Source organism: Notamacropus eugenii, chromosome 3, assembly GCF_028372415.1.
Source record: "Notamacropus eugenii isolate mMacEug1 chromosome 3, mMacEug1.pri_v2, whole genome shotgun sequence".
In the NCBI taxonomy this organism is placed as follows: Eukaryota; Metazoa; Chordata; class Mammalia; order Diprotodontia; family Macropodidae; genus Notamacropus; species Notamacropus eugenii.
Genome location: NC_092874.1, coordinates 294,011,380 through 294,150,778, shown reverse-complemented (window position 1 = coordinate 294,150,778; position 139,399 = coordinate 294,011,380). Strand labels below are relative to the sequence as shown.

General features: G+C 42.5%; 4 protein-coding genes across 13 annotated transcripts; 2 read left to right on the top strand and 2 right to left on the bottom strand.

Annotated features, from left to right (window-relative positions):
- Window positions 1-18,900: 18,900 nt before the first annotated feature.
- On the bottom strand, window positions 18,901-30,624 carry MPST (mercaptopyruvate sulfurtransferase). Of its 3 annotated transcripts, none has more exons than XM_072655948.1 (3): window positions 30,449-30,624; window positions 25,452-26,097; window positions 18,901-19,609 (listed from the first exon to the last, which is right to left on the bottom strand). In XM_072655948.1, the coding sequence occupies exons 2-3, from the start codon at window positions 26,035-26,037 to the stop codon at window positions 19,311-19,313; spliced, it is 885 nt and encodes a 294-aa protein (XP_072512049.1). In that variant the 5' UTR covers window positions 26,038-26,097; window positions 30,449-30,624; the 3' UTR covers window positions 18,901-19,310. The 3 variants fall into 3 exon arrangements, with proteins under 3 accessions (XP_072512049.1, XP_072512050.1, XP_072512048.1); XM_072655949.1 differs by lacking the exon at window positions 30,449-30,624 and adding an exon at window positions 29,782-29,974; XM_072655947.1 differs by lacking the exon at window positions 30,449-30,624 and adding an exon at window positions 28,433-28,519.
- Window positions 30,625-31,005: 381 nt separating this feature from the next.
- TST (thiosulfate sulfurtransferase) lies at window positions 31,006-43,325 on the top strand. The gene is made up of 2 exons (XM_072655946.1): window positions 31,006-31,824; window positions 42,776-43,325. The coding sequence occupies exons 1-2, from the start codon at window positions 31,230-31,232 to the stop codon at window positions 43,072-43,074; spliced, it is 894 nt and encodes a 297-aa protein (XP_072512047.1). The 5' UTR covers window positions 31,006-31,229; the 3' UTR covers window positions 43,075-43,325.
- A 1,706-nt stretch (window positions 43,326-45,031) lies between these two features.
- Window positions 45,032-87,646, top strand: CIMIP4 (ciliary microtubule inner protein 4). 8 transcript variants are annotated; one of them, XR_011977416.1, is made up of 9 exons: window positions 45,032-45,174; window positions 50,215-50,385; window positions 64,443-64,575; window positions 73,513-73,567; window positions 76,351-76,847; window positions 77,060-77,201; window positions 86,626-86,748; window positions 86,940-87,059; window positions 87,496-87,646. XR_011977416.1 is itself a non-coding variant. In XM_072655956.1 (8 exons), the coding sequence occupies exons 3-8, from the start codon at window positions 64,537-64,539 to the stop codon at window positions 87,582-87,584; spliced, it is 933 nt and encodes a 310-aa protein (XP_072512057.1). In that variant the 5' UTR covers window positions 45,033-45,174; window positions 50,215-50,385; window positions 64,443-64,536; the 3' UTR covers window positions 87,585-87,646. The 8 variants fall into 8 exon arrangements, 7 of the variants coding, with proteins under 7 accessions (XP_072512057.1, XP_072512051.1, XP_072512055.1 ...); XM_072655956.1 differs by lacking the exon at window positions 86,940-87,059 and having other exon boundaries at window positions 45,033-45,174; window positions 86,638-86,748; XM_072655950.1 differs by lacking the exon at window positions 86,940-87,059 and having other exon boundaries at window positions 45,033-45,174.
- Window positions 87,647-96,305: 8,659 nt separating this feature from the next.
- CSF2RB (colony stimulating factor 2 receptor subunit beta) lies at window positions 96,306-132,784 on the bottom strand. The gene is made up of 14 exons (XM_072655943.1): window positions 132,684-132,784; window positions 121,919-122,186; window positions 120,299-120,422; window positions 118,485-118,678; window positions 117,171-117,331; window positions 116,886-117,039; window positions 114,448-114,583; window positions 113,384-113,538; window positions 111,504-111,643; window positions 110,705-110,873; window positions 109,837-109,927; window positions 108,428-108,485; window positions 107,314-107,417; window positions 96,306-103,559 (listed from the first exon to the last, which is right to left on the bottom strand). Exons 2-14 carry the CDS (start codon window positions 121,992-121,994, stop codon window positions 102,467-102,469), a joined length of 2,655 nt encoding a protein of 884 aa, XP_072512044.1. The 5' UTR covers window positions 121,995-122,186; window positions 132,684-132,784; the 3' UTR covers window positions 96,306-102,466.
- Window positions 132,785-139,399: the final 6,615 nt, after the last annotated feature.

Genomic DNA, 139,399 nt, shown 5'->3' with positions numbered 1-139,399 from the left:
AATGAGAAAGTGTAGGTAAAGACTTCTGCAAACCTAAAAGTCTTATATAAAGGTTAACTAACAGTTATTACTCACATCTTCCTGACTGTAACTTCTCAATCTGACTTTGACAGCTGTCCCCAGTTTACCTTTTGGTTCTCTACCATGCTATTTTTACTGCAAAGTTAAATTTCTTCTCTCTCTCCCTCTCCCTCTGCCTCTACTCTCTCTCTCTCTTTCTTTCTCTCTCTCTCTCTCCATCTCCTTTTCCCTCCCCCCTTCCCCTCTCTCCCCTCACCTCTTCTCCCCCTTCCCTTCTCCCTGCTTTCTGTTAACCTCTCTGCTTAATGAATAAACAAGGTTTTTTTCAGCTCGTTTCTAAACCTAATGCTTCCCACCCTGCCCCAACAATATATTACTCCAATATGAAACAGCATCCTAAGAAGCCAGATGATACCCATATTAGATTGTTCTTTATCCCTTGATGTCTCATTTAACCTCTCTCTTGACTTGGTCTCCCTTTCTAGTACACAGCTCAGGAAACTGACCCAGAGAGGCCTCCCTACACATTCTAACTTCACCCCTTCTTCAAGCTCTGTTTCTTTGACTTGATAATTTTGCTAAGTGACTGCTCCATCCTCTCCGGTCTTTTCTAACAAACTAGCTTCTAGACTATGGGGTCTTTACCTAGAAATCTGTGAACTATTTCCCCATTTTTTTATATTCTGTTAATTTTAGTTCAACACAATTGATTTTCTTTTAATCCTATGCATTTTTTGCCTTTGAAAATACTTCTAAGAAAGTGTCCATAGGAATGATGAGATTGCCAAAGGAATCCAAGACACAAGTTAATATAGTCCTTTCTTGTTACCTCTCAACCTGCAACAAATAATCAAATAAACCTGATTCTGTTCCTTCAAATGCATCCTAGTTCATCCTTCTCCCCATCCCCCCACCTTCCCCTAACAGTTCATTTGTCCAGGCAGCACATTAATCCTGTATGTGAAGATATGGCAAATAACCCCCTTCTAGTCCAATCATCACTCTATCTAAAGTCCAAATTTACATTAAGATGAGTGTTGCCCCAACCCAAGCCACATCTGAATAGAAGTTGTGGTTTGTCTTTTATTTTGGAAGAGGACTATGACATCAGGGAGGTGACAGCATAACTTGTCATTGAATTGGATTTAAGTGGTACAAAGTCACCAGCCTTTCTTCTACAGAACCATCTGGGTCCAGTGGCCAGATATAGATCAGGATGACTGGAGTTGGCCCAGGATACAGTGGGAGATCTTGGTCTTTTTAAGCTAAAGTCTTTTCATTTTCACTTTGAGTGAGGCAACATTCATTTGGTGAATAGGCCTCTTTAAGAGTCAAGGGATGGCTTTTTAATAATAATAAAAAAATCAAACTGGGAGGGGAGGACCCTCATGGTTGCTATCCAAAAGAGAAACAGTTACTATTTACATTCACTCTGAGCCTATAGGGCCCCAAAAAGAAGCATTAAGTGGTGCTTGGGAAAGGATCCATATAGATGACTAGGGAGGTCAGGAGCTGTCCATGTGCTTTCTCTGTTACCCGACAAACAGAAGCTATTTGGGTTTGACTGTGGGTAAGAAGAGAAGGGGTCCTCAAGGAGAAACACTTTGGAGGATATAGAGCCTGATATAGACCCTTTCTGGGGATTAAGAAGAGACTGGGGGTGCTTCCTTCATACATGAATCTAGCTAGGTTTTTTCCAGGGCTCTGAAGGGATTATATGGGTAGGGATTAGCCAGATTATAAAAGTATGACAGTGGTCTCTATATCCTTTGCCACTATCTCATTGAGTTGTTTTTTTTATCTCAGAAGCTCCATTTTCTCTTTAAAAAAAAATTAAAGGGAATTGAACAAGAATCAAGAATTCCTAACCTAAATTTGTATTTTTAAAAATAATTTTGTAACTATTTCAAGAGAATTGATTTTCTTTGCAATCCTACATATTTTGTTTTATAAATTTAATAACATGATAAGTAGTCCGCTGGGTGCCAGGGTACATGCCTGTATTCCCTCTTTTGGGGAGGTTGAGGCTAGTGGATAGATTGGGCTTAGAAGTTCTGCACTCAGGTAAGGCTAAAGCCAATGGGGTATCTGCACTAAATCTGCCACAAGATAGAGTGCCCCTCTACCCCTTAAGTAGTGGAGGGGTTATACCAAGCAGAGTGAGTGAGCCACCAGCTGTCTGAGGAGCAAACCAGGACAGGTGGAAGAGAAAAAGGAGAAGGAGGGGAAAGAGGAGGAGCAGGAAGTTGTGTAGAACCCCTGACCTAGATGATCCATAAGGTCCCTCCACCCTACCCCATCTTTGACATTCATGTCTCAAATCTACCACTCATTTGACAAAGAGGGAACCAGCTTAATCCAGTTTTATCTCTTCAAGGTCACTCTACTGTCAGAAGCACACCTTCATGACCACTACTGTCATAAAATGAAATACTATCACAAAATGAAAGAAATGCTGTTGTAAAATGGAATCATACCCAAATGATTGCTTACCGTTTCACAAGTAATCCACACACCACTGTCTAATTCAATTCAACCACCATAAAAAATATTCAATGCCTGCCCTGCAGGAACCTGTGCTGTGTGTTAGGGACTCAAAGATGAAAAGTTCCGTGGTCCCTGCCCTCAAAAAGCTTACAGTTTACTCATTGGACAAGCATTGATAGTCTAGAGCAAGGTTTCTTGAACTTTTTCTACTTGCGACCCCTTCAGCGCTTCTTAAACTTGACCCCTTATGGTGTTTCAACCCACAGTTTAAGAAGTGCTGGTCTACAGGGGCCAATGAAGAATGAGGGGATGCAGGTTACAAAAAGCTCTGAATATGGAGTCAAGGGGCCTTGGTCTGAATCCTGGCTTTGCACCTTCTTACTTGTGTGACCTTAGATAACTCACCACTTTTCTAAGTTGAAGTTTCTTCATCCATAAAGCATTTTGTAAGAATGAGATTTGATGAGCAGTTAAATCCCATTATCCAATTAAATAGGTCTTCATGTCCTTGATGAGCTCCAAAGCATCTTCCAGTTTGGGCCTATGACATTTACACAAATGATCATGGTACCAGAGGGCTGGGTTTTTTGAGCAGAAGCTAGATGTCTCTGTCAGAGTAAGAAGGGATATCGTTTTTGCTCTGCTTTTGCTTCCTCAAATGTTCTTGAAAAATAGAAAAACTCCTAGGCTGATGAAAGCTTGTGATAAAATAAGCCTGCATAACCTGTTCTGCCAGGATGATGGTCAAGCGTATCTTGGCCTCCCAGGGAAACTAGAAGTGTGGAGGAGTGACAAACAACTGGGATCTTAGCCTTCCTACCACACCTACATAATCTGCATGAGGAGGGAATTACCCTTTCCCCTCCTCTTTTCTTTAAATAAATGGCTCTTTGGGTAGATGTAATGTTAATTATATTAATGAGAGTTCAAGATCTTCCCCACCCATTAATGGGCCAACCCTTTGAGGAAAGCTTGATCAGAGGAGATTTGTACTAAGGTTCACACCTTTTCTTAATTTCTAATGAGGCACTGGTTCTCAAGGATTGTGATGCCCTCTGGCTCTGAAAAGTATATAAATACTCTGAGGTGAGGTTTTGTTTGGGGGCTTACTTTTTGGAAGTATTTGGCCAGAGGAGATTTTGGGGAGCTGCTAAGGAGCCCCATTTCCCCACCTTACCCCCTACTCTCCACCCCTTTGAAAACCTAGATCTTGCTGCTTTTCTCTGTGGTAACTATGTACGTAAGTAATGGTCAGACAGTTGGATCTGTCTGTTGATCTGTGTTCTGCAACAATCGCAGAGGGGTCTCTCTCTTAGTCATTGCTGGCAAAATTCTTGCTGGAGTCCTCCTTAGTAGTCTGATCCTTCACCTGGAAGATGGTCATATACCTGAGAGCCAGTGTGGCTTCAGAAAGGGGCAAGGAAGAACCAATATAGTGTTTGCTGCCCGATAACTCCAGGAGAAGTGCCAGGAGCAGAACAGAGCTCTGCATACAACGTTTGTAGATCTGACCAAGTCCTTTGACCAAGTCCTGTTAGTTGTGAGGGCTTATGGAAAAGTACGTCAAAATTTGGTTGCCCAGAGAAGTTCATCAGTATTGTACATCAACTTCATGATGGCATGTTTGCCCGAGTTCTGGAGAGTGGACAATGCTCTTGTGCCTTCCCTGTCTCCAATGGAGTGAAACAGGGCTGTGTGCTTGCTCCCATGCTTTTTAGGATGATGTTTTCAGCCATGTTGTCAAATGCTTTCAATGAGGATGAACAAGGCATCAAGGTCAGCTACCATACTGATGGTAAATTCCTCATTTTGAAAAGGCTACAAGACAATGCAGCCTCTGAAGCTGAGATGCAACAAAGTATGAATCAATTCTCTGCTGCCTGTGTTCATTTTGGCCTAATAATCAACACCAAGAAAACACAGATGCTCCATCAGCCACCACCACACCATCCATATGTGGAACCATCAGTTACAACAAATGGAGAAGTTTTGAATGCTGTGGATAAGTTCACTTACCTTGGTAGTATATTTTCCAGGGATGTACATATTGACAATGAGGTTGATGCATACATTGCCAGAGCTAGCTCAATGTTTGGGAGGCTCCAAAGAAAAGTCTGAGAGAGAAGAGGTATTAGACTGACTACCAAACTGAAGGGCTACAGAGCCGTTGTGCTGACCTCATTGTTATGCTTGTGAAACATGGACAGTCTACCAGCACCATGCCAGGAAACTGAATCACTTCCATCTGAACTCTCTTAAGAAGATTCTGAAGATCACCTGGCAGGATAAGGTACCAGACACTGAAGTCCTTGCTTGAGTTGAACTGCCAAGCATTCAAACTATGCTTCAGAGAGTGCAACTCCAATGGGCTGGCCATGTTGTTCAAATGCAAAATGTGTGCTTGCCAAAAAGACTATTTTATGGAGAACTCACATGGGGCAGGCGATCACATAGAGGTCAGAAGAAGGGATACAAGGACACTCTCAAGATCTCTCTCAAGAACTTTGGATTTGACTGTGCAACATGGGAGACACTGGCACAGGACTGCTCAGCATAGCATGCCCACGTCAGAAAAGGTACTGTGCTCTATAAGCAAAGTAGAATTGAGACAGCACAAAGTAAATGTAGGATGTGCAGATTTGGAGTATCCACCTCAAATATTCACACAGACTATCTGTGCCCAACCTGTGGTAGAGCATTCCAAGCTCATATTGGTCTGATCAGCCACAGTGGGACATGATGAAACTTCATTTTATCATGGTGATGTCATTTTGGTCCTCTTCGAGAATGAATGACAACAACCAACGTATTGTTTATAGTCAGACAGTTGGAAGCCCTGTCTGTTGGGCTTTCTGTTTGTAATTTCTGTTTGTATTTTCTCTGAAGTTCAGGGTGCTGACTTTTCCCCCAGAACTAAATGAATGATATATGTGCTTGATTAAAGTAGATTGTTGACCCCTCAAAAGTTGCTTTCCTTTTAGAAAAGTAGATTTAAGAACCTGTACGGCAGGCCCTCCTGTGTATGCTGGGATCTTTCCTGTTACAGTAGAAGACAGGGAAAGCTATGTTTGGAAATGAGGGTGATAGAAACACTAAGTTTCACAATTAAAAAATAAATAAACACTGGATATATACAAAATAAATACATATGGGTGGAGGGGCACTGAGGAGAATCAGGATAGTCTTCTTGGGTAGAGCCTTGAAGAGGACAAGGGGTTCCAAGAGTGAGAAGTAGGTGAGAAAAAAAAGATTTAATCCTAGGGGATAAGGTAGGCAAACATACAGAGGTAGGGGATTGAATGTTATTAACGAAGAATTAGTAAGTAGATTGGTTTGACTGAGGTAATAAAGAATCATGTATAATCAGTTTGAGAATAGGGGCTGGAATCAGACTGTAAAAGGTTTTTAGTGCCAAAAAGAAGAGTTTGTATTTTATCTTATCTAGGGAAAATGAGAAGCCATTCAAATTTCTGGAGCAAGGATATGGCATGGTCACACCTGTACTTTATGAATATCAATTTGGCAAAGGAGTGGAGGATGGATTGGAGAGGGGAGATCCTGGATGCATCAATAACATTTAGAATGTCATTAAGATGGTCCAAGTGAAAGATGGTACCTACAAAATGCCAGGGATTGTGCTAAGCACAGAAGGTACAAAGAAAGATAAAAACATTCCCTGCCCTCAGGACCTTATAGTCTAACAGGGGGACAACATGTAAATTGTATATTACACACAAGATGTATGCAGAGTAGACAGAAAGTCATTTCAGAGAGGAAGGCATCCACCAGAAGATGTCATTAGAGCAGAATCCTGCAAGAAGCCATGGGATTTAAGAGGTGAAGGGAAAGGAAAGTCATAAGAGACCTAAGTTAGAAACTCTAGACTGGGAGAACCTTAAGAGCAAGAATTTGTTTTTGTTTTTGTTTTTTTTACCCTTTTGCTGTATCCTCATCACTTAGTAGGGTGACTTACAAAAAGCAGATGCTTAATAAATGTTTGTTGACTTGTTCAGGGGTTACCCAGTCAATCAAATTCAAATCAATTGCATTTATCAAGAGTCTATTGTATGAGGCAGCAAGGGCGCACAGAGGATAGAACCTGGAAGACCTGAGTCTAAATTCAGGCTCAGAAACTTCCTTTCCTAGCTGTATGATCTTAGACCATTAGAGTCATTTAACCTCTATTTGCCACTGGAGAAGGAAACAGCACACCATCTCAGGATCTTTGCCAAGAAAACCCCATGGACAGAGGTTCGTGAGTCACAAAAGAGTTGAACAGGACTGGAACAACTGAGCAATAAGAACTCTGTGTAGTGCACACAGCTACATATGGGCATTTAAATACAAAAATGGAACAACCCTTCTGACTAACACACAGTTACAGTTAGTGAGTGGAATTTGAACCCCAAATCCATCAATGTGCTTTCTTCTTACTGGACCTTGACTTTCTCCTCTATAAAATGAGGGAGTAGGGCCATCTCTGAATCCTGGCATCCCATCTACTCTGTTCTTTGTAATTCCATAGGCTCCAAACCCTTGGCTAATGGCTGCACCCTCTGACCTTTTTGGCACTGCAGGCCAGGGGTATAAGCAAGAGGAGGAAGAGGTGGAGATTTGGAAAGGACCATTGGTGGACTTCAGCCCCTACCTTTGACCCCAAAGCCAAAGGTAAAAAGTTCCAATGGATTCATCCTACTTCCCCACCCCTCTTCCACCCTTTCTTTATGACTCCTGATCTACACCTGGCCCCTGCCCTGCTTCTTGATTCCCATCCTTCGTCCCCAAAGATTTAGAAGCTGCTCCTCTCTGGGTAAGAGACAGAGTTTTTCTGCCTCTGGATTTTGGACTATTTTGGCAATGGTAGCTAAAGGCTTGGCCCAGCTGCAAAAATAATAGTGCTGGCTTCAGCCACCTGCCCTGGGCCACATCTTCTCACTCTCAGGTCATTAGTCTTGAAGCCTGTCTTTGGCACCCATTCTTGCTCTCTCCTCTGCTAAACTTTACCTGGCTTAGGAAGGTCAAGGGTTGTGGTAGATAGAGCCTCAGCCAGACTGTCAGAGGACTTGGGTTTAAATCTCTAATATGCTACTGTGTGATTTTGGGCAAGCCATCTAATTGCTCTGAGCCTTGGTTTACCCCTCAGTAAAATGAGATTTTTGGACTAGATGAACTCAATGATTTTTCTCCTTTCTGAAAGTTACTTTTTTATACTACTGAGTCCCCAGTCCCTTCCCCTACTTCCCCCACTGTTTGCTTCATCTGAACTCAAGGTGCTTGGCAGGTGTGACAAGTGAAGAAACTGGGAGACCCATGGAAGGTAGAAGGGATTTTGCCCATAGGTATGGGTGTCAATGGAATCCAAGAACCCTGATTACCAATTATGGACCCTCCTCAATGAACTACACTCCTTCCCTTTCAGAGAACCTCCAAAATATGCCCATGCTTTCTCATCAATCTTTTCTCCTGTTAGTCCCCTACATGTGCCCAGCCTCCCCACTGTCACATATATGTATACACTATCCATACCTACCAGTGTATACACATATGTATATAGGAAATATAATCCTAAACGTGTAGACCTTTTGGTTGCTGAATTGTTTCAGTCATGTCTACTCTTCATAACCACATTTGGGGTTTTTTTGGCAGACCACTGGAGTAGTTTGTCATTTCCTTCTCCAGCTCATTTTACAGATGGAGAAACTGAAGCAAACAGGGTAAAGTGACTTGCCCAGGGTCACACAGCTAGTGTCTGAAGTCAGATTTGAACTTACAAAGATGGGTCTTCCAGACTGCAGGACCAGTGTGCTGTCTACTGTGCCACCTAGTAGAGATCATCTATTCCAACAATCTCATTTCACAGACTGGGAAACTGAGGCCTAAAAATAAGAAGCATTTTAATGTACTACAGCCCCAGAAGGGACCTTGGAAACTGTCCAGTCTAACTCTTTTATTTTGCAAAGGGGAAAACTAAAGCCCAGAGAAGATCATGGGACGCCAACTGTAGAGTTCAAAGGAGCCAAACTTCTCATTTTACAAATCAGGAAAGTGAGGCACAGAAGGTTTAGCCAAGGTTATACCAGGGAGCAAGTGGTAGAGCCAGGATTCCAAGCTTTGCCTCCAGACCCAGTCCTCCTTCCAAGATACTGTCATCCAACCTGCTGAAAACTGTCAAATGCAGTTCAAGTAATAATGACTGAAACAATGTTTCTATTTCTTTTGTTTAGGCAAACTTGGCCTTCTCCCAAGAGTCCTCCTAGGGCATTCCATTTCCCATCTCTGTTTGCACTACACTCCTTTCTCACCTCAGGGCTTTAAAATGTCCTTCAAGGCTCAGTTTAAAAGCCCCTTCCCATGGGACACTTCTCCTGATTCTTCTCCCATCCCTACCCTGGTGCTTTCTCCCCCAAAATAACTCATTTATACTTTACAGACTAGAGCTGTGAATTCTTTGGTTAAAAGAAACTCTCTGAAGAGGAAAGTCCCTCCATCAACAGAACTCAATACCATCTCTGAAACTTCTAGTCTTAAGAGGTGCCTAGAGCACTACCAGGCAGCAGGATGTCCCAGAGGAGGAGCCAGACATTCCTGGCTTTGAGCTCTCTCCATTTTACAGCACTATAGTGCCACCATCTTGCTTATGCTCTGTCTATACATTTACATAGGGCAGTTGGGTGGCACAATGGATAGAGTGCCAGGCCTGGAGTCAGGAAGACTCATCTTTCTGAGTGTAAATCTGGCCTCAGACATTTACTGGATGTGTGACCTTGAGCAAGTCACTTCACGCTGTTTGCCTCAGTTTCCTCATTTATAAAATATCCAGAAGAAGGAAATGGCAAACCGCTGCAGTATCTTTGCCAAGAAAATCCCAAATGGGCTCAGGATGAATAACATGATGCAACAGCATATTTATACAGCTAGTGATTATCTCTCCTTGCTAGATAACGGAAAATTTAACTTTTCTTTGTATAGCCAGTGCCAAGGACGTTGCCTAATACATAGGATATCATTTGTTGTTGTTCAGGACTTAGCAAATGCTTATTGATCAATAAATGACACATCATGATTCCAGGGTACCAGAGATGAAGCCTGCCTCCCACCTGGGTCCCAACAGAGAACTGATGGACTCAGGGTACAGAAGGAGAGACACATTTTTGAATGTGGTCAGTGTGAGAGGTTTGTTTTGCTTGCTGAGACATATTTGTTGATAGGTTTTTTTTTTTTTCCTTTTTCTTTTCAGCTGAGAAAGTGATGGAATCCTAACAAAGTTGCCACCAGAGCAAATATTCTAACTTCCTTGCAGGCCCTACTGAACAGCAGGCCCATAGGCATAGGTGATAGATTACGGGGGGAGAGAGAGAGTAGAGAGAGGGGAGAGAGAGACAGGGACAGAGACAGAGAGAGACAGAGACAGACAGAGAGAGACAGACAGACAGAGACAGACAGACAGAGACAGAGACAGAGACAGAAAATGCAGAGAGCCTGGGAAACAACACCAACCTTTAGGGGTCAGGAAGAAGATAAAGAATGAATAAATCGGTGAAGCTGACAGAAGGAAAAACAAGAGAGAATGGTATCACTGGAGGCAAGGAAATATCACAGGGATCCCAGATCTGCTGTAGAGCACAGCTAGGCTAACCCCTTGATCTACATATGAAGAAACTGAGACTCAGGGAGAGGGGATAACTGAGTTGCTTGAGGAAGCAAACATGACATGACATGAGTCTCATTCTTATGCCTTCAGAGTCAAAAATTTTTTTCAAATTTTATATATACCATGCTGGAGAGTATTCAGTGGGTGACAAAGTCAGAAGCTGCAGAGAGGGCTGAGAAAAGGGGTCGCTGGCTTTTCAGGTAAGAGAATGGTGACCACTTTGGAGAGGGGCAGTGGTTGTTGAGTGGTGGGGCCAGAAGCCAGTTTATCATGGAGCTAAGGAGACAGTGCTAAGTGAGGAAATAGAGACTGAGCAGCTAAGAGGTCTTTCAGCAGGAGATTGATGGTGAAAGGGAAGAGATAGGTGGGATGATAACTTGAGGGAGTGGCAGAGAAAACTGTCTTAAGGATGGGGGAAACCTGGAAATGTTTGTAGGTTGTCCCAGCTACAAAGAGGTAGCATGACTTTAGAGACTGAGGGCTAGCCCAAGGGTCAGAAAAGCTGGGTTCAAGTTTTGCTGTCACAAATACTGGCTGTGTAACCCTGGAAACTTACTGTTTTTTCAAAGGAAACAAGATTATGAATCACCAAGAATTTTCTTATCTAGGAATTCCTTATATAGATGATATCACAGTGGAGAGGAAGTAGAAAGAATCATAAGCACTTATTAATCACCTACTATGTGCCAAAGACCTATGGTGCATCTCAACTACTCAGTGCTGATGGAGCCACAATGATTAATGATAAGGACATGATCCTAAGGGGACAGGCTGAATACTTCCACAGTGTTCTCAACAGACCATCATCAATCAATGCTGATGCCTCAGGTTGAAGTCAATCCCTCCTTAGCTGAAATTCCAACTGAAGGAGAAGTTTTGAATGCCATTAGGCTCCTTTCAAGTGGTAAAGCACCTGATGCTGATTCTATTTCAGCGGAGATTTATACGGTAGGGGGTCCATTGCTCATACAAAAGGTTACATGACAAGAGGAGGTTATCCCTCAGGAGTTCAAGGATGCCTCCATTGTCCATCTCTATAAGAGTAAAGGAAAGAGTTTGTCCTGTGACAATCATGGGGGTGGGGGTGGGGGTCTCTCTCTTAGTCATTGCTGACAAGGTTCTTGCCATAGCCCTCCTTAATAGGCTGATCCTTCACCTGGAACATGGCCATCTATCTGAGGGCCAGTGTGGCTTCAGAAAGGGCCGAGGAACAGTCAATATGATGTTTGCTGCTAGACAGCTCCAGGAGAAATGCCAAGAACAGAACAGAGATTTGTACACATTTGTAGATCTGACCAAGGTCTTTGATACTGTCAGTCATAAGGGCTTATGGAAAATTACATCAGAATTTGGTTGCTCAGAGAAGTTCATCAGCATTATACATCAATTTCATGACAGCACACTTGCTCTGGTTCTGGACAACGGACAATGCTCTCTTGCTTCCCCAGTCACCAATGGAGTGAAACAGGACTGTGTGCTTGTTCCCATGCTTTTTACTGTGATGTATTCAGTCATCTTGTCAAATGCTTTCAATGAGGATGAACACAGCATCAAGGTCAGCCACTGCATTGATGGTGAATTCTTCAACTTAAAAGGCTACAAGCCAAGACCAAAGTGGAGGGAGTGTTGGTGCATGATTTTCTTTTTGCAGATGATTGTGCACTCAATGCAGCTTCTGAAGCTGAGATGCAACAACATATGTATTGATTTTCTGCTGCCTGTGCTAATTTTGGCCTAATAATCAACACCATGAAAACACAGAAGCTCCATCAGCCACCACCACACCATCCATATGTGGAACCATTGGTCGTAGAAAATGGAGAAGTTTTGAATGCTGTGGATAAGTTCACTTACCTTGGTAGCGAACTTTCCATAGACGTACACATTGACAATGAGGTTGATGCATGCATTGCCAGAACTAGCTCAGTATTTGGGAGGCTGTGAGGGAAAGTGTGGGAGACAAGAGGTATTAGACCGACTACTAAAATGAAGGTCTACAGAGCCATTGTGCTGACCTCATTGTTGTATGCCTGTGAAAACTGGACGATCTACTAGTGCCATACAAGGAAACTGAATCGCTTCCATGTGAATTCCCTTAGGAAGATTCTGAAGATCACCTGGCAGGATAAGGTACCAGATACTGAGGTCCTTTCTTGAACTAAAACTGCCAAGTATTCAAACTTTGCTTCAAAGAGTGCAACTCCAATGGACTGGCCATGTTGTTTGAATGCAAAATGGACGCTTGCCAAAAAGACTATTTTATGTAGAACTCACACAGGGCAAACATTCACATAATGGTCCGAAGTGATACAAGGACCCTCTCAACGTCTCTCTTAAGAACTTTGGAATTGATTGTGCGAGACACTAGCACAGGACCGCTTAGCATGGTGTGGCCACATCAGAGACGGTGCTATGCTCTATGAGGAAAGCAGAATTGAAATAGCTCAGAACAAACTCGAGACGTGCAAATTTTGGAGGATCCACCCCAAATGTTCACATGGACTATTTGTGTCTAATCTGTGGTAAAGTTTTCTGTGTTCTTATTGGTCTGATCAAAAACAATCAGACACATTGAAACTTGACTCCAGCATGGTGATGTCATTTTGGTCCTCTTTGAGAATGACAGACTGACGAGGTTGAGGGGTGATCGTGGACCCCAAGATACCGACAGTCTGGGTCATGCTTGAATGAATTTGACTCAAGCCTTCTTAAAACCAAAGAAAACAAAGTTTATTAAAGATCCTCCAGACTGGGTTGCCTTTTAAGGAGCCTAAGCATATGTAACACTTGTATTCACAAGCGGGCCAGATAGAATCCCAGCTAGACAGAGTCTGAGCTAGATTGCATCTGAGCACCTTCATGGAGGCAAGATGGAACTTACAGAAAAGAGTATAGGAGGGATCTGGGGGTGGTGGTCTGGTAGTCCATGGTGATGGGAGGAGGGGTTTAGGAAGGATCTTGAGGATGATAATGTTTAATATAAAATTTTAGAATAATCTCTTTGTTCTCTCTGAAGTAAACTCAGAGAGTGCCTCTTCCTACGTCAGCAAAAGCCAGCCAAGGCCGACTCTACACTCCTTAAGGAGACCTTTAACCTAAGACACTATATCTTGAATAATAAGACTTTCCTTTGATGAATAATGAGACTTTCCTTTGACGAATCTTATTATCTATAGACACATACTATGTTATGAATAATGGGACTTTCTTTTGATCTATAGACATATACTATGTTATGGCGTATTAATGATAAAGAAAATATAGACATCTTAGATCATAATTTCTATTGAACATTGTTTACCCTTTCCTATGTCAATTATCTGTTTAAAGGAGGAAGCCTACCACTTACTAGTGGTGGGGTTTCTTTCCTTATCACCGAGACATATGCTTACCCAGCTGGAATCCCAAGGCCTGACCAACATTACTTTGTTAATTGTCTTGTCTTACTAAATTTATGATTTGTTCAACTAGGAGAGTTCCTTTCTCACGGCAAAATGTATATAAGCCAGAAGATTTCTGCACTGGGTAGCCAGAACATTTCTGGCTCCATAATGCATTATGTTACCGTTGTCTTTAATAGGGAATTGATTAATTAATTAAATCATAAAATGTATGCATTAGCCTGTTGCCTTTCTTTAACCAAGTTTTCAGGTCAACAAGGAGAAGTCCAAGGAGGGTCAAAGGCTGGAAACTGCTGGAGGCTATCAGGAGATATCAGACAATGGAGGGTTTGGGTGGGAAGCAGGTGGGGCAATCCAGAGATCTTGATAGGGACTCTATGGGAATGAATACAGATCTTGATGGGAGTGGTCGGCAGCCTGGGGAAATGGGGTTTTCATGGGATCCAGGGTGGGGGGTGCAATAGAAAGGGGTGAGTGAGATGAGGAGATTGTGAAGAATTTTCATAATAAAAATATGGGGAATATGGGATTTTCTAAATAAAATTTCTCTTCCATAAGGCCTCTCTCCTTTGATACCTGAGTTTCAGGTATCCAGGGCTTGTGGACTGTCAGTTGGTTTCCCGCCCCCCCTTACCAACTACCAGCTTTCTTTATGAAAGTGCTATGGGCTGTAACTGAAACTTGGAAGTTTCTCCAATCTCCCCTTTGTTTGTTGTACTGTTGCCACTTCAACACTACCAGTTACCGCTTCTCCCCCTCCCCTCTTTTCTGAAGCCACATCAGCAGTTAAGTTAGATATTAGATGAGGTAATTGTGTTGGGATAGGTGAAGATTTCCCAGGGTTTGTCTAGCTTTTCAAGCTTAGATTGTGAGCTCACCTCCCAGCCACTGGAGAGGTGGAATAGCGGGGAGGTGGGATTCTCTGCGTTAGGGTATAAAAATTGTGCTTCAATTTCTGTAAGTTGCCACCCTCCACCAGATTCCCCGAACTGGTAGAAGGACGTCCCTTTCTCGAGAATTGTAATAAATCTTTTTCTTTCTGTTCTTATTGAGAAGCCTCTTCATTTATTTAAGATTTTGAGTAAAGGTCTTTTTATCCCACACAGGGGCCATCCCTTGACTCATTTCTTAAAGAGGCCTATTCATTGAATGAGTGTTTCTCACTCAGAGTGAGAATCTGAAAAGATCTTAGTCTAAAAGGGCCAGGGTCTCTCATTGCATTCGGAGTCATCTCTAGTCACCCTGATGAATATCTGACCACTGGACCCAGATGGTTCTGGAGGAGAAAGTGAGGCTGGTGAGCTTGCACAGCCCTCCCTCCCTCAAATCCAAGTCAACTGTAAGTCAAGTCATCATTTCGCTGATGTCATGGTCCTCTTCGAAAATGAAGGACAAATACACAACAAGAAACTAACTAGGGCCTCTCTCTCCGGGGCAAATGGGCTGGACAATGGAATTAAAACTCTAAGCTACAGCTCCTGGCTTACATATCCCTGATTATCTTATCTCTGCCCACAGAGCGCATTTTCTCTATAAGAATCCCTAGTTATCGTGACTAGGGAGCATCTCCCTTAAGGTACTTTTACCTCCCATAAAGAGGACCCTCCTTGGTGTGTGATCCAGAATAAATGCTTTTACCTGATTTGGAGGCAGCCTGAATGAATTCTTTCCAGACAATATCTTCACACATGCCCACACACACACACCTTGCACCTCAACAGTTTGGTGACCTTGCACCTCATCACAATCATCTAACCTTCCAGCCTTGGAGTCAGGAAGACTCATCTTCCCGAGTTCAAATCTGGCCTCAGACACTTACTAGCTGTGTGACCCTGGGTAAGTCATGATAATGTTTAATATAAATTTTAGACTTTAATAAGGGCCAAAGTTTGAATTAAGAAGAGTCTGGACCTAATAGTCTCCTTTGTTTAGAGGATGCCTTTTGATGTCAAGCAAATGGGACTCCCTTACTCCCTTATCAGACCCTTCTTCTAGCATCCTAGTGTGAAGAAAGGAAAACACAGATACCTTGGGTTGTAACTTCAGCTTTTGTCAAACTCTGTTAAGATAACAACTTCAAAGGCCTGATTAGGACAGCAAGCCTGGTGGGATTTTCTTACCCAGCTGGAATCCCAAGGCCTGACCAACATTGCTTTGTTAATTGTCCTGTCTTACTGAATTTATGGTTTGCTTAATTAGGAGAGTTTCTTTCTCACGGCAAAATGTATATAAGTCAGAAGATTTCTGCACTGGGTAGCCAGAACATTTCTGGCTCCATAATGCATTATGTTACCATTGTCTTTAATAGGGAATTGATTAATTAATTAAATCATAAAATGTATGCATTTAGCTTGTTGCCTTTTCTTAACAAGTTTTCAGGTCAACAGTCACTTCACCCTGTTGCCTCAGTTTCTTCATCTGTAAAATGTATGTGTGTTCATCCTTTGTTGCTGAAGAAGACCATGCCATCAGAGAAATAATGACATGACTTGCACTTGATTTTGTTTTTTGAGAGAGGCCTGTGCAGGTCACCAGCCTCACTTCTCCTCCAGAGCCATCTGAATCCAGTGACCAGATACTCATCAGGATGACTGGAGATGACCCAGGATGAGGCAATTGAGTTAAGTGACTTACCCAAGGTCACACAGCTAGGGAGTATCAAGTGTCTGAGGTAAGATTTGAACTCAGGTCCTCCTGACTCCTGCACTGATGCTCTAACCACTGCACCACCTAGCTGCTCCTACTGTAAAATGAGCTGGAGAAGGAAATGGCAAAACACTCAGGACAACTGAAGATTGCCAAGAAAACCCCAAATGGGGTCAGGAAGAGTCACACAGTCTAAACAATAACAACCTCTTAATTTCCATTCCACTTGGGGGCAGGTTGAATTCTTTGAAAAGTTTTCCTTTTAGGATATATCGAAGGGGTATGTTGGCAGTGAGGAAAACAACAAAGAATCAAGTAGAATTTCAGGTTCCCAAAGATCTAAATAGAATGTGGAATACCTGGGGTGTATGAATAGGTGTGGACTTAATCCCACTGGACCCACACTGGAGAATAACAATGGGAAGGACAGTGGAGCAGTATTGGTAAAACTATTTTTCAAGGTACTTCTAGAATAGAAAAGGTGGAAGGGGCAGGAAATAAGGAATGAAAGCGAGGTAAATAGAGACTGTGAATTTGTCCCTCATCTCTCATCCAAGCTGATCCCTAACCCCAAATGCAGGTCCCTACTCTGTGGCCCCAGGGCTGCTCTATCTCACCCCACCAAGATACAGGTCGTGTCGGCAGCTCAGAACAATTAGAAAGCACAGTATATTGGAAAGAGTTCTGGAACTAGTCAAGAAAAAAGGGTTCAAGTCCTGGGCCCACCCTGAGCCTCAGCTTCCTCAGCTGTAAAATATAGATAATCCATGGAAGGGTAAAATAGAAAAGTATTTCATAAACCTTAAGTGAGAACTATTTCTGAGGAGTCAGAAGACTATTCTATTTAATCAGTCAATAAGCATTTATAAAATGCCTATATGCCACATACTTGCCAGATGCTGGGGATACACACGTACAGACACACACACACACACACAAATGGAGCAGACTCTCCCTTCAAGGACTGTCACGAGAGGCTCATCTTTAATGAAAGTGCTTCTGCTCCGATACTGCCCTTCCGTGGGTGATCCATCCAACTACTGAATACCTCATTTCTTCTTCTTGATCTAATTCTATTTCTACTATTGTTTGGCTCTCACCTTCCTTCCTAAATGTCCCAGCACCCCTCCACTAACCAAGGAGTTATCTTCACTAACTCAGGGGTGTTGTGACACTCCGATGAGATAATATTTGTAAAGCACTTTGCAAACCTTAAAGCACCCTATAAATGCCAGCTATTATTATTATTACAACTGTCCGATCACCAGGCTTCTAGTCTGGTGAAGACTTCGCTCCCGAGCTTTCTACAGCATTCCTGCAGAGCACAAGCAAAGTTCATCAAGCAGTACTGGGATATGCCAGAAAAGGTTTTACAACCAGGAAGAAGGAGGGGAAGAAATGTTTGCAGGATGCACTATTAAGTTTAATGTGTATTAACATTTAAGTGGAGACAATCAACAAAACAACCCAACCCTGATTTGCAGGGATTGCCGATTTCTGAAGATAAATACTCGTGATGAAAATTTAATAATAAAGAACTGAGAGCTTGTTAGAATAGACTCCAATATATTCCCCAGGATAAGGCAATCTATATGGTATGCATAGAACAAAGGACAAGTCTTTGAAGGAAGGGAACCAGGTCAGCCAGGGAAGGTCAGGAGACTCATGGAAGACAAAGGGAAGATGAAAGCCCAGTGTCCAGAGGTAAAAGAGGTACTTTGGACTGGTTCCCATTAGGAACTGCTGCCCAGAAAGCTGATCAGATCAGAAAGGCCCAAAGGCTTGAGTCTTATTGTAAGGCTTAAGAATGAGAAGGATCAGAGCCAAGAGTCCGTTAAGTCCCAAGATTTTATGAACTTCTGGATCTGCAGCCTTTGACAGGTCATAGCAATTTACCACCCATCCCCATACCTTATTGCATTTCTATAGTGTTTTAAAGGATTTCCAAATGTTTATTTTTATAATGAAAAAAGCAGTCACCTATGAAGATCTGGGTATGTATCAGTCCATTCACTTACTAGGTCTGAAACCCTGCATCTGGAAAATGAGAAGGACTGGTCTGGATGACCTCCAAGGTCCCTTCCAATCTATGTCTAAGATCTTGTGAATGACATGAGTTCAGTAGTCCTTATCCTTGTCTGACAGATGAAAAAATGGAGATGAAGTGGTTTGCTTAAGTACGTGAGAAAGGGTCAACGCTGGGGCTGTGACCCAGGGAAGTGAGGGATAAACCCCAATTCTCTATTAGAACTCATCTTATGTATTCTACCCACCCCTAACCCCCTCCCTACCCTACTTTTCTTCTATAAAACTTTATTAGTAAGATCTCACAGATGGAACTCCAACTCAAATCTTCTGACTCTCAGTCCTGAACTACACTCAACTCTCCCCATCGTGTTATAGGAGAATGGCATTCTTTTATTCTAGAAAATGGTCCTCCCCCAGTGGATTGGAATTGGCCCACCAGGATGTCCAGGCTGCAGTTTTCTATCTCCACCGTTTAGCTCAATGCTTGTAAGGGTTTAATGTATATTTCATTCATCCATCATTGACAATTTTGTTGACCCTTTAATTTAAGGAGCTCATCTGGAGAACGGTTTCTCCCAAAACCCTTGAAGAGAGACCTACTTTGCCCACACCCACTATGGTTTTCAGAGATTGGTTTCAAACAGGAAGAAAATAGGTGGCTGTATAGAAAGATTAAACACTTCACATTTATTGACACTAAAAGATAGGAGGAGGTAGGTCTGGTAATCAGCACAGGCTAAATTTCAGAGGGCCATATTTGGAGCTAAGTAAGCCCCTCTTTTTCCCCCATTCTCCACTTCAATCAGCCCCACTAGATCCCTTCACCATTACCAAAGGTGCCTCCATGCCCTCCCCCCCTTTACCGGATGGCATTTGTCTTTTGTCTCTGAATCAGAATATTCCATGGGCTTCCCAGAGGAAAGGGAGAGGTGGGGTGTGCCACCCAGGCCACACCTTGAGAATAAAAACATTTGGCCACTGTATTTAAAAAAGACTTAGAAAAACTGTTAGGTTGGGCTACCCCCCCATCCTGGGGTATGAAGGCTGGTGGCCTGGGAGCAGGGAAGGTCCCTGCTTCAAAGGGTCTTGCCTCTGCCCTCTGAGATGACATCCTCAGGCCGGGCACGCATGTACCATTCTATCCAGGATCCATCATAGATGGCCACATCAGGCTTGCCACAGAGATATGCACCCAGGGCTACATGGCAGGCAGTGACACCTGAGCCACAAGTTGCCACCAGGGGCTTTGAGAGGTCCACCTTCTTCTCCTGGAACAGTCTTTGGATGGCATCTGGATTTTTCTCCAAGCCCTCTTCGGTCAGGAAGTCAATGAAGGGAATGTTCAAGGTGCCAGGGATGTGGCCAGGTTCAATGCCTAAAGGAGGAAAAATGGATTTCAGTGGGAGGTAGGAAGTAGCAGGGGTGGGTGGGAGGATGGGGAAACTCAGAAGAGCTGGGTTGGAATCCTGGGTTTGGAACTAACTACCTGTACCTCAGTGCATAGCACATAATAACACATAACTTCATAAATGATTACTGATTGACTGACCACTCTCTTTCTGGGCCTCAGTTTCCTACTCTGTAAAATTAAGTGGTTGAGATTAGAAAATCATAAATCTAGAGCTAGAAGGAACTTCAGTGGTCATTCACTCCTTTTGGAGACGAAGAAACTAAGGCCCAGGATAGTGATTGAATGGCCTAAGATCACACAGATCATAGGAACAATACATCAAGAATTGGAAGTGGGTCTGAATTTCTTTAATCCAACTCTTCTTTTATGGATGTGGGAGGGTGGGGGGAAAGGTCCAGGGAAGATAAGTGACTTTCCTAGAATCACATATAAAATAACTGATAGAAGCATGTTTTGAACACAGGTCTCTGACTTCAAAGCCAGTAGTTTTTCCATGGTACCACATTGTCTGCCTTATGGTACCTTCTAACTCTAGTTCTGCATCTTAAAATAAAGTCTGAAGGGAGATTGTGAAGAATAAAGGATGTAATTTAACTGCAGAATAACAGAACAAGTTGTGGTATAGGATTGTGATGGAATACTATTGTGCTATAAGAAATGATGAACAAGGTGCTCTCAAGAAACCTGGGAAGATTTAGCTGAACTAATGCAAAGTGAAGGGAGCAGAACCAAGAGAATGTTGTACACAATAACGCTAACATTGTAACAATGATCAATTGTGAAAGATTTAGCTACTTTGATCAAGACAATGATCCAAAGCAATTCTCAAGGACCCATGATGAAACATTCAGGCAGCTCAGTATACTCAGCCAGTTGGGTAATTAAGCTCATCCTTTCCCAAGGAAGGTAAATTTTGATGGCCAGAAGCTACCCAATTAACTTGGGGTTTACTGGCTAGATTTCTTTCTCTTTCTCTGTCTCTCTTCCTTCCTTTCTTTCACAAAATTTTAAAGCCAGTTCACTCTGAAGCTCATGGATTGCACCATAATAGGTCTTTGCCCAAGCTCCACTTAATGGATGCATGTTGGGCACCCCTGAATTAGAGTGAATATCAATGGTAACTGTTTCTCTTTGGAACAGCAGCCCTGAGGGTCTTCCCCTCCCAGATTCATTTCTTTTTCTAATTAAAGAGGCCATCCTTTGATTTACTTCTTAAAGAGGCCTATACATTGAATGTGTGTATCTCAAAGTGAGAACCTGAAAAGACTTTAGCCTAAAAGGGCCAGGGTCTCCCATTGCATCCTGTGCCATCTCCAGTCATCCTGATGAACATCTGGCCACTGGACCTAGATGGCTCAGGAGGAGAAAGTGAGGCTCACTTACTCATATCCAAGTCTACTGCAAATCATGTCATCATCCTCTTTGAAAACAAAGAACAAGCACAACAGTGGTGAAACATGCTATCTACCTCTAGAGAAAAAAAAATTGATGAACTCTGAATGTAGATGGAAGAACTTTTAAAAATTCTTTATCCTTATTGTTTTATTTTGCTTGTGTTTTCTTTTGCAACATGACTAATATGGAAATGTATTTTGCATGACCTTACATGCATAAACAAAATTAAATTGCTTGCCTTCTCAAGAAGGGAGGCAGGAGGGAGAGAATTTGGAACTCAATTTTAAAAAATTTAAATATCTATATGTAATTGGCAAATATTCAACAAAATAAATGAAAACATTTTTAAATGGAAAAAAAGGAAAAGCACATGGCCTGGGAGAGGAGTAAACTGGCTTTGAGTGGACAAGATCAGAGGATTAAGGGTAGCAAGGGATCTTAGATATCATTTTATCTACCCTATCTCCCATTCATTGACTACAATGATAAAAAAAATGCCTAAAGAGAAGGGACTTTTCTAAACTCCTATAGGTCATTGATGTAACATTTGGGTTTTAAGACCCAGTTCTCTGACTGAAAATCCCCAGGATACTTTTCACTATTCCGGAGTGCCTAAGGATGGGTGAGGTCTCAGGTGGGGACACCTAAATACCAGCTGCTTTCATCTAAGATCAAGCTGGTAAGGGATCATGGGACTAGTATGTAACAGACCAAAGAATCACAGACCTATAAAAGGCCTCAGTAGCCCTCCACATCTCCTGGCACTGAAGTAGCAACCTCAGCTCCAATATCCCTGACCAGCAGTCATTCAAAGATTCGTTTGCTTAAAGACCTTGACACTAGAGGAGATATTGCCCCAAGGTCTTGTTGGGTGGAATGTAGGCAGAGTAATTAATTTGGCAGTTAGAGAGTGCCTGGAGTCTGGGCCTTGCCTTTTCTGATTCTCATTTCTCTACTTCACAAAATGAGGATAATGTTTACAAATTATCCACCTCACAGGAGGGTGGAGTGGCATTTAGTAAAGAGCTGCATGAAATGATGGTGACTCAGTACCCAGGCACATGGAAATGATTGTTGGTTCACTATAATCATTAATGTTACAAATTAAAATAATTAAACAATAAATTAAAAAATAGCTAACAATCAAACATATTGAGCTTTAGAGTTTACAGAGCCCTTTATGTTTATTTAATCCATTTGGAACATATAACAAGGGAGGTAGGCTAATTGTTATCCTTATTAATCATTAATTATTAATATTATTATTGTGTTGTCCTATACTATCATAGATGAGGAAACTGAGGCAAGCAGAGACAAAAATGACTTGGCCAGGGTGTCCAAAGCAGGACCTGAATTCATGTATTCCTGATTCCAAGATCAGAAATCAACATATTAAGCTAGAATGCCTCTTAGCTAGGTGGTGCAGCGTTGACAGCTGGGGACTGGGAGTCAGGAAGTCCTGAAGTTCAGTCTTGCCTAAGATGCTGCACTGTGACCCTGGGCAAGTTCCGACACTTTTCTGTGCCTCATTTGGACTCCATGAAAGCCTTCAAGGATTGACTTGACCTCTACTTGACTTACTCGATAAACTATAGAGAGAATTCTCATACAGATATGGGTTAAATTGGCTCAGTGGATCAAGTGCTGGGTCTAGAGTTGGGAAGACTAGAGTTGAGATCTCAGAATTATTAGTTAGGTGACCCTAGGCAAGTCATTTGACACCTACCTTTCTGCCTCAGTTTCCTCACCTGTAAAACGGGGAAAATAATAGCACCTCCCTCTCAGAGGTGTTGTGAGGATCATATAAGATAATATTTGTAAAAAGACTTGCACAGTGTGTGGCACATAGTAGATAGACACTTAAAGAATGTTTCCTTCCTCCCTCCCTTCTCTCCCTTTCTCCTTCCTTCCTTCACACTGAGATTCTGCAATTATTGACACAGTTATAACTTTGAATTTAGACAACGAGGAAACATGCCCAATTAAATATTCCCAAAGGTTTCAATAACTCACAGAACATAGCAGTACCTGAAGGGGTCTGTGACCCACAGAAATGGAGGGCCCATGAACCAAGACAATACTCCAGAGTTTGAGTGGAGGGATACCAAGTATCTGGTCCATCCAGTCCAAGCTCTGGGCCAGAAAGATTCCAAGGGGTCCCCACACTTAAGGAATGTAAGGATCTCGCAGAGCTTCACTGACCACAGCCACCCCCTCCAAAAGCCTTCTCCGAGGCATGCAGGTTCTGGCTCTAGAAGGTTCTGCTAGCAGTACACAGGCACAATCCAAAATGCTTCAAGGTAGTGCCTGCCATCTGAGGACCAGCCCAACTATCAAAGACATGCTATCTTTGGGGTTAAAAAGATATAGAGGAGATATAGACAACCCCATTCCCCATTCCAGGGTCTCCTCAGAACCAAGCTCCCCTCCTTGGCCACCACTGCCCTCTAGGTGATGACTTCCCCTTTCAGAATAGAAGTTCCTTGAGGGCAGGAGCTGTTTATGTCACTGTGTCCCTGGTTCTTAAGGCGAGTGCCTGGCACAGAGTAGGTCAATGTTTAGTTATTCTTTCATCCCTATTTTACAGATAAGAAAACTAAAGCTCACAGTGACTCCAGGCAGGTGAAGTCAAGAATACTAGAAAAAGTTTGGGATTTGAGGATCTGGGTTCAAATTCTGACTCTGCTTCTTAAAACCTGGGCAGCTAAGTGGTACACTGCAGAGAGCTCCTGAGTTCAAGTCTGACCACAGACATCTAGTGGCTATGTGACCCTGGGCAAGTCACTTAACCCTGTTTTGCCTCAGTTTCCTCCTCTGTAAAATGAGCTAGCAAAAGAAATAGCCAGTCACTCCAGTATCTGCCAAGAAAATCCCAAAAGGGGTCACAGAGAGTCAAGACACAGTTGAACAATTTACAACTTGGGGGACTTTGGACAAATCCTATCACTCCTCTAAGCCTCAGTTTCCCCATCTGTAAAATGGGGACAATAAACAGCCTCTTCCCCACCGGGCTGCTGTGAGTATCAAATGAGCAATGGATATAAAGCTACAGAAATGGGGGCTGTTCTCATTATCTCATCACTGTTGCTATCACTATCTCACACTGACCTTCAGTTTCCCTCAAGCTGTTCCCCATGTCCCTCTGGGCACTCTAGCTCAGAGCACTCTCCAGCACCCATGCTCCAGTTGGACAACTAGAGGTTCCAGCAGGGAGCAGAGGGCAAACTACAGGGCATGAAAATAAGACAGTGATCGATCGGTCCCCTCCCATTCATGTGTTCAGCAGCAAATACCTCCCATCTCAGCTGTCCCAGGCTGGTGGTTAAGAGCTCCTCACCACTCCAGCCAGTACGTCCATGGTACTTGAATGCTTGCAAATGTAAGCTTATCTTATTAAATGTAAGTTATCTTATTTGTGGAAGAGAAGATGAATGGTGGTAGGGGAATGTCTGGATGGAGCCCCATTGGGACAATACTTGATGGCAAATAAGATTGCCCATAGGCACTTGTGTTTGTCCTTCATTCTCAAAGAGGACCACGACATCAAGATGATGACAGGACTTGCAGTTGACTTTGATTTGAGTGAGGGAGGGCTGTGCAAGGTCACCAGCCTCACTTTCTTCTCCTGAGCCATCTGGATCCAGTGGCCTGTTATTCCTCAGGAGGACTGGAGATGGCCCAGGATGCAATGCAGGACCTTGGCCCTTTTAGGCTAAGGTCTTATCAGACTCTCACTTTGAGTGAGATATACCCATTCAATGAATAGGCCTCTTTCAGTAATTACTCAAGGAATGGCCCCTTTTAAGAAAGGAAAAAAAAGGATAAAAAAAAAAATCAAACTGGGTTGGGCTGAGACTGCTTATCAATAAAACAAGAGGATTGGAGTAGATGGCCTCCAAGGCCCCTCTGGGCCTCAGTTTTTTCATCTGTAAAATGGCAGGCCTGGATGTGAGAGCTTCTGAGATCCATTCCAGCTGCAGTGCCATGATTTTATGGTTTGTTTAATCATGGAATTTGGAGTGGGAAAGGGAATCTTAGAAATTCTCCAAGACACCATGTGGTACTGTGGAAAGAGGGCCTGGAGTCAAAGCATCTGGATTAAAATCCTAGTTTTCCCTTTCTCTCTTGTGTGATCTTGTCCAAGTCACTTAAATCCCATGGGTTCCTCCACTATAAAATAAGGGGCCATCTAAGTGCCCTTACAGCTCTAAACTTAGGATCTTAGGACCCTACCCCTTATTTTACAGAGGAGAAAACTGAAGAGTGGATTGGAGAAGTGAGTTGGGCACAATCACCCAGGTAGGAAGAAGAGCTGAGATTTGACCCTGGGTCCTTTGACTGCAAATACCATGTGATCTTTCTGCCATCTCCTTCCCTCAGTCCCACCTGGTAATATACAGTGCTATATTACCTTCCCGGGGTTCTGGCTCGATGCCCCTGAAGCGACCTTCAACACGGGCATCCACAACCTGAAACTGGCGTGATTCAATGTTCTCCTTGATTTCTTCATAGGTCTTCACAAACAGCGGGTTTAGGGTAGCCTGGAATTCTGCCTGAATTGGGCGGGCCCTGCCTGAGCTCAGCGGGTAGCCCTCCCGCTTCCAGTTCCTTAACCCTCCATCCAGCAAGGAAACAGTCTCATGCCCAAAGGCCCTGAACATCCACCACAACCGGGGGGCGGAGAACAGGCCCTGGTCACTAGCATCATACACCACCACGTGGGTGCCGTTCCCCACTCCCAGCTTGCCAACATACTCAGCAAACTCCGCAGCATTGGGCAGCATGTGCTCATAGGGGGACGTCCGGTCACTGCAGATGTCAATGTCAAAGAAGGCCGCTCCAGGGATGTGACCTTCTTCAAACTCCTGCCGAGGGTCTCGGTTCATCTTTGGCAGGTACCACGAGGCATCCAGCAGCTTGAGGGGCTGGGATTCCTTCAAGGACTTAGCCACCCACTTGGCTGATACTAGAGCTCTGAAGAGGGATCGCGCAGACATGATGCCTCTTGGCTTTTGGCCAGCTTCGGTCTGACTCAAGGCCTGCTGGGATCCTCTAGACTAGGTAAGAAGAAAGGGAAGGATCAATGACTAGGAGCAGGGAGGTGACTAAGCACACAGAGGGCTAGAATCCAATTGTAATTTGTGTTATCAAGAGTCAGAGAGAGCATAACAAAGGGAGAGGGAGGGAAGAATGAATGAAGGAAATGAGGAAAGGAGGGAGGGGCGGTCAGAGTCCAATAAAAACACTACACAGCAAACAACTAGCTTCAGTGAACTCAGAGTGCTGATTCAACAAAGTCACTCCGTCCCACCCACCTGGCCTCAGCCAAAGAGATTAGAGAGACCATCATTCCATGGAGTCCAGGGAGTCAGGATACCTGGGTTACTTGGGGAAGATAACAGTTCTTGACACCAAAGGGTCATTTAGTCCAACCCTTTCATTTTACAAATGAGGAAACTGAGGCCCAGAGAGCCAAAGTAACTCACTGAGGTCCACAGGAAATGTCAAAGTCAGAACTTGAACCCAGGACCTAACTCTAAATTAAAGCTTCTTCCCCCTGTGCTATGTCCCTAGTAGGCAATCTGGGGAAAGCAGGATTTCATGGGCCACACCAGCTATATACCATGGAGAGGAAGGTAGATGCTGAGCCTTTCCCTCCTAGTGTGTTGTAATGGCAGGAGATGTGGGTGCAATCCCCTGAGCAGTGGTGTTCTTGAGACTAGAGACATGCACTCCCTTGCCACATCTCCTGGTGATGAAAGAGACTTAGTGACAGAAGGGTAGTGACTTACCCAAAGCTATGCATCAATTTCTTAGCAAAGATAGGACTAGACTGGCCATTAGAGTCTAGACTGTACACATAAGGGAACCAGCCCTGCCCATGTCCTTCTGAAATGCCAACTACATGCCCTAAGGAATACAATCTCTCCTTTGCCATTCCCCGCTTCTACCTGGGTGACTGTGGGCAAATCCATTCTCACAGGGGCTGTTTCCCACTTCTGTAAATGAGGGGATCTAAAATGATCTCAATAATTTCCAAAATCCCTCCTCATTTTGACATATCATGCCTATGTTTCTAGTTCTGACATCAACTGTTCTAATGTTCTCTCCCTCACTGACAGGTTAAGTGCTAAGGCTGTTATCAGGGGCAATATTTTAAATTCTACCGACCCTCCTCCCAGCACAATTCAGTCAAATTCCCCAAGAATCAGTTAAAAGCTGATACCATTTCACATGAAAAGGAGGACAGTGTAGTGGGTAGAGACTATGTGTCAGGAAGACCTGGCTCACACGGGTTGGGTGACCCCGGGCAAGTCAATTCCTTTCTTTATGCTCCCAAGGTGATTTTCTAAGGCTACAAGATGCTGAGCTGGTATAGACAATAATAACAACAGTTAACATTTATACAGCGATGACTTTGTGCCAGGCACTGTGTTAAGCACTTTACAAATGTAGTCTCATTCGATCTCCACAACAACCCTGGAAGGAAGGCGCCATTATTATTTCAATTTTACACACGAGGAACCCGAGGCAAACAAAAGGTGAAATGATGACATCTAAATTAGTAGAGGGGGAGTTTCCTCAGACAGAATTCCCTACATCAAATATATTCCAAGTCTATTTAAAAGGGGAGGGAAAGTGGCAGGGAGGGGAAGAGCACTCACTGACTTTGAAGTCAGAAAACCCAGGTTCACTTGTCAGTCTGACCTAGGCTTAGTCAATTTAACTGTACGAGCCTCACATCCTCCAGTGTGAAATGAGAGATTTTGACTGGATAACCTCTGAGGTTCCTTTAAGACCTCAGTTTATGATCCTCAGACCTCCATTCAAATTCTAGTTTATTCATTCCCTGGGTGAACTTGGGCTGAGTCACTTCCCTGGTGGTTCCTGACTACAATATAATAACAACACTTACATAGTGCTCTACTTGGACCTTCACAATAAACCTGAGGTAGGTGCTCGGTTTACAAGTGAAGGTTCTGAGAGATTAAGTTATTTGCTGAGAGTTGCACAGAATCAAGTGTTTGAGGCAGGATTCAAACTCAATTACATGTGACCAGTCCACCATTCTAAGCTAGGCACTGAAGACAGCAAGATCAAAGGAAAAATCAACCAAACAAAATGGCGCTAGTCCCTGCCCTGCTCTGAAGGAGCTAACATTCCATCCAGCAGGATATATACATGTCACACACATGCACACATACATGTACACACAAGATGATTAAATATAATTTTAAAAATTAAAGCAATGATTTCTTTGGTGTAGGAGCTCCTCCTAGTGAGAATGCTCCCTTCACTACCACACACCACCACCTGCCAAATACAAACTACATGCAAAGGGAATCCAAAGGTGTTTCTTGGGAGAGGGGACAATCATGGGGAAGGTGGTACCTGAGCCATCTCCTCCACGTACAACTCCTAGATCAGCTCAGTGTCCCTCCCTGGATGAGTTCTCAGGAAGTCTGGTTTTTACTTTCAGCTCCCTTATTAAGGATGGTCAGGAAAGGTTAGACTAAGCTTAGCCAACACCCCCTACACACCCAGGTATATCCTCATTCTCAAAAAGTAGGTAAAAGAATAAGGGAGGGCCATGGATTTGAAAGCCACCTTCTCAGACATAGGAGCTGGCTGTTTTGTTTTGTTTTTTTATTTCTGAGGGAGTGGAACAGATAGAAAATATGGAACTTGAGAGGTGGAAATGGAAGCCCAGAAAGGAAAAGGGGCTTATCCAAATAGCACATGAATGGTAAGGAATCAACCTAGGATTTGAACTCAGGTCTACTAATAATCCTGTTAGTCCATAGGTTTAGAATCCAGGATTGGAGCAGAAAGGGTCCTCAGGTGCAATGTAGCTCAACTTCCTTGATTTACAGAGGCCCAGATGAGACTTGCCCAGGATTACATTGCTACAGCAATGGGCAAAAGATTTAGTTAGAAGTGATCTCAGCAGCGACCGACAAATGAAACTGAGGCCCAAGGAGATCAAGGAATCGAATGAACCTGCACATTTCCTTGGCTATACAGGATGGGTCCCAGGGCTTATGTGGCTTGGAGTCGCTGGCTGAACCTCCCTTGGGAGGGAGTCCCAATTCCTGGTGCTGACAAAAGGGGCCCAGTGGAGCAGAAGGCTGAGAAGAGCTTACTAGCATCTAGTCCCCATTTTACAGAGTAGGCAAAGGGAACCTCAGAGCAGTCCCGCGATTTGCCCAAGGTCACACGGCTCAAGTAATGGGGCAGAAGTAGTTCGCAAAACCGGCCAGGGTCTCTGCCCGCTAAGTCAGAGCTCCCTGTATCTCTAAATGGCTGCCCCCCTCACCCCTGGACAAATACCAGACTGAGTTTAGTTTCAGGGAGCACCCAGTTAGCCTCCAAAACATCACTAATCCACATGGGCTGGGGGTCATTCGGCGCTCTGCCGCTGAGCTTCCGGTTACTCCCCCAAGGACAGCTGGGTTAGGCTGGGGGAGGGAAACCCTCCCTCCCGGCTGCCCTCCACACCCCCTGCTCCTTTACCCAGACTACTACAAGCCACCGCTGGCCCTGGGGCAGTGCCAGATCCCCCGGGCGCTCCGATTGTGCTGAGGCCGGAGCCGCTGAGATTTTGGCACCTTGGACATGGGTACGGGCTTGGTGTCCTTCCTCCAAGGGCAAGGGCCGTAAGGAATGGAAACTAGGGGAGATCTGGGAGTCGAAGAGAGAGTCGGGGGCCCAGCACCCACCCCACACGAGTCCTCACTCACCACGGTAGGGGCCGGCCCAAACTGACGGCTTCTCCGCCCCTTCCCCTGCGACGGCGACGCCAGTGGGCTGGTCCCTGAACGCAGGAAGGAGGGTTCTAAGGGCTGGGCAAGCGGCGAGGGAGGGACGGAGGCAGGGCCCAGACTGGGCTTCCTTTTTGAACAACTAACTTTATTAAACAGGGCGAGAGAGGGAGTGGCAGGCGGGAGGCCGGCGAGGGGTGTCGAGAAGGAAGGCACTGACCTGTCTGGCGGCCAGGGCCCACCGAGACAAAAAAGAAAACGAGGGAACTAGCCCATGGACCCAAGGACACATGGGGTGGGACTGGGAGAACCTAGATCTTAGGACTGTCCGGGGCACCTGGAGGATAACACCACCGTGCCCCCCTCCCCGCCCCCCAACTCCCTAGAACAGGGCGGGAAACGGAGATCATGGAGGGAAGGGATTTGCCCAAAGTCACACAGCTAGGAGCCAGCCGAGGCAGGATTTCCAAGCCAGGCTGACGCCGTTCGGGTCCATGGCTCTGGCCATATCTCTCAACCACCTCTACATAGGTCCAGTGAGGAGGAGGAGTGGAAGGGAGCAGAGGAGAAGGGGAAGGGGGAGCAGAGAAGGCACGAACGAGCACAGTCCAGGGATCAAGGTCCCCTACCCTTCCCCTACTCCCACCTTCCTGCACTTCCTGTCCAAGCTGGTTCTCTCTGGGTTGGAATTTCTGGTTAAGCGGAGCTCTGAGTCTAGCGCAGGGTCAAGTGTGTTCCACCGGCTGGCGGGTTACCGCGAGGGGGTGCAGGAATCAGGGAGAGGTGTTACGATCTCTCCTCCCCCTTCATTTGGGGACGCTTTAGGGAAGGGATTACTCCTGAAGCTGGGCCTGCCTCCCACAGGAGTCCTTTGTTTCGGGGCTGGCCAGAGCCCAGGATGTGGTTCAGCTTTTTACTGATTTCGCTTAGGAACTAAATGCTCCCTGCTTTAAATGAATCCCCCTCCCCCAGCCCTTCAGCTGGGCTGCCCCGGTCACTACTCCCCTCCTCCTCCTCTTCCCCTTCCCCCTTCTCTTTCTCTGGAAGGGGGGAGGGACGACACCCACACACACCCACTTATGCATAGATACACATTTTCATGTACAGACTCCCAGTCACAGCCAAGGCAAATTCTACTCTTTCAACTCCCAAGGGGCCCCAAGTCCCACAGCAACTGCCGGGGATTGGCTGTTAAGGTGGGAGGGGTCAGTCCTGGGATAAAGTCGAGGGCCAAGCCTGAGAGTGGAAAGACTGCCACCTTTCCCTCCGCCCAGGGACCAGCTGGGTCTGGTGGGTTGGGGGATCACCCTCCAGGCCACGCCCCCTCCCCTTCCCCTCCCCTTTCCCTGGCAGCCTTTCCCCATCTCCCGGCTCCCAGTCAAGTTTTGTTCTCCCTGTTTCCTGCTTCTCCCTCCTCGTCTCTGGTCATGGTGCAACAGGTGCTCTACAGGGCTCTGGTGTCCACCAAGTGGCTGGCCGAGTCAGTCCGCTCCCAGAAGCTAGGCCCGGGCTTGCGGGTACTCGACGTGTCTTGGTACTCACCTCGGCAGCGCAATGCGCGCCAGGAATACCGAGAGCGCCACATCCCCGGCGCCTCCTTCTTCGACATCGAGGAATGCCGGGACCAGGGGTCTCCCTATGAAATGATGCTACCCAGCGAGGCCGCCTTCGCCAGCTACGTGGGCCGCCTAGGCATCAGCAACAACACGCACGTGGTGGTGTACGACGGCGACGATTTGGGCAGTTTCTACGGCCCACGCGCCTGGTGGATGTTTCGGGTCTTTGGCCACCGCACGGTGTCGGTGCTCAATGGGGGCTTCCGAAACTGGCTGCAGGAGGGGCACCCGGTGACCGCGGAACCTACGAACCCCGAGCCCGCAGTCTTCAAAGCCACACTGGACAAGTCCCTGCTCAAGACCTACGAGCAGATGGTGGAAAACCTGGAATCCAAGCGCTTCCAGATGGTGGACTCCCGGTCCCGAGGGAGGTACCTGGGAACAGAGCCCGAGCCTGATAGCAAAGGTAAGGCGCGGGGTAGGGGTGTGAGCAAGCGAGCTACCTCGTTGACTAGGCTGACTGGGCACCCCTCCTTCCCCCAGACACGGCTTCAACAGCCCACACTGGCTGCCTGAGCTTGGTGGCCCCTGGTGCCTTCTACCAGACCAGTGGATTAAGAGATCGTCAGAGACAACCTCCACACCAGCTGCCCACCATGTTACAGAGCAGAAAAGGGAGGCTCAGAGTGGTCAAGGGGCTTACCCAATGTCACACAGTAGAAAATGAAAGGCTAGGATTTAACCTAAGGTCTTGTCACTACAAATCCACCTCTCCCTCAGTACCCCCCCCCCCCCATGATGCCTCTTGCTTTTATCTTAGGCTCACAGACATAGAACCATCTAGTCTAACCCAATCATTTTATAATTTAGGAAACTGAGGTTCATCTAGTTCAAGTGACTTAGGCAAGAACTCACTTTGTCCAGGACTTTTCCTACTAGCGCCCTGTTGTCTCTGATTCTAGTTTCATAGGCATTTGGGGTGGGGGGAAAGGGCCAGACATCCAGTGATTTGCTCAAAGTGACCTGAATAGTTGTGACTGACTTCTTGGAGGACCTTGGACTCCAGCTCTCAGAGTTTGTTCCATTCACCTCACTCCCCTCCCCTCCTCCACACTCAGTATAAAGACAGCTCTGCTTACCAACAGTGGACTCTTTCCTTTGGAGACACTCCCAGGTCCAGAATTTCCTTGAACCTTGAGATGCAAACGGTCCACATGTCCATCCACTGATTTTTATTGAGAACCTGATAACCAGAGCATTCCTCTAAAGTCCTTTTCTGATGCTTCCTTGTGGTGTGCCTGTGACTCAATTTTCCAAGGTTTTGCCAGTGATTCCCAAGCTCTAGACCTACCATCTTAGATAGGCTGGAAGTCTTGTATGTAAGGATCAGCCCCTAAGTTCCAAGAGATTCCCCATCACATTGGTCACAGAGTCGATTTCATTTTAATTATTTAAAAAGTATAAGCTTAATCATCAACAAATGTGAAGAACAAGAGAGGCCATTCATTCATTGTGTATGAAATAGAATGCTGGATTCCTCAGACATGGCAACTGCTTCTCAAGTTGTAAAGGGGTCATAATCTGAATCAATGGAGGTAAGACCCACATTGATGATTACAGATCTTTGTGGTAGTGAATTATTGTATGCCCTGTGCTAAGTGCTGGGTTAAGATGAAACAAGATCCTTCCTTACCATCTTGGCTTCTGGTCTTATGCTCAGATGTGTCACAAAAGGGCAAATAGAGTGTGTTCAGTCATGCCCATTTGGGATTTTCTTGGCAAAGATACTGGAGTGGTTTGTCATTTCCTTCTCCAGGTTAAGTGACTTGGCCAGGGTCACACAGCTAGTAAATCTAAGATCAGATTTGATGAGTCTTCCTGATTCCAGGTCTAGTTTGCTATATTCACTGTACTGCTTAGTCAGTACAGATTAAGGAAGATTTCCTAAAAGAAAGAGTATGTGGGTTGAATTTTAAAATATGAATACAGAATATAAAAGGCAGAAGGTTGGTAGCAACACTTGTGAACAAAGGCAAAGCAGGGGGAAGGTATACAGGGTGTATAGGGGTGCAGGATGTTGAACACTCCAGTTTGGCTAGAAAAATAGAGTATGTGAAGGAAAATAGTATGACAGAAGGTTGGAAAGGGAGCTGAGAACTTAACACGGGGCAAGTTCACCTTTCTGAACCTCATTTCTCACATCTGTAAAATGGACCTGATAGCTTCTAAGGATACTATCCAATCTGAATCCATGATCCTGTGATGGAACTAGTATCAAACTAAGGAATTTGACCTTGAAACTTGGTAGGTGGCAGAAACCTTTGAAGACAACTGGGGAGAATGGGAGTGGGGGATTGGACTTGATGGCCTTGGAGTTCCTTGGAGGTCTAGAGAACTGAAGGGACTTAATGCAGTTACAATTGGAATCTATACGCTCTAGATTCAAATCCAGAGCTCTTTTCAATGGTTTATGTGGATGCTCTCTCACTCACCTCCTTTCCCCCCTCCCTCAAACAAAACAACTTCTAAAAAAGAATATTTCTGGGAAAGTGCATACCCCAGCTTCTCTCCCACCGTAGGCTAAAAACCTAACCCAACCAGACTTGGTAATCAGAGTTATTTTTTGCAGTTGGAATCTATCCAACTCTTCTCTCTTACCTAGAATGACAGCTTACTTGGATCTCTGACATTTTTTCCCCCTGGCCCAACCCTTTTTCAAAAAAATCTTGAGAAGACAAATTCGATGCCTGACCTTTACACCCCCAGAGCCTAGATTAAGGGGTGAATTATGGTTTTCCAAGAGGGAGGCAGGATCTAGAGAAATTGTGCCCACTTTGTCTTTTTTTTCCAACTCTCCTTAATTGAGCAGGCATTCAAGGGAAAGGAGGGAGATTAGGATATTCCTGGCACCAGGCCAGGCTTCTTCGAGGGAGTGGCATAGAAATCTATGGGGGCTATAGAAAAGCTTGATTCAGAAGGGGCCAGAGATCTCATTCAATATAAGCACCTTCAAGATAGGTTATATTTATTGTCTCTTTTTTCCAGCAGCCTATTTGTCACAGGATTTTTTATACCTGAGTCCGAACTTGTGATGCATTGCTCAAAAAGCCATCCAGATGTGGCTGTGTATCCACAGATACAGATTGGTAGAATTCTTAGTTTTCTTCCAAACATACTCCTCACCTAAAAATTTACTTCGCATTTACTTTATATCTACTTTATAGATGCTATGTAGCTCTCTGATAGGAGATACTATTTTCACCTTTCTATCTCCTGTACCCAGTTGCCTAGTGAAAGGCCAAACGTGCAACAGAGGTTTAGCATGAGTGTTGCTAGGGGACTTTGAGCTTATTAAGTAACTAGTCCCCATCGACCTGTTTGTTTGGTTTTTTTTGTTGTCTCAGTTACAATGCACTGTAGTAACTGTGGAAAGAACCTTGGCTTTGGAGAGTAAGAAGACTTGACCAAATCCCCTCTCTGATGCTCACAGCCTAAGTGACCTTGGTCAGATCCTTTCCATTTTCTGAGCTATAAAGCTAGGAGATTGGACTAAATGATCTTTGAGACTCCTTCCTGCGCTAGAGCTAAGATCTTGTGTTCTATGAATCCTTTCCTCATCATCCCTGACAAGAGACTATCTAGCTCCTGCACGAACTTTTCCAGGAGTGAGAAATGGGTTTTTAATCTGAGAGTCCAGAGTACTTTGATAGATAATTTGATACATTAATACTTTGAAGTATAATTGATTTCCTTTGTAATCATACATATTTTATGCATTTAAAGACGTTCTGTAAATGGGTCCTTATGCTTCCCCAAACTCTCCTGCTGCTAACCAGGGAATGTCCCTAGAGCAAGTGCTCTTAACCTTTTTTCTAACTTTTTTTTTTCTTTTCCTGAACCCCTTTGGAGCAGGAGAGCAGTTTTTTCCCCCATATGCTATCCCCAGCCCTGGAACAGGAAAAGAAAACCTCTAATCAGTCAGCCAATAAACATTTATTAAGCACCTACTATTTACTGTGCTACACTCTGGGGACACAAAAAGAAAAAGAAACAGTGCCTGTCCTCAAGGAGCTTACAATCTTCTATGTTTGTGTGGAGAAGACACCAAGCAGAATATGAACAGATAAGTATATCTTTGGAGTGGGGGGAGGAAATAAATAAGAGAAGGAAGATAGTAAAATCTGTCCTGTGCCCTGAGATGAATTGCTGTTTCTCCTTGGGTCTCAGTTTCCCCATCTGCAAAAATGAAAGTATTGTACTAGATGAGAACTCTTTAAGTTCCCTCCCAGCTCTGAAACCTGTCATTTTAATAAGCCACCCTTCCTGTGGTCACTGACCTCTTAGAGACCGAGACTGAAGTTGACTTTGTTTTCTGAACTAGGCTGAGAAGTGACATTTAGACTAACATCTAATGCTGTCTCCACTTTGCAGCTCCTTAGGTTGTATTTCAAGATAATGGATGTAAAGCTAGAAGAGACCTTAGAAGGATGATCAAATCCATTTATAGGTGATGTATCAGGAAACTGATCCATAAAAATCAGGTGACCACTTGTTCAGGAGGTTGCAGAGGTATCCTGGAAAAAACTGAGAGGAAGCCAAGATGGTAGAGAATTCATTGTAGTATAGTGGAAAGAGTACTGGTCCTGGAATCAGTGGACCTGGGTTCAAATTCCATCTCCAACACATACTAACATACAACCTTAGGTATGACACTTAACTATCCTGAGTCTCAGTTTCCTCATCTAGGAAATAAGGGACTGTTACTAGGCAACTACCGAGATTTCTTCCAGTTCCTCATCTGTGATATTGTTCAATACCCTCATTTTGCAGAAGGGGAAACCGAGGCTTAGAGAAGTTAAGTCACTTGCCCATTGTTGTGTAGATAGGAAGTGGCAGAACCAAGAGTCAAAGCCCACCTCTTCTTAACTCCAAATCCAGTCCTCCAGCACAATGAATCTGTGTTAGATTCCTGGTGCATAGTGAGAGCTTAATGAGTGCTCATTGATTGACTAATTCAGGTATAAGTTGGACTATATGGCCCCTGAGCCCTTAGATTCCTACATCTAAAGTTGGAAGGAACCTCTGAGGCCATCTGGTTTAACTCCCTCATTTTACAGATGGGGAAACTGAGGCCCAGAGAGGGGAAGTAACTCCCCTTGATCATAGATTTAGAGCTGGAATGGACACTGGAACTCATTTAAGTCCAACACCCTCCTTTTTTTTAGATGATGAGACCAAGAGGGAAATAGCTTGCCTAAGGTCACACATCCACACATCAGGGGTCAGAGCTGGACTGAAACACCACCACTGGCTCTTATCTAGCCCCCTTTTCATTCTTCTCTGTCCTGCTTTCCAAATAAGCCCAGCCTTTGTTAGAGCAAAGGGCCAGTGTTCAAGAATATTCAGGGAATGAGGAAGGAAAAGTCACTTAGCTTTGTACCTGGCACTTAGTCACTACATATTAAATGGTTGATTAGAATCATAGGTTTAGAGATGGAAAGGATCCATGAAGTGAAATCAATCTTCTTTTTACAGAAAAGCAAACAGGCCCAGAGAGTTCAAAGGAGTTGCCTAGGTAGTATCTCACATGGAATCCAAGTATTCAAGGCAGGATTTAATACCCAGGATTCCTGACTCCCAAGTTCAGCATTCTATCTATCCTACCACACTGACTTGCAATGACCATATCCCCCACTTGCCTACTCACATTACCCCTGACTCAAAGCCCATGCTTTTCCCATTCCCTTAACCTGCCTCACCACAAAAGGAAGTTCTCTGAACCCAAATGGCTTGGAGCCCATACCCAGTTCAGAGCCCCTAGCACCTAGAAATCCAAATGTGTGTACAATGTTTGAATCCCCAGTGAGAAGGATGAGGTGGTAGACAGGGGAGACTGTCATCAAATAGTATTTAGTTTCCTGACTTAATAGTTTAGTCATCCAAAACCCTTCCTTCACAAAAAACTCTGAGGGAGAGAGTACAAAGATTCACCCCATTTTACTGCTGAGGAAATGGAGACGATGGGAGATGATTTGCCCAGAATCAGACAATTATCAGATAATTGAGCCATGTTTTAAATGTGAATCTTCCAGTCTAAGGGCAAGGCCACTACTTCTGCTCTGTAACACTCAGCCAACAAGCATCTATGTGCCAGATATTGTAGTGAGTACTAAGAATACAGATGGAAAAGTAAGATGGCCCCTAACTTTGAGATTACAATATAATAGGAGAATATAGCTTGTTCATAGATGCTGGATATGTCACTAGTAGTCCAGGGGATGGCCGTCCTTGAAAGGAAGTCTACCTCTGGGCTCAAATGGATCCAGCCTCAAGCCCAGAGGGAACTTGACCTCAAAGAGAAGTACTGGGATTTTTTTTTCCTCATATACTATCCCCAACCCTGGAATAGCAAAAGAAAACTTCTAATCAGTCGGTCAATAAACATTTATTAAGCACATACTATTCACTCTGCTAAGCTCTGGGGATACAAAAAGAGGGAAAAAAACCAGTGCCTGTCCTCAAAGAGCTTACGATCTTTTGTTTGTGTGGGGAAGACAGAAAGCAGGATGATATGAACAGATAAGTATATCTGGGGTGGGGGTGAATAAATGAGAGAGGGAAGATAGTAGAAAGAAGACAGTTTGGGAAAGGTTTCCTGTAGAAGATGGGATTTTAGTTGGGGCTTAAGTGTGGCTCGTATTTAGGGTCTCCCTAAAAGAGAATAATAAAAAGTTACTGACTGAATGAACTTTAGAGGCCTTTGGGTCTAACCTTTTCATTTAAAAAGAGAGGAAGCTGGGACTCAGAGATTGATTGGCTACCTAAGGTCACATAGATAAAGTTATGTGGCATTTGATCCCAGGTCTTTCTGACTCTGAAATCCAGTGACCAATCCAGTACACTACACTGGTTTACTATATGAAATACCAGGTATAGGACAACTATTTATTTCCTTCAACTCAAAAGAAATGCTTAAAATGCAAAAGACTCATCAGTGACCATTGATAAGTACTTATATGAAACAATCTCTATTCACTCCTCATACGCTAGTAGGAAAGATTGGTGAGGCTATTGAACAGGTATTTAACATATTTTCCTCGTCTCTATTGTTGAGGGAGCCCAGAGTAAGAATGTATGGATGAATAAATAAGAAAGCATGTATTAACCACTCACTCTGTGCAAAGCCATGTGATGTGCTAAAATACAAACAGAAAGACAAGACAGCCCCTGCTTTTAATGGTGAGATGTTGACTTGGGAGGAGCAGGCAGCCACAAAGCAGGTAGTGTGTCAGCAGAATGACTAAGGGAAAATGTAATCAGCTCCTATCCACTATCCACATGATAGTGCTGGCCAGATACTTTCTATCCCCACCCCAAGCTTAAAGTCTCTGGGGAGGGAGGGCCAGCAAACTGAGCTGAGGCTCAGAACAGTATCATGTTCCTCAGAGAGGAGATTATGGGGAGGGCGGAGTTGACCATAGCCAGTGACCAGGGTGCAGGGGGACTCTGACATTCTGAATATCATAAAAGAGAATGGAGGGACTAGACTGGCTTTTTTCAGTCTCAGATCGCTGCAGTCAGTAGTGTGAGAAGAGTAATGTCTCTCTAATCCAAGTTTTCTTAATTTGGAGGCCATGAAGTTTTTTTTCTTTTTTAAACATATTTGTGTTTATTTTATGAAATGTTTCTCAATTACATTTTAAAATTTTTTTACAGTTTTAGAATTTTGAGTTCCAAATTCTCTCCCTTCCTCCCACCCCTTGAGAAGGCAAACAACATATCAACTCTACATGTGAAGTCACACAAAACATTTCATATTAGCCTTGTTGCAAAAGAAACATACACAAATAAAAAAAGTTAAGGGGAGAAAAGTATGCTTCAGTTTGCACTCAGAGTAATGAAATTGTTTTTCAAAATTGATATTGATGACTCTTCCATTGTAATTGGTTTGCATTGTAATTCTACATATTTTATTAATTTAAAAACTTGATTCAGAGGATTACGTAGGCTTCACCTGACTGCCCACTCAAATAAAATATGTAGAATTAACAATACAAACCAATTACATTGGAAGACTTCTATTGTTTTTGAAAAGCAAAAATTTAAAAAACAAATTTGTAAAAACAATGACTAAATGCAAATTGAAACCAGAGGAGAAAGTGAGGCTGGTGACCTTGCACTGATCTTCCTCACTTAAATCCAATTCCCTTGCATATCATGGCATCATCTCCCTGATGTCTTGGTCCTCTTTGAGAATGAAGGACAAATAGCACAAATCCATTTTTTGACTTGGGGAGGTGGGGAAATTGGGCTCTTAAAAAGCCCAAGTCCCATTCTCAGGTCCAATTCTTCTTTCTCCTTCTCCCTCCTCTTCCTTCCTCCTTCTCCCTTCCTCTTCCTCCTCCCCTACTTCCTACCCTCCCTTTATTTTCCCTCCCCTCCTTCTCCCTCCCTTCTTCTCCTCCCCTCCCTCCTCCCCCCCCTTTTTATGCTCTCTCTCCCCCTCCCTCTCATCTATTCACTGTGCCACCTAGCTGCCCCTAAGTAACTAGATTGACAGTTTGACGTGATGACATCTTCCCTTTCTGTAGTACTTTAAGGTTCCCAAAGCTCTTCCCTCAACATCCTTGCAAAGCACAGAGTTGTCTTTACCCACAGAATCGTAGATTCACTCCCTCTGTTTATCCACAGTACTCTGCTCGGGGTAGACACCGAACAAATACTTGTTGATTAATTGGCCCCTATGACTTCTCAGTTGGCACGTTGGGATATGAAGAAAGGGATAGATAATTGTTAAGTATTATAGATACATGCCTTTTTTGTGGTAGTTGGCATTTTAACAAGCACTTTTTATAGCCCAGTTCATAAAGGTGTCTCTTTAATGGATCGTAGGGAATGCCTGAGGCAACAGCCTGAGGTGATCCCCCACAGAAAGCTCATCTGGTCTTCACCACGTAGGACAGTGCCCAGAAGAGGAGAGAGGAAGATTGTGATCCTCTTCTCTCTCCTTCCGGTCAAACCACACCATTGCATTCAGTTCTTTGTGCCACATTAATTTTATTTTTATTTCAAGGTTCTTATTAAACATATATGATGGAAAAATTTCTGTGAATACACTCATCATCAGATCATCTGTACACATAAAAATGCTGGAGGGAGAGAATGACACCTTGAAACTAAACACTTCTGAGCTTCTGTAACTGGTGGCCTGAGGGGGTGTCCCTATAAAAACTCGATCAACTCAACTCTGCTCTTCTGGAAAGTTATGACACTCCCCATTTCCTAAATCTGGCCCGCAGGAGAAAAGGATATTGGCACTAATGCATTAAATGCATCAAATTTCTGTGGAAGGAACTCTTAGGGAATGCGAAAAAGCCCAACTGCACTTCAAAAGGCACATTCTTGATCCATTCAGGGGCACAGACCCAATCCTCCTTTTAGATCTCTGGTGTGAAGTAGCCATACAGAATACAAAATCCTGGGTAATACTGAGCAATCCTTACAAAATTCAAGGCAAGCTAGGTTGGTGCCACATCCTAGAAAGGGCATTAATGAGAATATTTAGCCCAGAGAACAGAAGGTTGACTTGGGATATGAAAGCTGGTCCCTGTGAGCTCAAACTTACTAAACAGGTTGTTATCCTTCATCTTTGGTCTCTCACTTGAAGGATATTTTTCAGGGAGAGAGTTAAATCTCTTCTACTCAGAGGGCAAAACTAAGGGTCATGCTTGGAAGCAAGAGGAAGGCATGCTTTTTTGCTCGGTAAAAGGAGATTCTAATTAGAGCTGTTTCCAAGTGGAATGACCTACTTGTTTTCAAGTGGTCAGTCACTTATTTTATAGAGGGAATTTCATTCTATTCCATGATAGTTTGGTCTAGATGATCCCTGCAAATCTATGGTGCTGATTGTATCCAATTCCCACTTTTTATTTTACTCATTTGTTTATTCATTCATCCATCCACCCATCTATTATTCAGTCATTTATCTATCTATCTATCAGTCTATATCTATCTATCTATCAGTCATTTATCTATTTATTTATCTCAAGGAAGTAACTAAGGCTGAGTAGGGGGAAATGACTTGCTCATGGTCACATAGCTATAAATAGTAGTAGGAGCTAATAATAAGCTAGTAAGACTTAAACCCAGGTCTCTTTTCTCCATGCTTAGTACTTTTACCACTAAGAACCTCTTCTCTAATCCAATCAAACAAACATTAAGTGCCTATTAACTGTGACACTAGGCAAATTACTTAACCCTAATTGCCTCCAAATTTAAAAAATGAGAGAAAAAGAAACTCCATCCTTAAGGAACTTGTATTCTACCTCATGGTGACAGGGCTACAACATGGAAACAGCTACATTGACCCATCTCCCACCTGGCTTCTTACATTGTATCAACTTATATGTAGATAGGTTCTCTCCTATAGAATGTAAGATCCATGAAGGCAAGGATGGTGTCTTTTTGTCAGAGTAGTCCAGTGTCTTAACATGATGCCTGGTACATAGAATTTGCTTAATTAGAGGTTTGCTGATTGATTCTTAATCTGGAAATCAGTCATTCTTAAGAGCTAGATTTGTTGTCTGAGGACATTTTGCTACTGATCTCCTGTGGGCAAGTCAACTTTTCTGAACCTCAGTATTCCTATCTATTAAATGAAGAGACTGAATTAAATAGTCCTCAAAGTCCCTTCTAACTCTAATTCTTTTGTCCTCTTTTCCTTTCATTCAAAATTGGCTTTCTTGCTTTTCCTTACACATGCCACATCTTTCCCCACCTCTATACCTTTGCACTAACTACCTTGAATACTTGGAATGCTTCTGTTTCTTAGAATTCCTGGTTTCCTTCAGGATTCAGGTCAAGCACCACCTCCTACATGAAGTCTCTCCTCATCTCCCACTACCACCACCTCAAGTACTAGTACCTTCTTCCCACCAAAATTTACCTGATAACTCTTTTGTATGTTTTTGGTTGTTGTTGGATTTTTATGTTAATATATATGTATGTTTCTACCATTTTACTATTAAAATAGGCTCCTTGAGAGCAAGGTCTCTTGTTTTGTTTTTATATCCCCTCTGACTGGTACAGTTCCTAATAAATAGGATTATAGGATCTTGGATTTAATTTGGAAAAGGAACCTTAGAGGCCACCGAGTCTGACCTTTTTAGTTTATAGATAGGAAAAATGGGCCCCAGAGAATTCAAAAGACTTGTCCACTCCTAGTAAGTGTTAGAGGCAGCCTATGAACCCTGGCCTTCCTGCCTCCTAAATCCAGCATTCTATCCATTATGGCACATTGTTTCTGATGATAGGTGCTTAATAAATGCTTATTGATTGGTTGCTGTGGTCCATCCATCACCTCTAACTCTTTCCTCCCTTTTTCCTGTGTCCTTGGTCTCTTCCTGGGCCTGACTCAGACCTGGAACCCGGCCACATCCCTGGCTCCCTGAACATGCCTTTCACCGACTTCCTGACGTCAGAAGGCTTAGAAAAGAGTCCTGAGGAGATTCGGGCTATGTTCAAGGAGAAGAAAGTGGATCTCTCAAAGCCGCTGATTGCCACCTGCCGCAAGGGGGTCACTGCTTGCCACATTGCCCTTGCTGCCTACCTCTGTGGCAAGCCTGATGTAGCTGTGTATGATGGCTCCTGGTCCGAGTGGTTCCGCCGGGCACCTCCTGAGCTTCGGGTCTCTCAATGGAAAGGAGGAAAAGCATGAGTAGGAATGGGGAAAGGACAAGATGACCCTTTCCTTGCCCTCTCCCCTCTCCTAGATCAACCAGTTGAGCCATCGTGGATCTAGGGACCCATCTTTACCTACAATCCTCTCTGAAATGATGTTTAGTTTATACATTTTTTTCTTACCAGTTTTTGTAAAAGATTGAAGAGTTTCTGGGGTATCTTATGTAAAGATTTCCTTCATTCTCCCTTGTCAGTTGTGGAATAAATTCTCCCCTTTCTGAGATGCTATTTGAGATTCTCTTCCTGGACTGAGCTATTAGCGAAAGCATGTGGTCATAGAAAGGACAGTTAATAAGGGTTCAAATCTCACCTCCAATATGTACTACATGTGTAAGTCACTTATTCATTCACACTCAGTTTATCCCTCTGTAAAATGGGTATATTACTTGAGATACTTGAACTGAAACTAGGAGTTCTAGGAGTTCTTGCCTAATAGAAGTGTTCAGCCTACAGGTTATCTGAAAAACTGTCATTCAGGATCAGTTAGTTTTGTTTCTTTGGCTCCAGAAAACAGAATGTAGAGCACTGAATATCGGTTACAGGGAGGGAAGTAGGTCTCAAGATTTTATGGGAAGGATTTTCTAACCCAGAGTTATCTCAAGGTAAGGGGAGGCAATAGGCTGCCCTTGAAGGTAGTGAGTATTGGAAGTCTTCAAACAGAGGTAAGGGGATTACTGCTTAGGTAGTTGATGGTCAAAAGGACCTCTGAGGTACCTTTCATTTCTGAGTAGCTGGAATCAAGAGTTCACTTGACATAACCCAGTTGCCATCATGGACTCAATCGTGATTCAAGCCCTCCAGGCCTGGACCTGTGATTTCACCAATATAAGGAATTCCCTCTACCAATGAGTAGTTTAGTAACTTTCTGCTATTTAAAATACCCTTAGAGTAGGGTTTCTTAGTATTCTGTGAGTCTTGGACCCCCAGGCAGTAGGTCCAATGAAGCCTACGGACACCTTAAATTATCTTGTTAAAGGCAGAAAAATGTATAGGATTGCCAAGGACACTTATTCTATTGAAATAAAGCTGCATTTTTCTCCATCTAAGTTCATGGATCCCCAAAGGGGACCCCAAGTTAAGAAATCCTGATTTAGAGAGTTGCCCAGGACACCTGGAATTAAGTGACTTGCCCAGGGTCACACAATCTGTGTTAGAATCTCAAGAATTATATTTGAGAGCCAGGAAGGAGGTGGAGGTATGAAGGTCACTGGGTGACTCCTTATCCCAGTAGGTATGTACTTTCCTCATCATAAGCAGTAGTGGGGAGCTTAGAGGCCAGTCAGTCGAATCTGGATGCTGAAGCTCAGTTAGAAAGAACCCATAGAAAGGTATCTGTGTGGCCCTAGACAAGTCACTCCCTTGAACTTTCCTCACCTGTAAAATAAAGGGATCAGATGTCCAAGTTCCTACTTTACATGGTATGTCTGTGTAAACTATCCCATGAGCCCTTGAGTTTGACCAATGGCTTGTCCACCTTCAAAATCATGGCATTTGGCGTCCAAGAACCTAAGTCCAAGTGATGTCTTTGACATTTACTACTGTGTGACTTTGGGTCAAATCACCTCTCTCCTCCCTGAGTCTCAATGTCCTCAGATGTAAAATAAAAGATGGATTAGATGTAGGGCTTCCAAGATCTCTTCCAATTCTGGATCTATGGAAGATGACTATAATTGGGGACAGAAGACATGAGGTTTGAATGCCAAAGTCTATCCTATTCTTATATCCTAACTCCCTTGCCAGCCCCATTACTGCCTCAGTGATAACATACTCAGACTGGCTCATCTCAAACTCCATCCCCCAGACCATTATTCTACTGCATTTGTCCTCCCGAACCACCCTATCCCTTTCCTCTCCATCCTTCTGGATGGGGGCCTGAGAGAGTCAGCCATCCAGTGAAGGTAAGAGCCCTGGGTATTGTGGTCTCCATGGCAACCATTGACTACAACTCAGGAGGGCTGTTGCCTGGTAGGCAGCCAGGCCTCTGAGTCCTGTGTGCTCATCAGAGCCAGAGCAGAGATCGCAGGGATTTTGAAGACTTTGTAGGTGTGAAGAAGGTATGAGAGAACTGATTACACAGGTGAGGCAGGTGGGGGTGGAATTTGGTTCCTTCAACCCACTGGGTTGTGTCCCACTGGGACATGTGTGGCTGTTGAAACCTTCCACTGCTTTCTGGATTTCTCTCCCCTCCATACTTGGAGACAGGGGTGAAAGGAGCCCTTCTCTCCAGGTAATATGAGCTATCTCAGGAAGTAGTGAGTTTCCTGACACTGAAGACATCCAAGAGGAGCATGGATGCTCTCGAGAAGATTTCTGCATGTGGATATGAACCCATATTTGGGTCAGGGCTGTACCTGTTAATCAGGTGGTAAAAACTGAACCCTCTGGGCATAATGTAGGTGAGATGGAGGGATTGTTTCCTGGATGGAGTGTAGAGCAGTAGCATCTATCTTAGACCATATTTGGATGGTGGGGCCTACTTGGAAAAGCATAAATCAAAGGACCTGTTCTCTGACATCATTTGCCATGTGACCTTTCATCTGAATTAGAGCTAGGAAGGGCATTGGAAGTCATCTGACCCAACCTCACTGGAAACTGAGGCCCAGAGAAGTAAAGGGATTTGTCCAAATTGACACAGGTATTTTATGGCAAAGATGGAGATTTACTGAGTAAATGTTGTTTCCTAGTAAGTCACTTTATATCCCTGGGCCTCGATTTCTTCAACTGTAAAATGAAAAGGCTGGTCTGGATGACTTCCAACACCCATTTCTTCCATCTCTAATTTTTGGTCAAAGATTGAACATGCCTTCTGATTCCTCCACCCAGGAAGATATGGGAGTGTCCTCAGGCAGAAAGACTCATGTTCCTTGTTCCATGCCTCTAAAATGGGCCTCACCTATTAGAGCTTAAAGGAACCTGAGGGGAATTTTCAAGGTCTTCTGGTCCAAATCCTCTGATTCTATAATTGAGGAAGGAGAGGTACCTGCTGGCTGTGTGACCTTGGGTAAGTCATGTAACTTCTATGGGCCCCAAGCCCTAAGGCTTGAAGTACCAGGGCACGGGTTGGTCTGCACTCATAGAGAAGGCTTACCTAGTGGGATTTCCCAACCCAAATGGAGTTACAGGTCAGTCTTCTCTTCTTCCCCCCAAAACAGGACTGGATTAGATGATTCTTATCACAAATATTACCAGAGTCTGACTTTTGCTCTCTGGTGACTCAAGGATGTAGACAGAGACTGAAGAGACTAGGAATTGGTTTTTCCAAGTTTATTTTGCCTTATCCATCCTGCTATAGTAGAAGTCAGAATGAGTATTTACCACACATATTCCTAAGTGATCTCAAAAACTCCTGGAGAAGGAAAAAGAATTTTCATTCTACCTGAAGTAGAAAGTCAGTTGAACTCTGTAACTTAGAGGGGACCAAAATGATAAGTATCAATCAACATTGATGGAAACCCATGTTTTGGGGAAGAATATGGGGGGAGGATCAAATCTACAGAATCTCCTTTTGCCATTTTCTGTGATCTGGTGGTGGTTTTAAGGGGACTGAGAGATGTCAAAGTTCAGCAATTCCCATTGGTATGGGGAGTGGGGTGCGATGGGGTGGGGGGCTGGTACATCTGAATCTCAGCCCATATAAAAAATAAGGCTCCTATGAAGATGCAAATATCTATTCAATCCAACAAGTATTCACTAAATTACTATTAGATATCAAGCATTGAATTCAAAGCTGAGGAGACAAAGACTCAAATGAAAGAGTTTGGGTGGAGATGTCTTTCTGTGTAGATAGGAGTTTACCAATGAAGTCACAGATGCAATCCCTATCACTTTGTGCTGTGTGATTATCCAGCATGGGGGACACAGGGATGTGGGGCACTGTGACCACTCCCTTACTTCCAAGGAGCACCTCTGCTTAGGACCCACATGGGCCCCCTCAAGAGGTAGGTTCAGCCCAGGGGATCCTTAACTCTACTGAGAAGGGACAGTAAGCTCCCTTTTCTCACTCTCTGGATCATAAACAGCTCACCCCCCCACCCCAGACCCTTCAGCGACAAATATAAGCTTCAGTTTTAGCTCATGTCAATGTGTCCAAAAGATGGAAAGGACTGGAATTGTACTCATTGTACAATTATGAATCAGGTATGGGACAGGTATTTATTTTCTCCAAACAAAAGAAACACTAAAGGCCACAAAAGATTCATTAGTATTCATGCACATAAATAATTCATTAGGATGAATGGCACACTAACCCCATCACAATATAAAGCAGATTGTGGGACTACAGAACATATGTAGCTACATTTTTTTTTTTTTTTTGCTTTCTAAACAACTGCTCATCATCTTACTGGTGGTAATCTCTGATGAAAACATTCCTCTGGCTAATAGGCATCTCTACCTTGTAGACACAATATACCTCCAGACTACTAAAACTCATAAAGTTGTCTCCAAGCCTGGACACATCTAGCTTGAGACTAATAAGTTACCTTCCAAGAAAAGGAGAGACAAAGTCAAAAAGACCCCTGGAATCCCAGACACAAGCTCACTTGTTGAATACTCCTCGCTTTCAGGGTGGAGATGGATCAGACCTTCCTCTTTACTGTGGAAATTCTTGCCACCTTTAGGATATATCCAAAAAAAAAAAAAAAAGATTGAGCAAGAATCTCTTCTTTTTTCAAGTTTTACTGAGTGATTGGCACCTCTAGGTTTTAAGCCAAAGAGAGGATCCCTTTCCCATTTCAAACCACTCACATTCTTTAGACCTGAGTTGCTACATGGCCAGAAACTGGAAGAAACAAGAAGCCTTCCTTGAGTTCCATGGGATAGCCTTCATTACACAAACACAAAAGTGATAGTTCTTGTTCTTGGGGACTCACATTCTTCTGGGGGTGGGGGAGATTCTGGCTCTGCCTCTTCTACCTGTGGGCATGTGACTGACATCACTTCTCTGGACCTCAGTTTACTTTATTTCTAAAAGGAAGAGATTGGATTAGATGGCCCCTGAGATGTATCCCTTCCAACTCTAAATCTACCAACTTATGTTCTACAAAATGAGGGAAGAGTATAGAGTCTTGTTATGTCCCTAGTAGGAGGTAAGCTCCTTGAGGACAAGGACATTTTTGTTTTGGAGCTCCCATGCCTAGCACAAAGCTCGGTAATCAGTATACATTTATTAAGCACCTATTAGGTTGTCAAACTAAATTGAACCCTAATTCTCTGGACTCCAACATTTTTCCACCATGCTGTGTATTGCAAACCCCAGTTTCTCCATTTGTAAAAAGAGTCAAAATCCTTAAACAGTCTGCCACACAGGATTGCCAAGAGGAAAAGTGCTTCATGAACCTGGGAATACTTTAGATAGAGAACTTGTTAGCTCTTAGCAGCATGTATAGGTTTTCCCCACTCCACTCCAGCAGATTCCCTGGTTTACTCTTCAAGGATAGAGAGTGAGTCCCCTAAGAATGATGTGTACTTGGTCAACTTTAAAACCAGAAGGGTAACAGAGGATGAATTGTAAAAGCTTCCCCAGTCCTGCCCATTGGGGACTGGATAGGAAGAGAATATGGTGCTGGAGCAGATATCTGGTGGAATCAAGTAGTTGAAGGATTTGGAAGGGAGGAAGTAGAAGAAAACCTAAGTGGTCCTTGGTATCCTTGGCAGAGTGGAGTAGAGAAGAGGATAGTGAGAGGCAATATGGTCATGGAAAATAAAGGAAAATAGGCAGGAATGTGGGTGCTGAAGGAGCCTGCCCTCAAGAAGGCAACAGAATACTGGACATCTGCAAAAGTTAGGGAGGTATATGACCCTTCTTGCCTTGAGGGAGGTATAGCTAAGAGGAAATTACTCCCAGCTTTCTCTGACAGGATGGGTACCTACAGGGGCCTTGAAAAGTCCTTTCTAGTCTCATTCTGGAACCTTCTGAAGGTCTGTTTCTCAATGTGGCCAGACAGACAGCCCTATTGGCTCTTTTTTAAGGATCAAAGATTTGGAAAGGAAATATCCCTACCCACTTATTTTATAGAAAGGCACCTAAAGTCCTTTCCAGATCTAAATCTACTATCTATGACCCCTATTTTACAGATAAAGAAACTGAGGCTCTGATGAGTTGAAGAGGCAGGTAGTGGACCCATGATCACACAGTTAGTGTCAGAGGTCAGATTTGAACTTCTGATTCCAGGAAAGTTTAACATAGTGTAGAGAAGGCTGGATTTAGAATCAGAGAGATATGGAACACTTACTAGCTATTTAACCTCAGGTAAGTCATTAAAACTCTCTATGCCGCAGTCTCTTCATCTGTAATTCAGATTCAATATTAGAATCTGCTTTATATGGTGATCCTGAGGATTCCATGAGATAATGTATTTTAAAAACTTCTCAAGCTAAGTTAAAGTGCTAACAAAATGTCAGCTATAGTAATTATTTTATCCTGAGAGTCAGTGTGGCACAATGCTCTATCGAGCTGGCCTTGTGGTCAGGAAGAACTGGGTTCTGCCTCTGCCATGGACTATCTGTGTGACCCTGGACAAGTCACTGAACCTTTCTGAGCCTCAGTTTACCCATCCATAAAATGGAAATAATTAAAACTGCAGTGACAGGCAGTACAACATGGCATGCTGGAACTGAGTCAGGAATACCAAGGTGACTGGTAAGCCATTAAACTTCCCAATGACCTAGGTGACTCTCCAAGAATATAAATTGGTAAGGTGAGGATCTGCACTATTATGTGTTTCCTCTTTGGGACTTTTCAATTCCAGTGAAATCACAAAACCAGTCTCATCTCGTCCTATTCAAGTTTCATCCATGATCAATTAATTAACAAGAATTTATTAAGCACTATACCCAATGCTGAGAATGCAGTAGGAAATCCACAATGTATGGTTTCCTCCATATCTTCAGCCCTGAGATTTATTAGCTGTGCAACCTAGGGCAAGTCACTTCCTACCTCTGAGCGCTAGTTTCCTCATCTATAAAATGAGAGGATTGGACTTGATGATCTGTATCTAAGATCCCTCCCAGCGATAGATTCTTTGAGACAATGATCCCCAATGGGGACATCCTTGGTCATGGTCAAGGCCAATGTCCAAGAAGGAAAGGCTACCAGGAATTCTTTCTCATTCCTCAGAGATTCGTGTGCAGATGGGAGCACTAAGCCTCAGGGAGACCAGAGAACAAAAGGGACAAAGTGAAGAGGACTGAGTTGGAGGTATCTGCCATTTCTACATAAGGCTGGGGAAGAGTCTTCTCAGATCAACTCCTCATAGGAATGGGGGAGAAGGTCCTTGAACCAATGAAGGTGAATCATTTCTGCTTATTCCTCTTTTCCCAGACCTCTTGTAATGTGATCTAGTTAGATTTGGGGGAGGTGGAAAGTGCCATGGCTGAGGACTCAGGGTATGGGGAATGCCAAAAACTTCCTGGGTGACCTTGAAGTGGGGAGGGAAGTTGGACTACTTGAACTTGGCCTTGAAAACTCTTCACAGATTTCCAGCATGTCCCAAATTCACTACAATTCAGTAGCTTACTCTCAGATCCTGTTTATTCCCAGCTCCCTGAGGACTCTACTAAGCATTGTTATCTCCTCTTATTTTTAATTTGAAAACTGTGAAATATTTAATGAGGTATATTTATGTACAAACTATGATTGCAAATTTCATACTAATTGGCTATTGTGAAAATACATAAGGTAGTTTAAAGTTGTAGTTTCAACATGTTAATGATGTGATGAATGGTTTTCTGTACAAAATAATTTGGAAATGCTGATTCATGCATTCAAAAATATTGGTCACCCAATTGTTAATGGGTTTGTTTGAAACTTCAAATACATAATATTGTTTCAACTAGGTAAACTTTTGTATTAGTTCCAGAAAGTATGTGACTTACTTCAGTCCAGAGGAAAATATCATGAGGTTGACAGGCAGATCAATCCCACAGGGAATCCCTGTGATTCCCCATATTTTGTAAACTTGCCAGATTCTTCTATTAAGTTGTGAGGTAAAAGTCAGGAACCTCTTTTGTTTTTGTTTTAAGGAATAGGATTTCAATGCAGTTATGTTAGTGAGGACTAATAACTTAAGAGCTATTTTGTGTTATCTTAGCAGGAAATCTGATTTTACTTACCACTGAATGTGGAAGTAAGGCAAACTACTCAAGACTCGCCTTAAAGATCTTCACATTGTTTAAAGGGGTACTGAGAATGGTGGACTATATTTGTGTCCATCTGAACATGGTTAATAACTGAACAAATTCTACTACAGACGTTTTGTGAAATATGTTCTCTATATAATTTGGATTATATTCACACATCTCAAGAGTTTTATTATTTGTTATTAAGCATCTTAAAGCAAAACCATTTGTGTAATGATGAACTTAGAGAAAAATCTACTTAGCATGAGTATTAATTATATCAAATTGTGAAGAATCTCTTATTACCAATGTGAGATGATAGTCAATATTTATGATCTAGGATGTGTGATGCATGAGAGCTGAATCCACCTGAACCTCTGTCTACTGGAACTTGCTATTCAAGACCTTATGGGACTGTTAACTGATATGATTCTTAAGTCTGACTCTAGGCACAATCATCAAGGAATGCTATTGAGCCAATGATTCATGGTGCCAGCAAAACTGTGGGGTTTTACATCTATGAACTGCAGGGGGCATTCTCATGGTAAAGACTGGGAGAATGACTATTAGCATGAGGTGAGATAGGATTCTCCTGACTCATTTCCTCAGTATGAATATCCTGCCTGGTTGACTTTAAGTCTTGCCCAAAGCAATTGGCTATCTACATAACTTTAGTCTAGAACTGACATGAAGTTAGGGAAACATTGTTCCCTTACTGTACAGTTATGTCTCTATTCTTTTTTATGTTTATTTATTTATTTTTAGTTTTCAACATTCATTTCCACAAAATTTTGAGTTCCAAATTTTCTCCCTATCTCTCCCCTCCCCCCACTCCAAACATCATGCATTTTGATCGCCACTTCCCCTAATCTGCCCTCCCTTCTATTATACTCCTCCCTTCCCATATCCCCATTTTCTCTCTTTTCTTGTAGAGCAAGATAGATTTCTTTTCTTTCTTTCTTTTCTTTTTATTTTATTTGTTTTCAGTGTTCTACAATCACTTCCACATATCTTAGATTTTTTTCTTTCCTTCACCCTCCTTCCCTCCTACCTCCACATTCCCTCCCTGAGATGGCATACAATTTTATATAGGTTCAACACATACATTCCTATTAAATACATTTTCACCTTAGTCAAGTTGCATAGAAGAGTTAAAATGAATGGGAGAAATTGTAAAACAAACCAAAGCATAATACAGAAGAAAATGATCCGCTACATTCTGTGATCAAATTCCATAGTTCTTTCTCTGGATGTGGAAGGCATTTTGACTTAAGAGACCATTGGAAATTTTTTAAGTCCTTGCATTGCAATGAAGTTCTAAATCTACCAGGAAAAAATCCTCACACACTGTGGTTGTTGCTGTCAACATCAGTTCATATACGTCTTTCCAGGCCTCTCTGAAGTCTTCGTGTTCATCATTTCTTACAGCACAATAGTATTCCATTACATTCATATACTACAATTTATTCAGCCATTCCATAATTGATGGGTATCCCCTTGATTTCCAGGTTTTTGTCACCACAATGAGTGCTGCTATAAATATTTTTGTACATGTGAGACCCTTTCCCATTTTTATGATCTCTTGGGGATACAGTCCTAGAAGTGGTATTGCTGGGTCAAAGGGTATGCACATTTTTGTAGTTCTTTGGGCATAGTTCCAAATTACTCTCTAGAATGACTGGATCAGCTCACAGCTCCACCAACAATAAATTAGTGTTCCAACTCTTCCACATCTTCTCCAATATTTATCATCTTCCTGTTTTGTCATGTTAGCCAATCTGATAGGTGTGATATGGTATCTCAGAGTTGTTTTGATTTGCATCTCTCTGATCAATAGTGATTTAGAGCATTTTTTCGTATGACTATAGATAGCTTTGATTTCTTCTTCTGGAAACTGCCTGTTCATATCCTTTAACCACTTATCAATTGCGGAATGACCTGCATTCTTATACATTTGACTCAGTTCTCTATATATTTTAGAAATGAGGCCTTTATCACAGACACTAGTTGCAAAAATTCTTTCCCAGTTTTCTGCTTCCCTCCTAATCTTGGTTGCATTGGGTTTGTTTGTGCAAAATAAAATCTGATAAAAACACTATTCCTTGCTCCACTAATTTGTTTATAGTATCAGTCTTTATACCTAGATCATGTACCCATTTGGACTTTATTCTTGTGTATGGTGTCAGGAATTGCTCTATGCCTAGTTTCCACCACACTGCTATCCAGTTTTTCCAGCAATTTTTGTTGAACAGTGAGTTCTTATCTGAGAAACTGGGGTCCTTGGGTTTATCAAACAGTACATTGCTATATTCATTGACTACTGTGTCTTGTGTACCTAACATATTCCACTGGTCTACCCTTCTGTTTCTTAGCCAGTTCCAAATGGTTTTGACAACTGCTGCTTTATAATATAATTTGAGATCTGGTAGAGCTAGGCCATTTCTTTTCACCTAGCATTTCTTTTCATTAGTTCCCTTGATATTCTGGACCTTTTGTTCTTCCAGATGAATTTTGATATTATTTTTTCTAGCTCTACAAAATAATTATCTGATAGCTTGATTAATATGGCACTGAATAAGTAAATTAATTTAGGTAGAATTGTCATTTTTATAATATTGACTCGGCCCACCCACCAGCAACTGATGTTTTTCCACTTACTTAGATCTGACTTTATTTGTGTGAAAAGTGTTTTGTAATTGTGTTCATATGGTCCCTGGGTTTATTTTGGCAGATAGACTCCAAAATATTTCTACCCTAGCTTTAAATTGGATTTGTCTTTCTATCTCTTGCTGTTGGGCTTTGTTAGTAATATATAGAAATGTGGAAAATTTGTGTGGGTTTATTTTGTAACCTGCAACTTTGCCAAAGTTGTTTATTATTTCAAGTAGTTTTTTACTTGATTCTCTGGGATTCTCTAAGTATATCATCATATCATCTGCAAAGAGTGATAACTTAGTTTCTTCTTTGCCTTTTCTAATTCCTTCATTTCTTTTTCTTCTCTTATTGTTACAGCTAACTTTTCTAGTACCATATTGAATAATAGTGGTGATAATGGCCATCCTTGTTTCACTCCTGGTCTTATTGGGAATGCATCTAGCTTATCCCCATTGCGTATAATGCTTGCTGAAGGTTTTAGGAAGATACAGCTTATTATTTTATGGAAAGTTCCATTTATTCCTATATTCTCCAGTATTTTCAATAGGAATGGGTGTTGTATTTTGTCAAAAGTTTTTTCTGCATCTATTGAGATAATCATGTGGTTTCTGTTAGTTTTGTTGTTGATATGATCAATAATGTTGAGTTTTCCTAATATTGAACCATCCCTGCGTTCCTGGAATAAATCCTACCTGATCATAGTGTATTATTCTCATGATTAGTTGCTGTATTCTTTCTGTTAAAATCTTATTTAAAATTTTGGCATCTATATTCATTAGAGAAATTGGTCTATAATTTTCTTTCTCTGTTTTGCCTCTTCCTGGTTTAAGTATCAAAGCCATATTTGTATCATAAAAAGACTTTGGGAGGACTTCTTCATCCCCAATTTTCCCAAATAGTCTATATAGTATTGGAATTAACTGTTCTTTAAATGTTTGATAGAATTCACTTGTGAATCTATCTGGCCCTGGAGATTTTTTCCTAGGGAGTTCATTGATGGCTTGTTCAATTTCTTTTTTCTGAGATGGGATTATTTAAGTATTCAGCTTCCTCTTCTGTTAGTCTGAGCAATTTGTATCTTTTAAAATAATCATCCATCTCATTTAGATTGTATAATTTATGGGCATACAGTTGGGCAAAGTAATTTCTTATTACTGTTTTAATTTCCTCCTCATTGGAGGTGAGTTCACCCTTTTCATTTGTGATATTGGTAATTTGGTTTTCTTCTTTCTTTTTTAATCAAATTAACCAAAAGTTTATCAATTTTTTTGGTTTTTTTCATAAAACCAATTCCTAGTTTTATTTATTAGTTCAATAGTTTTCTTAATTTCAATTTTATTAATCTCTCCTTTGGTTTTCAGTATTTCTAATTTGGTATTTACTTGGGGATTTTAAATTTGTTCTTTTTTGAGTTTTTTCAGCTGCATGCCCAATTTATTGATCTCCTCTTCCTCTATTTTATTCATGTAGACATCCAAAGATATAAAACTTCCCCTAAGAACTGCTTTTGCAGTATCCCATAAAATTTGGTAGGTTGTCTCATTATTGTCATTCTCTTGAATGAAGTTGCTGATTGTTTCTATAATTTGTTGTTCAACTCACTCATTCTTTAAGATTAGATTGTTTAGTTTCTAATTAGTTTTTGGTTTATGTTTCCATGGCCTTTGATTACATAGAAGTTTTATTGCATTATGATCTAAGAAGGATGCATTGACTATCTCTGCCTTTTTGCACTGGATTGCGAGGTTTCTATAGCCTAGTATATGGCCAGTTTTTGTATGTGTGCCATGTACTGCTGAGAAAAAGGTGTATTCCTTTCTATCCTCATTCAGTTTCTCCAGATGTCTATCATATCTACCTCATCTAGAGTTCTATTCACCTCCTTAACTTCTTTCTTGTTTATTTTGAGGTTAGATTTATCAAGTTCAGAGAGGGGGAGGTTGAGATCCCCCACTATTATAGTTTTGTGGTCTATTTCTTTCTGTAACTCCCTTAACTTCCCCTCTAAGAATGTGGATGCTATAGCACTTGGAGCATATATGTTTCATAATGAAATTACCTCATTGTCTATGGAACCTTTTAGCAGAATATAGTTTCCTTCTTTATCTCTTTTGATTAGATCTATTTCTGCTTTTGCTTTGTCTGAGATTAGGATTGCTACCCCTGCTTTTCTTACATCAGTTGAAACACAATAAATTCTGCTATATGTGTCTCCCCTTTTCAAGTGTTTCTTGTAAACAACATATTGTTGGGTTATGGTTTTTAATCCATTCTGCTATCAATCTCTATTTTATGGGAGAGTTCATCCCATTCACATTCAGAGTTATGATTATTATTTGTGTCTTTCCCTCCATACCCTTTCCCCTTGTTTATGCTTTTAGTTCTCCCTTCCTCCTTCCCCTCCCCAACAAATTAATTTTTGACCACCACCTCCCTCAGTCTTCCCTCCTTTCTTTCAGCCCCTCTCCCTTTTAATCCCCTGTTCCCTTACTATTTCTTCCCTCCGTTTTAGCCTCCCCTCCCTTTTCTTTCTGCCTTCCCCTCCTACTGCCTATAGAGCTAATTGTATTTCTGTATTTAACTGAGTTTGTTGTACCCTCCTTGAATCCAGTCAGTACCTCTCAAACAACACTCATCTTCCTACCCTCTTTCCCTCTACTGTAATATATTTTTGTGCTTCTTCCTGTGATGGAATTTAATTTTTTTTGCCCCCTCCTTTTCACATCTCCCATTACAATCCCTTTGCACCCTTAAGTCACATTTGTTATCATCTCATCATTTAATTGATACCCACTCCCTCTATCTATGTATGTCCCTTTTAAATATCATAATAAATGTACAATTCTCAAGATTAACAAGTATCATCTTCTCTTATAAGTATGTAAACAGTTTCCCCCTATTGTATAACAAATTTTTTACCTCTGTTCACCTTTTTATGCCTCTCTTGAGACCTGTGTTTGAAGATCAAATTTTCCGTTGAGTTCTAGCTTTTTCATCAGGAAGGTCTGGAAATCCCTTATTTCATTGAATAACCATTTCCTTGCCTGGAATATTATGCTCAACTTTGCTGGGTGATTGATCCTTGGTTGTAGTCCTAGCTCTTTTGCCTTATGGAATATCGTATTCCATTTCCTTCGATCTTTTAATGTAGAAGCTGCAAGGTCCTGTGTGATTCTGACTGTACTTCCTCCATATTTGAATTGTTTCTTTCTGGCTGCCTGCAGTATTTTCTCCTTCACTTTATAGTTCTGGAATTTGGCAACAATATTGCTTGGTGTTTTTAGTTTGGGATCCCTTTCAGGAAGTGAATGGTGGATTCTTTTGATGACTATTTTGCCCTCTGAACCTAGGACTTCTGGGCAATTTTCCTTGATTATTTCTTGGATGATATTGTCCAGGCTCTTTTTTTCACCATGGTTTTCTGGTAGACCAATAATCCTTAGCCTTTTCTCTCCTGGATCTATTTGTTTTTCCAATTAGATATTTTATATTTTCTTCTATCTTTTCATCCTTTAGATTCTGTTTGACTGATTCTTGATGTCTCATTACCTTCTACTTGCCTGATTCTATTTTTTATCAAATTGTTTTCTTCGGGTAACTTTTGTATCTCCTTTTCCATCTGTCCAGTTGTTTCTTTTTAGGAGTTATTTTCACCAGTTAGATTTTGTATTTCCTTTTCCATTTGTCCAATTTTCCTTTTTAAGGAGCTGTTCTCTTCAGTGAATTCTTTTCTTCATATTTTTATTGGTCAATTTTTCTTCTATTTCTCTAATTTGGATTTTAAAATCGTTCCAGAGCTCTTCCAAGAAGGCTCTTTGTTCTTCCAATTAGTTCACAATTCTCTTCTGAAGTTTCAGATGAGAGTACAGTTTCAATGCTGACCTGGCTTTTTAGATAGATCTCTGTGTCTGTGGCACAGGGAGCTCTGCCCTACAATTCTTTTGCCTAAAACTTGAGACTGTGTGTGTTCTGGTTCTTTCAGCTAGAAATTAAATGCTGCAGCTTACCTGGTGCTCAGTTGGCTGGTGTTTGAAAGCAGAGGCCAGTTAGGTCTTTTTGGGTTTCCCTGGAATTACCCTGGAGGTAGCTTGTTCAGTGTGGGGGAGGGGTGGTCTGGATGCCAGAGGCTCCTCTGCTGAGCTAGAGCATATGAAAGCTCAGCTTTCTGTGGTAGTGTCTTCCCAATTCCACTGGGGTGCTGAGGCACATCTGCAGTTGGCAGTTGCTGGCTTCACCCCCTGGGGTTCAGGATCTTTACCCGGTTTGTTGAGTGGGACTGTCTGGGAGAGCTTGGTTCTTGCACCTTGCTGTGGTCGCCTTTGACCACAGCAAGAGCAACAACCCTCCTTAGCGATCTTTCTAGCCTCCCATGCTGCAGTTTGTTTACCCCTTCTGCTGTTCTCACTGTTCCAGGGTTTTTTCTGGGGAAATAATCTCTGGGCTGATCAAGGTCAACAAGGGGAGGGGAAATAGCAGTTACCCATCACTCTACACTCTTGACTCCCAGAACCAGAAATCACATGATAGATTTCTATACCCCATTACCTGTATTGCTTATTTCCCAGTTGCATGCAAGAACAATTCTCAGCATTCGTTTCTAAAACTTTGAGTTCCAACTTTTCTCCCTTCCTTCCTCCTCACCTATCCTCACTGAGAAGGCAAGCAATTTAATATAGGCTTTATATGTTCAGCTTTGCAAGAGACTTCTACAATAGTCATGTTGTGTAAGACTAACTATATTTCCCTCCATCCTATCCTGCCCCCCCCCCATTAATTCTATTCTCCCTTTTGACCTTGTCCCTCCTCAAAAGTCCTTGTAATTACTCCTTCCTCCCATTTTCCCTCCCTTCTATCATCCCCCAACCCCACTTCTCCCTTTCTCCCCTACTTTCCTGTAGTGTAAGATAGATTTTCATACCAAATTGAGTGTGCATGTTATTCCCTCCTTAAGCCAAATGTGATGAGAATAAGCTTCACTTTTTCTCTCTGACTTCCCCACTTTTCTCCTCCATTGAAAAAAGCTTTTTCTTGCCTCTTTTATGAGAGAGAGTTTATCCCATTCCATTTCTCCCTTTTTCCTCCCAATATATTCCTCTCTCACTCCTTAATTTTATTTTTTTAGATATCATCCCTTCCTATTCAACTACTCCATGTCCTCTGTCTATACATATGTGTGTGTGTGTATGTGTAATCCCTCCAACTGCCCAAATACTAAGAAAAGTTTCAAGAGTTACAAATATTATCTTTCCATGTAGGAATATAAATAGTTCAATTGTAGTAAGTCCCTTATGATTTCTTTCCTGTTTACCTTTTCATGCTTCTCTTGATTCTTGTGTTTGAAAGTCAAATTTTCTATTCAGCTCTGGTCTTTTCATCAAGAATGCTTGAAAGTTCTCTATTTCATTGAATAACCATTTTTTCCCCTGAAGTATTATACTCAGTTTTGCTGGGTAGGTGATTCTTGATTTTAATTCTAGTTCCTTTGACTTCTGGATATCATATTCCAAACCTTTTGATCCTTTAATGTAGAAGCTGCTAGATCTTGTACTATCCTGATTGTATTTCCACAATACTCAAATTATTTCTTTCTAGCTGCTTGAAATATTTTCTCCTTGACCTGGAGAACTCTGAAATTTGTCTACAATATTCCTAGGAGTTTCTCTTTTCAGATCTCTTTTAGGAGGTGATTGGTGAAGTCTTTCAATATTTATTTTACCCTATGGTTCTAGAATATCAGGACAATTTTCCTTGATAATTTCATGAAAGATGATGTCTAGGCTCTTTTTTTTTTTTTTATCATGACTTTCAGGTAGTCCCATAAGTTTTAAATTCTCTCTCCTGGATTTATTTTCCAGTTCAGTTGTTTTTCCAATGAGCTATTTCACATTATCTTCAATTTTTTTTCATTCTTTTGGTTTTGTGGTTTTGAGGTGTAATTTCTTGGTTTCTCATAAAGTCATTATCTTCCATCTGTTCCATTCTAATTTTGAAAGAACTATTTTATTCAGTGAGCTTTTGAACCTCTTTTTCCATTTGACTAATTCTGCTCTTTAAAGCATTCTTCTCCTTATTGGCTTTTGGGACCTCTTTTGCCATTTGAGTTAGTCTACTTTTAAAGATGTTAATTTCTTCAGCATTTTTTTGGGGTCTCCTTTAGCAAGCTCCTTTCATGATTTTCTTACATCGCTCTCATTTCTCTTCCCAATTTTTCCTCCATCTATCTTACTTGATTTTCAAAATCCTTTTTGAGCTCTTCCATGGCCTGAGACCATTGCATATTTATTTTGGAGGTTTTGGATGTAGAAGCCTTGACATTTATGTCTTCCTCTAATGGCATGCATTGTTCTTCCTCATCTGAAAGGATGGAAGAAAATTCCTGTTCACTAAGAAAGTAACCTTCTATAGTTTTATTTTTTTCCCCTTTTTTGGGCATTTTCCCAGCCAGTTACTTGACTTTTGAGTCCTTTGTCAAGAGGTGGGTATACTCTAGGGATCTGTAAGTTCTCAGTTCCTCCAAGGTGGCACAATCAAGAGAGAGGAGTTTACTCCTCTCCTTGTCTGTGTTGTGGTCTGTAATTAGAATTCCCTTTCCAAAGCCTCCACCAGCTCCACCATATCATCACTCTTCCTCACCCCAGGGCAGCCACTCAAGGCTGAGATTCAGATCACCAGCTCAATTCCCCCAGGATCTTTAGGTCAAGGGCTCCAAAAATGGACGTTGCTACTGCTGCTGTGCCTGGGGCCAAGGCTAGGGGAGGACCCTGATCCCTTCTCCCCCAGATGAAAAAGCTTTCTCACTGACCTTTGGAGCTGTCTTTGGCATTTGTGGGGTGAGGGATCTGGGAACCACAACTGCTGCCCAGGATTCTGCACCACAGGCTGCTCCAGTCTTGTCTTTGCAAGTCCCTGCCAGTGCCACGAAGCCAAAGCTGGCTGGGCTCCATGGGCTGTGCTCCGAGCATGGTGTGATAGACCTTTCCTGTCAGACTTTCAGGCTGCCTTGGACTGGAAATCTCTCTAATTCTGTCGTTTTGTGGGTTCTCCTGGTCTAGAATTTGTTTAGAGTCATTTTTTACAGGTATTTTATGGGCTCTTGGGGGGAGAGCTTGTACAGATCTGTCCTTCTACTCCACCATCTTGTTTTTGCCCCACCTCTCTTACCTCTCCTTTCAAAAAATCCTACTGTCCTCCAGGGCTCATTTCAGGCAATATCTTCTGGGGGAGAGAGAAGAGACCCTTCCTTGAAGCACCAAGCTATCAGTGCTAACCTCACCCTGATATTAATTTCTGTAAATTCTGTATTTATTTTCCCATGTTTTTGTTGCATTCTTTCCAGTAAAATGGCAGCTCCTTCAGGACAGGAACTAACTTATTTTTGTCTTTGTGTGATCTGTACCCATTACTGAGCCTGGCACAGAGCAGCCATTTATCAAATGCTTTCTTTCCTTTTTTCTTATTGGATCTGAGCTCCCTGTGAGGAATTGCCACCATCAAAGTGGGTATGTGTTTGATCTCCAACCTCTGGTCTTGGAGAGTTGTTTAGGGTTGGGTTAGAGGCACTGAGAAGAAGGGGCTTGACTAGGAGTAAATAGTCAGAATGTTGCTTGCTAGATGTTTGTCCTTCCTTCTCCAAGAGGAACATGATGTGATGCCATGACATGCAAATGAATTGAATTTAAGTGAGGAAGGGCAGTGCAAAGTCACCAGCCTCACTTTTTCTTCTAGAACCACCTGGGTCCAGTGACCAAGTATAAATCCAGTTGACTGGAGATTGTTGCAGATGCTATGGGGGACCTTGGTCTTGTCAAGCTAATTTCTTTAACAGGTCTCAGTTTGACTGAGGCAAAGACTATTCAGAGACAAAGGCTTTATAAGAACAGTGTCAAAGAATAGCCTTTAAAACAAAAAGAAAGATCTGGGAGGTGGAGACCCTCCTGGCCAAAACCAAAGTAATTGTTATTTCATTCATTTTGACCCTATCTCCACCCAAACAAGAATCAAGTAGGTTTTGGCCTGGGACTTATTGTTGGCCAATCAATGAGAACCACAGTGATTTGGGGTTAAGGGCTGGTCTTTAAGACAAAAAACAAAAACAAAAAAGTTTCAGAGATTAAAATTTACATTCTCTTTTGGGCAGGGCACCTGCAGTTAAGGGTGCAATACCCTGAGTGTTTCCAGTTGTCCAGATCCATACCTGGACACTGGACTCCAATGACTCCCAGAGGACCAGGTGAGACTGCTGACTTTGCACAGTCACGATATAACCAAGTCAGGACTTCCTGACTCAGGGGACACTTTCCATCCCTGAGGTCATGTAGAAGAGTCCTGCTCCACCCACCCCAAGACACGCACATCTACACTTTAACAGAGGAAGAAACTAGGTGGGGTCTTTTTCTTATTTATTTTTTTGCTGTTTGAAAGATGCATAGTTCAAGTCCTCCCTGTGACACATTAGTTGTGACACCTGGGTTTCCTAGAATGTAAAATGGGAGAGACTCCACTGAGAGTCTAGAGGCTGATTTGTAAGGGAGAAACTTACACAAAGGAGAGTTGTCTGACTGCTTAGGGGTGTGAGTCTTTGCATTTTTTTTTCTAGCTAAGTAAAGCCTGTTATCTTGATGTTTTGCTAACCTGAGTGCTTTGGGTGGAGAAATTTGGGCTCCAGCAAAATACTGATATTCCTAGGGAAAACCTAGGTGGGAACATGGGAACAAAAGAGAGTGTACTATTGGGAATCCCTGGAGACTTTGTAGGAATAAATGTACTTCAGAAGTTCTGAAGCCTTTTTGTACTATGGATCTTTGGCAAACTAGTGAAACCTTGTAGAAGAATTTTTTTTTTTAAATGCATATAACAAAATACAAAGGAAAACAATTGTATTGAAATATTATTGTTCAGTCATTTCAGTCATGCCTGACTCTTTGTAACCCCATTTGGAGTTTTCTTAGCAAAGATCCTGAATTGGGTTGCCCTTTCCTTCTCCAGATCATTTTACAGATGAGGAAACTGAGGCAAACATGGTTAAATGACTTGCCCAGGGTCACACAGTAAGTGTCTGAGGCTGGATTGAATTCAGCTGGATTTGAATTCTTCCTAATTCCTTGCCAGGCATTCTATCCTTCACCACCTAGCTGATCCTTTATATTGCAATGCATTTGTTTAAAAAACATGAACCCAAAGCAGGTTTATGGATCCAAGGTTAAAAACCCCTCAGTTATTAGAGATTCATCTCTGGGACTGTAAGTTGTGGGGGAAATAATTGTTTTCCCAAGAATTCCACCTGGCCATGAGTGAATTTAGAAGAAAAGACCAAGTCACCCATCAGAAATTGTTGAGGTTTAAGGGTGCTGAGGGACCCCGAAATACCAACATGCTGGGTCCTACTCAAATGAATTCAACTCAAGCTTTCTTAAAGCCAAAGGAAAACAAAGTTTATTAAAGATTCGCCATGTTGGGTTGGCTTTTAAGGAGCCTAAGCATGTGTAAGGCTTGTATTCACAAGTGGGCCAGATAGAATCTCAGCTAGATAGAATTTTAGCTGAATTGAATCTGAGCGCCTTCATGGAGGTGAGATGGAACTTAAATACAAAAAAGACTATAGGAGGGATCTGGGGGTGGTCTGGTAGTCTAGAGTGATGGGAGGAGGGCTTTAGGGAGGTTCTTAAGGAGAAGTCCAAGGATGACCTCAATAGGACTGGGGTGACTGGTCAAGAGTTGGAAACAGCTGGAGGCAATCAGGAAATATCAGACAATGGAGGGTCTGGGCTGGAAGCAGGTGTTGCCTGCTAGTCTGAGACCCCAGGGGTGGTCTAGATAGATCAAACTCAGGGAGGATCCTGATGGGAGTGATTGGTAATAGAATCAAAGGGAGAAATATCAAAAGAATGCTAAATAGAAGATAAAGAGTATCTGGCCCAGGAGAAATGGAAGGGGAATCCAAGGAACTCCCCCCCCCCCCCCATTCTCCAAGGCCAGACTTTCCAGGGCCCTTCAGACAAATGAGACAAAAGTCCTCCTGATCCAAGCAGAAAAGGTCTTGGTTTGGGCTTGTACCCCATCAGAAATGACATGAAATAAAAATCTTTTTTTCTTTTTGTGAAAAAGAATCCCTTCCTAAACACAAGCACACATCTCAAGACAATTACAAAACTCTTTCATAATCATCCTAATTCAAATTTCCCATCTTGAATCCCATTGGTCAGCATTCCAGGATTCACTAATCCCCACTCCCCGATTACATTTTCTCATTTCCATATTTCGATCCCCCCTCCCTTCTTATCTTCATATATTTTATTCCTTATTTGATAAAGGAAACGCCAAGCCAAAAAATACTCTTAGTCTCTTCTCCATTTGTCTGTATCAGATAGCATGAGAAAGAATTTTTCTCAGTTGCTAAGAAAATTGACAAAAGTGGTGAGTTTGAAGATTGGAACTCAGGATATCAATGATAAAAGTCCCATTATCTAAGATTGAGTCTGGGTTAATGGACCTCATCCTTATTGAAAGGCACCTGGCCAGGCAGTTGTTTTGATATACAGGAAAAGGCTTTCTCAAAACAAATCTCCTTTGTAGATTATCTGGTGGCCAACATCTGTCCCTGCCTAATTGCCGTGGGCTGCCCAGGTCATCTTACCTATCTCCAGGTCTTCAGTGGCCGGCCAGATAAATGTGTAGAGAGAAGAGACTTCCAGAGTCAAACAAAGGGGTAAGCTTTATTCAGGATCTTAGTTACGTGTCCACATGCAGGGCGAGTTCTTCCCCAGGAGAAAGGAACCCCCCTTGAGGAGAAAGGAACCCCCCCAGGAGAAAGGAACCCCTCTCCCCAGGCTTTCCTGTCCCCATATAAGTTCTCCCAGCCACATAGTTCACATGTGGATACCGTACATGCTCTCAGCCCCTAGCTAATTAACAAAAAGGTGTGCTCAGACCACAGACCAATCTCAAGGGTGGGATGCTCTCCCCAGCAAGTTTCCACTGAGAAGAGGTGGAAAAACAAGAAAGCTCGAGTCTCACACCTCAATTCCTAGCTGTTCCCTGGGGGGCCTCATGAGAGCTCGCAATCAAGAAGCCCTCACTTTTACCTGCCCAGGACCGTTCCCATGAGAACTGAGCTTACACCCCAACAAACATCCCCCACTGTCTTTCCACCTACAATCAGTTTAATCTCTGACATTGGCCACCAGTATGACTTCAAATCACGTTTCATATAATTTCTGTGAAACCAAAATTTAATCATCCCTTACAGTTACTACTGGATTAGTCCATGAATTACAATATAATGCCCTCCTTGTTTCCTTCTTAATTGCTGTTCTCCCAAATTAATTCTCCCCATCTCCCCATGTGTCTTCCTAAGACACATCTTTCATTGTCTTCATTCCAGTGCCCCCAAACCTGGCCATCCAATAGCTGACTCCATCCTACCATTCTGATTTCCCATACTTCTTAGTCCTGCATTGTGTGCTCCATTGGGCATGTCTACACTGTCCCACCAGCAAGCCATGCTCACCAGCACCTTCTACCCCAGAGCTGTGCTCACTTCCCTGTTATGTCCAGAAGGCCTTTTTTCATTGCAGTGACAAGTCCCCCACCCCCAACTTGTCCATCGGATCTTTAATGACCCTATGACTGAATTTTGAGGTGCTTTCAGCTATAAATATGATATATTTTGCATTCACACATGGCCTTATTTCCTTCACCATAGATTTGTGAAATCAAATACTATAATGGATGTGAAAATGCTTTTAAAATAGTAGGTTTGCTTTTTTCAAAAAGAGCACACATCTTCTCTATCATGTCCATTATGATGGATTTCAGTTCACCGTGGTTATTGTAAATGTCAGCCTCCCCAAATCCAAAGATCCCTTTCCTTGGTAGGGAAAACAGAGCAGGAGGAAAACTGAGTAATCCTCTCACCTTTTGCATCATCTGAACCACTCCCAGAAGCAGTAAAATCAATTCTTCTTTGACCTTTGGTTTTTCTTCTCTGCTTTTGCTTGTTCTCATCTTTTGGGCTCCAAGGGTTAATCTTACATGCTCCCCTCTCCCCCACTAGCCCCTATATCATGGGATAATAGATTTATTGCTGCAAGGGCCCATCAAGAGCATCCAGGACCACCCATTTCTTTCTACAATCAGCCTGGAAGGGGAAGAGAGTTGCCCAAGATTAAGGAAGTGATAAATAGCAGAGCAGGGAGTAGAATCCAAAGATTCTCAGCTCCCCTGAAATCTGGCAGGTTGTTGGAGGCCTAGTTGTCTCTTTTGTCTCTCTGGAGTTGGTCTCTCCTCACAGACACTGGCAATTCTTGGCCATCCATTTTCTTCTCCAGTTTAGGGACTTGCCAACTAGGCAGTCAGCTAAGCAGTGTTCTTCAGACTTGGCCAAACAGCCAACAGATGGGTTGGAACAGCTGCCAAAATGCTACAAGGACTTTGGGGGAGGGGTATTTTTTTCAAATTTTTATTACTATTTTTTGCATTGGCATCAGCTTTATTTTTCAAATGCATCCCTTCTCCCTCCCCTTAGCTAATCTCTCAGATCAAAGAATTAAAAAGAAAAGAAACAATGATGTAGATGCTGCTGCTTGGCTTTCGTTCTCTAAGAGGACCATGATGCCATGACATGCAAGTAAATTGGATTTAAGTGAGGGAGGGCTATGCAAAGTCGCCAGCCTCACTTTCACCTCTAGAGCCATCTGGGTACTCACCAGATACAAAGTCTTATAGTATATGCAAGATGTTCTACACCCATATTTTCCCACCTTTGCCCAGTTGGAGAACACGCTCAGAATGATAAGTAGATTCTCAGTTCAAGATATGGCCAGAGAAGGGAATCACAAGGCAAACTGACTTGATATGGGATGAAGTTAGAGAGATTAGGAGAGAAAATCCAAAGAGTGATGATAACGAGGCAGGAGCCAGGCCAGACTTTGACCACAGGCAAGTAGTAACTAGGGAAATAAGTAAATCCAACAGAGCTGTTATCAATAAAGCTCCTTGAACCCTCATTTCCCCTTGCCTCACAGGCCCTATCTTGGTTTAATTCAGTGTTAAGAGTCTTATAGAATCATAAATCATTTAGTTTAGTTTTAAAATTCTTATAGGATCATAAATTATATCTGAAAGAAATCTTAAATGTCAACTAGTCCAACCCCCCTCATTTTACAGAGGAGTGAACTGAGGCCAAGAGAGGATGATTTCCTCAAGGTTACATAGGCATTAGGCAATAAATCCTTTGCCACCCCCAGTCAGTATGTCCTCCATTCTAACACCCTGCTTTTCTCAATAGTAACACCACCATTCACCCCTAATCAAAACTAAGTGCTGTGGTGGTCTAATAATCAAGCTTGTCCCACAAAGAACAAATGTGAGAAGGTACTTTTCCAGGCTGCTTTGCCAAAGTGGGGGGACTATAGCTATAGAATAGTAATAGCAAACTCAAATAGAAAAATGGTCATGAAACTCTACATTCAGATCTTTCAGATGCATATCAACTGAAAACCAAATATGAACATTACATTTCACTATATTTTTAAATTTATTTTATTAAATACTTCCCAATTACAGTTTAATCTGGTTCTGGCCACACTAGGGAGTGTTGCTGTCCCCATGTGGGTTGATATCTCTGATCTAGTCCATCCTCCTTATTTTTACAGAGGAGGAAACCGAGGCCTAAGGAATTAAATGAATTGGCCAAAGAGACACAGAGAATAAGTGATAGGATTCAGACTGAGATTCCATGACTCCAAGTTCAGGGCTCTATTCATTGTAACTGCTGAATCTGAATTAGGAAGCAGTTAGTACAGAAGAAACACTGAACTCAGTGTTAAGAAGTTAGGATTTAAGTGCTCATTTTAGTATTTAACTAGCCTATAGACCTCAAACAAATTACTTAACATCTCTGAAGTAGAATCATTTCCATAAAATCTATCTAGTGAATTGAAGTGGCTCATCTAAAGGACCTTGGAGTCTGGACTGAAGGTGGTTGAATGTCCCCAGGCTTAGGGGTGCAGAGATTACCAATATGCCTGGTTTCTTCTCAGTGGGAACATCCAGGGAATTGAAAGCAAGGGTTTTGCCTGAGAGTGCCAATCCTCCTTTCTAAACCTTCTTCTGCTTAGGGAAGGGATCTGGATTTGTGGGATAGATATACAAAGGAGCATCTGAATTCCCAGGTCTGATCTTCAGGACCATAACCCCTCTCACTTGCTAAGGTATTGGCATGATCCTTATTTGAGTTGAGATGCCCAGGATCACTTTCGCTCTAAGTTTCTCTTGACTGTATACTAGGAAAGATAGTGATCATGACAATGTTGGGCTTGTGGTGGGTGGACAATAGTGAGGTTCAAAGGATCAGTGAATCATAGATGGACTTCAGAGATCACCTGGTCCCATCCCCTAGTTGTGCAGTTGGGGAAAATGAGGCCCATGAACAGTGAGGGATTTGCCCAAGGTCATACAGGAAATGAATGTCAGAGGTGAGATTTGAACCCAGACAAATGCTCTTCCCACTTGATTAACGAAAGTACATTTTATATGGGCAAATGAGGAAGGGCATATGAACTCCATGGCATTTTTCTTTCTTCCTTTCCTTCCTTCCCTTCTTTTTTTTCTTTCTTCTTGTCTTCCTCCTTTTCTTTCTTTCCTTCTTTTCTTTCTTTTTTCTTCCCTTCCTTCCTTTCCTTTCCTTTCTTTCTTTCTCTTTCCTTCTTTCTTTCTTCCTTTCTTCCTCTTTCTTTCTTTCTTTCTTTCTTTCTTTCTTTCTTTCTTTCTTTCTTTTCTTTTTTTCTTTCTGCCTTGATTGGGTATTATCAAAAGAAAAAAGGCAGAATATCCACAGACTACAGAACTATCCTAATGGGCAAATGAAGGGGAAGAGGAAAGGCAAAAGTCAAGTCAAGGAAAATGAAAGTCATCTCCAGGAGGGAGAAAGTGAAAGGGGAGAAGAATTCTGAATCACATTATTAGCTGCATCAGGAAGATGAAGGATGCAAGGCTATTGCTTTGTAGAAGCCTGATGTTGTATGAGACTCAAAGAGAGAACATCTATGTCATCTGTGTGCAGAGCTTATGGAGGAAGTCTAAAGTCTAGGGTAGCTTAGAAGGAGAAAGGTGAAGCTTCTAAATTTAGAACTAGAAGGGACCTTTGGGGCCACCCTTATTTGACAACTGAGGAAACTGACCGAGAGAAGTTAGTTTGTTCAAGGTCCTCTGGGTAACAAGTGGTAGAAACAAGATTTGAACCCAGGTCTTCTGAATCCAAACTTAGTAGCAGCTACACTGTAGACCATGTTGGGAGCTGGATGTATTGAATTATTATTTCTTAGAAAAGGGCAGTGGAGATTAATTTAAAATAAGAGGTGATGTGATGAGCAGGTAAAACAGAAATCTGAAGCACACTATTATCTGGAAGAGGGAGAAAGAGAAGCAGAGTCAAAGAAAGGAAAGGAGACAGAAAAAAACAAAGATAGGAGACAAACAGGAGAAGAGAAAGACACTGAGAGAATCAGAGAAAGAGAGACAAACGTAGACACGGAGATGAGAAAGAAAGACAGAAACATAAAAAGAGATAAGGGAGAAAGAGATGGGGGAGGAAGAGAAGGGAGGATGGAGAGAGGGTAGTATCAGTCAACTGGACTTGAGCTCAGTAGCAAGAGAACGGGAGCAGAGTGTCATCTCTGACTGGAGATGACAATCGCATTACTGTAGCACACCTGGGGAGACCTGGGGCTGATTTAAAATAGGGAAAAATAATACAGAAAGACAGTGTAGTGCTTCAAGAACTGGACTTAGAATCAGGAAGACCTGGGTTTGAATCCTACCTCAGGAACATATTAATTGTGTGATCTTGGGCAAATCATGTTAGTTTCCTCATCTGTAAAATGAGAGAATTGGCCCAGCTGCTGTCCATGGTCCCTTTCAGTCCCAGATGTAGGTTAAATGGCTGAACTCCTTATATTCTACTCTGGTCACATCATATCATTTGAGGAAGAACCTAGGCTGCTGAATCATGTAGAAAAGCATGTAGCCAAGGTGGTTAGAGAGCTGAAGACTGGGGGCAGTTAGGTAGTACGGTGAATGGAGCAGTGGCCCTGGAGTCAGGAGGACCTGAGTTAAAATGTGGCCTCAGACACTTTACACTTGCTAGCTGTGTGACCTTGGGCAAGTCTCTTAACCCCAACTGCCTCATCTCTCTCCCAAAAAAGAGGGAGCTGGAGACTATCCTACTTGATAAACCATTAGAAGATTTTTTTTTCATCTGGAGAAGAAGGAATTTAGGGGACAATGGCATTTCTGTTCAGATTTGAAGGGCTGACTGTCAGATGGAGTAAGAATTAGACCCTTTCTGTTGTTTCCAGGGGTCAGAATGAGGAACAATGGGTGGAGGCTGCAGAGGCAGATTATTTAGTCTCAAGGCAGGGAAAAGCTTCCTAAAATTCCCAAATAATCCCAAAGCAGAAAGGGCTTCTCCAGAGGTATGGGTCCTACTAGATTATAGGCAGAACCCTTACTGGAAGCCTTGAGACCAAAGCCTCTATGACCATTTACTTGATTGGAGACCTCTGCACAGAGAATTCTGTTCTGGTACAGATTGGGTTAGACTGAGCTCTGAGGTCCTTTTCAATTCTGAAGTCCTAATTATTCTCCTGAATTACTGAACAGTCAGCTGACACTCCAAATTACAAGGGTCAATAAATGCCATGATTGGTTACCCCCTTAAGTAAATGGCATGAGATCTTGAACCTGACTTTGATTGCTAGTCAAGGTCATGTCATTTCATTCAGTCTGCACATATTTCCAGGAAAAAAGGTGTACATAGTACTATCTGAGCTGGGTCCAGGCTCTGCTAGGACAGGGTGACCCTGACTACTGGCTGGAGGGATCTGTTTGCATTACTGATGACTTCTGAGGATGATCCTACAGGGATGGATTTTTAATGATTGGAACCAAGCAATTCTAGTAAGTCAGAGAGGAGCTATGACACTCCATGGCTAGAAATCCTACACAGAAGAAATCATGAGAGGTAGCAGGGGCTCTGGAGCCAGAGGACCTGGGTTCAAATTCTGCCTCTGATACTAACTACCTGTATAACCTTGAGCAAGTCACTCAATTTCCATGGGCCTCAGTTTCCTTATTTTGGACTTGATGATGACTTTTAAGGATGATCCAACTTTAAATCTATGATCCTATGAGTCATTCAAATCAACCAACAAATATTTATTAAGCACCTACTGTATGCCAGACACTGGGCTATGAAATACAGACAAAAGTTAAATAGCTCCCGCCCTCAAGGAGCTTGGCATTCTATTGGGACAGGTAAGCACAGACAGATAGAAAAGAGACGCAAAAAACAAACAGGAATTTTGTTGGAGAAGGCACTAATAGTTTGGGGGAATCCAGAAAAACCTCATGAAATGACTAATATGGAAATAGGGTTTGCATGATTTCACTTTGATATTATACTGCTTGCCTTCTCAGTGAGTGGGAAAGGGGCTGGAGGGAGGGAGAGAATTTGAAATTCAAAATTTTTTAAAAGATTGTTAAAAATAAATAACAAATTAGAAACAAAAAATAAAAAAGAAGATGAAAGTCTTGAAAGGGGTATGGTAAGAGGCCAAATGACTATAGTGCATTCTTTGAATTTTGTACTTGGTATGGGACTAATGCTATGTAATAACTCACATTAGATTGTGAGGTCTTTGAAAACAGGGACTGTCTTGTATCTTTCTTTGTACCCCAAGTGCTTAGTACAAAGTCTAGCATATAGGAGGTGCTTAATAAATGCTTATTGATTGATTAATAAAAAAGAAAACCTCATGTAAAAGGAGGCTCTTGAGCTAAGTCTTGAAGGAGATGAGGAATTCTAAGAGATGGTCATTGGGAAGGAGTACATTCCCAGCACTGGGAAGAGGTGTGAGTTTCCCTGTTTCATCCTAAATTCCTGCTTCTAGAAATGTCTGTTGTCCAGGGGCTATAGGGTGGGGGCAGAGGCTTGTTGGCTGGGCTGAATTTGGCCACCAGGTGGTACTACAACAGTCTGCTGGAGGAAATGGAAGTGAAATCTAAACTCTGAAGATATGCTTCTCAGTACAAAATCACAGACCTTTAGATCTAGAAGGGGAGGGAGAAAATAAGCATGTATTAAGCACCTGCTATGTGCCTAGCACTGTGCTAAGCCATTTACAAATATTATCTCATTTGATCTTCACAATGGCCCTGTTTGGTAAGTGACCTTAGAAGTCCCCTAGTTCAAATCCCTATTTTTATAGATGAAAACAAACTGTAACAAGGCTCAAAGTTAAATGACTGGCCCAAGATCTCACAGATCTCACAGTCAGTGGTCAGAGGGTGCAACACAAGTCAATGATTCCACATTGATTCCATGTCCAGATATCATAGGTAGAACTGGCAACTGTAAGGAAATTTTGAGAAGAGATCAGGACAGAAATCAAAGGAAGCAGCTGACACAGGTCAGTAGCAGGATTTCCCAAGTGAAGGTAATGAGAGAAAAAAGGCAATCTTTATTGTAAAATGAGCCTCCTCAAAACCCACTCTGTTGGGGGCGGGGGATCAGCTTGGTCTCCCTCAGTTGGAACCAATAAGTCTTGTTTCCCTAAATTGAATTAAATGTCCCAAGGTCAAGAGCCCAACAATCAGGACTCAGTCTAGGAGGCATCTGTCTGGATTCTACTCCAGAATTCTCACCTTTCATTCCTTTGTAAGCCTTCCTTGTTAACATTGAAACAGGAGAAGGTATTTTTGGTTCAGTCATCTCAAGCTAACAACCCAGGCATAGAAAAGAGAAAGTTTTCTCCTTCAGAATGGGTCCTGACATCTTCCTCCCGACTGCTCTTTCTCACCCTAGAATTCAGTATCCAGATAAACTTTACTAGGAAGCTGATTAAAATTGAAGTTCAGACTTCGGGGGTAGGGGGGAGGTATGAGGCAGTTGAGTTATTGGGAGCCAGAGGGCAGCAGCATCTCTAACAGTCTGAGGCAATCAGTAGATGGGATTTTAACATCAGGAGAGCCCAGGCTTCTGGGCTGGAATTCCTAAGCCAGCTGATGTGATTCTAGAGCTGAGAGTAAGACAGCTGAGCAACAGTAAGAGGATGTCTCTGTGACCAAGAAGGGAAGCTCTAAGGGCCCAGTTACTTGTCTGGCATACCTGGATTTGTCTGTTCTCTGAGTAGAGGCCAGAGTATGAATCTTGGAGTCTGCACTTACTAACAAAGCCATAGACAAATCACTTCCCTTTTCTTATGTATAAAATGAGGAGTAATGATGTCTATACAGAATTGCTGTGATGTATCTTAGAAACTTTAAAGGGAAAGGAACGAATATTTATTAAGCCCCACAGTTTACCAGGGACTGTGCTAAGCACTCTGCAAATATGATCTCACTTGATTTTCACAACAACCCTGAGAGGTAAGTGCTATTATTATCCTCATTTTATACAACTGAGGCAGACAGAGGCCACTGACTAGCCCACAGAGTCAAACAGAATCAGAAGTGTCTGAGGCTAGATTTGAACTCAGGTCCTCCTGATTCCAAAGACAATACTCTCTATCCACTGTTCCCCCTAGCTGCTATAGATGTATGGATTCTTTGAGTTAGTTTGTAATTATCATATTGTCATTGACAGGATTTGAATCCGGATCTACATGATGGAGAGAAAGGAGAAGCATGCCACACCCCAGGTAAGAGGTGTAGGCAAGAGAGCAGGCGTAGACCCGAAGCAGATTCTTGCTGTGAGAATTGCTGGGTTTACTATAGGGCTTCCCTACCCTCTGAGAAGTACCCCTATTTCTGCCTCTATCTGTACAAGCCAGCCTTTTTCTCCTTTCCACAATGATCCTACCACCCTGAACAAGATGACCCTCCATCATTAAGAGCATTGTGGCCAACTACATGAGGCAGTCAGAGCTAGGCTCTCCTCACTCCCTGGGTTAATGAGGACGTGAGTCTGAGCCCCTAGAGAAGCAAGTCAAAGGTACCCATTCAATAACCAGATAGTATTTGTACAAGTTCACTATGCCAGGACAGAAGTGGACCCTTGAGAAAACAACCTTCTCTAAGAGAACATGCCACCTTCTTATATTATTATTATAAATATATTTATCATTGTTGTATAGGAATAATGTGAGGCTTTATGTTGAGGGACTTTGGGATGTTGTTGTGTTCATCCTTTGTTTCTGAAGAAGACAATGACATCAGAGAAATGATGACATCCCTTGTCCTTGACTTTGTTTTGAGTGAGGTAGGGCTGTGCAGGTCACCAGCCTCACTTTTCCTCCTGAGCCATCTGAATTCAGTGACCAGATATTCATCAGGATGACTGGAGATGGCCCAGGATGCAATGGGAGACCTTGGCCTTTTTAGGCTAAGGTCTTTTCAGGTACTGACTTAGAATGAGGTAATGCCCATTCAGTGAATAGGCCCTTTAAGAAGTAGTCAGAGGGCTACCAAAATGTACATACCCTTTGACTCAGCAGTATTCTAGGACTGTATCCCAAAGAGATCATAAAAGTGGGAAAGTGTTCCATATGTACAAAAATATTTATAGCAGGTCTCTTTGTGGTGGCCAAAAACTGGAAATCAAGGGAATGCTCATCAACTGGGGAATGACTGAACAAGTTGTGGTTTATGAATGTAATGGAATACTATTGTGCTATAAGAAATGATGAACAGGAAGATTTCAGAGAAGCCTGGAAGGACTTATATGAACTGATGCTGAGTGAAAGGTGCAGAATCAGGAGAACTTTGTACACAGCAACAACCACAGTGTGTGAGGAATTTTTCTGGTAGACTTAGTCCTTCATAGCAAAACAGGGACCTAAAACTTTCCCAATGGACTTTTGAGGCAAAATGCCTTCCACATCTAGAGAAAGAACTATGGAATTGGATCACAGAATGAAGCAGACTATTTACTTTTGTATTACATTTTGTTTTGTTTTATGGTTTGTCCCATTCATTTTAATTCTTCTATTCAACATGACAAGGTGAAAATGTATTTAATAGGAATGTATGTGTAGAACCTATATAAGATGACACACCATCTCAGGGAGGGAGTGGAGAGGGAGGGTGGATGAGGGGGAGAGAGGGGGAAAATCTAAGATATATGGAATGATTGTAGAACACTGAAAGCAAATAAAAAAAGTAGTCAGGGAATGGCCACTTTAATGAGTAAAAGAAAAAAATAACTAAATCAAGCTGGAAAAGAGAAAGTTACTTTTGATAATCACTCTAAGCCAGGAGGGTCCAGAAAATAGCCATTAAGTGGAGCTTACGCAGGGACCTACTGTTGTCCGATCTATGGGCTTCAGAGTGCACTGCCACCATCAAGGGATTGCAGCGTCATCCCAAAACTCCATCCATGCCCTTCAACCCTGATCCCTGTCTTCCCACCCATAACCCACCAGAAATGGCCTAGGCTTGGCCAGAATGGTCAGTCATGAGGCTTAGTGGCTTGCTCCCATTACAACAACGTATATACAAAATAAATAATGCCTCTCACATCACTCATGCCTTCCTAAAGGGAGGAAAGACTTTGGGCTGGCCAAGTTTGCTCTAAGAGATTATGTGGACACTCTGGGACAAATTCAATCTCAGACGAAAGTTTGACCACTACCTACCAGGACAAAGGATTTAAGCAGGTTCCCTGCTAATGAATCCGACACCCAGGAACAAGTCCTATGATTCTTTCTCTCCCTTCCCTAGACCCAGTTTAACAAGACATACCTAGGAGAAGTTTCCCGTGTTCTTTTTTCTTCACCATCACCTAATGCATAGCTCAAACCTGGGTATACAGAATGGTGATCAATAAATGGTGAATTAAGGCAGAAGTTAGATAGTGGAGAGGATGTGGGATTCAGCAGAAGATAACAATTCTAGACTAGCAATCTAATCCAGAATCTGCCACTTAGTAGCTGTGGGACCTTGGACAAGTCACTATCTCATTGCTAGCACATAGTAGGCATGAGGAAATTAATGCTTGATTAAAGAATAAATCAAAAGTTTCAGAAAGGCAGATTGGGGGCAGATATAAAGAAAAACTTCCTAATCTTAGCATCATTATGTGGAATAAGCTCAGTCTCCCAGAGGATCTTCCGGCAAAGGTTGGAAGGTCAATTGTTGGTGAAGTTGTTGCATATGGAGTCCGGCTCAGGTGCAGGTCCAGCTAGATGACCACTAAGATCTCTACCACTTCAGAGATGCTGAGATTCTATTTCTCTGATTATATTTTTCTCCCTTCTCTCTTTTCCCCCTTCTTTCTCTCTTCCTTCTCTTTCCCCCTTTTGCCCCCCTTTTTCTCTTCCCTTTTCTTCTCATTCCTTTTCTTTCTATCTTTTTAACGCCCTTCTCTTGTCTGTTATCTCCTCTTCTCTCTGTGCTCCCTCTTCTCCCCCTTTATGTCTCCCACTTTGTCTATCTGCTTGTGTCTCTACTTTTCTCTTTGTCCCTACTTGTCATTTATCTATAGGTGTGGCGCATGGGTCCAGGCCTCCAACAAATAGCCAGAGATTGTCCCAGAAAGACAATGGCTATCAGTCCTGGAAAAGATCCAAGACTCCTTTGGACCAATCCCATCCCAAGAGCCAGTCACCATGCCCTCCAGAACCTCCCCCAACGAGAGACATCAGCAGGAAAAGTAGCAGCCGGCTAGGAACAACTCACTCTGAGGAACCAAGGCTGAGCACAGGATCATCTGATGGGAGGGATATGCCCAACTGTGGGGCTGTCACCCCCAGGAAACATGGGTCAAGAGGTTTTTCTGGGTCAAGCAGGATGGACTCAAGAGAGGACTTGCATTCTTGCAAGGGAGTAATGGATTGCAGCATACCCAAAGCTGAAGGGGATGACAGCTCTACTACTGAGTCCCAGCCTGTTATTTTTGACAAAAATTACAGTTACATCCCCAACAATATCCGGCACAAGTTTGGGAGCAGCACAGTGGATCAGCTGGTGACTGAGGAGCAGGTACCTATCTCTAGGGCATTCTTTAGTCTGGGCAAGGGAGAATGAGAGGGCCAAGGATCATTGGTGGGGCATGGCAGTGAAAGGACCTGCATGGAATGTCAGAGCTGGGAGGGACCCTAAAACAGTCAGTATCAGAGCTGGGAGGGGTCTGAGACTGGAAGGAGTTCCTGGGGAGATGCAGGGCATGTCACTCTGAGTTACCTTCATCCCAGGCTCGAAGGGCCATATATGAAATGATTGAGGGACAGAAGCGAGGAAGCAGCCGCGCAAGCAAGCCTCGGAATCTGATGGAATCATCACCGTTTGCAGATTATTATGAGCTGGGATACAATATGAGATCCAACATATTCCAAGGTCAGAGGGTGGTTATAGCTGGGGTGAGAAAAGAAGCCAATGGGTGAAGGGAGGGAGAGGGAGACAGAAAATGAAAGTCATAGAATGCTTCTAAATGTTCATTGTTTCCTCAAAGTCATTGTCATGGGGATATAGACCGAGTAAGCACTTTTGATCTGTGATCTCCTGATCCCAGGTTATTATAAACAAGGATAACCAGCGTGATTCAAAGACCACAGACCCCAAAGAGGCTAGACATGTGCTCTGGGGGCAATTCTGCCACTCACTCTTGAGACCTTGGGCAGTTGCCTCTCTCAGCAGCAGGAAGTCTCTTCAACTGTATAGTTGGCAATGAAATTGACAATTGTTTACAGAGACTTTTTAAAAATGGGTTTGCAAATCTTTCCCTGGTAAAGACACTCAGTGTTCACAAACACATCTTACCTCTTCCTTAAGCTTCTCCCTCTCATTGCATGCCTTACTTATGACCCAACCCCTGCCTAGTGTTCCCAGGTCACTGGTCCCTGGCCCCCTGAACCGACCCAAATACTCAACTAAGGTGCTCTAGAGGGTGGGGCGCTGTGTGGCCAAGAAATTAGATGTCTTACCTGTCCTCAAAACTCTCTCTGGTTGTTTCCTTATCTGTAAAATTAGGGGATTGGACAAAATGATTATTCAGGATCCCTTTTACCTCTGACATTCCATGTTCTAAGATTTTTCCCAGCTCTCACCTTCTCTATTCTAAACTTCCCCCAGATCTAACATTCCACATTCTCAAGTCCCTCCCAGCTTTGTATCCCCTGTTATAAGGTCCCTTTAAGTTCCGATATTCCATTCCCTAAGAACCCTCCCAGACCTAACCTTTTGTATTCTAACTATGAGTCTAGTAATCATTGGTGGGACACATTGACATCATGGTGTAATGAATCGAGAGCATACCTCAAAATCAGGCAGACCAGAATGCAATCTTCCCTCCAACACATATTTGGCTGTGTCACCCTAGATAAGTCACCTTACCTATATGTCCCAAGAATTTCCTAAGTTTTGGAGAAGGTACTGCCCTGTGTAGGCAATGACCAATCACCATCTGTCTAGTTCATCTAGACTGATGATTTTGTGGAGCTGTTGCAAAAACCCAATAAAGAGTCTCACTCTATTGTACTTAGACCCTCTGAGGCCCTTATGGGCTCACTCCCACAGTAGAGCAGCTCCTGGGATTTCAGAGGATCATACACCCAAAGGTTCTATGTAGCGCAATACTCTAGAACCAACTTTGGCCTTGGCCTAGGCTTCTGCACTCAGTTCGGGTCTGATTCTCAGTCTCGTTCTGTTCACTGCCTTGGTTCTCTTGTTTGACTTATGGCTCAGATTTGATCTGCTCATGCCCCCAGTCTCCAGGTGCCGCCTGCCAGTCCTCCCCGTTCTCCAGGAGCGCCACACTAAAAATCTTCTTTGGGGGAAAAAACTGGGCTTCTGGAATCCAAAAGAAGATCACCTTCCTGACGTCCCCCCAGACTACAAAAGCCCCATGGAGTTCGGCAGGCATCAGTGGCCTCTCTTTCCATTCTGATTCTTGAATGTTATTCAACTTCCAGTGTCCCCGAATACAATATAGAGGCATAAATTCTCCAAAGTGTATGAGTTCCTGTGTCTGCTGTTTCCAAATGTTTGGTTTTCCTCACTGTCAGCTGTCCCCACTTCTAGCTATTAACTGAGCCTGTCTCTGGTCCCTCCAGGATTTAATACTCCTAATTTTTTTTTGCCCTTCCTCCCCACCCCAACAACCACACTCCTTGAATTCAGAGACTATTTTTGTATTTTTTGTTTTCATTTCTTCAGAGCCTAGCATAGTGAGATTTTCCTTACCTCGGTAATAATAGGTACTTAATTGAATTGAGTTAAGCCCCCATGGGCTGGGACGGCACCTTACCAGCCTTGTAAGTAACATCTGTAAAATTACAGTTAGCAAGCTCAGAGGCAGAAAGAGCTGGAAGTAGTCTTCTAGAAAAATTCATGAGCTAAAGTAGGAAGAAACAAGGTCAGATAGGGAGTTTAGGGTTAGATAAGGTGATTAGGGGTGGGGTTAGAAATAGAGAATTAGGGTTAGAAACACAATTTGACCCAGAATTAGGGATAATATTTGGGATAGCTAATCTCTGTTCAAGAGTTCTCTTTTGGTAAAGTGAGAGGAATTATACTTACAGCGCCTATCGCAGGATCAAATGAATATAGGGCTCTATGTGAAAGCTTATTATTATTATTGATTCCCGTTAAATGCAAATTTAACCTTTGCTTTGAAGGAACAACCTTCAGCTCCCATAGCAACCTTCCCCTCTGTGACAGCCCAACAAAGGGTCATCCAACCTCTTGTAGAAGACCTCCTGCTCCAGGACAAGCTGCTCCATTTGGGGACAGCCCTAATTAGGGATTTCCTCTTGATATCAAGCTGGAATCTTTGCATACTTCCCTTGCTAGTCTTGTCTCTGGGGCCAAGTAGAAGAGGCCTCATCACACTTTCACATGCGGGCCATCTAGATATTTGGAGATAATGATGGTGCCTCCCTTCCTTTCCTGTCCCTCCCCCTCTTTAAGTCTGCTTCTTGTCAGGTCAAACATGCCCAATTTCTTTAGAACTGATCTCCATATAACCCAGATGTGACAGTCCCCTGTCTGTCCTGGATTTTTACCTCTAGATAGGCCCAGTGTCCTTCGTAAAATATATTGCCAGACCTGAATTCACTGTTCCATCCATGGAGTCTGCCCAGGGCAGAGGTCAGGGATTCTCACTTTCCTGGTTCTGAATACATTCCTCTTTTGAATATAGCCAAAGGTCATAAGAAGACTTGGATAAGCTCAGAGCAAGCTTCTTTTCCTGGGAAATGAAATTTGAAACTCCAGCTATTCACCAAGACTATTCATATAAACCATGTGGAGAGCAGGATGGACACAGTGCTCAGATACATCCTTGAAAGTGCAGGTCATTAAAATTCAATTCAGTTTAATTAGTCAAAGACCGAGAATATCATACATTTCATGATGCTTCTTAAGAAATTCAAGCTGAATTCTGACTTTGACCAACCTCATTGGAGTTAAACTATATATTGTTATTATTATTATCAAAATTCATAGGATCAGGCATTCAGGATTGTTTGGAAACCAAGTTTAATACAAAGGAAAGAAGTCTGGCTTGGGAATCAGAGGGCCTGGATCCTTGTCCTGGTTCAGCTTCAAACTTGCTACCTGTAATGTGAATAAGTCATAGGAGATAGTTTCCTATCTATGTTTCTAAGGGCCTTGCAAAGTCTCACATTCTATGTTCTAATATTTTGTATCATGAGATCCTTTCCTTTTATGATCTTCCTGTTCTAAGACCCCTCCAGCTCTAACATTCTCTGTTCTTGAGTCCTTCTCAACTCAGACATTCCATATTCCAAGCTTCTCCCAGATTTCACTATAAAATGTATTTATGTATTATAGGACATTTATGTATAACATGAATATATTATGCATATATGTAATATATACACAAGGCAAGAGAGAGACAGGAGAGATATGGATTCAAATACTGCCTCTGATGCTTGAAAAATGACCTTGTGAAATCATTTAACACCTTCTTTCTGGTTTCAGTTTGCTCATCTGTAAAATGAAGAGGTCAGACTCCATGGTTTCTGAGGTCCAATCCAATGCTAAATCCATGATCCTAGAATCCTTAACAAGGTCCTGTCTGACTTTCTCAATTCTTGGGTCCTCCCTGGACTGTAAAATTGTAAGAAATTATGAAGTCCAGCGAATACACAGTCTCTGCTCTCCACTTACTCGCTGATCCTACTTATAGGTGGTAGTGGAAGGGAGAAGATCCTATACTAGCTCAGACCGGGATTCAAATCTTATCTTTGACCCATGAACTTTGTGAGTGTGAGTGTGTGTAAGGTAAGATGAGTGTGATGGAATCCATACTGCAGGAAGGGATAGGAGAAACCTTATGTGACCTTAGGCAATTGCTTAAACATTCTGTGCCTCAGTTTCTTCATCTGTCAAATTGAGGGTTAGGTTGGGAGAGAATGGACTAGCTGTCTTTTGATTCTAGACATTCAAAACTATGAGTCACTAAGACCCTCCCTTCTAGCTTTGCATCTTGTCATCTATCCTATGACCTGAGTTCAAATCTTGCCTTCAGCACTTAGTAGTAGACTTATCCTTGTTAATTGTCTCAGTTTTCTCATCTGTTAAATGGTGATGCATAACATGCACCTCTCTGAAGGGTCAATATGAAGATCCATTGGGATGCATTTAAATCTTAAGGGCTCTGATTTACCCTTTTTAATGTTGTGGGGCCCTTGGATGACCTAGTAAAGATGGACTCAGTGCTTGGTACATGGTATAATAAATCCTTCTTGACTGACTGATTGAGCAAGGCTTTACCAGGAAAATAGGGGTTTGAATTGGAATTGTAGAATCTGAGGCCTAGGGCTGGAAATAACCTGAGACCATTTGCCCCAAACCCCTCATTTTACAGATGAGGAAACTGAGATCTAGAGAGGATTGATGACAGGACCACACATGTGGTAAGTGATCCAAACTCAGGGTTGTTGGCTCCCAATCCAGCACTTCTTGAAACCAAAAGCTAACCTTCCTCACTTTTAGTAGGTTCCCTAATAAAGGAAGGTGATCTTTAATATGGAGACTCCCCTAGCCATGAATGGTTGGTTGGTGAAGATTGGCGTGCCTGGGGAGGAAGTCTTGGTTTTTACAAAGGATGGCAACTTTCAGATGGGGAGATCTGAGGTCATAGACTTTGAATTGAAGAGACTTAGAGGTCAGCCCCTCATTTTATTAGATGAGTAAACTGGGGCAAAGGGAAGATAAGTGACTTGGGATCATAGGACCATGGAATTATAGACTTAGAATGGGAAGGGACTCAGAACCCATCTAAGCCAACCCGCTACATTTTATAGATGAGAGAACTGAGGACCAGTGAGAGTCAAGTGTTTGCCTTGAGGTCTACCAGGTAACAAGTGGCAGAGATAGGATTTGAACTCAGGTCTGATGACTCCTACTTCAGGTGACTTGGGATCATAGGACCATGGAATTATAGACTTAGAATGGGAAGGGACTCAGAACCCATCTAAGCCAACCCGCTACATTTTATAGATGAGAGAACTGAGGACCAGTGAGAGTCAAGTGTTTGCCTTGAGGTCTACCAGGTAACAAGTGGCAGAGATAGGATTTGAACTCGGGTCTGATGACTCCTACTTCAGGATTCTTTCCACTGTATCTTCCTCTCTGACCTTCCTCTGTCAGTCAGCCAAACCTCAGCTGTCTAAAAAAAGCTTTATGACTCAAGCCCTGCAATTATGTAGTCAGTGCTTTCCTAGAAATGAGACCAACAAGTTTGTGCATGTGTGTATGTGTGTGGGTGTGTGCATGCATATGCACATACTCATAAGTATGTTTATATGTATGACATACATATAAAGGAGAGGTCATATAGAAGACTTGAACCCAGAGCCATAACTAGCACATTGTCCCAGGGTGTGAGATTTAGAGGGTACTGATAGCGTTTGCAATCCTGTAGTAGCTCTGGAGAAAAAAAAAAGAAGAAAAAAGAACCCAACATAACACCAAGTTAGCAAGAGTATTAAGATAGGAAGCTACCAGGATTGGCGTGAGCTTCTCTCTCTCTCATCTTACATAAGGTAGTCAGTCTTCCCAGCCACACTGGTATCCTGGGGTCTCAGTTTTCCCAACACAAGGTCGTGTCCTGTCTGCTTCTATCTCCTCTCTCAGCTGAAGTCCAGCTCTTGGAGTTCCCCTTTGCCCTAACTGCTGACCTTCTGGGGCTCCCCTTGGCCCTAACTACTGAGTGAACCAGACCAGGCAGTGACAGGAGAGAGCAGGTGAAAGAAGAGGAAGAGGTGGTTAGCTCAGCTAGTGAAAGAAATAGAAATAACCAAAGTTCCCCTGCTATCAGACCGGTACCCTCAATACCAAGACTAAACAGCTGCGCATGTTTTGCCTTTCCCTGATCACATCCCAGCCTCAGAACTCAGTGTAAATTTTAACCATTTACCCTTTAAAGCAGCAGCCCTTGGGGGTACATTTTAACTTTATTTCCATAGAATGTAAAACTGAGGGAAGCATTGTCATATAGTCTAATTTACTGCCATGAATCATTCCACTGGAGACAGCCCTAAACTCCACACCCCTAGAGACAGCTCCACTTTCCCTTCTCCCCAACCCCAAGTCAGACTACAGGACATCCCTGGAAATGCTGCTTCTGGTCAGTCATTTCAGTTGTGTCCGACTCTCCCTGACTCCGTTTGGTTTTTTTTGGCAGAGATACTGCAGTGGTTTGCCCTTTCTTGTTCCAGCTCATTTTACAGATGAGGACTGAGGAAAACAGAGTTAAGTGACTTACTCAGGGTCACATAGCTTGTAAGTATTTGAAACTGGATTTGAACTCAGGTCTTCCTAGTTCCATTCCTGGCACTGTATCCCACTGCATTATGATGATGATGAATAATATGCCTTGATTAGATATGTCATGTCACTAACCAGCTAGAAGTTCAGCCTCCATTACTACAGAGAGAAGACTGATGCCAGGTGGTGCCATAGTGCATAAGGGACTAGACCTGGAGTCAGGATGCCTCCTCACCTTGAGTTCAAATCCAGCCTCAGACACTAGCTGTGTGACCTTGGGCAAGTCACTTAACCCTGTTTGCCTTAGTTTCCTTATCTGTAAAATGAACTGGAAAAGGAAATGGCAAAGCACTCCAGTATCTTTGCCAAGTAAACCCTAAATGGAGTCATGAAGAGTCAGACACAACCGAAATAACTAAATGACGACAAAGTAGGGAAAAGTCCAATGCTATAGGCCCCATCTGTGTATGTTGGCACATTCCCTGTCTGACTTGGCCCACATAATGGAGCTTCCGCTTTCTGCATACTTTGGGTAGTAGTTGATATTCACTCAAAGGGGCCAGAGGGTCCTTTCCATATCCTCATGATAGACACATTCATGGCGTCAGGACTTGGAGTCAAGAAATCATCAGACATTTACTAGCAATGTGACTGTGGACAAGGCTCTGAGGCTCAGGGCTAAAGTCTAAGACTGAAAATGATCAATGGGGTGTGATCTGCATTGGGTGAAAGTGTTCCCATACTGTGGAAATTGGTAATCACAGGTCTTTGGTTTGCTTCAATCAATAGCCCCTCTAAAAACAGTCCTTGATAAGTGCCCCCACTCTGCTCCTGCGCACAATTTTCTCCAGGATTAAACAGCCAAGGAGAACATTTCAACCAGCAATGTACAGGGTGTTCTAAAAATCTTAGTAGTGTGGAGCACATGGTATAATGAAAGTTTCAGAATGTTGCTTCCATCATGAACAGCAAAGCTTAGACTTTGACATACCACAGAAATGTGGGAATTTAAAATTACCTCTCTGGTCCATAAGAGTTCCACTGGGAAACTTTGTCACTCTACAGACTAGAAAAATAAGAAAAACCATTTTTAGTGAATTCCTTCCCTAGACAGGTGGCTTTAGATTCACTCAGTAATTTAATTGACCTGAATTCTTAAAAATCCGCAGAAAGTAAAAATCAATCCTGGACATGTCCCACAAAAGTTTCAGTCACACAAAGACCTTTTTAGGGTCTCTCATATATCAAATCAACTGTTCCAAGTCTCTGTCCTAAGAATCTCTGTCATATCAGGAAACACAAGAATTTGAGGGAGCAAAGCATATGTGCATATAAAAATATCACAGAAATATATTTATATGTAAGTATATACATATATTTACACAGAAATATGTAAATATACAAATCTATTCTCAATGTATAATATGTAACTATATTGTAAATATCTATAAATAGATGTATGGATAGTAGACGGATAGATAGATGGATGGATGGATGGATGGATGGATGGATGGATGGATGGATGGATGGATGGGTGGGTGGATAGAAAGACAGACAAATGGACGGATGAATGGATGGATAGCTGAATGGATGGATAGATAGATTTGATAGATAGCCTAGTAAAAACCAGGAAGTAAATTATGGTGCAAGTGTTTGCAGTACTCTTCCAACGTATCTTATGCCCCTTACTCCCTGCCCTACCTCCCATCCCCCATACAGCAGAAAGGTTTAAGTTCACTTAAACTCACAGTGGGATGTTAGTTGCATCAACAAGAACCTCAGCTTAGACCCTTCCAGGAGCAAGCAAGCACTGTCCTCTGGAGACCCTGCACCTTAGGGCATTGTTAGCATCTCCTTCTTGATTCCTCATTGGCCTGGCTCATTCATGCTACATCCGGATACTCAGCATGGTCAGGATGTGGTTGCAATTTCATTCTCATCCTCTCAGTCTCCAGGCTACACCTCAGTTCATTTGCCATCACAAAGGCCTTTCTCACCACCCCTACAGTTCTCCATGTTCTTTGAAAATTGAATTCTCAGGAAGAATGCCTATCCAGTCAAAGTATGCCCTCACTGCTCTGTGGACCTGATCAGACACAGTCTTCTTGGAGACAGAGTCCAAGAATTCTCTTCTCTTCCAGTGAGTGATGCCAACTTAAGGCAGCGTGGGATACATGGTCCCTGGCTTTTTGTTCCATCCAGAGATGGAAACTGAGCCTCAAAAAGGCAAACTTACTGAAGGACATACAGCCAGTAAGTGAAAAGACCAGGGATAAAAACTAGGTTATCTGGCTCCCATCCCCTTCATAAGGACATGGTCATCTTAGAAGATTCATTTCAACAAAAAATAAAAGCCAACTCTTTACAAGGCACTATGCTCGGTGGAAAGGCTACATTTCCAAGGATCATAATTTCTACTATGAGTTGTACATAAGTCACTCCCCTCTATGGGCCTCAGTTTCCCTCCCTATAAAATGAGCAGGTTGGACTTGGTACTAAAGTACCATTTGATCTTTTAAACCCTAGGATTTTATGAAATTACTTTGACATAAGATGTTGAAGGAAGGGTTTGGGGGGGTGGAGAGAAAGGGAGAGATCCAAATGAAGAGATTTGGGAGGATTTGAGGAAGGAATTATCTACCTTCAGCTAGAGCGAGGTGGGATCAAGGAAGGCTTCCTAGAGAAAGTGAAATCCGAATGGAACCTTGAAGGAAAAGAAGGCTCTTTTGACAAGTGAAAGTGCCCAAAAGTTGGGGTGAGGAGGGGGTAGGCATAAGATTGGCTTATATGGTTGACTGTGTAGATATGGGATATTCCAAGTTCTCTTAGGGACAGAGCTGGTACTGGGATCATGGTCCCCTTTCATCCTAAGACACCCTCTGTGAATTTAGGGTGAATTTAAGACCCTTCATGCTGGGTCGCTCTCTCAAGGCTCTGACATCCACTGATGTCTAATCTTCCCTTGCCTCCTTCCCCTTCTCCTCATTGACTATACTTTCATTTTGGCAATTCCCAACCTTCCCAGGGGTTTTGACAGGGCCCCCCATGGAGGCAAAGAGCTTAATGAAGGACTCCTACACCATGGATGTGGTTGAGAGAGCTGTGAGGGACCTCCAGCATTGGCATGGGAGGAAGACAGATGACCTTGGTAAGTTTGAGGATGGAGAAATGGAAGGATGGGGCAAGACATGGGGCAAGACATTTTTTGGAGATGGGAGGAGACAGAGGCAAAAGATTGTTCCCTCCTCTTCTAAAAGTAAAAATAAAAAGACAAAGTAAAAACGTGTGGATTAGTTAGTATATGAGGAATGCAGTACTCACTGACATTGTTCCTAATAGCAAGTGGAATAAATGAGTTAAAAACAGTTTGGTCTAATGGAAAGACCACTGGATTTCAAGTCCAGTGACCTGGTTCTGAGCTCCTGACCTGCTACATGCTGTCTGCATGACCTTGATCACGTAAGTTCCCTGGGTCTCAGTTTTCTACAAAATGGGTTGAATCAGGGGTCCTTCCCAGCACTAGATTTGTCATCCCTGTTACCTGTGTGACCTTGTGTAAGTTTTTTGACCTTTCAGCCTCAGTTTTCTTATCTGTAAGATGAAAGGGAGAGGGAACAGCCTGCTTTGATAACCTCCATGCTTATTATCTTATGAATAGGTGATACCCACCTCTAGCTCTAAATTCCCTGATTTTCCATGCCCTATTGGACAGAAGATCTTTGAAACTAAAGCCCAGTCCATAGCCCAGAATCCTGGAGGCCCCCGAGAGAAGCTCATAGAGCAGCCTAGTCTCATGGACTTGGTGGACAAGCTGGGGAAATGGCCCACCTAGGCCAGGATGACAGCTGTTTCCAGCAGCTGTAAATGGGGCCTTTTCATTTTCCTTCCTCCTCAGGACGGTGGCATCAGAAGAATGCCTTAAACATGAATCTGCAGAAGGCTTTGGAGCAGAAAATGGAAGAACGGAACAAAAGCTTGAAGTAGGAAGTTCTAAGAAAAAAGGGGTTCTACCTCCTAGAACAAATTAATAAAAAAGCCAAGAATAATCCTGATCTTGGTTTGCTTTTGCTCACCCTCCCTTCCTCTTTCCTTATCTTCCTCCATCCCTCAGTCCAAGGATGGAAAGAAACCTGAGAGCCAAGACCTTCCTCCTTTCTCCATCTCCATATAGAGGGTTAGGGAGCTCAGAGTTTAGAGGGAAGGGAGGCTAGGAGCCTGAACCCTTTGGTCTCATCTCTTTTTAGCCAATTGTATATGAGGATGCAGAGTACTAGGGGTTGTAGAGGAGAGACAGATCCACGAGGGATGCTGGGATTTTGAAGGACAGATTTGCCAAAACATGGACCCTCAACTGGATAGTTGCAGTTCCAGCACCTTATACTGTCCAGCCCTCTCCCATAAGAACTTGGGGAAAATCAAAATGAGCCCCTCACTAAGAACTAAGAAAATAGTGGAGACCCTTGCTTCCCAAAGAAATTTTTATGTTATAGGTGGAACTGGGTCTCCAGGTTCCAATGCCAAGTGTTTGAAAGGCATGCAAATAACCACTCCAGAGTATATTTTTTTACTGTACACTTGCCATGTGGCCAGCCCTCATCTGGACTTTATAGGAGAGACAGAAGTCTGAGCTGCATCTCTGCCCTCAAAGAGCTTAGCCTAGTATCTGGCACATAGTAGGCACTTAAGAAATTCTAATAGGTTGACTTAATGAAAAGGAAAGACAGTTCATGAAACAATTGAATAATGACACAGATCAAGACAGAATCAAGAGTTGGGCTGAGTGGAATGTGTTTAGTGTTGAGGGAGATCAGAGATGGGGAGATCCATGGAATATGGATCTGGAGTCAGAGGACATTGACCCAAATCCCAGCTCTGCCATTTAATACCCATGTGTTCTTGGGCAAGTCAACTTCTGTGAGCCTCAGTTTCCTCATCTGTAAAACAAAGTGTTAGACCAAATAGTCCTTCCAGTTCTGTCTGTGTAACTTTGGTTAAGTGTGTTAACCTATTTGGACTTCATTTTTTTCATTTGTAAGAAAAGTAAGAAGATTGACAGTTAGAAGTCCCTTCAAGTTTTTAGTTTGCAGTTCTATGATCTGATATTGGGCCTAGCTAGTCAAGAACCTTCTAGAGGGTTCTAGGACTTTTGCTTTTCCTTACCCTCTAGATCTTCCTTCTACATCCCAAGAGGCCCCAAGCTCCTTGGATCTTCCCAGCCTTTAAGCCTACTTAGATCCTTGAGTGTGAAAGATGGCCACACCAGACCGTTAATGATCTTCTCTAGCTGCTGTCATTGGATTCTCCAGCATTTGCTCCCTCTTTCTCTTTAACCACACACTACAATGAGCAAAAGTTGCAGAAAGATAGATGTTCTCCTCCATGGAGCTATCCCCAAATCTAAGCTGAAATTAAAGAGACAAGTGTTGTCTTCTCTTTGGGTCCAAAAAGTCAACTTCACAAATCCAAGTTGGCGCTTATGTCAGATATCTTGGATTTTTAGTAAATCACAATTGAATCCCATTGTTGACTCAATGTGTTGAATCTTGTTGACATGGAAACAGAACTAAACAAAGCTACTGCTTCCCTAGGCCGACTTGAGAAGGTGGGACCTTCAACAAAAGGGAAATGAGAGTCCCCCGCCACTCTGCCCTAGTCAGACCACATTTGAAATACCATGTTTAGTTTTTGGTAACACATTTTAGGAGAGATATTGGTAAGCCAAGGAGTCTCTAGAGAAGAGTGACCAGCATGGTGAGGGGACTAGGGTCTCTGCTACATGCGGATGTTCTGAAGGAATTAGGGAGACTCTCAGGGGTTAGAATAGCTGCTGTCAGATATTTAAAGGGCTGCCTGGGGAAGAGTCATTAGATTTGTCCTGATTGGCCCCAGAGGACAGACCTAAGAGTGAGAGACATATGCTGGCTCTGTGTAAGTAAAGAATTTTTAACAGTTGAGACTGTCCCAAAGCAGAATCTGCTGCTTTAAGAGGCAAAGGACTTTCACCTGACCACAGGCCTTGCATCATTTGCCTTGTTATAGAGAGGATTCTGGGCAAATTGGAATAGATGGATTCTAAGGACCTGGCTAACTCTTAAGATTCTGCTTACAGTCTAGAAGCCAGATAAGATATGCAAAAGTACATACTACACAAATTAGAAAGTAATCCTGGGGGAAAAAAATTAAAGATGAAATGCTATGAGATTAGGTGAAAGAGAGTACTAATAGCTAAGGAGTCTCTGTAGATGTCATAATAATAGCTTGCATTTCTAAGAGCTTTACAAGCATCTCATTTGATCTTCATAATGACTCTGCAGGTAGCGGCTACTGTTATTTCTGTTTTACAGATGAAGAAACAGAGGCTGAGAAGTTGTGATTTGTCTATGGTCACACAACTAGTGAATGTCTGAGACCAGAGTTGGACTTAGCTTGTTCTGAGTCCAGGCCCTGGGCTCTCTCCACTGTACCCTTTAAGGAGGAAGCAGCACCTTAGCTTTAAAAAGGTTCATTTGCCTGTGGTTACACAGCAGATAGAGCACCAGGTCTGGAGTCAGGAGGACTCATCTTCCTGAGTTCAAATCAAGCCTCAGACACTTACTAGCTGTGTGACACTGGGTAAGTCACTTAACTCTGTTTGCCTGAATTCCCTCATCTATAAAATGAGCTGGAGGGGGAAATGGCAAACTCCTCCAGTATCTTTGTCAAGAAAACCCCAAATGGGGTCACAAAGAGTCAGACATGACTAAAAACGACTGAACAACAATAAAAAAAAGATCCCATGGGATAGCTAAGTGGTGCAGTGGATAGAACATTGGGCCTGAAGGCAGGAAGACCTGAGTTCAAATCTAGTCTCAGACACTTACTAGCTGTGTGACTCCAGGCAAGTCACTTAACCCTTTTTGCCTCAGTTTCCCTATTTGTCAGATAAGCTGAAGAAGGCAATGGCAAACCATTCTAGTATCTCTGCTATGAAAACCCCAAATAGGGTCATGAAGAGTCTGAAATGGTTGAGCAAATAATAAGGACCTGTGAGAAAACCCTAGCTTAGGACATCCTTAATCACAAGGAGCTCCAAGAGTCCAATCCAAATAGGATCTGGAAGGTTCTGCCCCCAGGGCTTAGGTTTGCCCTCTCTGTCATGTTTCTGGGGATTCTGGCTCCTCTTTAGAAGCTATCTAAAGGAACCTTGTCTCAGGCCTTTTCCTCCTTTCAATACTTTGTAAGCCCCACTTCTCACAGCTTCTCCACTGCACCCCAACATCCCCTACCAGCTGGTTTCCTGAGCCTGCTTGCCTGCCTTCATCTAGAGGTCAGAAAGACAGTGTGGTATGGCAGAGGGCTCACCTGGGTTCAAATTCCTTATCCTTCCCCATACTGCCTGTATGACCTCTGGGCCTCAGTGTCCTGCCCTATCAAATGGAAGTAATTGCATCAGATGCCTTCAGAGGTCCCTTCCAGCTCCAAATCTAGGATTCTGTGACCCAGACATCTGAAAGGCAGTGGTTGCTTGTCCTGAGTCCCTGAGTCAGACATTCACTAGCTGGGGTGACTTTGGGTACAGGACATAACCTCTTTGAATGTCAGTCTCCAAATCTGTAAAATGTTGGGCTAGATGATCTCTAAAATCCCTTCTAATTCTCCTCCAAGGGGGTATTGAAAACACAGCTTGCAATTTTTAAAAAAGGCAGCTGGGTACACAGAGTACTGGTCTTGGAGTCAGGAAACCTGAGTTCAAATCCAGTTTCCCTCAGTCCTCTCTTCTGTAAAATAAGGTTGGCAATAGAACCTACCTCGCAGTGTGGCATTGAGGATCAAGTGAGACAATATTTGTAAAGCACTTTGTAGACCTTGAAGCATAGTACAGGTTATTATTTTTATTATTCCTACCAGTAGAAGTATATTAAACAAAGAAACTCAGAACATCGTTAGCCACAGGGACACTTCTTTAAGGAAGCATCCACCCCTCTGGGGCTTCAAGAGAGTCTTTTATACTGCAGTTTCCATTAGGATTATCCTGGCAATTGGGCTAATTTGCATTTTAGCCCTGATATCTTTAACCAAAAATAGAAAACTCTTGTTTTATCAGCCTAGAAGCAAGAGCAGAAGTGGGTCTCGGACACAATAGCTCTGTGACCCCAAAGAAGTCAGTCTCTCTCAGCCTCAGTTTCCTCATCTGTAAAGTGGTTTATTGTAAAGATCAAATGAGATAATACAGGTAAAGCGCTTTATAAACCTATAAGTTCTCCTCCTCCTCCTCCTCCTTCTTCCTCTTCTTCTCCTCCTCCTTTTCCTTTTCCTCCTTCTTTCTTCTTCATCCTTTCTCTTTCCTCCTTCACCTTTTCCTCCTCCTTCTTCCTTTCTTCCTCTTTCTTCTCCTTCCTTTCTTCCTCCTCCTTATCATTATTATGTGTTTGTCCTTCATTGCCAAAGAAGACCATGCCATCAGAGAAATGATGACATGACTTGCACTTGACTTTGTTTTGAGTGAGGGAGGGCTGTGCAAGCCACCAACCTCACTTCTCCTCCAGAGCCATCTGAATGCAGGGACCAGATATTCATCAGGATGACTGGAGATGACCCAGGATGAGGCAGTTGGGGTTAAGTGACTTACCCAAGGTCACATAGCTAATGAGTGTCAAGTGTCTGAGGTGAGATTTGAACTCAGGTCCTCCTGACTCCTGCACTGGTGCTCTATCCACTGCACCACCGAGCTGCCCTTTATCATTATTATGGAGAAAGGGCTTAAGAGAAATAGATAAATGAAATCATCATTGATTGAAATGAAATGAAGGTCATTTTCTAGGATAGTTACTCATGTTATCATGAGAAAATATAGGGCCCCTTACACACACACACACACACACACACACACACACACACACACACACACACACCAAAAGAACTTCAGAGTAGGAGTAATTTTTTCTAAATTGATCCAACTATACCAACTCCTCAGTTTAAGAAACAGGGCAACTTTGCCGTTGACCTTCAAGATGCCAGCAAGCACTTGCTAGGGTGGAATAGGATCTAAGGTTGAAGGGACTTTAGAAATTGTCCAGTCCAATCCCCACATTTTACAGTTGAAGAAACTGAGACCCAATAAGGAGATGTGACTTCCCCAGTTTCACAATCTGTCAAGCAAGTTCTTCGATGCCAAATAGAGAGGATGAAAGCAAGATATTACAACATCCCTCTTCGTCTCAGGTGACTTTCCCTCTCTTCTCTCCTTTTTTATAAAACCCAATGCTAGAGAGACTGGGGGTACAGTGGAAAATCAGAAGATGTTGGTTCAATCCTTACTAACGGTGTGAGCATAGCCAAGTCCCTTTATCTTCTCTGAACTTTAGTTTCCCCACCTGGAAAATGGAGATTAGGAATCCCTGCATTACTACTTACCGAAATGATCTGAGGAAAAAATTGTGTCACAGAAATGGAAATTGTTAATATTACTCAGGGTATTCCTCCGAACTCCCATCTCACCTCCCAATCCAGTAACAACCATTCTTAAGTCTTTAGAAACCTCATAGGTTGTAAAACCTTAATGGCCCTACTCCGGGTAATTGAGAGGACCCTGCCAGGCAGGATTCTATCAACATTAATACACAATATTGCCATCCCATCCAAATAAGTATGGGCTTTGAAATTCTAGCACCAACCACAGTCATGGGAACCTAGTTCCATAAAAAAGAGAAACAGAAGTATTTGCGTTTTTTGTTTGCTTTGTTTTGCCAAAGTATTTGTTAAAGACGTCATCAAAGAAGCCTGGCTGCCTCCCAAATTTGCTAATCCATGTTACCTAACTGATGACTAGGAGCCCCGCCCCAACCCCCTAACTTGACTTGTCTCCAATACCACCTTAAGCTAGTACCTTCCCCTTTCTGCACCTGGATCCTCATCCATCAAATGAGAGGCCTGGATGTAGGGTCTTTCTTTTATGATAAACCTCTTTTGAGTCTTTCTGTAGAATGTCGTATGGGAAAGGTTTTGGTGCTTGGATTCCAAGCTCTGTATGAAGCATTCTCTAATAGCTCCTGCTGTGGATGCATTCTTTCCCCCAATTATCTTATACTTATTTTTTGTGGGCACATTGTTCTCCCCTTCCAGAATCTAGACCCCTTGAGGTCAGGGACCATTCTGTTTTATTTTTTCCTTTTTTGTTTCTGAATCCCCAGTGGGAGGCAAGGGTAGTGCATTGGAGAGGGGGGAGGGGTTAGAAGTGGTTGGAAAATTTTCCTTAAAAATAAGGAAGTTTTATTCTGCAAAACTCTCTTAACCTCTTAGGTCTCCAGCCTATTCCCAAAGAAAACAAATTGCAAAACACTTACCAGCGTGCACGGGTAGGGGGAATTTGCTCACCAGGATGGACTCATAGAACTGGCTTTTAAAAAAAAATCCCCAGTGCCTAGCACACTAATACTAGTAGCTGACATTTATATAAACTTTAAGATCTGCAAAACAATTTGCATTTTATCCCACTGGATTTTCTCAAGTCTCATATACCTTTGGTGCTATTATTTTCCCCATTTTACAAATAAGGAGACTGAGGCTGAAAGAGGTAAAATGTCTCTTGCCTCAAGATCATACAGCTAGTAAGTGGGTCTGAAGTGTGTTTTGAACTCAGGAACTTCCTGACTGCTGTTCAAATACTCTAACACCTAGCCTTTCCCAGGTGGGTTTAGATTTAAGTAATAAATACTTGTTGAATTAAATCAGAGATTTGGGATTATTGATGCTCTCTCTTGAATGTTAAAAAGGCTTCACAAACAATCATGGAAGGCAGAGACTACAGATAGAATGGTGCCCATTTTACAGATGAGGAAACAGGCTCAAGGCTTGCCTATGAAAGCCAGTCTCAAAAGCGGGATTAAAACTCAAGGCTTTCCTAACTCGATGCTATCACTCTTCAGACCATATCCACAATGTAAACACAGGGTCTCTCATGTGCAGTGGAATACTACCTGCATTTGGAATCAGAGAATTTAGAAATCCAGGCTATTTTCTTCCCTCTTAACCTCAGTTTCCTCATATGTAAAATGAAATCGGTCAATTCGATGGCAGCTCAGGTTCTTTCCAGCTCTAAATCTGACTGTCTTTTACTTGGGGACAGATGGGAGCAAAGCTGGGAATCCCGTGTCTTGTGGCAAGCTGGCTGTGGTTCCCCACAAGCCTGTGGGGAACAGTGAAGTGAGAAGCAGCCTGGAATTCAAGCCAGAAACACTTGATTAAAACCCTAGTCCTGTTACTTATACATGTGACTTCAGGTTATTCCTCTTTGGGTGCCAGTTTTTGTCCTCCCTGATCTCTGCAGTCCCTCCCAGCTCTCCATCTATAATCCTAGGAACTGATGAACCTTAAAAGGCTTGAAAAGAGGCATGTTGGTAAGCAGATAGGTGTGGGAGATAGAGGGCAGACTTGGTGTAAGGAGGAAAGCGTCTGTGCAAGAGTATGCAGTTGGAGATGGAGCCTCCTGGATAACCAACAGTTAGAAGGCCAGTTGATTGGACAGTAGCCTTCTTATAGAAGACCAGTGTGCATTGGGTTTGGGTTATATAATACTCCAAAGGACTATTATTTTGATAGTGTGAGCTCTGGGTTCCACCACTGGGGCAGATCCAAGCCCATCACACCTCGATAGGTGGTTTCCCTGGGCTTCTGGGGCTTAATAAAAGATTTCTCTCCTCTTATATAATCCTCCTATAATGAATCTCCCCACTTAGGTAAGCTGGTCATTGAATGACAAGCATTCAGTCTGTCACTGGGCCCATATCCAACTGTAGACACATTTACTGAGTGCCTAATATATACCTCCTCAAAGTCTGTACAACTCAGTGGAACTGACCAAGCACATGTCCCCCTAGCCCAGGCTCTTCTAAGAAATAGGGATCACTGAGGGGTGCTGGTGATACACCTCTCAACACACCTTTATCTAGTTTTTCATGGTTACCAACTCAAGTTTCTAAAGGCTTTGAAGTGTTCAAGGTACTTTTCCCCCATTGCCCTGTAATGTACAGCGCACAAGGATCTTTAGGTTCATTTTATGGATAGGGAGATGGAAGAAGAAAGTGTGATTGGTTTACCAAAGACTCTATATCTAGGTGCTTCTTATGACCCCCTCTTCTTTTCTTTTTCCCTTTTTTCTTTCTTTTCCTCCCTCTGTCTCTTCCCGTGTGTTTCTCTCCTTTATTATCATTAATTTATGCTAGCTTCCAAAAAAAAAAAATCAGCCCCAAACCAGAGGACCCTAGCTCTAGAGCTGAAAGATACCTCAGAGGCTATATAGCCTAACCTCTTCAACCAAAGATAAATGACTTGCCCAAGATCATACAGGTAGTAACTGTCAGAGTCAAGATTTGAACCCAGGTCATCAGAATTATAGAACTGGACCCAGAATGGACTTCAGAGGCCAGCTAGTGAGACTCCCTCCGGTCCTTGGACACCAACACTAGACCATGTGCTGCTTCAAGTTATAGTTGAGGAAACTACAGCCTATAAAAGGAAATGATTTGCCAAAGGTTACCCAGGTAGTAAGTGTCAGAAGCAAGATATTTTGTCCTTGGAAGGTGGTAAGAGCTGTAAGCTAAGAGAACCACTGCTTACCAGTTTCAGATGGGAAAAGTGAAACCTGGAGACCATTCAGTTAAAAAAAGGAACAACCATTAGTTATAATAGCCTAAAAAGTTTACTAAGGATCTACCATATACCAAATAATGCCAGTCAGTCAATAAGCATTTATTAAGTGACTGTTTACCATACGTCGTGTCAACTGTTGGGGATACAAAGAAAAGCAAAAATGTAGTCCCTCATTCTAACGGGAGATATAACATGTCTACATATAGGCCAATACAAAATATATAGAAAGTAAATACAATTTCATTGGGAAATGAAGTGAGGTTTGGCGCTAGAGCTGGGAAAAAGCAGCTCAAGAAAGGGCTCTGATAGAAGGAAGTGCTCGAACTGAGCTTGGAGAAAGTCAGGGATTCTAAGAGGCAGAGGGGAGGAGGGGATGCCTGGCACAAGAAATAGTGAGTGCAAAGACATGGAGGAAGTAGATGAACTGAAGAACAACAAGTCCACTTGTACTGGACCATTGAGTTCATGAGGAGGAGGAGTGTGCAAAGGATTTGGAAAGACAGATTAGAACCAAATTCTCAATTTAAGGATAAATCAGACAGTTTGACTTAAAATGCCAGACCAAGGACTTAGTATTTGAGTCACTGGAGCATTTTGAGCAAGGGAGTAGGGAATCAGGTCAAAGTTCTATCCTTTGTCCTCACCCTCCTTTTCTATATCTTCTCTTTAAAGTTCATTACTCAGTCTATACCTGCTTCTTTCTCATTCAAGCTTTTTCTAATCTCTATCCTCCATGCTAGGTCTAGAGTCATGAAAACTTGAGTTCAAATCCCACCCAGTGCTCTTACACCATCACAAGGGGTCTCTTGCACCCCTTATAATTATTATAACCCCTTTCACTCTTCTCCATTCTGAATGTCCCCATCATCTGCCTCAACTGATCCTTGATGACATGCTTTCCAGCCTTTCCATCATGGCAGTCATCCTCTGGGCAGGCTCCAGTTTGTCAATATCCTTTCAAATTTATCCTTTTTAAAAGTATTTCTCCAGGCATGTTATGCCTACATACATGGCCTCCTGTCCTCCATTCTCATTGGATTTTAGTTCAGATATTAATGTTTTCTGACCATATCAATCAAAAATTTTTTTGGGGGGGGGAAATCTTTTTTAAAAGTTTTTTTTAAATTACTCTTATATTTTTAAATGATCAAACATGCCTTTTTCTCCTTAACACTTTCCTTCTTCCCCCCTGGAAAAAAAACCCTTATAATAAAAGTGTATAATCAGACAAAAAAAATTCTCCTATTCTCCACATCCCTCTGTAATCATGCTGGTCATTGTGTGGTCAGAGCTCCTGATTTTTCATGACGCTGTTATTGAATAAATTGGTTGCCTAATGCTGTTCACTTCAATCTGAATCAATCTTAAAAGTCTTCCCAGGTTTCTCTGAAACCATCTTCTTCATTGCAATAGTATTCCATCAGCAGTCACTTATAAAATGCCTACTATGCGTCAGACACTGGGCTGGGTGGTATTGATACAAAAACAAAGAATCAGTCAATACATTTATTACGAATGTGTTATGTGCCAGCTGCTGGGGTAATAAAGTAAACAAAATGGGGCTCTTTCACCCCCATCTGGAGGTGATCCCTGACTAAGCTGATCACAGGCTGAGCGCTCACTGGTGCACACACTCACAAGCACACACTCACACACACACACACACACACACACACACACACACACACACACACACACACACACACACACACACACACACCCTCTTTCACTCCTGCCCACACATCTCTATGGGCTTTATTTACGTCTCACAATGGAATTTCCCTGGAAGTTCCAGGATGGGAACTGAAAATGGCTTTTTTTGCGTTACTTTGCAAATGGAGAACTACAGCTGTAGGCTCACACCTCTCTGGTATTGGGGTGGAGTGTATTTCCAGGGCTGATCTCTGAGTGGAAGCCCCGCCCCAACCCACCTGTGCCTTGTGGCTTATATCTCTAGAGACCCAGTAGGAAAAGAGGCATAAAAGGACAGGCTGGCCTCGTGGAGCCTCACCTAGCTCCCCTGTGACTCTTTTGGGGATAAAATGGAGAGTCTTCCCAGGATAACTCTCTTTACTCCTCTAGCTTTACATTCAATGAGCTTGCAGCATCCTTTACCTTGTAGGACTGTCCCCTGACCAGAGGCAGATGTTCAGGGCCACAGTGTGAAGAACCAAAAGTTGGCTTGGGTTTTACTCACTCTAACACCAGACAAGCTATTTTCTTGATCCAGAACTCATTTTCCTAATCTGTAAAATGAGAGTGTTGGACATAAATTATCTCTTAAGGTCCCTCTTGCCTCTGACATTCTGTTCTAAAGCTTCCCCCAGCCCTGACATGCTCAGCTGTTCTAAAGCACTTCCCAGTTCTGACATTCTCTGTTCTAAGGCCACTCCCAGCTTGGACATTCCATGTTCTAAGGGCCTCCCATTTCTGATATTCTTTGTTTGAAGGGCCTCCCAAATTCAGCCTTCTTTGTCTTAAGGTCTATCTCACTCAGCTCTGACATTCTATGTTCTCATATTCTGTCTTCTAAACTTCCATTTCTCAAGTTGATGACCCCTGGTGTATATTGTACCAAACTATATGTCTATGTGTGTTCATTCTTTGTTGCCAAAGAAGTCCATGCCATCAGAGTAATGATGACATGACTTGCACTTGACTTTGTTTTGAGTGAGGGAGGGCTGTACAGGTCACCAACCTCACTTCTCCTCCAGAGCCATCTGAATCCAGTGACTAGATATTCATTAGGATGACTGGAGATGACCCAGGATGAGGCAATTAGGGTTAAGTGACTTACCCAAAGTCACACAGACAGTGAATGTCAAGTGTCTGAGGTGAGATTTGAACTCAGATCCTCCTGACTCCTGCCCTGGTCCTCTATCCACTGCACCTCCTAGCTATAAACTTTACTCATTCCCCTTGTGACCAAATATACCTTAAGGAAAGGAGAAAAAGCAAAAGGGAATGAATGAAAAGGAGCAAAGGTACTGAGTTCTAGAACCTTCTTTGACCTTGGTTCCCATAAGGGCCATGAGAGCCCAAAGCAAGACTTTTGTCCCTTGGACCTGGAAGCTTTTGGTTCTGTCTGTCTGAATGGCCCTGGAAAGCCTGGCCTTGGGGGGAGCTCCTTGGATTCCCCTTATTTGATTTGGCATTCTTTTCATATTCCTACTTTTGACTACTTAGCATCCTCCTGAGGTCCATGTCACCCAGCCTGGATTGTCTGGACTACCGGCCACTCCCATTAGGATCCTCCCTGGACTTGATCTACATTCCAGTCTGACTTCCTCTGTCAAGACCATCCCTGGGACCCCCAGACTACTTGGTGACACCTGGATTCTTCTCTCAGTCTTTTTCTGTATTTAAGTTCCATTTCGCCCCCATGAAGGGCTCAGGTTTAATCCAACACAGGCTCTGTCTAGCTGAGATTCTATCTGGCCCATTTGTCAATATGAGCTTTACAGTCAGTTAGGCTCCTTAAGAGTCAACCCAGTATGGTGAATCTTTAATAAACTTTGCTCTTTCTTTGGGTTTATGAAGGATTGTGTCAAATTCATTTGAGCAGGACCCACTGCGTCAGTATTTTGGGGTCCCCAGCACTTTAACAGAGGGAGCAGGGCAGGCTCCCTCTGGGAATGGTTCTGTTTGTGATCTGACCTAAAGGGTTAAAGTAAAAGTTATGGCACCTTCCTTTCCAAGTCCAAATCCCAGAGCTGCTGGGATGGCATCTTCCCCCTATCTCCAGAGCCTGGCCCCAGCCTGGCCTCCGGATTTCTACAGCCCCTCCCCCCTCCTTGGATAGACTCTCCTGGGGAGAGAAGACACCCCACCTCCAGGTAAGAGGGTGGGGTTCTAACAGATTTTGATCATCAATGAGTTTAAAGAAAAGAAAACAACAAGAAAGGAATTGATGATTTTATAGAGAACAGAAATATTCCATGATTCTGAGCCTGGAGGTCAATGCAGGTTTTGGGACCAACTGGCCTTGACCAAAGATCTCTTTTTTGGACGCCATCTCAGTCATTGTTGGGATCTCATTGGTTGAGCTAGTGACATACCCAGTCAGAAGAAAATATGGCCTCTTCCCTCAAAGAAAATGTTGACTGAAATAATTATCCAATGAAACAACATCTATAAGGCACTAAGCAAATCATGAAATCAAGCTGTGTTTCCTCACCACCCACCATACCAAGTCCATAGGCTGGCATTTGAATGGGATTGCTGATGGTGGTATCAGCCTGCTCATTCATTCATGCAACAAGCATTTACTAAGCATTAACTGTGCACTGGGCCCCATGCTAGGTGCTGGGATGTAAAGATTCCTGCCCTCAACAATCTTTTATCCCATTGAAGTGATAATGCCCAGAAAGAGCTCCGACTCTTTCTTTTTCAGTCTCAAAACCCCTGCTAAGAGTTTATAGTCTTTCAAATCCCTGAAAGAGACAGAGACTTGGGAAAGGATCATTCCATTTCTGCACTGGCATCATTTAGATCTGCTCATAGCAGTCAATCCATTACCTCTTCCAAAGCCCTGAGTCTATAGGGCCAAGAGCAGAGAACCATGACATACACAATAAGGAGAAAATGTGACCCCAATCCCCAGGGAACAATCAAGTGAAATGAGATAACATATAAAAAGCTCTGGAAATGCTTAAGCACTATCTATAAATGGCCCTATCTATAAATGCTAGCTATTATTGTTAAGGAGTTGACAGTCTAAGTGGGAAAACAACACATATGGGAAGATGGAAAACTATACATTGACATATTAAGACTACAAACCAATTCTAAAAAATGAGAATAAATGATGAGAAATTATGGGACATCAGGGAGTGGAGAGATGGCTATCAAATAATCTCAAGGAATGCTTTCTGGAACAAGTGAGTTGGGAACTGATTTGGATGTGGATAGTGGGGGTTGGGGAGGATACTTTGGATGCAGTGAATAGTGTCTCTCCAGGTCCAAGAGGGAGAGGCAAAGTAAACAGATTGGAAAAGACTGGAAAAGAATCTGAGGATCTCCAGATTTGATGAGATCTCTCTCAGAGGTCACCTATGTCAAACTAGATCAACCAGGGTGATGGAGGTAGCTGTAAGAGGGAAGGAAAAAGGGAGAGTTTTTTGGGAGGAGATCTATGGATCACTGCTCAGGAGTTTGGACTGGATCCAATAGTCAAAAGGGAACCAGTGTGTGCTCTTGAGCAGGAGAGTGATGAGAGGAGAGGAGTATTTGGGGAGAGAAACTACACTTGTTCTTGTTGAATGAAGCTGATGGTTTATCCTCTGGGACCCTGGACTTCCCCAACAGATCATTTCCCAGAGATACTAGCCAGGATAATTGCAGCCCATCATTTCTCTGTCCCCCAACCTGATCTCTAGGGAACTACCAGGCATTTAGGGAATTTCATAGAACATCAGAACTGAAAGGGACCTTAGAGGTCACCTAGTTTCACCTACTAATTTTATAAAGTTTCATGAGTTTTGTGGGGGTTTTTTTACACCAAAGTTATTTCCTGATACCTCCCTCTCTCCCACCTACACACCATGGAACTCATCTTTGTAGCAAAAAAATACAGTTGAAATTGACCAACTCAATGATACTAACAGTACAAAGATGGATAGATAGATAAGTACAGAAAGAGAGGAATAGGTAGAGAGATAAGATAGAGATAAAGAGGAAGATGGAGAGGGGAGAGAGAGAGAGAGGAAGGGAGAGGGGGAGAGGGAGGGAAGAAGGGAGGAAGGAGGGAGAGAGAGAGGGATAGAGAGAACACATCCTATATTTAGAGCTGGAAGAGACCTTAGAAGTCACTGCAGTACAGCACCTTCATTTCATAGATGAAGAAATTGTGTTTTCAAATTAAGTGATTTGTCCAAGGTCATACATGTATATATGATGGTTCATCCATCAGAGCAGAAAAAATTGTGAGATTTTGACAGTTTTTCTTCCAGAAAATCCAGTCTTCATTTATAAGTCCACATCACATTTGGCAGCTATACAGGAGGGAAGCATGTTTTGTTGTCTGTCCTCTGGGTCCAAGAAGAAACTGAGGCATAGACAGGGAAATGACCTGCCTGAGGTCAAAATCTGGCAGAGTGTGTACTCAAACTCAAGTCTTTAGATAAAAACAGGAAAATCCCTGCCCTCAAAGGACTTCCATTCTGCTGGTGTAAAAGACAAAAAAACCTAGTGAGGTGGAGACACAGTGGGAAGGGACCTGCCTGTTTGATGATGCTTTGTTAGCACACTTGCCCTGGCCTACAGCCATCCCATGTTGGCAGAGGAAGGTACTCCTGATGCTTCATGGCTTTGAAGAGCTGGATGGCTGGCACATGGGGTGGTGGCTGGCCTGGGGGTTCCTTGTCCTGAATATCTTGGGGTTTAGCCATTTTCTCAGGACAAAGGCCAGGAGAGACCAGTTGGCCCTGGGAAGGGAAGAAACAATAGTCTCCTATCTGCTGAAGGACAATGAGTCCTTCAGGATGGAACACTGTTATGGTTTCATCCTGCTGGGCATCCATGAGATTTGGGGCTGAGGGCTTAACTTGCAAGGGACTGGGGTTCTCTTGAGGGGCCTCAGCCTTGACCAGGTTTGGAGGGACCTCAACATAACCTTCCAATGCCAGCATTTCAGGGCTAGGAGCTGAAAGAGGCCCTTTGGTCTCTCCTAGGGAGAGGCTGAGACTGGACTCAGGGGCTGGGCAAGGTAAGGGAGGCATGGTGAGAGGTGGGAGACTTTCAGGCTTCCCAGAGTCAAGCACCAGGTCCTCAGGGGCAATGTAGCCTGAACCCCCAGCCACTTTCAGGGGGACTGTTGAGCTGGCAGCTAGTTGACTGAGATTTTTCTCCTGCCTTGATTCTCTAGATGGGGGTACAGCTTGTTCCTTGAGTGAGCAGGGCTCAGCTTCTTCTTTGGACGAAGGATGACCAGATGAAGTTTCTTTTTCTTCTCTATCCCTGTCCAGTTCAGTCAACTTGGCTATAGGTACAAGACCACCCTGTCCACCCTGAGGCAGACAGAAATACTCTAGGGACCCAGGGGGTTGCTTCTTGCTCTCTTCAGCTGGAATGGATCCCATCTGGCCAGAGATATTAGGCAGAGAGTGGCTCTGGGGGAGGTGGAGGTAGGGACCATTGAAAGCAAAGCCTGATGCTAGGTCCTTCACTGTTGTGTTGGGCTGAGGCACTTTCTGGGAACTAGATAGGCTCAGGTCCTCATCAGGCAAAGTGATGGATGCTGGGTATGGGTCAGTGTCAGAGGACAGAGAACATGCGTCCTGGGGATCCACAGCAGTGAGAGGGGACACCGAGCTTCTGTCTTCAAAATCAAGCCTGAGGAAAGAACATGGAGATGAGATCTTGCCATTGCTACTACAGGATGCTGAGAGTGAGAAGAAGCCACATTTCTCAACAGCCTTTAAGGTTTACAAAATTCTGCTTTCCAAAACAACCCTGTGAGGTGTGAAGTGAGGCCCTTTTGCGAATGAGGAAACAGGCCCGGAGGTGATGTCTGAAGGGACGATTTCTGAAAGGTCAGCCCTGGCTTCAGAAAAAGGAGCAAAGATTTGAAGGACCAGAGGGAAGAAAGGTGAAACCTTGGAATGTAAAGGCCATGGAGGAGAAATAATTGAAGGTTATTCCCCTCATTGCTGCTCTCCCCTCACACCCAATGCTCATCCCTTCCTCCCTCTGTGTCCCCTGTACACATTTCTTCTGTCTACCCCAATCTCTTTTCCAAGGCTGGACCAAGTCCACCAAGTCTTGCCCATGACTGCAGCCCCCATTTAAGCCCACCCTGCTCTAAACTCTGCCAGCTTTGTGAATCTGCAGACCAGAGACAACACCTTTCTGTCCAAGCTTGGTCTGGTCCTGTCCCACACCCCGAGTGTTCAGCCACAGTGCAGGAGAAATAATATTTGATGGGGAGTCAGCAGAGTCTGGCTCTTCTTGGTTTTAATGGTGGGTCCTTGGGCACATGACCTAACTTCTCATACCCTATTTCCTTATCAGTAAAACCAGAAAGTTGGGCTTATATCTCTATGGACCTTTTGAGCTCTTCTGCTCCCCTCTTCTCCTTCTCCTCAATGGCCAGAGTTTGCCTTTCAGAGTGGCAGGAAGGATGGAAGGAAGGAAGGAAGGAATGTGGTAAGTGGGTAGAAAAAATTTACTACGTCCAGCAAATGTGCTAAGGACTTTCCAAATATCTCATTTGGTCATCAGAACAATCCTGGAAAATAGGTGCTATTATTATCCCCATTTTACAGTTGAGGAAACTGAGGCAGGCAGAGACTAAATGATTACCTGAGGTCACAAAGCTAGTAAGTGTCTGAGCCTAGATTTGAACCCAGGACTTTGTGACTCCTAGTACTCTATTCACTATCCCACCTAGCTGCCTCTGGAGTCCACTGCCTTCATTTTACAGATGAGGAAGCTGAGGTCTGGAGAGGTCATGATCATCCAGTAAGTGATGGAGCCACCCCATGAAACCAGATCCTCTGACTGAGCCAATCAGCCCCTGACCAGCAAGCCTCTCAATGACCTCTCTGAAGTGTCCATCAAGTCTCTGCTTGAAGATCCCAGGAAGAAGGAAGTCAGTGCCCCCACAGGCAACCTCTTCTGATCTGGTCTCCCTGATTTTGGGAAGGCTTCTCCTACACTGAGCTGACGGGGACCTCTTGGCAGTTTGCTCCTTGGCATGCAGGAATGACTGTTGGGCACCAGGTGCAGAGGCAGACAGACTGTTTATTGTGGGAGGCCAACAATGACATGATATGACGGGGTGTCTGGAGAGGGCTGTGGGGTGGTGAAGATAGGAGGGGCAGTCTGTGGGGCTCACAACCAGCCCTCCTCTCCGGTCGTGTGACTCGAGAATCAGGAAGAGAGTCGGTTTCTATTTTCAACTCCGCAGCTGCTTTTACATCAATCTCAGCCCTCTTTCAAACAGCTGTCAAACAGCCCAAAGATCTGTATGTCTGACCATATCCTTTCCTCAAAAATGTCCAATGTTCCCTTGTATAGTTATGATAAAAAGTGCCAGATTCCTCAGGCTGGCATTGAAGGCCTTTCCCAATCTCCTTCCTACTGATCTTCATAGCCTTACTCCACTTTACTGCCCTTGGAACTCTCTATGTAAACAGACTGGAGCACTAGCCATGCCTCGTATTTCTTTCTCTAATTCCTCACCTCCATGTATTTGCACAGACTGTGCCAATGGCTAGAGGGGGTACCCCTCTCATTTTAAGGATGAGGAAACTGAGTTTTGTAGAGATCAAGTGACTTCCCTAGACCTAACAGGGACCCCAGAGGCCATTTACTTCAACCTCCTCTATTTACTAAGGAGGTGTATAACTCTCAGAGATGGGATGTGTTTTATGAAAGAGGCAGGATACAACTCAGGTCCTCTGACCCCAAAGCCAACTCTTCTTCCATTGGACCACCCTGCTGTCTCCCCTTTGCCTGTAGCAGACATTTAAGAAATGTTTGTTAGAATGAATTAAGTTGTCAGTAAGGTGAGAGAAATCCTCATCCTTTAGCTTGGAGATCTCTACTCCTATCCTCTACAGGCAAAGAAAATGGCTTGTTAGTGAGTCCCTCATTGGAACCTCTGAAGAGGTAATGATATCATCCCTGATACCCAGGGTAAACAAACCCCTCTCCAGCCCTAAGTTGGAAGTTGGGAGACCCAGAGCCTGGTCTTTGCTCAACCACTAACTCGTTGTGGGCAAGTCTGTCTATCTCTGGGGCCTCAGTTTCCCCATCTACACAGTGGGAGAATTGGACTAGAAGACCCTTTCCAACTCTGGTATACTCTGACTCGACACTGCATTCCTTCCTTCCTGGTTCCTTAAGTCTTCCAAGCCTCATCAAGTAGTTTCTGTTACTTGATCTTGTCCTAACTGGGTGCACCCTACTCACAGGCTGAATGAGCAGACAACGTCAAAGTCAAGTCAACAAGCATTAATTAAGTACCAACTATGTGCCGGGTACTTTGCTAAGCCCTGGCGATACAAATAGAGGCAAAAAAAAAATCCTTACTCTCAAGAAACTCCCAATCTAATGGAAGAGACAACATGCCAACATTGTGTTATAAACTCTTCCACTAAAATGTGAGCTTCTTGAGAGTGAGGATTCGTTTTGCCTCATTGTATCCTCAATGCTTAGTAAAGTACCTGGCACATATTAGACACTCATTAAATGTTTATTGATTGATGGATTATGCACCAACAAGTTATAGACCCGGTAAATTGCAGATAATCTCAGAGGGAAAGAACTAGCATCATGCAGAATTAGGGGATCACAGGAGCTTAGACCTGGAGTTGGAAGGGACCTTAGAGGTCATCTGGTCTAACCTCATCATTTTAAATTCGAGGAAACTGGGGTAGAGAGGGCAGTGATTTGACTAAGATCAGACAATAAGGAAGTAGTAGAGTCAAGATTTAAACCCAGGTCCTCTATATTCAAGTTCAATACTCTTCATACGTGATGACTACCTTAATGTATGAATGAATTTAAGAAAAATTAAGTACCAAGGTCAGAGGTGTCCCAGAGAAACAAACAAGCTCCCATCATGGGTGTCCTCTTTGTCTTTGCTCTATAGACCAACCATATCTCTCCCACGTCCCTTTTGAAGAATAGTGACCCAAACTAGAGACAGTAGGGGTAGAAGATCTTAGAGATCATTGAGTCTAATTCTTTCTTTTTATATAGGAGGAAACAGGCCCAGAGAAATAATTTGTTCAAGGCTATACAGCTAATAGGTACCACAGTTGAGATTTGATCCTAATCCTCTGACTCCAAATTCAGAGTCTTTTCACCATTTTGTATTTCCCCTTAGGTCTGCATTTTACAGTAGACAGAAATTGTGTCACCTGAGCTTATAATTCACTAAGAACCCCAGGGTTATCTTCTATCATCCTTTTCTCTACCCTTTACATGTGCTATGATTGTGTCCTTCCCCACTCTCACCCTCCTAACTTCTCCTGCATCCATCCACCATGTACCAGACTCTCCATGCTCACTGGAGGGTGTCATCCCTACCCATCCCTCATTATTCCCTAAAAGTCACTCAAGTATGAAGCAAACTCACTGATCCATCCTGGAGACAGAGCATTCTCTCTCCTCTTTTTCCCAGGGGCTCTCTTGACTAAGAGTAAAAAGTTTACCTGCATGCCAAATCCTCTGGTTCTTATTCTGTGGAAGAAGAGAAAACATTCTGAAATCCTGCCAACAGCTCCCACCTCTCCGGGCAAGAAAATATAAGAGGATTCCCTGCAGGCTTCAGAGTTTATAGCCAATAGGGCCACTGTGCCTTACCCATAAGGTCATGGGGTCATAAGTAGAACTAAAATTCAAACGAAGTCATAGTGATCTAAGACTAGAGGTAGGAGGTGACCCAGAGGCCAGCTACTCCATTTTGCACATAATGCATCTCCTATAATGCTGCTTTATTTCACATATAATACATTGCACAAAATACTACTTTATCCTCAATTTTCTATGCCTGCATCTTATCTCCTCACTAGGCTACTGTCCACAATGGATGGAGAGAGCCTGATTTTCTCGAGATTTCGTTTATTAATCTATCCCTCCTACCTGATATAGAGTTAAGCACAAAGTAAGAACTCCATGATAATAGCATTTTTAAAGCATTTTAAGGTTTACAGAAAGGCAGGTAGGTAGATAGAGCTCCTGGCCTGGAGTCAGGAAGACTCCTCTTCGTGAGTTCAAATTTGGCCTCAGACACTTCCTAGCTGTGTGACCCTGGACAAGTCACTTCACCCCACTGGCCTCAGTTTCCTCATCAGCAAAATGAGTTGGAGAAGGAAATGGCAAACCACTCCAGGATCTTTTCTAAGAAAACCTCAAATAGGATCACAAAGAGTCAGAAATGACTGAACGACAACAGCAAGGCTTACAAAGCACTCTTTATAGCAACCTTGTGAGAAGGCCCTATTATTATCTCCATTTTACAGAGGAGGAAGCTGAGGCTTAGAGAAATTGCCTAGGGGTACACAACAAGTAAATGTCTGGGGGAAGATTTGAACCTAGGCTTTCCTGATTCAAAGACCAGGCCTCTGCTGAGTACATCAAGAATAGTGGTGGAACCTTGGACCTCTACCTAGCCAGGTCTTTTTAAGAGGAGCAGGAGAGGCAAGTGGGCCTGGGGGAGCTATCTGGGCCTCATTCTCTTGGTCTCTTACTTGGAATAGGTGGCTTTTACCCGGGTTGGGAATCTTGCTTTCCCAGTTTGTCTTCATTCTGTAAGGAAAGAGCACATATTCAAGGATCAACTGTCTCTTTATCTGTCTTGGATGCTTCCAACAAGTAGGAAAGGGGACAGCTTGCCTCTTCAGGCCTAACTCCCTTCCCACTCAGAAGGCACACTTAGAACTCAGCCTGGGAAATGCTGAACTCCACAAGGCAGGGGCCTGCTCTCCAGTACTGGATTTTATTTCCGTTCCTTGAGAAAGACAGAATAGTTCCCAAACTTCCCAAGGCAATGGTGGTCAAAAGGTATGAAGAGTACCCTGGATGAGATATTTTAGGTCATAGTAACTCATAGTCATAGATTCTCCCTTAGAGAAGGAATATTAGAGCTAGCAGTGACTCTCAAAACACAAAGCAGTGAGTGTCACATCTGAGGGGGGCTTTAGAACATAGAAGAACATTGAATACCAGAGGCAAAAGGAACCTTAGAAGATAGAATGTCAGAGCTGGGAGGGACCTTAAAACATTAAATGTTTCGGTTGAAAAATGCCCTTAGAACATGGATTGTCAGATCTGGGAGAGGCCTTAGAACACTGAATGTCCATGCTGAGAAAGACCTTAGGAAATGGAATGTATGAGCTAAGAGGGAGCTGAAGTCATCTAGTGCACTGCCCTCATTTCACAGGTGGGGAAACTGAGACTCAGAGATGTGAAGTTACTTGGTCAAGGTCACACCATGAGTTCATTGGGAAAGGCAGGGAGGTAATTTTGATCGCCTTTCTCACATAACTCGCAAAGTCATACAAAGCATGCCATGTGAGAGAAGTTCTGGACAGATTCATTGCAATGAAAAGACCAGGGTTCATTCCCTTGATTCCCCATTTCTATCTGTATGATCTCAGATCAGTCATTCCCCTTTTATAGACTTTCATATTCCAATTTGGGGTTGGGGAGCACTACCCGATTTCTATGGCTCCTCTCAGATCTGACATTCTGTGATGAGTACCACCGACCTAAGTCACCATGTTCCTAAGTGATCTCATCTCACCAACAAAGGGTAGATAACCCTCGCTGGGGCAGAAGGGTGTGAACTGAACTTGCCTGTTGACTACAGAAGATAAACATCAGTGTCAGAGCTCTTGTACATAGATAAGGAGGTACCAGAGGGTCCTAGATGTGGAACTAGAAGACACCTGAGATGCCATCTAATCCACCCTCCTCCCCATCCTCCCAACCCTCCCCAACCCCCTCCCCCTCATTGAACAGATGAAGAAACTGAGACTTGCCTACAGTTAGTGTTATTTCCAATGAGTCCCCTGCCTCCCACAGTGAACTCTCCAAAGGGGCTGGGGAATGTATGAATGGATACCCATCACCATCACTGCTGAGAAAACCACCTTACCTGGCTCCAAAGGTACAACAGAACCAGGCACCCAGGAGTACCAGGATTGTCATGACGACCAGCACCACTCCCAAGATCTCTGGGGGAAAGACTTAGGGGAGGGGGAAAGAAAGGCAAGAAGGAAGGTCAGTCTCAGGCAGAGCCAGTCAGTTCAACAAACATTCATGAAGGGGCTGAGCTGAGATCCTAGAACCAAGGAAAGTCAATGGCTTGGCAAACTGTTGAGGTTAATCCCCTTATTTTAATGATGGAAAAACTGAGGTCTCACATAAGGGACTGATACCCAGAGTGACCCAACTAGTCAGTCAACAGGCATTTATTAAATGCTGGTGATGTGTCAAGCAAGGAAAGACAAAACAAGGTTCAGAAAGCTCGGGTTTTAATGGGGATGAGTGGAGCTAGCAACTTGAATCCAGGTCTACTGACCCCTAGTCCAGGGTCTAATTGTACTTCACTGCATCCTTAATTCAGAGAGGGTTTTTTTTTTTTTTTGCCTTAAAAGCTTGTTTATTTTAAAAATGGAACAAGAAGATATAAGAGTTGCCTATACACTTGCCAGGAAATAATGAAAATAGTCCCTACACAGGATAGCTCCAAGGAGAAGGCTCTGTAGAACATGATTTGGTATCGAAATGTGAGGAGCATTGATTACTAGGAGTTCATATCCCCAAGGGGCAGCCCCAGGATCCAAAGCTGGGGGCAATTGTGGGTGTTTGTCTTCCTCATATACGAGTAGCCCAGGTCAGGTTGGCCCTTTGGATTCGTCCAGGCTGCTTGATCACAACATGGTGATGAGAGCTCCTTGTGCCTCACCTGGCTCCTAGTGGGAGTGAAGCCCATACCTAGCCCCACCTTCTAGCCCACCTACCTTTCTCTGTTTTCCAGTAGCATTCCTTACTCCACTCACTCCATGTCCCATTGTAGGATGGATCTGTAACCCTGGCCCTCACCCTGGCAAAATATTCTGTGTCTTGAACCAGAGAAGTCTCAGGGATGTTCATCTCCTCTATAATTCTCAAGGTTTCATTGTGGGCTTCCTAAAGAGCAAGGCAGAGAAAGAGAGAGACCAAGGAAGAGAAGAAGGATTGAGAATAACAGATCTAGGGGGGCAGTTAGAACACAGGATATCAGACATGGTGTGATGGAATTTCTAGTCAGCTGGGACCTAAGAAATCAGCCAGTACAATCTCTTTTATCTTTTATTGATGTGGAAAACTGAGGCCCAGAGAATGGACTCAGGGTCAGAGCCAGTGAGTAGCAGAGGCCAAATTCGAACTCAGGTCTTCTGCCTCTAAAGTCTGTGCTCTTCCTCCTCCACTCCCAGTTCTCATTACATTCAAGTCTCTCTCCAACAATTCTTCCACCAAAGCACAGGAAATTGGTCTTTCCCTACATCTCACCAAGACATCTCCTTGAAATCAAATCCAGCCTCAGACACTTCCTAGCTGCATGACCCTGGGCAAGTCACTTCACCCTGTTTCCCTCAGTTTCCTCATCTGTCAAATGAGTGGGAGAAGGAACGGTAAACCATTCTAGTATCTTTGCCAAGAAAACCCCTCATGGGATCAAGAAGAGTCAGACACAACTGAAATGACTGAACACATACATCTAGCTCCAGCTCTCCCATCCCTCTGCAGGTCCCATCCCTCATAGTGAGAGCTGCTTACCTCCCAAGACTGTGTTGACTTCCTGTATTGAACTTCATAGGACTGCTCTATGTTATAACTGATCATGGGTTTTTTCCACTTGAGGTAGTAGCTGTTTTTTGACTTCTTAACCGTAATAGATGGTGGTGGTGGTGGCTTAACTGGGATATAAAGAAACAACTAGTCTGTGTTGGGTAAATTACCAGGGTATCCCCAAAGAGAAGCTCTATAAATCATCCCCAGACTGGCTAGTGTCAATCACTTATCCCTTGGTCAGTGAAGAAAGAGCTTTGGAGCCTCTTCTCCATTCTAAATGTGAGCAAAAGGAGGCTCAAAGAGTTCAAGGGGAGTTCTAGCTTCCACAAAGTCTAAAATTAGAATACAACCTAAGGATGAGGTAGTGGCATCTCTCCACCATGAAGGGACAACATTGCTGGTTACTCAGTCAGCCACTGAGAAGGGAAACAGGGACTTTGGAGTTTATTCATCCTCTTCTCATTCAAAACCAGAATGACCCCAGACCACAGGCAGAGAATATAGCCGGTGAAATGTTCGAAAAGCTGGAGACATTAATAAATTATAGGAAGCTAGGAGAATGTCAGAGCTGGAAGGGGCTTTCCAAACAATCTAGTCCAACCCCTTCACTTGATTGATTGGAGAAAATGAGGTCCAAATAGGTCAATTGATTTGCCCAGGTGTTTGTCCTTCATTCTCTAAGAGGACCATGAAATCAGGAAAGTGATGTCATGATATGCAGTTGGATGTAAGTGAGGTAGGGCTACGCAATGTCATCAGCCTCACTTTCTCCTCTGGAACCATCTGGGTCCTGTGGCCAGATATGGATCAGGATGATTACAGATGGTCCTGGGTGCAATGAGGCTCTTGGCCATTTTAAGCTAGGGTCTTTCCCAGGTCTCAGTTTTACTGAGACAAGGCCCATTCAGTGATTAAGGCAAGGTAAGAAATGAGGCAAAGAATGATTTCTTTTGCCTAGTCAAAAAAAAAAAAATTCAATCTGGAAGGGGAAAGCCCTCAGGGTTTCTGGCCAAAACACAAACAATTGCTGTTTACACTCGCTGGGAGCCATTATAGCCTAAAAAATAAACAAGCTGAAGCTTGAACTGGGACCTATTGCTAGCCAATCAATGAGAGCCAGAGTGATTTGGGTTTAAGGCATGGTCTTCAGAAGAGAAATCTAGCCAGTAAACCCCTTGCAAGGTTTCAGCGATCAAAATTTATATTCCTTTGGGCAGAGCATCCACAGGTAAGGGTATGATTCCCTGCGTGGACAGAGGTCATGATTAACAGAACAATGATTTAAAGCCAGCCCCTTCATTTTTTATACAATGTGATTTCCATGCTTTGAGGCTGAGTGAAGCATAGTATAGGAACTAAGTCTGGACAGAAAAGCATGGTTGGGTTATGGACATCAGGACTGAGAGTTTACACCCCATCCTCTAGGTAGAAGGCACCATCTCCAGGCCTTTGGCTCCATTTTTCACACCTCTTTCAGGAAGAACACCATGACCACCCTCAGTCCACTATAGTCCCTCTCTCTCCTCTAAGGTCCTATCTGCCCCATAAGAAACCAGGGGACACAGTAGAGAGTGTAGCAGGGGAAGTCAAGAGGCCTAGGTTGGAAACCACTGCTGACTCTAACTAGCTGTGTGATTCCAGACATATCACTTTTAACTCTGAGTTCTTTTTCCATAAAATGGCAATAATAACACCAGCATACCCAACTTAGGTCTGCCATGAGAAGGAAAGTGATTTGGAATAAAAAATAGATTTACATGGATCTCCTATGTCTCACATGGGGGTTGACACTTTGGGGATATTTAATACCTGTTTTGTAACTTAACTGCAAGGGTGGTCAATCCCCAAGACTCTGGGCTACTCACTGTGCTCACAACTCGATAAACGTTTCTGCCCTCTGCTTTGCACGGTGACTGTGTACTGGCTTTGGTGGATGGGGTCCTCAACATGAATCTGGCATCCATACTGTATGTAGGGGCTGCCCATTTTCCTCTCTTTGTGCACAGGGCTGCACTCCTTCCTGTGGGGAACAGAACTCCAGTGAATGTCTTTGCCTTGGCCAGGCTTGGGATATTGTCTCTCCTCATCTGTGCCTCCTGGTTTCCTTGACCTCCTCCAAGACCAAGGTCAAGCACCATCTCCTGGAGGAGCCTTTTCCCTATCTCCCCTCCCAAGTTCCTCACTTCAGTTGCTAGAGCCTTCCCCTTTCAGATCACCATCTACCTTGTCTGCTCTGGCATATTTACCTAATGGTTCCTCCTTGGTAATGAGTGTGTGTGTGTGTGTGTGTGTGTGAGAGAGAGAGAGAGAGAGAGTGTGTGTGTGTGTGTGTGTGTGTGTGTGTGTGTGTGTGTGTGTGTGTGTGTATGTGTGTGTGAGAGACAGACAGACAGACAGACAGAGACAGAGAGAGCATGTGCATTCTAAGTAACACAAACATAACAAGACGGGAGATGGAGAGTCTTGTACAAAGAACAAAGAGAAGGCTGTAAATACAAAGAAAGGAAGAAAGTTTCCAGTAAGAAAACTGAAAGTTGGGAGAAGGGAGGTTGTGACTGGCTTTAGACACTACAATTCTATTAAGGCAGCATAAAGCTGTGTGGATTTCACTCTCAGAATGCTTAGGATGAGGCAAACCTCCCTTCTTAGGAGACAGATGGATGTGGAATCCAAGACTTCCATATGCACAGGTTGCTTTGGTGTTTGGTTTAGTTTGAAACTCTTTCTTTGTTATGACAAAAGGGTTTTTTGGGATAAGCAGACATGACAATAATTGCTTTTTTTAAAGGCAATAATGTTTTTAAAGGATGACTTATGACTTTTAGGCTGCTGTGTCAAATTGGATGGAGCTTATCATCCCCTCCAGGAACAGACAAAAAGAAGGGAGAGTCAGAGATAATTGTACCAAGTACAGAAAGGAGTCACTCACCTTTTACCTGTGCCAGTCTCATAGACGAGCCCAAAGGAGAAAGAGCTGGTAACCTCGGCCCTCACTTCCCAGGTGCAATTGAGTTGTTTGTGTCCATCAAAAAAACACTGAAGATTCTTGGGTTGAGCTGCATCCCCTGGGAAAGCAGCTCATTAAACTTCTCAGAAGTGAAACAGGACCCTTCCCAGGGCTGGAGCAAGGACCCATTTGCGAACACAGTGAATGGTTTGCGGCTTATGACCTGACTCCCTCTCCTGGGGACACTAGGGATTCACCCACATTCCTAACATCACCCTGGAAGCTGGAGAATTAGGTCTGAAAAAACTCAGTGTAAAGATGGTCAAAGGAAGCCTGGTGCCCTGTCCTCATGCTGGTACACCATGGTGCCAGTTCCTGCCCAGTTGCTGAGCTGCTATCTATATCTGGAAAAAATCAATTAATCTTCCTGGGCCTCAGTTTCCTATTTTATGAAATGAAAATATCTACTTTGCAGGAACACACTGAGGAATTAATCAAAAAATAGGTTTAAAGGATCTTGAAAGAAAGGAAAAGCCCCATCTCCTTAAAAGGGCCTATTACTTGTTCCGTGGTCTGGTTAGAAATAAATATATTACAGTATTTAGAATGAGAGAATATCAAAATAGGTTGGGGTCTCAGAACACAGAAGTCAGAGCTGCGAGGTACCTTAGAACAGAGAAGGTCAGGGCTGTGAGGGGCCTTAGAACAGAGAAGGTCAGGGCTGTGAGGGGCCTTAGAACAGAGAAGGAAGGTCAGGGCTGTGAGGGGCCTTAGAACAGAGAAGGAAGGTCAGGGCTGTGAGGGGCCTTAGAACAGAGAAGGTCAGGGCTGTGAGGGGCCTTAGAACAGAGAAGGTCAGGGCTGTGAGGGGCCTTAGAACAGAGAAGGTCAGGGCTGTGAGGGGCCTTAGAACAGAGAAGGTCAGGGCTGTGAGGGGCCTTAGAACAGGGGATGTCCAAGCTGAGATGGACCTGAGATATTCCATAACTCCAACCTCTCCCAGTTGAACAGATTGATAGATTAAGGCCCAGAGACACTCATGGAATGATGACTTGGAATCCTACTGTGCAGCTCTATTATCTGCCCTCCAAACCACACACATTTATTTGGTGATCACTTTTTAACCTTTGCTTTCCCACTCTTAAGAAGCTCACTATAACATTATTCCCTTGCTGGGCTGTGTTAATCATGGGAAAGTTCTTCCTTGCAATGGCCTTCAATCATCCCTTAAATTTCCACCCACTGAGCTAAACTCTCCCACTTGCAGCAGCTAAGAGTAAACATAATCCCCCTTCCTCAGGCCTGTCCTTGTAGTTGAGCATTCCCAACAGGACTGCTTAGTAAGAAGGTTCTAGAAGGGGCAACTGTGCTTCAGGAACGTGACTTATTGGATGACCTCCAAGTTCTTCTCCTACTCTGAGATCCTGTGATGGTTCTGAGTCTCTCACAAGGCATCTCTTCTCTGGGCTAAGTGCCCACTAAGCCTTTAAGTACTCTCCCCATTACATCCACCTTGGTAGGGCTGAGGACCCAAAGGAAAAAGAACTCCTTCTTAATGCAATAAGATAGTAGTGTAGCTTCCCACAGGGTAGTGTGGGGGATCTTATCCCTTTTTGTCCCTTTATATCTCCCCCGGCTCAAGCTGCTCTGTGGTAAGGGAGGAAGAACACTTGGATGACCATAGAGGCACCAATTATACCTTCCATCAAGATGAAAGATCTCAATACCTTCTCTGTAGGTCCTCTGGGCCATACAATCTACCCTACCACTATGCCCTCTGGATACCTGGTTACTGATCTATTGATCTGATCTATTGCTAATCCTGATGACCCCTGAACCTTTTCATCTGAACTCATCTCTGACCTTCCCTGTTCTAAGCTCCCTCCGAGCCCTGATATCCTTTGTTCTAAAGCCCCTCCCAGCTCTGACATCCCCTGTTCACCTGAAGCTTAACTCCTTTTTATGTATAAACTTTTCCTTTAAAATGTGAGCTCATTCAGAGCAGAAACTGTCTTGATTTTCTTCCTGTATCCTCCAGAAGGCTTTGAACATAGTAAGTGTTTAATAATTTTTTTTTATTCATTCATTCATTTCTTATTCCCAGGCCAGTAGGGTTAGAGGAGAGGACCTGAAGTTGGAAGTTATAAGAGACCTTAAGAAGGTCATCAAATCCATTTTCTCTCATCAATCACTCAGTAATTGAGTCCTAGGCAGGATAAGTAACCTGTCCAATACCACACAGTTACTGAGTAGCAGTGCCAGGATTTGAACCCAGGTTCTCTGACTCCCAATCTAGCACTTTGACTGCACCAGGCTGTTTCTAAAAAGTCAGTCTCAGGGAAATGAGCCATGGAAGAGTGTAGAGAGCCCCTTCCTTCCACCTTCTCAGACCCAGGATAGAACTGTGTCCCTGGAGTTACCTTCCTGTGATTGCCAGGAAATCTCAGAACTCCACAGGCTAGAATGTCCTCCAGATGTCATGGCCCTCACTCGGGCCACATAGAGGTTGTCAGAAATGAGGTGGTCATGCCCAAGGGAAACTGGAGACATGGAGGAGTACATTGTAGAAGCTTCCTGTTGATGGATTGAAAAGAAAGGTCAGATCAATGCTGCTGCAGTAGGTGGGGGGTGGGGGGGAAGTAAGGAAGAGAGAGGTTCCTTGAATGGTTGGGGCTGAGCTGGTCTCACCAGGCCATCTTCCATACCTCCCATGACTCCCATTGTCTCTTGTAAGCCACATGGAACTTCAGCCCCCCGAGGGATGACTGGAGGCTCTGGGTCCAACTTTGGGGCATTGTCCATGAAAGCAGGAAGTTTTTGGTTCCGTTTTCCATAACCTTGAGATTCTCTGGGGTGGGAGGCCGAACTGGAAGTGAGGAGTGGGAGAAAGTGATTATTTCCATGACTTGTTTTGAGGACACAACAAAATACCTAAAGCTGCCCTTCTTGTGAACAAAGAACTGGAAACAATGTCAATGATGCCCACTGGCTGGGGAAAGGTCACACTAATCACATTTCATAGACACAAGGAGTTATCACTGTGCTAAAAGACAGGATGAGTATATCACAAACTGAGAAGTGTTGGGAGACTTAGAACAGGACTTACATGGCAAAATAAACATACCTGAGAAAACAGCATACCCAAAGTGATGGCAACAAGAGAAATGGAAGAAAGGAAATTAAAAACAAATGAATAGACATGAAACTAAATGAAAAGGCATGAAACTTGGCCCCAGAGAAGAGGTAAAAAAAGAAATGTGCCTCCTCCTCTTTGCAGATGAGGAGGACTATGGGTGTGAAATATGGCATATGCTGTCAGACTCAGATGATTTGATGATTAGTTTGCTGAACAGTTTTTCTTTTTCTTCTTGTTTTAAAAATTCCTCATAAGAGCAGATGATTTCTTGGGGAGGAGAGGAAGGGAAGGATATCTTCAAAAATGAGGATAAGGTTAAAATAAAAAATACAAGTTCTTTTTTTTTCTTCAAAAGAACTGGGTGGAATGAAAAGAAGATTCACTAAGTTCTTCCCCCTAAACTTTTAATTCAGCCCGAGGGCTAGCGTGAGAAATCCAGTTTGAGGAGTGGCCCTTTCTCTGTTCCCTGGAGGCTGTCATCAATCAAATGAAAGTCTGGGAGGGTGGGGTGCTCTCAGTCAATGAACAGCCATGATTTCAATTCAATAATCTTGGGGACAGGTCTCTTCCAACTCTAAGTTTGGTGCTATGATGCTAGGAAACTCATCCTAAGGGATTAGTGATCATTATTAATGAGCATGTCGTTCTCTGAGGTTATAAGTGTGATTTTTACCCAAGGCCTTTAACCTGAAGACAGGTTAATGGCACCAAGCTTGAAAGGTACGTATCTTTTACTCACTACAACTCAACCAGCGGGCATACAAAACCACCCCCATTCTCAGTCCTGCTCCTCACATCCCAGCTCCCTTTAGGGCCTTCCCATTTCAATCATATCTACCCCAGAGAAGGAGTTCATTCCTCTCTCTATCTTTGCCCCACTCACTGTTTTGGGACAGGTTGATGCTGAGCTGGGCCTCCAGTGGTTGATCTGCCTTGAAGCTAAAGATGTCCACCTGACTTAGAACAAAAATATTCTGACGGATGAAGCAAGTCTTGGGTATGCAGGATTGGAACCGGCAGGTGGGCAAGGAGGTGTTCCACGCAGGGTCACAGAAGACTTGTTCTGGCATCTCTTTACTGTTAAAAAGAGGACATCAATGATCTGGGAGTCCAGCTGATGACTTCTCAATTACGAGAAGCTGAGACTGTGTCCAGGACACTAGACAGAGACATCAGGGGCTGTCTTTTACCTTTGTTTATATCCCCAGCACTTAGTAGGTACTTAATAAATGTTTTTTTGACTAACTGAATGTGAAAAATTAGAAGGGACACATGGAATCAGGTTCAGAGACCACTCAGTCCCAGATCCTGTCTCTAATAGGAGTAGACACATGGTAGAAACATCTGATCATCTTCCCCAAATTAATCAGACTTTAAGAGTAGGAAAATCCTTGGTTTCCCTCTGAGATATATTTAGGAATTCTCTCTTTTCTCAGAATCTATGGTATTGTGGAATGAGCACTGGTTTGGGAATCACACCCATGGGTTTAATGCCCTATCTGATGCCTACTGCCTGTGTGGCCTTGAACCAGTCACAATCTCAGTTTCACTTTATTCCTATAGATGACCTGTGAGGTCCCTGTCAACTTTACTTCTGGATTCTATGATCCTTTCTTCAAGTGGCTTATGAGGATTATAAGAATATCCTCCATCAACACTACCACCAATGGAAAGAGCTGTTTCCCTGCCCACCCACTTTTAAAGTGCTTTGAGAAGAGCCTTGGGGTGTTTTACATAAACTAACTCAGATGCCCTAGAGAAATATGGGAAATGGGAAAATGGGAAAAGAGTAGGAGTACTTTTGTGAATTCTTTAAAAATTCAGGAAAAGGTACTATTGAGGGGAATGTATGCTATTCAGGTGCTCAAAGAGGAAATCAAATTGAAATTTATGATTCTATATGGTAGATGTGATCAAGGCTGGGGTAAAGATGATCAAGGATCAAAAAACCCTCGTTTCTGTTCCCTTGAAAGTAGATTCAACAATGTTTTAAAAATCAAACTAAAAAAATATTATAATTATTTCTCATGAATGTGTTTGTCCTTCATTGCCGAAGAAGACCATGCCATCAGAGAAATAATGACATGACTTGCACTTGACTCTGTTTTGAGTGAGGGAGGGCTGTAAAGGTCCCCAGCCTCACTTCTCCTCTAAGCCATCTGAATCCAGTGCGCAGATATTCATCAGGATGCCTGGAGATGACCCAGGATGAGGCAATTGGGGTTAAGTGACTTGCCCAAGGTCACACAGCTAGTGATTGTCAAATGTTTGAGATGTTGGAGGTGAGATTTGAACTCAGGTCCTCCTGACTCCTGCAGTGGTGCTCTATCCACTGCACCACCTAGCTGCTCCAATTATAAGTATTATTATTATTCTTCAAAGAGATGACTCTTCAGTCATTTTTCAGTCATCTCTGACTCTTGATGATCCAATTTGGGGTTTTCTTGGCAAAGATACTGGAGTGGTTAGCCATTTTCTTCTCCAGCTCACTTTAGCATTTTAGCAAATCCAAACAGTAACCTTCTCTCACCCTTCTGGGGCACAGTATCTCCTAAGAGATCTCTTCTCAATTTAGACCTTTTCTCTCTCTCTTCTATTCCTCTCCAAATTCCCTCCATCCTAGACCTGGCCCTGGCCCTGGAAGAGAAATACCTTCCTTCCTCTTCCCTCTGGAACATGGGGGGCTCAGATACTCACGCATACTTTTGGCGGTAAAGAGTCAGATTGACATAGCTTTGGGCATCGGCGAGCTCCTCCCACTGGCAGATAATCCTAGTCAGGAAGTCATTATGGCAATTTAGAGTCTGAAGGGGAATGTTTTCTGAGAATCAAAAGGAAAAGAAGACTGTTCACTACTTTCTCACCCACTATTGCATTCACAGCATAACCCCTTCTTGTCACTGCCATTACCAAGGATCTCTTCCATGCTTGTCAGTTCTGTCTACATTCATTAATGTACATTTCGTCCCTTCTGACTGAATGGAAACTCCCTGTGGGTAAGGATTGTTTCATTGTTCCCAGTGTCTAACACAGTGCCTGGACAAGTAGTAGGGGTTTAATAAATGCTTATTGATTGAATGGCTACAAGAGCAGTCAGTTAGTCAGCAAGCATTTATTAAGTGCCTACTATGTGCCAAACACTCTGATAAGCTTTTGGGAATACCAAAAAAAAAAAAAAAAGTGAGTCTCTTCTCCCAAGGAATTCATTGTCAGGCCTCTTCCAGAATTCTCTAAAAACTTCTGATTTCCAGGTTGATAAACTTCTTTAGAGAGGACTATGGGTCTCCGAGGATGCTGAGGCTACTTACTCTCCTGTGCTACAGTGTCTTTGACATTACAACCCCTTTCCTTAGTTCTTTTTCCCTGGAGCCTCAGGAGAGCATACCCTGATAAGGAAGCCAAATGGTTATGGAATCATTATCTCTGCCCATCTCCTTTTCACCTTTCCAGGAATATCTGGGAAAATTTCCAGGAATTATGAAATGCAGACATCAAACATATTCTACATAATCTCCTTGAGATTAAAGGAAATGGGTAGGGGAAAGGTACATCCCCTGGAATGTACCTAATGGTCAGACCACTTACCTCTCCATGGCCGCCCAACCTGGGAACTCTGCCCAGGCTCTGGCAGGGACATGGCAGAAGGGAGGGCAGACAGAACGAAACACATGGGCACACACTCACGCAGTCACACACACACGTACACACATAAACACACACATAAGATTTGTTCTGGGAAGAATGAAACATAAAGGAGAAATGGAAAATGAGCAAAGACTGGCAAAAAAGGTATCTTATATCAAAGCATCACAGGATTTAGAGATGGGAGGGACCTGAGAGAAGAGGATGTCAGAGCTGAGAGGGGTCTTAGAACAGGGAATGTCAGGGCTGGGAGGGGCCTGAAATGTGGAATATCAAAAGTGGGAAGACCCTTAGAAGACAGACAAAATGTCAGAGACAGAAGGAGCCTTTGAGACCATCCAATTTCCTCATTTTCCAGATGGAAAAACAGTCCTAGAGAGGTGAGGTGATTGATGAAGACCATGAAATCAATGAACAAACATTTGGCACCTCCTGTATGCCAGGTTCTGTTCTAGGTGATAGGAATAAGGACAAACAAGAACCAGTCCTTGCCTTTGGGGAATGTACATAATATTGGGGGAGTTAAACAGCAAAGACCCCAGACTCTAAATCCAATGAGCAGAGCTAGGGATGGGGGAGACAGGGAAGGAGAGGAGGAATGAAAAGGGAGGTCATAGAGACTGGTAAGTAAATCTCCCCAAGTAAGAGGAAGGGAAAGGAGTAGAAAAGTCTGACCTTGGATGTCACTCTCTGCAGAGGCCCAGGATACAGCCAGAAGAATGTTGAAGAGCCCCCTCCATGCCCCTTCCATCTTTAGGGCCCAGCTGCTCCAGGATGACCCGAGAAGGACAGTCCCTGTCCTAGGGCTCAGCTGGAGGCTAGGGTCACCTTCTTGCTCACAGCATGTCCTCTTCTCTCATGGGGACTCACAGGATGGATTCCATTTCCTTGGGATTCTGGTTCATTTCCCCAGGGCAGAAACCAGCTGCTGTGACCATAAAGCCTGAATAGGAAGAAGTTAGTTGTGGGCAAGGCCCTACTTGAGTCTTCTCTGCAGCTGCAGAGAACAGGGAGGGAAGAGAAAAACTTGCTGTGATCTAAGACACCCAACCCCCTTCCCCACTCCCCCCGACCCCCCCAAACCAGATGGATCTAGGCTCTGCAATAAAGACCATTTTCTCCTCCACACTGGGATAAGCTATGAGAGTGTAACAATGGGAACAGCCAACATTTCTGCAGCCCTGGGGCTGAGTGAGTCTGTGGCTTCCCAGTATCATACTTGCTAGTATCAGAGGTGATATTTGAACACAGGTGTTCCTGAATTTCAGGCCACCATCATTCTAGACCCTGCCTCACAACTGAATTGGAAATCTAACTGGATTCAAATTCTGATCTTGTTGCTTATTGGCTATGTGACCTAGAGCAAATTTCTTAATCTCTCTGACCTTCAGTATACAACTCTATAATATGAAGGAATTAGATTAGATAATCTCAAAAGTTCTCTAAACCTATAATCCTGCAATCCTACAAGAGAAACACATTAGAGAGATGGTAGAAAGGGTCTAGTGCTAGTAACAAGGTCTAGAATTGTTAGAGCTGGTTCAGGTGTGAAAGAATTCACTTAGACAATTTTCTCCTAACCAAGGGGAGCTTTACTGATGCAAAAGCAGCGGGCTAGCCCTGAAAGAAGGACTAGCACTTTACTCAGGGATCGGGGCTTGCTTTCATAAGAACAGGATAAGGGAGACAGGGGAAAATTCATGATGCAGGATGAGGGAGACAAGGAATTTGGGGGTCTAGGATAAGGGGGAAGTTTTATGGTATTCTAAGAAAAGGGAGAGAGACTTTAGGATGCCCTCAAGCTCAGGAGGGGCCTCACAAGGTACTGAAAAAGCAACCTTTAGGGCACCTTTGTACCCACACCACTAAGAGGAACAGTCATGCCAATTTCTGTGATAATTTAAGGTTTCCAAAATATTTCCCTCAAGACAACTCTGATAATGTGCATTCTTTTAAAACTGAGGCTAAATGAATGAACCAGACCAGGAGAACAATTGACCTTATAACAACACTATAAAGAATTTAAAACTTTGAAAGATTTAATAATTCAGACCAATGCATTGACTGACCGTGATTCCATAGCACTGATGATAAAATCAGCTCCCCATCCCCCGACAGAGAAAGGATGGACTCGGGGCGGAGTGAGGCAGACATTTTTGCACATGCTCAATGTGCCAGATGCTGCATATTTGTTGGGGGGGGGGGTTGCTTTCCTTTCCCATCCTTACCCCCACCAAAGGGAGAGGAGAGGATAAGATTGAGAAGGAAAGAAAATACATGCTATTTTTTTTAATTAATAAAAAATAAAATCACACAATAATAATATGATACAAATTATATAAGTATATTCCCCATGTTACATATGAGGAGACTGAGAGATTCACTTTAAAGAACCACAGCTCATGTTAGAGGCACTATTTAAACTCAAGTTAAGACACCTGAGTTCTGCTCTTGCTCCTGACAATGTACAGTAGAAAGGGAGCTGGATTTGGAGCCACAGAATTTTGGTTCAGATCCTACACTTGTCATTCATTTACTATTTTTGTGATATTGGGCAAATCACATGACTTCTCTGTGACTCAGTTTCCTCATCTGTAAAATGAATGGGTTGAATTGAATGTCTCCAGAGGTTCCTTCCAGCTCTAGAGCTATGAATCTATGAGCGTTAACTGTGCTTGCTGATAGCTTTGAGACCTTGAGCAAATCACTTCCCTTTTCCTGAGTGTGTTTCCCTATCTATCAAGTGAGAAAGTTGGACCAGAGGACCTTTATGGTCAATTTAACTCAACAATTAATTCTCAATTAACTCAATTACACATATACATGTACATATACCCATAACTCAAAACAACAGTTATCTCAACAATAATTTAAAAAAATGTACATTTAAGCAGCACCTACTGTCTCTTGGGTAAGGTATTCCACTAGTCAGGATAAAAAGACAAAAAGAGGTTTCATCCTACACATCCTACATGAAGATGGGGACAGGGAGGCACTGCATGTACATAAATATATAAATAATACATTTGAAGAGAGAAAAGTAAAACTGAAGAGAAGAGGTGGATCAAAGAAGACTTCCCAGAGGAGAGAAACCTGATCTAAGCCTTGAAGGAACTTAAGAATCCTGAAAAGGAGAGATAAACACAAATTCCAGTAGTGGAGGATTAAATAAATGTTTATCACATTGGCTTTAGGTAAATTGGGCTTGGTGCTAGGGTTGCAGAGATAAAACAAAGCACCCAAGAAGTTTGCAGTCTGGTAGCAATGAGACGAAGGAAAGGGTTGTTACATGACAACTTGTGACAACATGATAGGGAAGAATCAAGCTGCGGTTTAAGAATTTAAGATACAAGAGATTACTTGTAACTGTAGGAGAAGGGAAGATTCCAGAGATTGTCACTTTCCTTTCTGAATGTTCAAAACCATCCCTTTATATGGACAAGAATTTATCAGAAATATAAGCAGAGCTCATTGGCATATGTCAGAGAGAGGGAGAGAAGGACAGAGAGAGAGAAAGAGAGAGGGAGGGAGGGAGAGATTACTTGTGATCTACTTTATATAAGAAAAGAATTGATAGCAAATGAACTGCTGGAAAGAAAGGACTTCAGAGTTCACCTAATCTAATAATTACCCAGACAAATACTCTTTACAGCAAATGGTTGTCCAGCCGTCAAAGCAAAACTTTGAAGGATGGGAAATTCAAGCAAAACTGTTTTTTTCCACTTATAGACTTATTCTTGTTTTCAGGAAATTATTTCTCAGACAGAGCTAAAAATCTGTTTCCCTGAGGGTTCCAGATCCTCCTCATCACCTGACAACAGCTAGAAACATTTAAAATAAATTAGAGAAATGAAAACAACCAAGTGAAGGGAATGCAAAGAAATTCCACGAAGAGTTTGCCACATAACCAAATAAAACCTGCATGTGGACTGAGGAAATGAGGAAGCAGGGAAAAACTCCTACTACAAGAAAGAAATCGTATGAGTGTAGGAATTGAGTGAACCATAGAGACTTTATCTTGTATGATGTCCTTCTGGATCTAGCTCGGTTCCCTTTTCATTCGATCTAGTCAAATTTCTGCCTTAGGAGAAAACTTTGTTCTATCTTGGAAATTGTAAGAAAACATTTTTTGCATTGTTTGAACCTAACCCTGTGTAAATGAGGAGGACCACCTCTACCTGCTGCTTGGAGACTTTAACTAAGGACCTTGGTTATGCTGACTAGAAACCCAATTAGATCTGAAGATTGCTACAAGGAGTTTTCTCATAATTATGTATCTCAAGCAATTCATGTGTCTTATCTGAAAATTGGCCCCTACGGGTCAATCAGTTACCATTCCTATGTTCCTTTGACTGAATACAGACACAAAGGGGGAGTGGAACATGTTTTTTTCTGAATTCAGATAATTGCATCTGCTCACTCTTCCCCTCCCAACTCGGGAAGTACCTAATTTTTCCTCCAATTAGAAATCAGAATACCTAATTTTGTATACTGGTTAATTGTTTTTTTTTTTAAGTTAATTGGTTTTATTTAATTGTTTTCGATAGATAAAAATCTGTCTCACTGTATTTAGGGTCTTTGGACTGATTGGGGAGTCCACTGACTCATTTATTCTGCCTGTTTTGCTCCTAAATTGTATAGTTGGATTGTTTCTTTAGTTATTTATCCCCCACAGTTTTTGCCAAGCCAAGCTAAGTTGAGTCAGAATTCTGACCCTAGGGACAGTGGCTTTTCAGAAAAAAACTTCCTAGAGTACTCCTGTTAATCTTTCACTAAGGGAACTTTTCATGGAAAACTGACCCTTCCCCAACTCAGACTCCAGTTTTCAATCCCAAATTTTTCAGAGCTATAATAAAATTTAGGTTTAAATTTAGATTTAGCTCAGAGACTCACCTGTGACCCCCTCTCTTACTAGGGATCCCCTTTCACCCTCCCATTCCAGCTCAGAGATTCCCCCTTCTGACCCTTATTCCAGATCAGAGACCCCTTTAGATCTGTTCCCCTTCCCAGCTTGGCTGATCCCTATCCCAACAGAGATGCCCTTCTGACTCCCACCCCAGCTCCGAAACCCTGCCTCTCTGACCCTGTAAACCCCTCTCATCTCAGATCAGTCCTCCAAATAAAGGTGCTAGAAAGCATTTAGCACAGACCTGGCTAATTTGATTCTTTTCCTTATTACAAACTGAAAAAAACAAGACTGGCAAGTATGTGTTTGTCTAATCATTTTGTCTGTGTTTTTGTTTCTTTGTAAAATATGGGAAAATCTTTGTCTTGCATTGTGTTTAGTGTTGTTTGTAGTTTCTGCTACCTTGAAAGATTTCTAAGGGGAGAATGCAGCCAGCCAGAAAGACTACAAAAAAGCCATAGTCAAAGAGTTTTGAATGGTGGGTAAATTGATAAAGTTTTGTACTTGAAACAGCTCTCCCAGATGCCATAAACTCTGTCTGAGCAAGCAGACTAATTTGTGTTACTAACACCCATTTTCAGCTTTCTGTAGATTAGATTTTTTTAAATGCAAGATATTTTTCTCTGTCATTTCAGCCCTAGCCATGTTGGGATTACAAAGATAAAGTCAGATAATCGAAGAAAGGAAAACTTTTGCTTAGTTGGTAGAACTGCTAAAAACATCTTAGGAGATTTTGTAAATTTGGAGATTAAGGAGTTTGGAGACTAATCATTTTAAGAGTGCAGGGGAGAATTCCTGGGACTTTGAGTAATTCCATAAACTCATCCCCTTCTCTTTGTCCCACATGATAAGCACTTAGCAGAAGCTTGACATATACAGAAATATCTACACTCTACAGAGTATAGAATTTGTTTTAAGGAAAAATAAGAATTAAATTCTGTAAAAATTTCAGGTGCAAATAAGGCTTAACTCACTTTTCCCCTGAAGACTGACAAACTTATCGTTTTAGTGCATTGAAGGAAGATAGCTAGGTTGAAAGTAATCTCAGAGTGAGGAAAAAAGAATAGGTATTTGGTTTACATTTTAGAGCTGCCTCTTGTTAATCTTTTCTTGACCATGAAAAGAGAAAATCTTATTTAAATCAGGAGCAATTTAAAAATGAACAAAATTTAATTAAGGAATGCAAATGATGATTTAAACTGAAGAGGGATCCCTCTTCAGACAAGGGACTGCTGGTCTCAGAAAATTTATTACCTGTGTGATCTAAGCAACTTATCTCTGCTTGCTTCAGTTTCCTGATCTGTGAAGGGGAAAATACTAATGGTATCTACTTCCCAGGGTTGTTAGGAAGTTCAGAATAATATAATGATTGTGAAATGCTTACATCAAGGGGAGTGACTGACATATGGCAAGCACTACATAGATGTTGATTATTGTTATCATTTCTTTCATTGGATAGGATTGTTCCATGGAATAGCTAGATGGTGTAGTAGATGGAATTCTGGGCCTGCAGTCAGGAGGATTCATCTTTCTGAGTTCAAATATGGTCTCAGACACTAGCTGTGTGACTCTAGGCAAGTCACTTATCCCTATTTGCCCTGTAAAACGAGCTGGAGAAGGAAAGGGCAAACTACTTCAGTATCTTGGCCAAGAAAACTCCAAATGAGATCATAAAGAGTTGGACATAACTGAAAAGACTGAAAAAAATTGTTCCATATTTGATAACTCTATGCCAGGTTTTAGTAGAAAATCCCAAAGGGAGAAAGATTAATGATTTTCTATGTAAGATAACTTGGAAATGCATTTGCATCATCTGACTCATACTCAGTTTGTTTCATGATTTAAATATGCGGTATCATGTATATTATTATACTTCTAAATTCTCTTATATTGTAAAATCTGGGAAATCCTTGTATTCAATATAAAAGTCTTCTAACTTTAGAAAGAAATAAAAGGGCCAGGGGATAGGGTAGGGGGAGAGATTAAGGGAGGGACTTTTAGAAGGGTGAGTAGGTTAAGGAATAGGAGGACAAAGTAGTAGGTAAAAATAAAGCAGAGAAATGAGGAGGAATAGTGTAAACATAATGTGAAAGATAGTGAGAAAAAATAGGAAGGAGGAAAATATACAACAAGGAATTGTAGCTTAGAATGTGAATGGGATGAATTTACCCATAAAATGGAAATAGATAGCAGATTAAAAATGTGAATTCAACAACTATTTGCTTTCAAGAAACATTATAAAAAAATGAGAGATACACACAAAGATAAAATAAAAGGCAGGAGTAGAATATAGTATATAAAAAAAAGTGGGGATAGTAATCATGATCTCAGACAAAGTTAAAGTTAAAATAGATATAATCAAAAGTGAAAAATAGAGAAACCAGACTATGTGTCAGCAATATTATTCAATGATGTTTTAGACTATTTTAAATGCTTAGTATAAAATATCTGAGCTTATACCTACCAAAATAGACACAGGAAATATCTGAACATAAACATAAAATACTTTTATATAAATAATTGAACTTATAATTGAACTAAATAACTTAATTTTTATTGTTCATGATATAGTCAATATAATTTTTAAAATGACAATTTTACCTAACTAATCTATTCAATGTCATTGCAATTAAATTGCTAAAAATTATTTTACTGAGTTAGAAAAAATACAATATTGATTTGGAAGAACAAAAGAAAAACATAGAAAGACTTGGGCTTATGAAGGAAGATGCTATCTACCTTCAAGAAACAGATGATAGAAGGAAATAAGCATAGTATGTATGATCTTACACACATGTATATAAGAGTATATGTGTATATATGTGTCTGTTTTTAGATATCTATGTATATATGTATATATCCCTGCTTAATTGTAGACTTCTTTAGGGTGGGGGTGAGGAAGGAGGAAAAAAATACAAAGGAAAAGGTGCACAGCAGAGAGCAAAAGAAAGCCGACAAAGAAGCAAAGAAAAGCTGGGTAGCTTTGAAAATAATGTGTTGCATTTATTACATAGATTTTCTTGAAAAGAAAATTTGTTATTTTATATTGAATCTTCTTTTATGGTCTATTGTGTACATGGCAATTTTTTTTTCTTTTCTCATTTTGTATTTAAGTTTAAAATAAAAAAATACAAAAAACCTAGATATTTGAAAACTTAAATATTTGCTGGAGGATATTTTGTCTTAAAACATAATAATAAGTTTACTATAACAAATAGTGAGTTTTCATTTGAAAATTTGGGGCTATCACTTGTAAAAATTATGAAAATGTGTAGGGTAATTTAAAACTGTAACTTGAATACATTAATATGAGTCAGTTATCAACTTTGTGTTGCGTGTCTGAAACCCCAGAATGAGGCTAGTTTTAATTCATAAGTAAAGGACGAATGAAATGCAACTGTTAGGGAAATATGAGAAGTGAATACTATTCAAAGCCCTAAGTTGTGGTTAGTGGAATTTTGCTATTTGAGGTAAAAACCTTTGAGTTTATAATTTGCTATTGTTTTGAGTTTTGATTACAGAAATAGTTGTCTGAATTGTCATGAAACCAATAATAGAAAATGACATGTGTTGCAGTCTGAGAACTGCTACAGATGGATATCTGTCCCTATGAAAGATTCAACCATTCTGGAAAGGAATTTGGAATTATATGAGAAAAGTTGCTAAGCTCTTCAGATATATTGACCCAGTGATGCCACTAGTGAATCTCTGACTCAAGAAGGTTGTTGACCACACAAAAGATCCCAATAATGTTCATAGCAGCACCATTTGTGATGTGTATAATAGTTGGGGAATGGCAGGGCAAAAGAATGATCTATAAACATAACGGAATAAGAAATTACAAATATGAAGCATTCCTAGAGACAGGAAAAGGCTTGTAAGAAATAATACAGAAAGAAGAAAACAGGGTCAGAAGAACAAGATACAAAATGACTAGAACAAGTCAAAATAAAGGTGACAAGTATTGTTCACCTTCTACTTATGTGTCAGGCACTGTGCTAAAGGCTGAGGATACAAAGAAAAGCAAAAAACAAAAACAGAACAAAAAAAATAGTTCCTGCCCTCAAGGAGATCACAGTCTAATGGAAGGGACAGCATGAAAATGTCCAGATACAAACAAAATATAGATAGAATGAAATGGAGATAATCTTAGAGAGAAAGCAGGAGGATTGAGGAGATTTCCCCCCAAAAAATGCTTCTTACATAATATTGGATTTTAGCTCAACTTGATGGAAGCCAGAAGGCAGAAATGAAGAGAAAGCGAGTTCCAGGCATGAGGGATGGCCAGTGAAAATGCCCAGAGATGAGCATTTATAACAATATGAATTTTAACACCATAGAGTCAACATGTAACATAACTCCGGTCCTAGAGAATAGTTCATCTTAGCACTATACTATCAATGTTAAAGGATTCATCACTACTTTCTATCAGCAATCGATAAATGACCTGTTCTTCAGGGACAGTACTTTGAAAGAGGGTTTGTTGGGAAATGTTTGCTGTGGTAGAAACAATGGCATTGCTGTGAGGCAGTATAGTTCACGGAAAGAGTCCTGACAAGGTTTCAAATTCTGTATCTGGTACTTTCTTCCTGTTACTTTGTATTCTTTCAGGCAATCGACTAAGCTTTCCTGGGTCTCATTTTCCTCATCTGTAAAATAAGGGGGTTGGTCTAGATGGCCTCAGAAGTCCCTTTTATTTGTACATGTTAATAATGTAGCACTTTAAGGTTTCCAAAGTGCTTTACAAAAAATTATCTCATTCTATCCTCACAATAACCCTGGAAAGTAAATGCTAGTATTATTCTTATTTTACAGATGAGGAAACTGAGGCAGACAGAGCTGAAGTGACTTGCAGGGTCACACAGCTTGTTAAATGCCTGAGGGTGGATTTGAACTCAGGTCTCCCTGACCCCAGATTCATCATTCTAGTCACTATGCTGCTGTGATGTTAATACCTTCATTTTTCTCATCTGTAAAAGGAGAGGTGGGCTAGATGCCTTTTGAAGATTCTCCTATGATCTATGACTCTTCTGTGGTCTTCTATGACCTTTCTGTGGTCTTCTATGACCTACGATCTTGAAAATACATTGAATAATAATGATGATAGTAAACTGGCTTCCCTATCCACTGGGATCCTATTTCAGTCCTCTAGAGCTAAACAAAATAAGATTAAATATTTTTCCATGTAACAACCTTTCCAACACTTAAAAGACACCTATTATGTACCCTCCTCCCCCTAAATCTTCTCTTAGCTAAGCAACTCCCAGAGGAGAAAATAATTTGGAGCTCTCCTTGGCTTGAGTCCAGGGCCATGGTAAGTACCCTAACATGGAGCCAGAAGAATATGGAAGGAATTCTTTTTATAGGGATTTGTAAGGAAGAGGATTCCATCTACACTTACACATGGGGAGTCAAACAGAGAAAAACCCTTTGCCATTTGTTACCTGAATGACCTCAGGAAAGAACCTTTCTGGGTCTTGGTTTCATCCTCTGGAAGATGAGGGGACTGGACAAGATAAACTTTCAACTCTCTTTTAGGTATAGATTTGTGATATGTATATTTTTTATTTATGTTTTATATTAGGTATTTATGTATTATATATTCATATATTATATAACATGCTTATATATTATCTATTCATATATTATATATTATTATTTCAAATTGGTTAAAGAATATATTATATGTTTTATATTTTATAAACACACACAGACATGATACAGCCCTAAATGTTCCCCCTCCTCCTCACCTTCTTCTTTTCCCTCCCTCAAGGAGATTTTTTTAAGCCAAAAGTGACCTCTGGATCTTGAGCAGGGGAATTCTCTTAATTCCACACCTCTTGCCCTGTCATAGCTCCCCATCAAGCCACAATTCATTATAATACAACACAATACAACACAACACAAGGAATGTTGATTAAGCATATACTGTGTACAAAGACCTGCGCTTGTTACTAGGACAGACACACAGTTTAAATACAATCTGGTAATAACACACACACGCACACACACACACACACACACACACACACACACACTTAATTGTAGAATATCAGACCTAGGAGATCATCTAATTAAATCCACTCATTTTACAGGTGAGGAAACTGAGGCACAGAAATGGACTGTGACTCAACCAAGGCACCCAGCAAGCTAGTGGCAGAATGAGAACAAGAGCTCAGGGGTTCAGATTCCTTGTTCACTGCTCTTTCCGCTAAACCCTACACCCTACCCTAATCCCACTGTCTTCCCTTATGGGGAAAGACTGTTGAGATTCCTGAACCGCAGACTGAGTCTTTATGATCAGGTTCTCAAAAAGATCTAGGATGAGGGCAATCCAGCCTGGCACCTCTTTCAACATTTCTCCAGGCATGCCATGTCCCAGGTGGTGCCTCACCTTCCCTAAATCCCAAGAAATAGAAAATACCCATCCTAATTTTCCCTCAGCCTTCACTTCTTACCCTCCCCTCAGGTATCACCTCCTAGGGCCACCCATCTACAGTTCAAGCCATAAAATTCCAAAACCCAACATTCTACCTGTTCTGGAGTTGAGAAGCCGGCCATCTGACAAAGTCGAACCCAGAGAGACTGACTGCCTTGGAACTTCCTATTTCTCTGATACTTAATCCCCTGACTTGGGGCGGTTTGGAAACTGATAGGCAGGAGGGGAAGAGAGGAAGTCGTAATTTTGCAGAAGCTTTGTTTCCGAAAAACTTTTTTTTTTTTGGTAATCAACGTAGAGTTATGACGGGGAAAAGCAAAGTGGGTGGTTTTTTTGTTATTGTTTATTTTGTCACTCTCTCTCCCTTTTTTTTCCTTTTCTGGAAGTAAAAGATAAAATTGACTTTTCAGAATAACCAATATTCATCCATGTGTCTGACTGGCACCTAATTGGAGGTAGTATCTCATAAAAGAGCATTAGGGACTAGGGAAATTTGATAGAATTCTGGTCTTAATATTTATCAGCCTTATGACTCTAAGCAAGTCACTTAATTTTCATAAGCATCAATTTCCACATCTGCAGAATGGGAATAAATGCTGTCTATCCTGTTTTTCTCGAAGGCTGTTTTAAGGATCAAAAGCAGAAATGAATCTGAATGCGACTTGTAAAAATCAAACACTCTATTATTTGGAGGTAGAGGGGACAACCAGACATGTGATTTCAAGTGCAGAAATTCCCTCTTCCAATTCAGGACTCTACAACTTGCAGTCTTAGAGAGTTGCCAAGAGCACTGACAGGTAGTGACTTGCCCATGGTTATGCAGTCAGGGTGTTGAGGTCTTCCTTATCCCCAGGAAAACTCTAGATTACACTCTAGATGCCTCTTGCTCTAAAAATGAAAACTAATTTTAAACTGTATTTTAAAAAACACACAAAAAAAATAAATTTCAAATCATTCCCATATGATCCTGTTAAAAGATAGACCATGGTCCAGGGGGGAAACATGGCAGCGCCTGCAGTATTCTAAAGCTGGAGTAATTGGTAAGAAGAGTTGAATTCAAAACTTCAGTTGTGCTCTGACCAGGACAGAGAAGGCAAGAGCTGTCCTCACTCTTGTTCCCCAACTCCCATGGCTTCATCTGTGTAACTCCAAGTGCTTTACTTGGAGTCCCATGTCATCACTCAAACTCATCACTGTTTCCCCTTCTAAGCAATCACAGACCACCCTTTTAATAATTCCTTCTGGAGTTTTATCATAAACCAAAATCAAGCTCACCAGCCTATTGTTGGAAGAGTCAGCTCCTCCATTTTTGAGGCTCAGGACCACAGAGGTGTGTTTCTAATAGTGCAGCATCCAGATATCCTGGACTAAATGCTGTTTTGAGCATTTTCTGTGATATGTTAAACAGAGACTTACAGTAGCTTCCAATGAGCTTACACTCTTAAGGTTTTGAGTGACCTTTAAGAATTTCTAGTCTCTTAGAGGGAGGGCTAGTGTATTTTAGGGTAGTTTGGGTCCTCTGCCCAGCTATCCCTCAAATGAGGGCTAAGGAGTCAGTAGAGCTGAAGGTCTACTGACTACTGGATCTGAATCTCCCTGATATCTTTGAGAATGAAGGACAAACAGCAACCTCTGTGAGTAGAGAAAGAGCTACCCGCTAGAGACCAAACTTCCAGTTGGGCAACATGTCTTCCTTCCTTCCTCTCCTTCCTTCCTTCCTTCCTTCCTTCCTTCCTTCCTTCCTTCCTTCCTTCCTTCCTTCCTTCCTTCCTTCCTTCCTTTCTCTCTCTCTTTCTTCTTCCTTCCTTTCTTTCTTTTTCTTTCTTCTCTCTCTGCATAGGGTGTCACACCCTTTCCTGTTGATGTTCTGCCCAAAGGGAATGGAAATTTGTATGTATGTAAAATTTACTGGATGGCAGTAAAGTATACCATCCAGATCTTGATACTTCCTGTGTGATCCTTGAAAAATCACCATTACCCTTCACTATGAGAAATGAAAACTAATATGAGATATGCACAAACATAAAAACAAAGATCAGGAGTAGAATTTGTTAGGTAAAGTATATGTCTGTGTATATGTGTGTGTATGTATATATTTATATGTATATATATCCACACTTAACTGTGGCCTTGGGGCAAAGAGAAGAAGGGGGGGAGCAAAGTAAAAGTGCACAGCAGAGAACAAAAGAAAACTTAGAAGCAAAGAAAAGATGAACAGCTGTAATGGCAAGTAAAATAGGATCTTTTGCTGTTTTTGTTTCAGTATAATCAAGAAGTATAATGCCTCTATTTGAATGTGATTAAGAGGGATGGTTCCCAACCAAAGTCTGGCTTAGGAAGATTTATAGGAAGGCCCATGTCTTTTGTTAATGAGGGACTGGTTCTGAAGGGATGTAATGACCTCTGAATCTAAAAAGTGTATAAAGACTCTGAGGTGCAGTTTTATTTTGGTGCTTACTGACTGGAAGTGTTTGTTTGACCAGACGAGGACTCTGGGAAGTCGCTAAAGGAACCCCCCCTCCCACCCCCACCAACTTTGAGAACCCAGATGCCGGTGTTTACCTATCTGATAACTATGGTCAGACAGTTGGACTGTCTGTTGAATTATGATCAGGCAGAGGAAGCCATGTCTGTTGATCTTTAATTTCTCTGTATTTTCCTTGAAGTTCAGGGTGCTGACTCTTTTGAACTAGGTGAATGACATATGTGCTTGGTTAAAGGAATGATACCTGTGCTTGAATAAAGTGATTGTTAACCCTTCAAAAGTTACCTTTCCTTTTATGAATGCAGATCTAAGAACCTGTGATAGCAAGCCCCCTGTGTATGTTGGGGTACTTAGTGATATAACAGCTCTTACTGATATAACAACTGACATATAACAGTTATATATATATATATGTATACATATGTATATATAACTGTTATATATCATTTGTATATATGTATAGATATATAAAACAACATATAATATTTATTACATAGGCTTTCTTAAATGGAAATTTAGGGTTATATATTTTGAATCCTCTCTTACATTCTGCTATGAACATGAAATGCTTTTTTTCTTTTCTTATTTTGTATTTAAGTTTTAATATTTAAATTTATGGTTTTTTCTTGTGTATTTAAGTTTTAGTATTCAAGTCTAAAATAATAAAATAAAATACATTGCTTAAAAAAGAAAGAAAAAAAAGAAATGAAGACTAAGAGAAGCTTAGAAAGACATGATGAAATAAACTGAACCAAGAAAATGACATATACAATGATTACAACGATGTAATTGGTAAGGATAACAGTAACCAAAAAAAAAAGAAGAAATACTGTCAAATTACAGTCACCATGCTTGGTCCTGAGGAAATTAGGGGAAATTCACCTTCCTTATTTTTAGGGATAAAGGAGGGATATTTGGGATGATGTCAGCAAAAATATCAATAAAAATGTTTAAAAGAAAGAAAAAGTATTTTCCTTTTTTGGACATCTGTTTCCTTATTTGTAAAATAAGTAAGTTGGGCTAAGAGAGGTACCAACTTAGACTTCACTGGCATCAGAATCTCTTTGCCCCATGGCAGGGCCCTGACACTTTCCACACTCCACATGCCAACCCAGCCATGACTGAAGAGACTAATGTCGAAAGTGTGATGAGTCAGGAGCCAGTTAAGTTTTGCTCTGTCTCAATCTCACAACCTGCCCTGATACCAACTAATTCTCTTGCAAATGTGATGTGTGTCCTCAGTCTAAAAGGAGCCCCCCTGGCAGAGCCAACCCCACAACTGGGGATACACTCAAAGCCTAGGTCCGTATTGGTGGAACTGGAGCCTAAGTTTAATATGCAAAGGGACAGTGAGTATTTACACATTGATCCATTAAGTTGGCACATATTCTTAGTGGACCTGGATTGCCAAAGTTCCCAGTCTCAAGGCTATAGGGAAATTCAGTTCTAAGTAATAATCATAGCTAACATTTACATATTTCTTCAAGTCTTACAAAAGCACTTTACAGCCATGATCTCACTGGATTCTCCCTACAACTCAAAAAGATACATATTACATTATCCACATTTTGTAGAAGAGGAAACTGAGCCTCAGAGAAGACACATGGCTTGCCTAGGCTCAGAGCTGGGAAGCCTCAGAGATGAAAAAGGAACCCAGGTTTCTTCTGACTCCAAATCTACGGTCCTGTCCACTGAACCACCTTACCTCCTTTAGGAGCTCGCTTCCTTGACTGCCCAGACCTGGTAGAGCCCTGATCTCTCATCAGTCCACCAAAGATCTCTAGATTTCATTGGAATTTCATAGACTCCAGATCTCACTACTGGAGATCACTTTTTTGAGCCTTGTAAAAACTTCCCTGGTTCATAAATCTCCTTTTCCTATGTCCATCCCTAGCTTGGCATCTCCCTTCCAGATCTCTGGCTTCTATGAAGAATCTTTTTTTAAAAAAAAAAAAGGAGCTACATTAGATTGGCATAATTTGGCATCAAGACTTTGACTCAAATCCTGTCTCAGACTTTTTTTTAAGCTGTGTGACCCTAGGCAAGTCACTTAACCTCTCTAAGTCTCAGTTTCCTTTTCTGTAATATGAGGGGGTTGGACTGGATGACCTTTCCAGCTCAGATGTAGGACTCTAGAAAACATTCATATTCTATATTTCTTCACTACTGCATTTACTCTCAGAAGAATTTTTATGACATTCTAAGTCCCCCTCGCCCAATATTCTCTTTCCTATGTAAGTTCAAATATTCACTTTAGCAAACCTTAATTAAGCATCAACTATGAACAAAGCTCTGCTGCTGGATGCTTAGAGAGTAAGGACAAGGATGCTTTAGCCAGGTGATGCTGTCTTCAATAGACATATAGAACAGGGCAGCTAGGTGGCACAGTGGATACAGCATCAGTCCTGAAGTCAGGAGGACCTGAGTTCAAATCTGACCTCAGACACTCACTAGCTGTGTGACCCTGGGCAAGTCACTTAAACCTGATTGCCTCTCCCCGCCTCCTCCAAAAAAAATAGACATGGAACACTGGAGGAGAGGTGGGTTTAGGGAGAATGAATGAAAAATCTTTATTGTGTGGCAAGCACAGTCAAAGATACAATAGATAATCGGGAAAAATAATGCATGAAAGGGAGCTTTGAGGGAGGGGGGGTCTTGTTTGGAAATAATGAGGAAGTGATACAAATCCCTGTATCAGGGAGATCTCTGAACAGACAGTCACTCATGGAACTCACAGTCTTGGGGGTAGAGATAAGGAAGATGGTCAGAATACAGACAGCATCATTTGGACATAGCAGGGAAGAGAATGAGTTCTGTTTGGGAATCTGTTGAATTTAATTGACTGCTCAATCTAATTAATTTAATTAATCTATTGACAGGTATTTATTAAGCACTCACTGCATGCCAAGCAAAAACAAAAAACAAAAAGGTAGTTTCTGTCCTCAGGAAACTTATTTTCTACTAAATGCTAATGAGATGGGGGTGGGGAGTGGGAAGATAGCAGGAAGTTAGTGAGTTAGGAGAAAGATGAGAAAATTTTCATTTCTTTTACCTTTATCATCCCAGTATCCCTTATCTCTCTTTTTGCCTTTCTGTCTTTCTTTCTAGAAAGGACCCAGCGATAGCAGTCGAAAGGGACCTTTGTGGTCATCTAGTGCACCCTTCCTCATAATAGAGATGATGAGACAGAGGTCCAGAGTGGTGGGACTCATTTCCTCATCTTTAAAATAGGGAAGGAGAATAGTAAGTGCACTTACTTCACAGGGCTATTGTGAAGCTCAGAAAAGTTTGTGTGTAAAGTGTTCTGCACCTTGTGTGTGTTCGTCCTTCGTTGCCGAAGAAGACCATGCCATCAGAGAAATGATGACATGACTTGCACTTGACTTTGTTTTGAATGAGGGAGGGCTGTGTAGGTCACCAGCCTCACTTCTCCTCCAGAGCTATCTGAATCCAGTGACCAGATGTTCATCAGGATGACTGGAGATGACCCAGGATGAGGCAATTGGGATTAAGTGACTTGCCCAAGGTCACACAGCTAGTGAGTATCAAATGTCTGAGGTGAAATTTGAACTCAGGTTCTCCTGACTCCTGCACTAGTGCTCTATCCACTGCATCACCTAGCTGTCCCTCTGCACCTTAAAGGGTTACATGAAAGCCTTCCTCTTCCTCTTCCTTCTTTCCACAAAAGACTCTTACTTTTCTGTTTGTATCTCCAGAGGTAAACACAATGTTTGCACATATTAAGCACTTAACATATGCTTCATTCATTCATTAATTCATTCACAATTCCACCATTAGACATCATTGCTAGGATGCTTGAAGTCATTCAAGTTTTATCTACTACTTATCAATTTATTGTGCTAGCTTAAACCCATTTTGAGGGAAGACATGAATAATTCATAATAATAATAAAATAATTTACAACTTTAAAATTCACTTCAATGTTTGCAAAGTCTTTCTCTCATTTGCAACCTGTGAAACAGGCTGCGATAGGGGCATCTAGGTGGCACAGTGGAAAGAGCACCAGCACTGGAGTCAGGAAGACCTGAATTCCAACTTGGCCTCAGAAACTTACTAGCTGTCTGAGCCTGGGTAAGTCATTTAACCTCTGGCTGCCTAAGTTTCCTCATTTATAAAATGGGGATAATAATAGCACCCACCTCCCTGACTTATTGTGAGGACCAAATGAGATGATATTTGTAAAGTGCCTGGCTATGTGCTATAAGAAATGACAAAGAGAATGATTTCAGAAAAACCTAGAAAGAATGAAATGAACTAATGCAAAATGAAGTGAGCAGAACCAGGAGAACAAATTACATGGCAGCA

Coding starts and splice junctions, on each gene's coding strand:
- MPST (XM_072655947.1), bottom strand. Junction 19,610..25,451: donor CGAGCCAGAACCCCGGGAAG/GTAATATAGCAC, acceptor TTCCTCCTTTAG/GCATTGAACCTGGCCACATC.
- TST (XM_072655946.1), top strand. CDS start 31,230: ATGGTGCAACAGGTGCTCTACAGGGCTCTGGTGTCCACCAAGTGGCTG. Junction 31,825..42,775: donor GCCCGAGCCTGATAGCAAAG/GTAAGGCGCGGG, acceptor GGCCTGACTCAG/ACCTGGAACCCGGCCACATC.
- CIMIP4 (XM_072655950.1), top strand. CDS start 64,537: ATGTGTAGAGAGAAGAGACTTCCAGAGTCAAACAAAGGG. Junction 76,848..77,059: donor AGCTGGTGACTGAGGAGCAG/GTACCTATCTCT, acceptor CCTTCATCCCAG/GCTCGAAGGGCCATATATGA. Junction 77,202..86,625: donor GAGATCCAACATATTCCAAG/GTCAGAGGGTGG, acceptor CAACCTTCCCAG/GGGTTTTGACAGGGCCCCCC.
- CSF2RB (XM_072655943.1), bottom strand. CDS start 121,994: ATGGAAGGGGCATGGAGGGGGCTCTTCAACATTCTTCTGGCTGTATCC. Junction 118,679..120,298: donor CTTTACCGCCAAAAGTATGC/GTGAGTATCTGA, acceptor TCTTTTTAACAG/TAAAGAGATGCCAGAACAAG. Junction 109,928..110,704: donor CTACTGGAAAACAGAGAAAG/GTAGGTGGGCTA, acceptor CCCTCCCCTAAG/TCTTTCCCCCAGAGATCTTG.